Below are 144,179 nucleotides of genomic sequence, written 5' to 3' on the forward strand. Positions count from 1 at the left end.
AAAGGGTAACAACTTGCCTTTGGGGCATTGGTACAACTCCAGACCCTTTCGCCCCTGCTGAATGCTTTCCAACTTCCCGCTCCAGCTGTTAGATCTTCTCCTTGGCACCATCCAAATCCGAATGAAGACCCTAGTTCTCGGAATTCTTCTCTCCGGCAATCTCCCAAGCTTTGTTTCCAAGACGAGCAATCTCAACATCTTTGGCTCTGGATTCTTCCCGAAGCCTGGAAAGCTCATCACTCAGTCTATTGAATCTAAAGGCTGCCTCCACTTGATTGTGGAAATTACCAATAAGACTCCTGCAACAACTTGAGAGTTAGTCAAGAGAAAAAGAAAAATCTTCAAAACGAAAGGTAATGAAGAAAAACTTACATCACCAGGGATTTCATAAGTTCCCTATCCGGGACCGTAGAGAAGGCTCTGCTCTAAACAGGCATTTGAATAGCAGTGCACCATTCTAGTGCCTCGTCAAAATTGCCTGTCACCAAGTCAGATCTCTTCAACGACCAGGAAGGATGGAACACATCATCGGCCAACCGAGGGCGCTTCCTAAAAGCAGAATCCTCGGCCTCTTCAAAAACCTCCACAGTAGGAGGGTTGGAGGAGGATGCCAAACAAGCACTAGAATCAGGTTCGGAGGCCCGAACGACGACTACAAGGACCACATCTTCCTTAGAAGCCCGAAGGGTCTTCATCATGGAAGAGGACTCTAGCGTAGTGCCAGCAAGGGTTTCAGCAGTGCGAAAGCGGCCGGAGGGGGCCACATCCTCCTTAGAAGACTGAACGGTCTCTCTAGGCAAAGGAAGCGTGGGAGAAGCATCAGCAGAAGCTGTAGGAATCTGATATGAAGATTCACCAACAGCAATCTCCCCACGTTTAGAAGATTCACCAACGGCAATCACCTCAGAGGGAACAACCTTCGTCAGCATTGGAGCAGTCTTCTTGCAAGATTTCGCCCTAATATTATCCAAGTTAATTCTTGGAGGCACTACAAATGAAAGGCAAGCATCGTGATCAGTACAAGAAATCCAACAAAATATATAGCAGAAAAAGGAAAACCTTAGATTTCTATCGAACAGATGAAGCAACGAATACCCAACAGGGAACTTCCGTAATGAGTAAACCCTAAGTATGAATACTGTGGAGATTACTCAGGGAGAAGAAGAAGTTTGTGATAAAACTAAATGACAGAGAAGAAGACTTACTTGTTCAGGTTCTGATCGAAGATATTGTTGGAAGATAAGAATACAGAGACAACAAAGGAAGACAAAATACTACTTTGCAAATCTAGCAGACAAGAATAACTTGCAAATAGCGAGGATAAAGATTGAAGCACCCTTGAGGAACTTAAATAGCCTCAAGGAGTGATGCGCCGGTTGAAAGCCCAAGTTAATCAAGGGATAGGATGGAATAGACGTTTCGAATTCCGAAAAATGCAGGATCAACGGTCTGGAGATAACGACACTTCAAATTCGAAACTTGAAGGCTGACCTAAGTTCCCACATGGAACAATGTGCACCTGATACGAGGATACTGCCAAATACCAACTGTCACACCAGTATTAAATAAGAGAGTATTTCCAATTTCTTGGGAAGAACAACTTGTATGCGAATACGAGGAAACGTTTGGGCTTCGTCATAAAGAAGGAGCAGTCGGGAGATAAAGTTGACAAGTGTCATAAAAGGTTCAGGAGAATCAAATTAACGCTCCCGAACGCATCTCTCTGATGTCCCAAGCGTTATCTTCAATTAAGGTACAAGTTTATCTACATGATAGCTTATTTCATTCTTAAATATCTCTTGTGTGAGGGAATAGACAATTCCCTAGGTATGATATGAGAAAGTATTATGGCAATCATTGGAAGAGTTCGAGAAAAAGGAGGCAAATTTCTATTTCATTATAGAAGGCCGTGGGGGCCAACCCTTCCACACACACACACAAAAAAAAAAAAAAAAAAAAAAAAAAAAGGAAAGAAAGAAAGATAGCTTCCTATTGGCTTTTAACATTTTTGGCCGAAAGATCTTTGTCTGAGGCAGGCTTTGGAGGTTCTTCGGGAAGAGGCGGTGAATCAGCAAGATACTTCTCGATATCTGGATCTGCCGGAATGGGGTCCTCTTCTTCCAAAACCCAATCGGGGAAAGGCAATTCAAGCTTCTTAAAGATTTCCTTGTGACACGCCCCGAAAGGAAGTTGTGTCAAAGGAAGGGTTAAATTCAAGAATATTTTTCCAGACATCATTTTGCCCCTCTCGATAAGCTTGAAGGTTCAATGAACCCATCAGGTCATTGAAAGGAACGATGTTCAGATACTTCCGAATACAGTCCCTCTGAAGATCTTGTGAAAGATGTTCAGGCTTGCTAGGAACTGCCATCTTCTTCAAGCGATCGTTATCCATGGCCTGAAGCTCGAGGCTCTCACCGTAACGCGGTAGCAAGATTTTTTGCTTCTTGGCTTCAAGTTCGGCGGTAGTAGCGCAACTGATCGACAAGTCAAGTTCTTTTCTCAAAGAACTAATGGCCTTGTCATTTTCCTCCTTTGACTATTCGGCTTCTTTCTTCAACCGGTCAACCTCAGAATTGGCCTTTGCCAAATTCTCTTCACGGGACTGCAGCAAGGAGCCGCTACGATCAACTCAGCTCAAGGCTCCCATGTGTTGGTAGAAGTTCAACACGGCATTCCTAGGAAGGCAGGAGAATTATCAAAAATCCCATGAGAGATTACAAAGCAAGTAGTAAAACTCAAGAAAAGTAATACCTCGTGGAAAGACGAACCAGAGTGTCGTCTTGTAGGGTTTCAAAGGCCTGCCGATCGGCAGGCATAAGGCCGAGAGAGCTCCACTTAGCATCCTTCTCGTGGTCCTGTGTGACTCGGTCTGTCACCGCCAATGACCATTGAGGGATGAAGATTTCCTCAGAATCCTTATTCTTTTTGGATTTCTTCGGGGCAGAAGCATCGACCGAGTCATGCTTCCTTTTGGTTCGGACGGGAGAGGGGACTTCGACCTCTTCCACCATCGGTTTCTTCCCTCTCCCTGAAGCCTCAACCACTGGCTTCAAGTTTCTTATACCCTTATAAGAAGAGTCTGGGGGAGACATAGAGGCCACCTATTCTGCAGTCAATGCTCGAGGAGACTGTTGCTCTGCAGTCACAACGGCCTTGGCAGCCTTCACTCAAAGGTTGTCTGGATTAATTCTTGGAGGCACTAAAAAGACGCACAAAAGTCAGAAAATTGAAAAAAGTTCACAGTACATTCAAGAAAACGAAACATGGCGGTTAGAAAGCTCATGTTGAGCCAGCCCCCAATATTGAAGAATGGAGTTGTATTCTATCTCATATCCATGTATCTCTTGATACCATGGAATTGACTTGATCTTCCTGACAGCAGCTCTGTCTTCTTTGGATAGTTGAGGGACTCGGTTGCCCTCAGAGTATGAAGTGTACAGTTTCCAGGTGTTCGGGAAGTTAAGGTCTGATTGAGGTGCTCAGCAGAAAAAATACCGCTTGCGCCACCCTTTGTGATTGGAAGGGCAGGTTCCCCTGGCAAGAATGCTGTCCGACCAGTCAAGCTCAACTTTGTTGCGCTTGGAAAGAACAACTCAGCCAGGAGGATGGGAAAGAGAAAGAACATGAAAATGTATAAAAAGAGGAAGAGAAGGTGTGATGCCAAGTTCAAAACACAAACCCAAGAAGCCGACGATGAGACGCCAGCTATTGGGAAGAAGCATGCCATAACATATATCCCAGTGACTTAGAACAGCAGAAAACAAAGAATTGAAGAAAGGAAAGCGAACCCCACTTTCCAAAGTATCTATGTACAGGGAAAATTCGCTAGGAAGGGTCGAATCAACCCTTTCATCAGAAGTGGGGGCCCTAAGATAGTACGAGAAAGGAAAGTCAAAGCATTCGATGGCTAGCGGAAGGTTCTCCTCAGTAAAGGAGGAAGCAACAGAACCAGGTCCATCGGTGGACTTGATAGGTTGTTTGGACTGCCCAGAGGATTCGGCAGTCGCCCTTGGAATTTTGGATGGTCCAGACTCAAGAAGCGTAGAAGGAGCCTTACCACTTTCTTCTGCCCTTTTCAGTTGGCTAACTTCTTTGAAGTCACGCCAAATGGAAGTTAAGGTTTTCTAGTCACTATTCGATTGCTCAGGAGGGACTGAGGCAAAAGCCTCGTCACCAGAGTAGCCCTTACCAACTCTAAGTTCAGGAGGAATTTCAGAAGAAACTCTACCGCCTTCCATTACTAAAAAAGTCTGGTTGTGGTTTTTAACAAGAAAAAGAAACCTGGAGATGAAAGTAAAGATCGCAAAAGAGTCAGTAGACTTACTGAATCATTGAAGCAGAATGCTCAAGAGTGAGAAGATCGTTAAAGCGCGAAGAAGACGATGAGGTTTCAAAATTCTAGACAAAGAGAATGAAACCTACGAAGACAACGAACCGCTTTTAAGCACTCGCACTAGTGATCGAGGACGTGTACGATCGAGATGAATTCAACATCAACGATCGAGATTTGGAGACGGTTCGAAAGTTTGAACTCATGAATCAAAAACAGGCGTTCAGAAACCATCGTTTCGATTTCGTGAGCAACGATAGTTTCGCGTACAGAGGACGCGTGGCGTCACCCCCACAAAAAGTGAAAATAACAATGCTCGAGGAAAAAGCGATACAGTCGCATTAAATGTGATACGACATTTAATAGGTTGGGGATTATGCAAAACTATTGTTCGACAGAATACCCAGTTAATAACCAAGCCCTCAGGATCGTCCAAATGCTTGGTCTGGGGGGCTCGTGATATGGAGAAAATATAACCGAACCTGGTTCAACCTTGGTTCGATCCTCCACCCCAGTCGGGACAAAAGGAATCAACTCGCTTCCGAGTGAGCCGGGTCCAGGAGATAGCTTGCTGAGGAAGAAAACTTACTCAGTCACAAGCACGCCCTAATCCGATACGATCGGAATGGACTAATCGTCAAGGAGACGGGTAGCAGCATTTGGCGGCTATCACTTATCGCTATTATATGGATAACTACCATATAACAATCGTATTATCAAAGGAGTCATCTACTAGTCCAACCTAGTAGGGATCTATCACTCAACGGATCTATCCGTTAAGATATGACGACTATCCGAAGAAGGCTCAAATACATCCAATGAAGGAGATTCGAAGGTACACTCTATATAAGACATCACCTACTCACAAGGTAGAAGGACACATACAATCTAAATTATATTCTCGTTATTCATTCCTTAGCTCTGTGCTCAAGCAGAGCCATTTGTGATTAAGTTCATCAACTGACTTGGCCTTCAGAGGTGGACTCCCGATCCCAGCGGTCAGGCCACATCTAACATTTGTTTTTTGCAGGTCATCCACAGGAGATCATTTTCCTACGCCATCATGGATCTCACCATGTCTAGCAAGGTTCTATTCCTCCTCTTAGCAACCCCATTTTTCTATGGAGTCCTTGGAATAGTAAGTTGCCTGGATATCCCCTTTTCATCACACAACCCTTTGAACATATCGGAGAGATACTCTTGACCTCTATTCGTTCTAGGAGTTTTAATTCTTTTATTTAATTGATTTTCAACTAAGCTCATGAACTTCTTAAAACATTCTAGAGCTTCTGACTTATGAGAAATTAGATAAATGTGACCATACCGTGTATAGTCATCTATAAATGTGATGAAATAAGATTGTCCTTTTCTAGTATGGACATTCATGGGTCCAGACACAGATGATGGATAAGTTCTAGAGGAAGAGAGGCTCTTAAAGCCTTTTTGAATGGTTTTTTAGTTGCTTTTCCTACTAAATATGACTCACAGGTTGGCAAATCAGATAGTGAACCTTGGCCCAAGAGGCCTTCTCTTGCCAACCTGTTCATCCTATTTAAGCCAATATGCCCTAGTCTAGCATGCCACATAATAAAATCAATACACACAATATTTTGGCAAAACAAAAACACTACTACAATTAAATAAATAATCCATTGTATCCAATACAATAAAACCATGAAGAAAATCATAACCATAAACTGTATCACCTAGATATAAAACCAAAGAATTGTTCTCAAATACAACTTTAAAACCATGACTCATAAGAAAAATATAGAAACAAGATTTTGCCGAATGTCTGGAGCATACAACACACCATGGAGTAACAATGTTCGACCACCTCGCAAAACTAATTTGCGCGTGCCAATGCCATGAACCTCCACACTTGAGTTGTTCCACATCGTTATTCTTCTGTTTCCTCTTGGAATACGATGGTATTCCACGAAGCTCGAGCGTTCCCTTGTTATGTGTTCTGTTGCACCTGAATCAACAATCCACAAAGGACTTAATTCAATAAGCATAAAAGAACTTGTTACATAACAATATGAGGTATAACACTAAGTACATACCTCATGCTCAGTGCAATCATGAGCAAAATGACCGGGCTTTCGGCAAATGAAGCAAATCAAAGATGATTTCTTTTTGCCAGCACTGGTCCCCCTTAATCGCTTGGGGCTAGTTTTGTTTTGGTTCCCACCCTTGTTACTTTGCTTGGAATGCTGAGATTGAGCTTTTTCTCTCTTACGCTTAGAGCCTGCACCCTTCCTGGTGCTTGCTTCAGCAGCAAGTACTTTAGTGGGAGGTGCATTAGCTAACATCCGATCCTCCTCCAGCCCAAGGTGTTTGGCAACTTGATCAAAAGTCTTGACATCATCAACATGAATTAAGAAGATTTTCATGTGCTCCCAAGTCTTTGGTAGTGACCTAATGACTACATAGACTTGTTTTTCATCAGTCTTTTGGCGCCCACATGCGCTTAACTCACTTATCATGTTGGACATGATGGTTATGTGCTTGCCTCATGGTGTGACCATAGTGCATCTTGTAACCATCAAAAGTGAGTTTGAGCTGGCGGCCTCTAATGGTGGAAATCCCTCCATACTGGAACTTTACTGCCTCCCACAAAGATTTTGCAGTCCTATGCTTTTCAAATCGAAGCATCAGGTCATCCCTCATAGAGCTTAGGATAGTAATCCTAACTGCTCTATCCTTCCTCTTCCAGACATTGTAAATCTCAAGGTCCCTGCGATGTTGTACAGTGATGCCTTCTTCAGGTGGGGACACGGTTTGGTTTATGATTTTCAACATGCCCTGCTCTTCCAAGAGATATTGCACCGTGCACCTTTTGGTGCCAGAGGTCATAATTCCTCTCATTCAGCTTATTTCCTTTGGTGAGGTTAGCAACAATACTCTTGGTAGCAGTCATTTAAACTAGAGACAATATATATGCAAGGATGAGTTCTACTATTCTAGCATAAAACACAAGCAACAACAATTCATACTAGCATGATCAATTTATGAGATAAGCATTTTAACCAAAAGAAATACTAACAAACATCCAATCAAATCCTCATGCAAATCCACATAGAATTTATATACTAGTTTCATTTTGTACTAGAAATATGATTAAACGACCCAAATCAAAATTGTTTTAGTATTTTACAAAAATAATACATTCAATCATGTTTGTGCTATGAGGTGGTTCACACAGAACGCTTATACCCTAGTAGCTCCTACTCAGCCCCATTAGGCTCTCAATGCCCAAACATCACTCCAAGTGTCGGGCTTCTTGTTTCCAGAAAGTCAGAAACACATTCTGAACTAGATAGACCACCATTTGAGAGTCCATTTGCCCAGACGGACTGTCGTCTGCCCAAATGGATTACTGTCTCACCAGACGAAAATTTTGTCTAGTATAGATTGACGACCTTTTGGTCCACCATGATCAGACGGACTTCCATCTGGTCCTCTGTGGACCAAACGACGTTCTTTCACTTCTAGGAATTAAGTTCCATTAAAACGGAAAAAAACCGTTTTTTCCCCCAAAATTCACAAAAAATAAAAAATAAAAAAAATCCAATAAACATTAAACAAAAATTATTCTCATGGATTATCAATTCATGTATGTTTTTACAGAAGGAAAATCACAAGGATCCTCCCACTTGGATCCAACTAAAAAATTAGGGTTTCCATTAAACCTTAGATTCTCCATTGTGGGTTTCTATCAAACCTTTGATCCTTCCATTATATCCATTAAAGAAAAAACAAACAATTGGAAGGAACGAAAAACCGTGGGAACCTGACTCTGATGCCAATGTAGGTTAATCTATATCTTCCATAAATAGATGGGAGATAGATCTTTACCTGGATTCATTTTTCCCAATATAGAAAGATCTGCAGCGTAAGTATGAATCCACGTCATCGTTCTTCCACAAAATCATCACCATAAAATTTTCACAATCACGGGAAAAGGGAAATAATTCTACAACCCAAGTGCCGTTGTAGATGAATGGTAGAAGATCGAAATCCAAAAACAAGGAGAAGAAGAACTTCAGAAAGCCTTTATGTGTTCTGCGTTTTTTGGAGAGAGAGAAAGAGAGCGAGAACCATTTTCAGAAAACTCACGAATCCCATAATGCAAATTGGTTTTTTTAAGTGATGCAGTGGTTTCCTAAATATAACCCTATATTTTATAACTGCCCAGAAGTGAATTTTCACTTTTGCCCTTGGGCATATTTAATTTAATAAATGCAAACATATATAAAACTATAACGGATTATGATGACGTGGGTTTTTAATGATTCCGGTAAAATTGATGTGTCATTAACACGTTGAATCGAACTAACCCTAACGCCAATGGTTTTTCAATCCCCAACCAATATCGCACCCAAGAGGTCTAGCTCCCCTACTATCACCCTGTACTTTTATATTGAAAATAATTCATACGCTTTTTTTTTTTTTTTTTTTTTTTGAGAAAGTACCTGTCAGATAGGCAGAAGAAGCGGTTCTAACGACTTTGGTTGCAGCAGATCAAAAGGATTGGTGGCAAGAACCACCAAAACCGCCTCAAGACGGTTCTGGTGATTTTGGTTTGAGCACCACAAAGAATTTGGTGTCCAAAACCACCAAAACCGCGTCTCATGTATAATGGGACCATCCTTTTCTCCAATGAGCAAGGTTTACCATCTGTGCACAGCTCTCAAACGCACACCCACTCTGAACATGCCACTTTCCTTCTGGTTTCTCTATGGATTGGAAAGCTATAAATCATTAGTACATATGTAGCCAACCTATCATCCATTACATTTTTCGGACTCCAAATATCAAACTTGGATTCCCACAACGCGGCTCTCACCACTATGGATTCGTATCTTTCTTCTAAACTTTCAGTGATTTTGCTGGCTCTAGTGGCCACCTCTGCAATAATGGTTTCTGCTGCTAATCTCTACCAAGACTTCGAAATAAAATGGGGAGATGGCCGTGCAAAGAATCTCAACGATGGTGAACTTCTCACTTTGTCACTTGACAAGGCTTCTGGGTCTGGCTTTCAATCCAAGAATGAATGTCTATTTGGGAAGATTGATATGCAGCTCAAGCTTGTCCTTGGCAACTCTACAGGAACTGTTACCGCTTACTATGTACGTTCTCCCTTCACTTTTGCAAAAATGTCATCTTTAAACTCACTAGCTCTCTCAACACTTGACCAACAGAGTAATTTAACCATTTAAACTGGGTTGCAGTTATCTTCAAGGGAGCAACATGGGATGAGATAGATTTTGAGTTCTTGGGGAATCTCAATGGAGATCCTTACACTCTTCAGACCATGTGTTCAGCCAAGGTAAATAGGGAGCTGCAGTTCCATCCCTGGTTTGACCCAACTGCAGATTTCCACACTTATTCCATTCACTGGAACCAACAAAACATCATGCAAGCAGTAGAAACCACCGAAATCCATTGTTTTCAGTGCAAAACTGTGAGAACCCATTGTTCTGATTGCCCTGCTTTTTGTTGTTTCAGCTTCTCTTTGGATGGAACTCCTATCAGAGAGTTCAAGAATATGTAATCAATTGGAGTTCCCTTCCCGAAGAGCTAACCGATGAGGATCTACTCCAGTCTCCGGAAGGCCGACGACTGGGCAACGAGAGGAGGGCTCATCAAGACAGATTGGAATCTTAGAGCTCCTTTCCCCGCCTCCTACAGAAACTTCAATGCCAAAGCCTGTGTTATCTCTTCATCTGGCAGATCCAATTCTGGCTTTTGTGCATCAAACAACAATGGCTGGTGTTGGTAATACTCCATATATATCAATATTGTTTAATTGACGGGGTAAAGATTCCTTACCTGGATTCGCTTTCCCTTTTATGAAGTATTCGCAGTGGAAGTCTAGATTTGGATCCACGTTCTCGTTCCACCACCAAAGCTTTACCGGAACGATTCCACAATCACTAGGAAAGGGAATGATATCCACAACCCAAATGCCGTGGATTAATGGAATGAAGATCAAAAGCGAGGAAAGGAAAAAATTTCCAAGCCTACGATTCTAAGAAAGAGGGAGAGAGAGATGGAGCCGCCGTTTTTCAGAGATAAATCTCGTGCGAATGAATCACACACTTACTCACTAATGCGGTGGTTACCAAAATATATAACCCTATTTTGTAACCGCCCTAATAGTGAGTTTCCAATATTGCCCTTGGGCATTTAATTTATTCATCATATTAATAAATTCCAACAGCTCCCACTTGCACAAGGGCAAGTGTTAATCTTTCAATGTGTCCCAGACACACTTGTATATCCCAGATATACACATTCAATCTCTCTGCTATGTATCCCAGATACATAGACCTCTTGTGTCACAGACACACATGTATATCCTAGATATACACATTCAATCTCTCTGTTATGTATCCCAGATACATAGACCTCTTGTGTCCCAGACACACATGTATATCCCAGATATACATATACAATCTCTCTGTTATGTATCCCAGATACATAGACCTCTTGTGTCCCAGACACATGTATATCCCAGATATACATATATATATTGATCTCTTCACTATGTATCCCAGATACATAGACCACCTATGTCCCAGACACTAATATCCACAAGTCATACTGGCAAAATGGGTTGTGCGACCGGTGATATACCTGCACGCGTGAGCCTCAAACTAAAAACCTTCCCAGAAGGCCAGAATGGCACATCACTCATAGAAACAAATCAAATAAGCATTAGTATAACAAAGTGTCCTAGGTTTATTCAAACTCACCAGACTAAAGGTATCTCGATCCCTCCGAGAGATCACCTCCTTGTCCTTAAAATGTTCACTATCGGAACACATACAGTTGGCGCCAAAGAAACACTTTTTACGGTGCAGTTGAATCAAACCTTTCCTTTCACCCCAGACCATCACTACACTTAGGATTGACTCCTTTCCCGGTAGTGCCCCTTTAGGTCGAATCTATCATGACCATAGGTAACACCCCAAAGTAGCCACATCAACCCTTCGTTTCATGATGTCGTCGAAAGTCACTAAGAACACTAATGGACCATAAGGTCCAGGACTCGCACAATGAGAGGAGCAGGGATCCATCCTCTCATTTCCAATGATCGCTAAGCACACATAGTATGATATACGTGCTATGGTGGAGCATTCTATATACAATAGAACGTATGTCCATCTCAACACCATACAGGTCTTAGTCCAATCGCAACCCCTTGCGCCTAACCCGAGTTTCTTTATTGTCGCCACCCTAGCGCCACATAAAGTACTGCACCTTGGCTCCTATAGGCAACATGAATAGTGTGAACATTCATGTACATTCTCTTCACAATAGAGAAACTCATCTTGATTCCAAATCAAGGCGACATCATGATTATGAATTGACCTACACAAAGTCATTCACAATCTGTCTCATCTCTGTTCGCCTCCAAGGCGCCAGAGGCGAATGCTCGTGTGAGTGAGCCATTCTCTTGCCTATTGACAAATCTTGTTTTATGCTAGAAAAACACAATCACACAGAAAGTGAATAAAATAAATGCTGGAATGAACTCATATTACTCAATAATAAGAAAGTCTCAGTACAAAAATAAGTCATAATCTACGCAAGCCCAAGGATTTTTCATGAGAAATAAAAAACATCTTTGGCTATAGGTTTGGTAAGAGGGTCAACTACCATCAAACTAGTAGATATATGCTTAAGTACAACTTTCTTCCTTGATGTAATGTCTCTAATAAAGTGATATCTCAACTGTATATGTTTGGTCTTCCCATTATACTTGGGGTCCTTGACATAGCTAAGAGCTGTCGTACTATCACAGTAGGCAAGGGCAGCCTCTTTGGATGTCATCACAATCCCAGTATGTCGAAGGAATCTCCTTAACCAAACAGCCTCTTGAACCGCAGCTGAGCATGCCACATACTCTGCTTCCATGGTCGACAGGGATATACGAGTCTGCTTCTTTCTATACCACGAAATGGCCCCGCCATTCAGCAAGAAAGCATATCTAGAGGTTGATTTGCGCTCATCGATGTCTCCAGCCCAGTCGGCATCACTATAGCCAACTAAGCGCAAATCCAATCCTTGGTAACACAACATGTAGTTACTCGTTTCTCTGAGATATCTCAATATTCTCTTGACTGCTTTCCAGTGCTCTATGCCTGAGTTTGATTGGTACCGACTAACCAAACCCACTGCATAACAAATATCCGGCCTAGTACACATCATAGCATACATAAGGCTACCCACTGCACTGGAAAATGGAACTCTTTCCATCTTGGTTTTCTCCTCTGGAGTCTTAGGACCCATATCAAGGCTCAAATGCAAACCCTTCTCCACTGGAGTATCATATGGTTTGCAGTTGTGCATCTAGTATCTCGTCAAGACATTGTCAATATAGGTCTCTTGAGATAAACCCAGTAATCTCTTTTGCCTATTTCTGACAATCTTGACACCAAGCACATAGCTTGCTTCACCCATGTCCTTCATATCAAATACGGAGGACAACCATTTCTTAATGGTTTCCAATAGCTCCTTGCTATTGCTAGCCATAAGTATGTCATCTACGTACGATGTGTCGAATGACATAATTATTATCAGATCTCTTGGTGTAAACACAGTGGTCTTCCTCAAGCATGGAAAAACCATTTTTCATCATAGCTTGGTGGAAGCGCACATTCCACTATCTAGATGCTTGCTTTAAGCCATATATGGACTTCTTAAGCTTGCACACTTTGCCCTCAAGTCCATTTGCTTCAAAACCTTGAGGTTGATCCATATAGATCTCTTCCTCAAGTTCTCCATTGAGAAAAGCAGTTTTTACATCCATCTGATAAAGCTCCAAGTCCAACTGAGCAACAATGGCTAGTATGAGGCGAATTGAGGCAAACCTAACCACAGGGGAAAAAGTTTCCTCATAATCAACACCCTCTCGTTGGGTGTAGCCCTTAGCCACTAAACGAGCCTTGAATCTCTCAATAGATCCATCCGCCTTTCTTTTGATCTTGAGAACCCACTTGTTCCCAATTGCCTTTCGGCCTGGCGGCAAGTCAACCAAGTCCCAGACATGATTAACTTTCATCGACTCCAACTCTTCCTTTATTGCTTTCAACCATTCATTTGAGCTTGACCCCGCAAGAGCTTCCTACACGCTCTTTGGTTTATGCTCATCGACTAAAGTCATCTCACAGTCGATCTCTTCAGGAGTTACCATGTAGGCTTCATCCTCTATGTCGAAATGTCGACGAGGAACTAGCCCGCGCCCACTACGGCGCAAGTGCATGTCAGATCGCTCATCGTCTAAGGCAGCTATCACATTTGCACTCCCACTCCCACTAGGATCTTCTAGATGAACCCCAGGTTCATTATCCAGAATCTGAATCCCTGGAGTGACAAGACCACTATCTTGTATCTCAAAGAATTCGATGATTCTTTGTTAACTCCTCGAAAGAGATGGAAAATCATTCTCCAAGAATGTTGCATCCCTAGACTCAAGTTCCGTTCTCCTCTCATTCTCATCTAGTCCAATGAAGACATGGCCCTTTGAGGGTTCAGAATATTTCACAAAGATACACTTTCTTCCTCTGGGTCCAAGCTTTCCATATTGGTGAGAAGTAGAGTGAACATATGCTGCACATCCCCATGCGCGCAAGTAACTCAAATCTGGCTTCCTTCCGGTCCACAACTCATATGGTGTGGAAGGAACCGATTTGGTTGGAACTCTGTTGAGGATATAGGCCGCGATCAACAAAGCATCTCCCCAATAAGAGATGGGTAGATTTGCTCGCGCCATCATGGATCTCACCATGTCTAACAAGGTTCTATTCCTCCTCTCAAAGCAACCCCATTTTTCTGTGGAGTCCCTAGAATAGTAAGTTGTCTAGATATCCCCTTTTCATCACATAACCCTTTGAACATATCGGAGAGATACTCTCTACCTCTATCCGTTCTAAGAGTTTTAATCTTTTTATCTAACTGATTCTCAACTAAGCTCATGAATTTCTTAAAACATTCAAGAGCTTCTGACTTATGAGAAATTAGATAAATGTTACCATACCGTGTATAGTCATCTATGAATGTGATGAAATAAGCCTGTCCTTTTCTAGTATGCACATTCATGGGTCCACACACATCTGAATGGATAAGTTCTAAAGGAAGAGAGGCTCTCAAAGCATTTTTAAATGGTTTTCTAGTTGCTTTTCCCCGCTAGACATGACTCACAGGTTGGCAAATCAGATAGTGAACCTTGGCCTAAGAGACCTTCTCTTGCCAATCTGTTCATCCTATCTAAGCCAATGTGTCTTAGTCTAGCATGCCACAAATTATAATCAATACACACAGTATCTTGGCAAACAAAAGCACTACTAGAATTGAATGAATAATCAATTGTATCCAATACAATGAAACCATTCAGAAGAAAACCATAACCATAAACTGCATCACCCAGATACAAAACCAAAGAATTGTTTTCAAATACAACTCTAAAACCATGTCTCATAAACCACTCTTGTTTCTGTTCCCACCTCTGTTACTTTGCCTAGACCACTGAGGTTGAATTCTCTCCTTCTTGCGCTTGAAGCTTCGCACCCTTACTAGTGCTTGCTTCAGCAAGCAACTACTTCCGATGTGAGGGACATCGGCCAACATCCGATCCTCCTGTAGCTCAAGGTGCTTGGCAGCTTGATCAAATGTCTTGACCTCATCAACATGAGTCGAGAAGATCTTCATATGCTCCCAAGTCTTTGGCAATGACCTGATGACTGCGGAGACTTGCTCCTCATCAGTCTTCTGGCGCCCATATGCGCTCAACTCACTAATCATGTTAGACATGATGGTTATATGCTGCCTCATGGTGTGACCCTTGCGCATCTTATAACCGTCAAAGGTGAGTCCGAGCTGGCGGCCTCTTGTGGTGGAAGTCCCTCCATACTGGAACTTCATAGCCTCCCACAAAGACTTTGCAGTCCTATGCTTCTCAAACCGAAGCATCAGGTCATTCCTCATGGTGCTTAGGATACTAATCCTAGCTACCCGGTATTTCCTCTTCCAGGCATTGTAAAGCTCAAGGTTCCTGCAATCCTGTGCAGTGGTACCTTCTTCAGGTGGGGACATGGTCTAGTTTACGGTTTCCAGCATGTTCTATTCTTCTAGGAGATACTGCACATTTCTGTGCCAAAGGTCATAATACCTCTCATTTGGTTTATCTCCTTTCGCGAAGTTAGCAACAATGCTCTTGGTAGCAGCCATTTATTCTAGAGACATTACATACTAGGATGAGTTCAACTATTCTAGCATAAAACACAACTCAAGCAACAGCAAATCACACTAGCATAGTCAACCTATGGGATAAGCATTTAAACCAAAAGAGATGCTAACAAACATTCAATCAAATTCTCATGCAAACCCACATAGACTTATACACTAGTTACATTCTGTGTAAGAAACATTATTGATAGACCCAAAATAAAAAATAGTTTTATTAAAATAAAACATGCAATCATGTTAAAGCTATGAGGTGGTTCACACAGAACACTTCTACCTCATTAGCTCCCACTAGGCCCTCAATGCCCAAACACCACACGGATTGTCGGGCCATTGGTGTCCAGTAAGTTAGAAACACATTCTGAACTGGACAGACCAATATCCAAAAAATCCATCTCCCAGACGGACTGCCGTCTGCCCAGACGGAATTCCATCTGCCTTTTATGCCCAGACGGATGACCGTCTGCCTAGACGGAAAAAATCCGTCTGGCATTCTGTGACCAGAAAACGGCGTTTTTTCTGGATTTTTCATGAACGAAATTTTTCCAAAAAACGGTAAAACACGTTTTTTCACTCAAAAAATCATCCAAAAACACATGAAAAAAATCCAACAATAAATTTTAAACAAAAAATTATCATCATGGATTATCAATTCATGCAAATCTTCATTAGGGAAATTCACAAGGATCTCCCACTCGGATCCGAACCAAAATAAGGGTTTCCATAAACCCTATCAATTCTCCCATGGGTTTCGTATTAAACCCTGGATTCTCCGTAAACCCTTGATCCTCCCATTGGATCCATACAATTAAAATAAACAATGGGGAGGAACAAAGAACCGTGGGAACCAATGGCTCTGATGCCAATGTTGGTAATACTCCATATATATCAATATTGTTTAATTGACGGGGTAAAGATTCTTTACCTGGATTCGCTTTCCCTTTTATGAAGTATTCGCAGCGGAAGTCTAGATTTGGATCCGCGTTCTCGTTCCACCACCAAAGCTTTACCGGGACGATTCCACAATCACTAGGAAAGGGAATGATATCCACAACCCAAATGCCGTGAATTAATGGAATGAAGATTAAAAGCGAGGAAAGGAAAAAATTTCCAAGCCTGCGATTCTAAGAGAGGGAGAGAGAGATGGAGCTGCCGTTTCTCAGAGATAAATCTCGTGCGAATGAATCACACACTTACTCACTAATGCGATGGTTACCAAAATATATAACCCTATTTTGTAACCGCCCTAATAGTGAGTTTCCAATATTGCCCTTGGGCATTTAATTTATTAATCATATTAATAAATTCCAACAGCTGGCTCTCCCAAGAGTTGGATTCAGCTAGCCAAGAGAGATTGAAATGGGTTCAGAAGAATTAAATGATCTACAATTACTGCACGGATTCATAACGATTCCCTAAAGGCTTCCCTCCAGAATGTAATGCTGCCAACTGATAGTAGAGACCTACACGGACATTGTCAATAGTCCTGTACAAGATTATATTCATTTATTATTTATTTAAATTTATTCCTGTAAACTATGCTATACCAATTCTTTTTTCTTTTTTTATATATTTGGTATCCTTTTGGTTATCATCTAAACAATCTCTCAGGATAAATCGAACTAAACACTGTAATAAAATATTTTGAATCAATGAAGATTTTTGTTTTTTAGGGAAGTGCATAACTTCTGCACTTTAATATGTTCCAAAGCTACCCCAAACACTCTCCTAACCTCTGTCCATCTCATCCTGTCTCGTACAGCTCAATCTCACATTCTCCACTATATCCTTCCCTCATCTCCTCTGCAACACCAACGCTATCCTGGCCCTCCTTCAGCTCTCTATTCAAAAGAAGTATCATCTAGGATGGTGAATAGTACTCTGGAAATTGACACAATCAAAAGAGAGAGAGCAGTGAACACCGAAGGGTCTCTGTGGCGATGGAAAGAGAGAAATGGGAAAAAAAAAAAAAAATATTAGTTTAGAGAATGGATTGCAACAATGGAAAGGTAGAACTGCTGAGATCCAGGTATTTGACGATATTGCTCACAACCACACTGAGTCTGATACAGTGATATAATGAAAGGGACATATTCTTGATACACAGAAACCTCAATGTCTAACTGTAATATTCCCATGTGATCTAGATTCTAGTTTCATATATATGCAAGTGTACTACGAATCAACATTCCTAAAAACACACAGGAGAGACATGTGAACAAAATTGAGTCCCCCCCCCCCCCTCCACCGAAAAAAAACAAAAAGAAAAAGAAAGAGAAGGGAACAAAATTCATAATCCTCTATCTATCCATGAACAAATTGTAAAAGTTCAAGGACAACGATTTGTAAAGCCAAATGAAAACAACTGCCAATAAATCATGCAAATTAATTAAGTTTAAGCCATATAAATATAAATCTGGATACACATAATTGAAACATAGATAAGTATATGGCAGATAATTGACTCACCTTATGATCTATTAATTCTTTGAAGCTTTCAAATAATGCATAGACTGTATCAATATAACATGGAGATTTTCTTCTCATTAAGCAATTAAATTGCACTCATCATACAATGCAACCCAAAACTCTCCCCATTACCCACATGGGACGGTTAAAAATTGACATGGGCCCAGATCCGAAGGGTTGATATGCATCATATAGATTGATGTTTTCTTCTGGATAGTCCATGACTAGCTAGTGTCCTATTGTAGCTTGAAACTTTCAAGTCATCTTCTCTGTGCCCCCACAGGGATGAGATCCTCATGAGATTTCCTCAGCATTGAGTTCAAATCTTGAAATTTTGCATCTTGCTTAGACTAGGTATACTAACTTTACCATAGATAGAACTCCTTCAATGGTTGTTGGAGACATGTAGTGATATATACTTCCCAGTGGTGCTTCTGATTGCTCTCATGTTAAATTGCTGCTGCTGATATAGTTTCACAATTTAGAATATTCTTTGAACCCTTCTGAACCCCAAGCTGGAGCTGTGAGTTCAGACAATTGTTCAGAAGTAAAAAATCCCACTGCTCTTAAACTTGGGCCATAACTTGTTCCATATATTTTATCACTAGATTTCACAACAACGACCATTTTGTACCGCTTCTCCAGAAGTAGACGAATCACTCGGCGAATAGATGTTGATGTTGTAATGCAAGGTGGGGTCTTCATCATTCTTGAAAGGGGTGCATCTAGCTGGGAGAGCAAAGGACCAAAAACAATCAGTAACTATAGCACATGTTAATATTCAATTTATCAAATTGAAACTATCAGAAAGAAAATTCGGCACATTGAAGTAATTCGATGTTCTCTGCATGAGACTAAATGCATAGTTATCAAGGTGCCAAGGAGACAGGGTGTCCCAGGGGGTGAAGAAAACCAAGGCGACACCTGGAAGCACAGACCCAGAGAAGTAGGCTTGTGCAAAGATCTCACAAGGATCTCATTCAATACAAAGTAGGCATTGTGCACGTCTGTGGGTGCATGCCAGGAGACCTGTAGAATACCAGGATCCATATTGAGACATGAATATCAGGATTTGAAGACCCAGCTACTAAAAATGGTTCACTTTCTGTTATGCTATAATATGATGGTAAAGGTTACATAATTCATAGAGAAATCAGGACATCCCGAAACCTATGGAACAAAAATCATATTAGAAAAATATTTCCATATTCACTAGATAGAATCCTGAAGTTATTTATTTCCCTCTCCAAATAATATTATTCTCAGATTGATCTGAATTTTGTCTTGGATATTCTATTTTAATCCCATCGTTGCAAAACATTTTGATGATCATTTCTTCAATTAATATCCAAACCAGTCCCACATATTTCAGAAGAATCACTTCACAGTTGCTCATTAATTAATCTCATATCTTTATCAAAACTCATCATGTATTGATTGAACTCAAACAAGTTTAGCAGGTAAAACCAAATTCTTTGCCTCCACAATACTGAATTCCACACCATTCTGGAAGCTGGAAATCTCATGGATCAGAGAGGTAGAAGTGAGGCTACAGTGAAATTTAGGTCCAAGTGTCAAACAAGTGCACAATCCATTTGAGAAAGTTTCAAGAAACTTTGTGTTAATTCTCTTTTCAACATGCATTACTTGCTAACCAGTCAGGTTAGTTCTGTTCAAGATGTTAGTTGACGCCTTTCGCGTGTCTTAAAGTCACGACGCAAGCCCATTGCTTTGTCTACTGTTATAGCTTTCCTGGAATGTTGTAACCAAAGTGCGAAATGTTGCCCACACAAGGGCACCGAAATGTCACTGAAATTTCGGATACATTTGGGAAGGTTTCGGTGGGATTCAACCCCCAATTTCGGGGGTATTTGAGGTCATTTTGACTTGGTTTTTGTTGTTTGGCTTAATTTGAGGCCAATAAACACATTGGGAGTGTTATTGTGGCCTAAAAGGTAAACTAAGGTGTTGTTCTTGATCAGCACATGCCCAGCTGTATGAGGGCAAAACTGGAAGTCTGTAACATGAATTTAAACAAATATAAATATGCAAATGATGCAAGAGAACACATATATCTTCATTAACTTTCAACAAAGAAGAGAATCACTAAAATCTACAATTCATTATACAACTAGTCAAGTCAAGTGTACAGATATAACACAAATATACAAGTGTAGGCAAGTATATAGTAGTCATCCCATCATCTCAAATCTCAATACCAAATATTGTGCCTAGGTGGATCCATCCCCTCCTGACTCTCCATCGTACTTATACTGTACAACATCTTCTCCACCAACCAATCTACATACTGAACCCAAGTCATTCCATACTAATGGTTGTCTAGATAGTCTTGAATTGCAGCTCTTTAGCAGTCATCTTCTGCCTCCAAGAGAACTCCAATACGAGGGAGGTGACAATAGGGCCAAGGAAGGTGCTACAGTGATGGTGGTGATGTTGCTGGTGCCTGTGGTGCGCATCTAGTGGGTCTATCTGCCATCCTAATATGGACTCCACAACTGACTCTGGCCCCGAGAGACCACACTAATAATATCCATCATTGTGTCCATGAGAGGGACACCATAATGACCAATAGCCTTATATGCAGATGTAGAGCCTATAGACTCATCCAAGCTTATGGATCCCATTGCTCCCACCAAGTTGTCATCCGGATCCGAACCCGAAAGATTTACGTAAGAACCATATGATTCGTGCATAAAGGTGACATCATCATAGCCACCTTTGTGCTACTTCCCATAACCCCTCCCCTTCCGGATGTAGGTCGTAGTACGACTACTTTGATGCTCACCACCATGATCTTGATCCTAGGTGGCATGTGTGAAATAAGTCTCCCTGGTGTATCTTAGTGGGGGTTGCTATGTCTTTGGTTATTGAACATGTAAATGCTCCTGAAGTCCTCCAGTATCATCATCATAATTAGAAACCCTATGAGTCGGACTGGGATTGGGAGCAAGTGTGTCATCTGGATCGTCGTCATGAGTGCTAGGCTTGAGTCATCCAAGTTTCAGACTTCATTTATAGTAATATGCTCCTCAGGTCCAATGGACGACATAAATTATGAACATGGCCTCTAGCCCTAAACCTTCAAGAGAAGAGAAGAGGAGGAAAAAAAATACAGAGGCACAAACATGTAGGAAAGAATTTCCTACAGGAATGGACTGGGGACATAGTAGATTTCAAGAAGAAATATCACTTGTTCAAACTCAAAGATAAATAAATCAATTCCACTAGTTATCCAACAGAAAATCTGTTATGACGAACAATACTTTCTTCGGTTTAGCTGATTACAGATTCAACAATACTTTCATTAATCTGAGTATAGTATCTCAATCGTCATTGGAGTCCTTTAACTCGAAAAACCAGATCTGGGATTTCATAATTCTCATCTTCATCTTGTGTGGACAAAAAATATAAGCCACAGAGAAGAGATCTGAAGACCAGGGGGATGGGGGAGGGGGAGAGAGAAAACCAGATTCAAATCGAGATCTATATCACCACCAGTCTAATCTTGGAATATAATACTAACTGAGGCAGTCTTCGAAGATCACCAAAACAACTTTATTCATGGAAAAGGAAGGCAGCTGGAGGCCACTGGGAGAAAACAGATGGGGTTGGGGCGTGTGCAACGGTGAAGAACTTGGATGGGGATGGGATGGAGTTGGAGTGGTGGGAAGGGAGAATTTGTCATGAGAAATGAGGGAGGACACAACTAGTCAAGCACCCCATCTTTGGCGGAGAAGATGAAGAGCTGAGGAAGAAGAGAAAACTGATTTTGGGCAAAATTGTCATTCATCCAAAACTAGAGATTTAGTACTTAGTACTAAGGGTTGTGGAGATAATAGACATAATTGTCTACAACTTCAGGAGGTCTAGACAATTTTTCCCATATGAATATGTAAGATTTATAAATAAGAATGATAAATGATATATTCTTAAAAATTGCAGAGGGGTATTATTAGCACCTATTTTTGAAAAAGTTGCGAACTTGCGACAGACTTTGGAGTGCCAGAGAGACACTGCACTTGGAATCAAACAGACATGCTCCCACGCTCACTTGCTTTTTTCTATTCTTGTATTTTTCTATAGTGCGATGGTGGCAGTGACTACTGTAGCCTTCTGCTCTGTCAGCAGCCATTTTTTCTTCTTCTTCCTGCTGCCTTCTTTCATCCTCTTCTTCTTTCTGTGCTGTTACCACAAAACTGGCAGTGGCTGCAGGAATGTTGCTTCTTCCTTCTTATCCTCCTGCTGCTGCTATCACTTGGGCAACATAATTTAAAGTTTAGCTCTCTTTTCTCCCACATGTCCACTCTCTTCCCTCCTAGTTCTCTAGTTCTCATTGCCAACTAGTTGCTAGCCTAGCCCTTCTGAATGTGCTTTGCTGCCTATGCAGTGCCCAGCTAATGAACTATGCAAAGGATGATCACAGTATGTATGGGTATTCAGAGACTAGTAGGACTATCCAACAACAACAGCAGCAGCAGCAACAAGCCTTGTCCCAACTAAATGGGTTCGGCTGAATCGATTCTTGCCTTCAAATACTAGTAGGGCACTAGGACTATCCATACTGACTAAAAAATAGAACATGGTTTTTGGTCAATTGGGAATCATAGATCACTAATAGGTGAGTCAAATACTAAAATACCCAAGCCTGAGGACTGAATAAGCTAGTGACATACAAAACGGCTGCTGACGTCAACTAGAGGGTAGAATTCAGCTTAGTAAACTAGGCAATTTTAGTCAATGATTTGAATTTTCCCATGAAGAACATGTTTTAGCTTTTGTACAGAAGCTGGTGTTGTTAATTCATATGCTCCTCTTTTTAATAATATACATAATGGTATATGATGTGTAACTTCAGTCAAATTGTGAGAAGTAATGAAGTAGTGAGTGATGAACACATTTATGTGTGAAATCTTAGGGCATAAAGCATGCATTTTATACACTTAGAGTGGAGCTACCTTGGGTTTTATGTTGTTTTTGCAGATTTTAGGATTTTTCAGGATTTGAGCAAACATTGGAGTTTTGGGTATGAAACATACATTTTACATGTCAAGAGGTCCGTTCAAATTCTCAAGTGCGAAAAGGGCTTAATTTGGAGCATGATGGGCTAGAAATGCAATTATGGGTCAACTCCAAGAATATCTTAGAAATAAATAAGCCAATTTTGATCTACGACTAAGATTAATTAGGATTTTCTATTTCTTTCCCATAGATTTTCTAGAAGATTTAATTTATTTCTCTAATTATTTTTCTCTTGTCCCACTTTCTAATTCTTTTACTTTATTATTTCCTTAATAAACCCACTTCTTTTTTCTGTTAAAATAGAAATATTTCTCTCTCTCTCTCTCTCTCTCTCTCTCTCTCTCTCTCTCTCTCTCTCTCTCCCCTAACCTTGTCAAATGAATTTTGTTTCTTTCCTTATTTTTTTTCCTTTATTCTTTTTAATTCCTATTTCTCTATTTATTCAATTATCATATTATTATTAGTATTAGTATCCTTTCCTTTATTTCTACCCCATTCACCATCCCCTATAAATACCCCCTCTCCTCTTAGACCTAGGTTAGATTTCCTTTCTCATTAGTTCTTTTAGGCCGTCTACACTTCTTTTATTTTTAGCTTGTTTAGATTTTCTTTAGTTTGTTTAGATTTTCTTTAGTTCTTTGATTGCTTTGTGGGATTTTCGTTTTCAGATTCAATGTTTAGGTTCATTTTTTCTATGTAATGCAATGAATATTCAAGTTATTTAGTTTATTTTATGCAAGTGTATTTTCATTCTTTTGATCAATGCAATTCCAATTTTAATTTCAAGTTCAAGCTTCAAGAGGATTCGTTTTTCTCTGAGTCTAGCAATTGCAGATTTGGATCATTCCAGATCTGGTTGTTAGGGTTGGTTGAGAATCGAATTGATCATTCAAGGATTTTTTTTTGTTATTCAAGATTCGAGGATGCAAGTAGCCTTCATCAGTAATCTTCTCTCCCCCCTCCATTCCCGCTTCTGTCTAATCCCTCCATATTCTTAACTTAGGATTTACGTATTTATTTATTGTTTTCCTTTCCCCTGGGTCCTTGATCAAAGATGCATACAATCGTGCCTTTCTTTGGTTAAGGTTTCTCTTTTCCACATATTGCTTTGTTATTTTTTCTGTTATTTACTTTTTGCATTTTCTTTTTCTTTAATATCTGTTTTCCGATTGATCGACTGTAAGCTACGGCAAAGGGTCCACGGTCAAAGTAATCCTAGTTATTTAGATATGCTAATTTAGTTTAAATAATTAGTTACACATTTTGAATCCTTGCACTCTCGCATTATTATTAAGAGGTTAAATTCTAAAGTGACATATCTCCCTGAGATTGACCCGTTAGCTACATGATATTGTGTGCTTGCGGTTACTTTTATTTCACAAACAATGAGACTTGAGGATCCACCATTAGTAGTGCAGGTGATATAGATAGTGTTTCTCACAGGATTAAGATAGGATGGCTGATGTGGAGAGGGGTTCGGGTGTGTCATGTGACAAATTTATGCCTACTAAACTCAAAGGAGAATTCTAAAAGACAGTTAATAAACCGAGTATCATCTATGATAGAAAAATATGAAAACTCTTACAGGATACAAGTCAGCCAATGAATCTCCACCTATTCGGCTTGTCAAGTATATGATTATGTACAACTAAAATATAGCTTCATATTTATATTCACATGAACCAAGTCATTCCTACAATAAAGGATTATTAATATGTGCACAGTAAGAACCAAAAATGCATTTGTGGTTGAAATATTCATATTTAAATCGACCAAAAAGAAACGTGGATGGATAATCCAGGACAAATGGCCATCAGAAATAAGTAAATAACCACCCAAACATCTTAAGAATTGTAAAAATGAGTTGTGAAAATAGAAGAGTACCTCATAGCAGTCTTCTCGATGCACTAGTCCTATGCAGCTGCCCCAATCATCAGTGACAGGGATAACAGGTTCATTAAAAAATCGCATCAGCACTTTCTTCAAGTTCAAGGTAGCATGTAATGGACAAGCATTCGCAAATGGAGTCATGATATTCTCAATAGGATCACCCAATGAAACCTGAATTTAGGCAAAATGCATAGAACTTGTCAGAGTAGAATTCTTCAGTCAAGGAAAAAGAACATATTCAGGAGAAAAACTAAGAAACATCTATGAAGAGAAAATGCCACTCTAAGCCTTTCATCCACTTCTGATCCCTGGGGTCTCAAGTATAACTTCTTCTTTTTGTCCAACCACATATAGTGTTATTTTATTTGATGGCTCTTCCAACGAAGCTAATTAATGGGGGGCAGAATAGAGATGAAAGAAATTTAAAGAAGATAGGGCCAACAAGAGGGAAATTGGGAAGAATCACTCTTGAAGAAGGGGAAGAAGGAGAAGAAAACTCATAAGAAGAAGAAAAATTACCAAGGAAGACAAATTGAGAGCAGGATTGTGAGAGCAAAGAATCCCATTGATACAGAGAGTTACATAGGTTTGCGTTCTGATGCCAATTTATGGGGGACCGAATAGATAAGGAAGATGGTTAAAGAAGATAGGGGATGAAGAGAAAATCTAAGAAGAATCAGTCTTGAAAAAGGGGGTGAGGGAGACGAACAATCATAAGAAGAAAAAGAGGACAAAGAGAAGGGGGAGAGATGCCTCTAACATACAAATCTAAAGCTTACTTCATTTTTCTTTTTCTATATTCTTTTCAATAGGCTGATTGTAATGCCCCGCATCTTTAATATAACAGGACTTTAGACTGTGTACATATATATGTTTATGGGTCAAACTGTCAACCAGGTGGTTTGTTTTTGAGAATGTTTTGTCTAGCATTTTGTTTTATTGATTATAAAGAGGTATTAACGAAGAGGAGCTGTCACGTGCCCTAGTGGAATGTACATGATGTGGGCCCCACTAAGCCTGTGAGAATTGGGGTCGTGACACTGATTACAAGTGTTTAAATAATAATAGAATATGCTTCAATAGGAAAACAACTATACTAGGACTCTTAGCAATTTAAAACTAATCCTTAGTATCATACCCAAATAAAAAAACTGCTTATATAGTTATCCCATAAGAATAACCAAGAAAAATCCCTTAAAATAGTGTTCACGTCACTGTAGTGTGAACAATAATTGAGAGTCCATATATTGAATGAAACAACTTCAGTTTTAGTAGACAATTCTACAAAATATTCTACCTTTAAATCAGTTATCTTATTAAGAATTAAATTCCTCAAAAATAGACCAGAAAACTCATGTGATCAAGCCTCCATCTAAAATTATGCCGCATTAATTTTCCGCTTCTAAAATAAAATGCCTTTTCTGTCTCCTTAAATTAAATCTGTCTTCCTCGAGTTTTAGTAAAATAAGAACTTATTGTACAGAAAGCACTTATCTCAAGAAAGAAGTCTCCTTGTTTTTTCTTCTTTGAAGGTGTATGAATGAAGAGATGCTGATAGTATTATCGATTACAGTGGTACTGAATAGGTGAAAACCAGAATGAGGAGGAAGACCATAAAAAGAAGAATGAAATAGCAAAGAAGATAACTCAGAGAGAGGAAGAATTGGTAGAGAAGCTCCATCTTAAGGAGAAGAAAAATTAGCAAGGAAGACAAATTGAGGCAAGATTAAGAAAGCGAAGAATCCAATACATACAGAGAGTTACCAAGGTTTGGGCTCTAATACCAATTAATGGGGGATAGAATAGAGAAGAAAGAAGGTTAGAAAACATTGGAAGAAGAGCAAATGCAAGAAGAATCAATCTTGAAGAAGGGAAAGAGGGAGAAGGACACTCATAACAAGAAGAGAAGTGGAGAGAGAGGGGGGGGGGGGGAGGGAAGGGCAGCAAACATACAAAGCTAGAACTTACTTCATTTTTTTATTTTTTATGTTCTTTTCAATAGGCTGTTTACAAGCATTTTAATAATAATAGAACATGTTCCAATAAGAAACCACCTACACTCGGACACTTAGCAATTTAAAACTAATCTTAGTATCCTACCCGAATTAAAAAGTTGCTAACATAATTATCCCATAAAAATAACCAAGAAAAATCCCTTAAAATACTGTTCACGTCACTGTAGTGTGAAGTGTGAACAATATCTGAGAATTCATTTATTTAGGGCTTGTTTGGTTACATGAATGCAGAGATTTCAAATCTCTGGATTCACAAATGGGAGATTTATACTCGTTTGGTTGTGTGAATCCCTGGATTCATGAAATCTAGAGATTCACCTTTTTACACTAAAAACGTGAACCAGAGATTTCACCTCTACTATGAAAGCGTTAAACATTTGAACCATAAGTGCATCACGTTTTTTCAAGATGAATCTACAGATTTCATTTCAAAGATTCAGGCTAACCAAACAGTTAATTTTATGAACCATGACTCCATAGATTTGAAATCTCTAGATTTTTGAAATCTTCTGACTCAAGTAACCAAACAGGCCCTTAATGAAACACCTTCAGTTTTATTGGATAATTCTACAAAATATTTTACCTGTAAATTGTTATCATCTTAGGAATTAAATTCCTCAAAAATAGACCAAAAAATTCATGCGATCGTGACTCCATCTCAAATTATTCCGCATTAATTTTCTGCCTCCATAAGAAAAAATAATCTCTTCCTTGAGTTTTAGTAACATAAGAACTGATATTGTTTTGAAAGCACTTGTCTCAAGAAGGAAGTCTCCTTGTTTGTTCTTCTTTGAAGGTGTACAAATGAAAAGAGTTAAAGTTTGCTGATAGTATTATCAACCCCGTAGAGAAGTTCCATCTTAAAAAGAAGAAAAATTAGCAAGGAAGACAAACTGAGAGCAAGATTAAGAAAGCGAAGAATCCCAGATAGGGAGAGTTACCAAGGTTTAGTCTCTGATGCCAATTAAAGGGGGACAGAATAGAGAAGAAAGAAGGTTAAAGAAGATAGAGGAAGAAGACAAAATGTGAGAAGAATCAATCTTGAAGAAGGGGAAGAGGGAGAAGGCATTCATAAGAAGAAGAGAAAAGGAAGAGCGGGGGGGGGGGGCAAACATACAAAGCTAAAGCTTACTTCATCTTGTTTCTATATTCTTTCATAGGCTGACTACAAGCACTTAAATAATAAAAGAACATACTCCAATAAGAAAACAACTATACAAGGACTCTTTGTAATTTAAATTTAACTAAAACTAATCTTAAGTATCCTAAAAAAATCCTTACATAATTATCCCATAACAATAACCAAGAAAAATCGCTTAAAATACTGTTCATGTTACAGTAAAATGTATAGTAACTGAAAGTCCCTTTTTCCGTAACAACTTCAGCCTTGATAACAAATAGCTGGCTGCGGGCCCACATGATCAACAAACAATTAGCAGATAATTCTGGGAAATATTTTCCCTTCAAAATCGATTATTTTCATGGCTATTAAATTTCTCAAAAGTTAGTCAAAAAAAGTTCATACCATCGCAACTCTATCTCAAATTGTGCTGCATCTTTGAGTGTACAAGGCCATAGACATTGCCTGTCTTACTCCTTCATTGCCATTGACTTTATTTACCTGAGTTTCCTTTGAATTTATAATCTATTCACAAGCTTAGTAGTACTTAAATTTCTTATATCAGTTTTATTTATTTATTTTTAGTTTGGATTTTGTGTCTTTTAATATTTTAGAATGAAGGAGACAATTGACAAAGGTCGCGACATCGGGGGGATTGAATCTCTTAAAGATAAGTCTTTTGTTGCAATGTTTTAGTGCATTAGTACCTCACTAAGTTCACTGGAGTATGGGTCATCCTTTGCTGGAGAGTTTAAAGTTATTAGATAATTGTTTTTGTTGAGTATCTAGTTTACAGCATGAGTCATGTCAATTGGAAGCTTCTTTTGAGCTATCCCCAAAAGTTAGTAACCAACTAACAAACCTTTTCTTTAGTTTTTTTTAATGTAAGGGTTCCATGTCTTCTCTTTTATAATTTGGGATTTTAAAATTTTGTTAAGTTTTTTGATGGATTATTCAAAGTAACCTGAATTTATTTAAGAGCAAATTGCACTGGCACCCCAAAATGGAAGCCTTAAAGCATTGACACCCCAATTTATGTTTGAAAAACACTGACACCCCAAAATTGGATTCTCATTGGACACATTAGTTCCATTTGTCATTGAAAATCGTTAAATCATTGTTCCCCCCCCCCCCTTCATATTTTGAAAGGACATTTTTGGATTTGAAAGAAAATAAATAGTAATTTAACAGTTTTCAATGACAAATCGGACTAATGTGTCCAATGAAAATCCAATTTTGGGGTGTCTGTGTTTTCAAACATAAATTGGGGTGTCAATGCTTTAAGCCCTCCATTTTGGGGTGTCGGTGCAATTTGCTCTTTATTTAATGAAAAAGCATCTAATTAATTTTCCTAATGTGGCTTTGTTGCTAAAGTATGTACTTAGTTTGATATCCCTAGATGTACTCATAATTCTAAAAAGTTTTTTTTCAACTCCTTATTCTGAATTTATGGTGCATAATGGTAGAACTCACTAATCTTCCTATGGTGACACTCTTCTACAAAATGGTGAGGCTAAAGGAAGAATTGACATCAAATGGAGATCACAAATTATCTTTAGATTGAAATAAAGTGTTCAAATTAGATTTGACCTGATATTGCCACCATAGAAGCAACTCTCGGTTTCCCAAAAGCCCGAGACAAGATGGTCATATAGGGCAAAAACCACAAGGTTTCGTTAGGTTTTGACCGGTTATGATAGAATTTTATAACATTTCACAAATCTTGACCAGCAACCACAATGTTTGGAACAATTTTCAACCAACCTACTCATAGTTCCAATAAGTTTTGATATTTTCAACCAGATTCAATGGTTTTGATTGGGATTGATCAGCCCATTACATGTCAAGTTTACCCAAAAAGTATCTGGTTTCTACCAGAATTAGAACCTTGGTCAGGAAATCTTCATCCTTGGCCACGACTACATGTTATCTTATCAACAACATCCCTTCTATTTTGCATGGTAGTATTGCATATTTTCTATTGTTTCTGTGTCCCTCTTTTCATTTTATCACCTCGGGCTTTTGGTAGTGTTTGCTTTATTCAAGACTATCATCCTAGGGTTTCTAAACTGGATCCTAGGTCTCTGCCAAAAGGATTACCATTGTTATCCTTCTGAGCTTCATTACTATTTTCTTACTGTTGTTGCGTCCTTCGAGTTCACACCTTACAATCTGAAACTATTTTCTTACTGTTGTTGTGTCCTTCGAGCTCACACCTTACAATCTGAAGTGGAACCACAGGAAGGCTGCTTAAATCTGACCCTCCCCAAAGCCTGCTAATTGCTGGAGCCACGTGCATTAGGTATGTGACCTTTTTGTAGTTTAAAGTGTGTTTTGTAGGTTACAACACAGCCTCATCCTCTATTTCTCATTATTTTGAAATCATGTACAACTGAGGTTTACGTTCATTGTACTAAAACTACTACCGCCTCTTCTGCTTCTTTCATACTAAACCCTAAGGTTAACTTTCCTTCTTCTAATCTTGACATTCCAATTTCTCTTCATAAAGGTTTTCGGCTGGGTTCAACACACTATTTCTATCCTCATTCATATGCTGGTTCATATTCTTGTTTCCAATCTTCTCTACCTACAGTCGAGAATTACCCCATTCCTAAATTTGTTTTAGAGGCATTATCTGATCCAGGTTGGAAGGCTGCTATCACTGAAGCACTGTTAGTGTTTGTGAAATTAAAAGTAACCGCAAGTGCACGGTATCGTGTAGCTAACAGGTCGATCTCAAGGAGATATGCCACTTTAGAATTAACTTCTTAATGATAATGCGAGAGTGCAATGATTCAAATTTGTTAATTACTTAATTAAACTAAGCAATCGAATTGAAACGAAAATTAAAGCAAACATAATCAATGCATAATTAATAAAGGCAGAAAAAAATGCGAATATAAATAAATAAAAATAAAAGGGAAGTGATCCGAGTGTCAGCTCTGGATCTAGGGAAGGGGAGTATAATTATAATGACTTTGACCGTGAACCCTTTGCCATAGCTTACAGTCCACCGATCGGAGGAATGGATATTAGAGAACAAGAAATTGCAAAAAATAAATAATTAAAGCAATAAAAGGAAAGGGAAACCTTAACCAAAGAGAGGCACGACTGTAAACATCTCTGATCAAGTACCCAGGGGAAGGGAGAACAATAAATAAATGCTGAAAGTAAATTGCAGAAAGTAAATAACAGAGTAATAAAAGGAAAGGGAAACCTTAACCAAAGAGAGGCACGATTGTAGGCATCTCTGATTAAGGACCCATGGGAAGGGAGAACAATAAATAAATGCAGAAAGTAAATCCTAAACTAAGAATATGGAGGGGTAGATAGAAGCGGGAATGGAGGGAGGAGAGAAGATTATTGAAGAAGGTTACTTACTTGCGAATTGAACAAACGATTCGAATCTCAACCAACCCTAACAACCAGATCTAGATCTAGAATGATCTAGATCTGGAATTGCTAGACCCAGAGAAAAACGAATCTTAAACTTGAAACTTGAATTTAAATTGCATTACATAGAAAAATTAAACCTAAACATTCAATCTAAAAATTTAAATCTCACAAATGCAAGCAAAGAAAACTAGAGAAAGCCTAAAATAAACTGAAGAGAGAAGAAAGAGTGCTTCTACTAAGCTCTAAAACACGTTCTCCTTTGATGGAGTATGCTCTACCTTTTATAGAGTTTACATGGGATATGAATCTTGACAGAATTTGAATTAAACTCAGGGTTCCTATTAGACTCAGCCAATTAGGGTTTTGACGTACTAATCGAACCAACTTAGAGAGATCAGATGCACAATTCCACCGTTGGATTTTAGGTTTAAGAAGTCGTGAAACTCTCCTCCAAAAATCAGCACGATCGGACACCGGATGACCGTTCGATGGAGGGCTTGATCAAAACTGGACAAAGACATTCAAAAACGGGATTTTTGCCTCTTCCTTCTCTAAATATAATTCTTTTTCCTCTTTTTCTTTCTTTGATCAAATCACAAATAGGAAATAAGATATTGAGGTATGTAAGGACTCTTTTCTCCATTTGGACTCTCAATAATATCTCTGTAGATTTGATTGATAATTTATAATCTCAGCCGTAGATCAAATTTGCCTTCTTTATCTCTTAAATATTTCGGAGTTGGTCCACAATCACATCTCTAGCCCATCATGCTCTAGATCAGACCCATTTATGCATTTGAGAATTTGAATGGACCTCTTGATGTGTAAAATTGCATGATTCATACCCAAAACTCCAAATATTTGCTTAAATATTGAAAAGTCCTAAAATCTGCAAAAACAACATAAAACCCAAAGTAGCTCCACTCTAAGTGTGTAAAATGCATGCTTTATGCCCTAAGATTTCACACATAAATGTGCTCATCAGTTAGCATCAGAGGAAAACCAGACATTTGATTTTTCTCAATTACCCTCAATCAAGGTTTAAAGTATCGGTATCGAGTATCGTATCGGTCAGGTGATTTTAAGAGACGAATCGTCCTGTGTCGAGTATTGTATCGCTCTGGCTAATGTATTTTAATGTAATTCAATGGAGACACGTATCGAGATGTATCGTATTGGCTAGTATCGTATGGTATCGTGGGATACTTTAAACCTTGCCCTCAGTAAGAAAATACCACTTGCTGTCATGAAGTAAGCATTGTGAAGGTTAACCCGGATAGTCCTCTTGCCCGTTTGAAGGTTAAACTTGTCATAAATTTCCAATGTTGGTATTTTTCTTGAATCTAAAAGTTGCATAGATCTTATTATGATAAAAATGTGTTGGTTGGTTCAGTTATTGTTACAATATAGTCATAATTTAGTCTCTTTATTTCAGTTTGTTATTTCTTATTCCCTCTGAGGGCAATTATGAAATATGGTATTTTTTACATCATTATAAATAAAGGGCTTGAGATCACATTGATCATTCAAGCCATTCTATCTAAATGATTTTCTCAACATGGCATTAAAACCAAAAGTCGATTAAGGGAGGGGGGGGGGGGAAACCAAACCTGCTCTCTCATTTTGCCACCATCGGTGCCAACATCGCCGCCACCGCTGCCTCACTCTCTCCTTCCCTCTATTGTCATTGCCATCGCCTCCCCACTGCCATTGTGAACTCCTCACCACCACCGTAACCCTCATCACCCTTCTTTTTTATTACCACCATCGGTACTTCCCCTTTTTACTGCTGGCGGAGATCCCTTGGTGACCCTCTAGGGCAGCATCTATCACTGATTCTCTAGCAATCAATGCTGGCCCTCCTACCACTATGAAAACCTGGGTCTCTTTCATCGTTTCCATTTTCCTTCTTTGTGATTCCTGCGCTGTTTTTGTTATTTTCGAAAGGTTGAAGAATGAAGAACAATAGGTAGTGCTCTTCTTCCCCCCCCTAAGAAGACATGGCAACAACCAATGGTGCTACTGCTCCAACTGGTTCTGAAAAATACCCCACCCTTACCCCTCTTTTAGTAAGATTTTGATGGGACGAATTATTTTGCTGAAAGAGGACTTATTGGCCGCATCATAAGCACTACAATCAAGCCTACAGCTGCAGGCACTTCTTTGTATAATTGGATTTCGAAGGACTCTCTCATTTTCTCGTTTCTTCTAAATCCATGCATCCAAATCTTGCCCATGGATATTTATTGCTTAATATGCATCCTAGATCAAGAAGCCTACTACGGAAGACATATGGACAACTTAGAATGATGCACAGATCTATGAGCTACGGAAGAAACTTATTGAGACTACCTAGAAGGAATTGACCGCAGCCCAATATTATGCTGAATTGAGATCTCTTTGGCAGGAGTTAGATTAATGTGGGATTATCACCCAACAAATCTTGATGATGTGGCTACTTAAAAGAAAAATGTAAATAAGATTCGAGTCTATGACTTCCTAGCTGATTTGAATGTGGAGTATGATCAGATCAGAGTGCAAGTGCTGAGTTGCTCTCTCTTTCCTATGCTGGAACAGTTCTATGATCTTGTTTAATGTGAGGAAAGTCATCGTCTAGCTATGCCTCATGCTCCTATTGTTGAAAATTTTGTTCTTCAATCTGTTAGCACCATCTCATCCAAACCTGAATAAGCTAAAGAACTAGTAAAGTGTGAGCATTGCCACAAACCTTATCATACCAAAGCCAATTGTTAGAAATTCCATGGGATGCCTACTAATTTTGAGTAAAAAAGGGCACAACAAAGGGGCAAACTGAAGGCTAGTCTTTCTAAGACTGTTCCTACAACACCTACTGCATGCATTGGTTTTTCCCAGGAGGAGTTAGCTATCTATGACGTATTTAGCAGTCTTCTACTGTTGGTGCAGCCTTTACTAATGCTCCTTCCACTACCGCTTCCAACTCTTTATCTTGCTACATCAAGTAAAACTTTTACAAGCTTCAATGCTTCTTTTATTTCTACTCCATGCATCATCGATACTGGAGCCACAGATCATATAATAAGTTCTGCATCTTTTTTCTTACTAAAGATAAAATTTATATTGCAGATGGTTCTTATTCTTATATTTTTGAAAGGGGAGCATTCAATATTCTCCTTCAGTTTCTTTGTCATCAGTTTTCCATGTTCCATTATTTTCTACTAACATTCTTTCTATCAGTAATCTTATAAACGACTTGAATTGTAAGGAGACTTTGTTCCCTTCCTGCTGTCTTCTTGGATCTAGTAATGGAAAAGGAGATTGGACATGGTAAACTAGACAATAGACTTTACTTGTAAGAATGGATTGGAGACCTTCATTAGTGGCATCGTAGATTAGGTCACCCCCCCCCCAAAGTTTTCCCTATTTAGTTTCATCTTGTAATAAAGAAGGATTTTTTTTTTTGGGTGAAGCTTGCATTTTTGCTATGAAGACTCGTTCTAGTTATTTACCTTCCATTAATAATAGAAGCTTCATTTCTTTTGTGTTGATTCAAACTGATGTGTGGGTACCTAACAAATGTGTCTATTATGGGCCATAGATATTTTGTCACTTTTATAGACTATCACTCTTGTTCCACATTGGTTATCTTTTAAAATAAAATAAAAAAATGAAGTTTTCAAATGTTTTTGAGATTTTCATAACATGATTAAGACTCCATTCCATCATTTTTCTTCAAATGTTTTCAAGATTTTCAAAACATGATTAAGAGGCATAAGACTCAATTCCATGCCATTGTGAAGATCCTTCATAGCGGCAATGGAACCGAGTAAATTGATGGTGAATTTTAGATACTGCTCTGAATCTAGCATAATACACCAAACAAGTTGTGTTGATACGGCTATCCAAAATAAGATGGCTGAAAGAAAGAACAAGCATCTTTTAGAGATAGCTCATTCTTTTAAGGTTGCCATGAATGTCTCAGACCAATATTGGAGTGGTGTTATACTCACAGCTTCTTACCTTATGAATAGGATGTCCAGTCAAATACTTTAATTTAAGTGTCCTAATAAGGTTCTTCAAGGAGCCTTTTCGTTCATTGTTCCCCTCAAGGTCTTTGGTTGTACGTGTTATGCCAAAAGTACAGTACACGAGTAAGTAGGCATCCTGCAGCCTAAGCTACATCTTTCTGGGGTGCTCTGCTACTCAAAAAGGTTACAAATGTTATTATCCTCCTTCCAGGAGGACAATAGTGTCGATGGATGTCATTTTTAATGAGTCTAGTCCCTACCATACACCTCTCTAATGGAAAAGTCTAAGAGGAGAGGTGTTCTTTCCAACTATGGACCTTCCTACCATACATATAGACTCACACACAACAACACTTACAAGTTCATGAAGAGATTCCTAACCTAAGAGATACTTCGGCCATCATTACCTAAAGACTCTAATTTTCCCCTCCCTTTTCAAAACCTTGTGAGGATCCTATTTCGGAGGAGACCACTCCTGTGAGGCACATTATTGAGGTCTTCCAAAACAAATTGACCAAAATAAGGAGGTGTAGATTTATTAGAGGAAGAATCACAATCGGCAAAAATAGGTGGAGAAAGTTGACATGTTACCACTTGAGCCTCCACTCCAAAGGCAGATTCCACTATTCCCCCTGAGGTATCTTCTTTTGATCTTCTTATTGCTATTAGAAAAGGAGTTAGTTCTTGTATGCAACATCCCTTAGCTAAGTAAGTCTTATATGATTTTTTTATCTGACTCCTACTATGCTTTTATATCCTCTTTAGCATCTGTATCTGTCCCAAAGAGTTGGCAAGAAGCCTATGCTGATAAAAACTAGAAGGTAACAATGATAAAAGAAATGCAAGCAATGAAGAAAAATGATATTTGAGAGCTGGTTACACTTCCTCCAAGTAGAAAGCTAGTGGGTTGTAAGTGGGTGTTTGTGGTCAAACAGAATATGAATAGTTCAACCAATATGTTAAAGGTTAGACTAGTTGTAAAGGGGTTTACCCAAAACTATAGGATTGATTATCAAGAGAATTTTGCCCATGTTGCAAAACTAAACACTATCAAAGTCCTTTTGTCAGTAGCTATAAACTAAGATTGTGACTTGCATCAACTAGATGTAGAGAATGTGTTCTTAGATGGAAAGTTGGAGGAAGACGTCTACATAGAGATCCACATGCCTTTTCCGGAAAGCGAACAATAGGAAAAAAAAAATTTGGTTTAAGAAGTCAAAATTATAGGTTGAAGCAATTTCTTAGATGTTGGTTTGGACGTCTATAGAAGGCTAAAGGACTTTCTAGGCAAGGGATTGAAATAAAGATCTAGGAAAGCTATAGTACTTCCTAAGAATTGAGGTTGTCAGATATAAGAAAGGGATCTACCTATCCCACAGGATGTATATTCTAGACTAATTATCTGAAGTAGGCTTGTTGGGGTGTAAGGCAGTTGATACCTCTACCGAAGCAAGAGTAAAACTCAAGGAAAAAAAGGGAGAATTAGTGGATAAAGAAAGATATCAAAGGCAGTTAGGGAAGCTTATCTACTTGTCCCACACCAGGCCTAAAATTTGTCTCACATGAAGGCTGTCACATGGATACTTCAATATTTGAAGGCTACTCCAGGAAAATGAATTCTTTTGCCCAATGTTGATAGTCTAGAAGTGGAAACGTATACAATTGTAGATTGGGTTTGGTCTCCTAACAGGAAATCAATTTCACGTCGCTGTACTTTTGATGGGGGTAATATAGTGACTTGGAGGAGCAAGACATAAAATGTGGTGACCTTATGTAGTACAGAGGCCGAATATCGAGTTATGGTCCAAGGAGTATGTTTGTTGCTACGGCTAAAAGGTCTGTTAAAAGACATTGGAATCCCAAGTTCAAAGCCCTATAATATTGTATTGTGACAACAAGGCTGCTATCAATGTGGCTAATAATCCTGTCGTAATCTGGCTAAACAAACTGAAATCGATAGATTCTTTGTCAAAGGGAAGTTGGAACAAGGGCTAATTAAAATGCATTTTGTGAGGACTGGAGACCAAGTGACTGATATTTTCACCAAAGGTTTGAAGAAATAAGACTTTCTCCCTATTTTGGGCAAGTTGGGCATGACTAACATCTATGCCTCATCTTCAGGGGGAGTGTTGGTTGGTTCAGTTATTGTTATAATTTAGTCATAATTTATTCTCTTTATTTCAGTTTGTTATTTCTTATTCCCTATAAGGGTAATTATGTAATATTGTATTTTTTACATCATTATAAATAAAGGGCTTCAGATCAAATTGATCATTCAAGCCATTCTACCTAAATTGCTTTTCTCAAAAAAATGTAACCATACACCAAATAAGTATGTTTGGAACATGACTCCCTTAAGGAAATCAGATTCAAACAGTCTTGTTGTCTAAAAGGAGGGCCTCAAAACTAAGGTTTTGAGTTGGCCAAAAGAAAGCATCGGGCTTGGACCAAAATATGGTCAAAACCTAGCATATCTCAGAATCAGGACTGACTGAAACTGGCCTCAAAACTGAGAATTAGAAACTTGGTATGTGCAAATGAACACGTGTCATGCTTGATCTCATACCAATAGTATGTACAAACTGAACCCATGTGCCATGGAGATCTTCTTTAAGGGTCAGCAGCAACACATGGAGAACCTCGTGTCAATGTTAATGGGATAAGTACAAACTAATCAGACACCTGATATAGAATGTGAGGACATAGTGCAGGTAAGGTGAATCCAGACAAAGCCTCTATACGCACAGCAACCTGCATTGCAAGGGCTTGCATTAGTCAAAAAGTTAGAATAATATGTGCTAAATTGAACATGTAAATGCACTGATTTCATCAGAAACTAAGATACAACCCAGTTATCAATCTTAGACAATAAAATGAAATGACTGGATAAGAAGACCAACGTTTTAAAGCATAGTTGTCAAAGCGTCCGCCTAGGCGGCTGCCTAAGCAGCAAAGCGGTTTTTCAACCGCTTTGTTTTGAACCACTTAATTGACGCCCAATCTGCAAAGGAACTCCAAGGCCCAAAGTAACATAGAACCTATTTTTTGCTTCGTGAGCGGGACCCCGTGCCCGTTGGCTGTAGAATGTGAAGCATAAGCCATACTCAACATCAAGAATCAATGAACCAGTAAATGCCTAGGCGAACGCTTTAACAACCATGGTTTGATGAAATGAACTTATGTTTGTGTTCTTTTTCTGAATCATTTTTCATAATTATAATTCTTGAATGCTTTTTTTTTTTTGGATGAATGTGACTATTGAATATTTGTTTAGCTTATTATAGAAAGTAGTTGTATTGAAAAGTAGTTTAAAAGTAGTTATATTGAAGAAGAAAAAATTTGACCCAACCGCTTTGGTCGCCTTATTGCCACCTAAACGCCGCTTTGTCGCATACTTACCTAGGGTGAACCCCAATCGGTTTGGTCGCCTTGCCAGTTTGACAACTATGCTTTAAAGTGAGAACTTCCTTTCTTGATAAATAACAACTAAATTCATGAAGGATCTAGAAAAGCAAAAATTTAAGAAGAGCATAATTTGAGGTCATGTGAGACCTCAGTTTTAAGAGTCCCTAGGACGAAATTAGGGGTGAAACTTGGAGAGTTACAAATCTCGGCTGAGATCTCAATCGGTTAGGATGTCGTTTCGAGTGAGATTTTAGTCCAACCATGCCTATAAATTCAATATCTTGTTGAGTCGAGTCGAGATATCACGATCTTCATAGTCTTGACTTGAGCTTTGAATTCTTTGCTGGTTTTGCTTCTTTGGCTGGATTTTTCACTAGAAAAAGTGCTCGAATCTCCCCCAGACTGCATCAACACTCCATTTAGCTCATCTATGACAACTAATTAACAAGGATTGAGTGATTTGAAGCCAATCATCAAGCAAGATGAGTGTTCTTCCCAAATTTCATTTTTTTTCAAAAAATATGCTCTACACTGTGTGTTTGGATGTGCACTAAATATATGTTGAACATCCTTGCCTGATCTACGCTTTCATCGAGACATAATTATCTTTCTGCTATGTTTCATTTTTAAAATTTTCTGAATTAAAAATTTACATTTTGTAAGAAATTAAAATTAAAATATCATTTATGTTTTCAATGTAATATATGTTAAACTCCATTGGAAAGACTACAACCTCATGGAGTCAAACTTTTTTCCATGAATGTTTCTACTTATTTTAATTTTCAGATATGGAAATTATCTATTTTTTAAATGGTTATCATGTTACCTTTTTTTTTTTTTTTTTTTTTTTTGGGCCGGGGGCGGGGGGAGGGGATGGCAGTATGGGCCAGTGAGGCAGTGAAGCACCCGCCGAGGCGCTTCAAGGCGCAATTTTAGTGTGCATCCCCTAGACTCTAGTTCATTATAAGTATATCGGACATCATATAACAAAACACTAAAGTAGTCCACAATAACAAAGTTAAAGTTATAAAAATAATAATAATAATTAGAAAAAGGTGTTAGGATTACCTTCGCTGGAGCAAATGAGGAAACCTGCTATTGTCTAAGAAGAAGAGGCATCATGCCTCAGTGATATAAGGAATTTAAAAAGAAAAAAGAAGAAGAAGTTGGAACCACCTTCGTTGGAGAAGATGACGACATAGGTTGTTGTCTGAGTAGAAAAGATGTTTCAGAATAAGAGGCAACAATCATGTCAGTATCTTTTTGAAAAAAAACCACTCCCAGGTGTCAAACTCGACTTATGTGCTATGAAACCAAAGTCGTGATCTTCTCCGACGAAAGTCAGTTGAAACTAAAGGTTCAACTAACCTGCGAGAGCCGACTTAGGTGCCGTGAAACCAAAGCTGAAGGTCAATGCCCTTTAATCCATTGAACTCATCGTCTTCTTCCGCACCCCCACCTCAAGGCATCTCCTTCAAAACCGACCTAGGTGCTGTGAAAGTAGCCAATTTTCTAGAAACCTCAAAATCCACGCTATCTACATTGCCGCTGCAACTCTGAATTTGAAATCAGAGTCTCAAACTTTAAAACTTAAAAAAAAAAAAAAAAAAAAAAAAAAAACCCGCTGAGAGAGGAATATATTGGAACAGACCTTTGCCTGTGAAGAAGACTGCCAGAAAAAGCCGGAGACTGCCATAATGCTCCAAGTTGCCGCTGCGAGAGGTTTTGAGAGGTTTCGACATTTTGGTTTTGCGATTCTTGCAAAAATATTTAGGTTCATTTGTTATGGTTTTCCTTTTTTTAATATAATAATTTTGATCCCATGTGACGCTGATGTAAAGACAAGTATATATTCAACCAATAGGAATTTTTAGATTAGAATCTAATGATATGAAGTCAAAAACATTGTTAGTATCGCCTTATGTATGAGGCGAGGCTCGCCTCACCGTCTCCCTAAGCGCTTGGATGCCAAAGCGACGCTTTGACAACTATGGATTTCATTAGTGTAATGTTTTTAGCTGTTGTATATGTTAATGTATTAGTTTAATAGCTTGGACTTGAATCAATTATTGTACGTAAATGCTTTATGTATATAGTTAGATTATCTTTTTCAATACATGCTAACATTTGATGATATTTGTAAAGATATTATCTTGTGTATCAGTTTAAATGGCTGAATGTGGAGGTGGTAATGGTGCTTCTAACATTTCTTGGCAACATTGGGATCCCCTAAACTCTAACAAAAAGAAGTCAAAGTGCAAGTATTGTTTGCAGGTGCTGAATTCTGAGCGTTCAATAAGATTGAAACAACACTTGGCAAGGGGGTAAAGGATGTGGCCAAGTGTCCTAAAGTACCCTATGAAGTGTAGAAAGAAATTGCCAACAGTTTAAAATGAGGGAGACTGAAGAAGGCAGAGAAGGAAAGACATCAGAGGGAGTTTGAGGAGGCTGAGTTACAGAGACAATCTATAGATGTGGAGGAGCAATCAAAGGATGATGAGGCGGCCAGAAGAAGTATGGGGGCAAAATCACAGGTAGAGTGGAGAAAGATGAAGGCTGCTTTGCTGCAGGTAGACAATCCTTATATTACGAGAATGTGAGGCAATATTATTAGGCTAGAGAAGCAGGTGTGTCTAGCTCAACTGCTGCATCTACACTTGAGCAAGGAAGAGGTGAGAAGAGGAGAAAGACTAGACATGGGGAGGACCCAATGTGAAATCCCGCACCAATCCTAATCCGGAAATCTATGTTTAGTCTGAAGAACCGAAGTCAAGGTAGAAGACAGCTATGGACCCTCTCTGTTGAACCCATTGGCTCTAACCTAGAACCAATGGAGATTGATAGTGAAGACCCCTTTATGGAATCCTTGTATGATTTTTAGAGAAGATATAGCCTAAATGATAATGGACTTGGAAGATGGACTTTGAGTACAATGTTGACACCTTTGGAAGGTTCTATGAAGTCATATAAGACCTTTCTTAAGTTGGTTGATGACCCACGTGGTGAATTTGGCTTTTGGGAACCAAATTCAGCAATTTTAACTTAAGGCCCTGCCTTGGTTGCTCCCTTTGGTCAACCCAATCGAACAAGGCAACCGACCAAAGCATGCCCAGGGACATAACTGTCTATTTTGGGGAGTTTTAGGCTTTGAAGCCCTATATATGTAACTTTGGACTAAATCACACCACTTTGCCTCTTAACCTTTCGAGAACTTGAGAAGAACTCTAAAGCCTCCTCTCAAGCCCAAGGTTCATTCCAAACATCCAAGCAAAGTTCTTCCATTGATTTGTTCTTCTACAAGGTTAGTATTCAATCATATACTTCATTGATCTATTCTCTCTACTATTTTTACTATTTGTTTTGATTGTGAGGAAGGTCCTACACTACTGTAATGACCTAATCTCAGACCCTCATTGTCTTAGAGTGAATTCCCATTCACTATATTCTTTCCGTAGACAATACGGTGTGAATTCAATGTTTTGATCTAGCATGAGATCATGATTTATTCTTACTGTAGTTATTTGATTCTAATATATGTTAGATCTATTCCTAGGTTGTTTTCTATGCATGATATACTGTTTTCTTATCTTTAGATTTAGAATGGATCCCCATTCATTCTAGCTTTTCTGTGAGAATCCGTAGATCAAGCCTTTTAGGTGATTTATTGGATTTCTATTCCTATGCCCTTGTTGATGTTTAGACCATCATAGATAGTCTTTATATGTTATTTTAGAATTTTCCTATTAATTTCGAAGTGTTCCGATGTCATTCGAAGAGTTTCCGACCAAAGTTGGAAGTTACTGTTCATACACAGTAGCTTTGGTCGACCCAGCCGGAAACCGACCAAAGGTGTCTGTGACAGCAACTTTTGTCTTTTTGTCTCCATTTCATCACCAATCATTAGAGTTTGTTCCTTATTCTATCTACATGTTTGTTTAGGGTTATTTGGTGATTTTGGACTTGCTCTTTGATCTCTTTATTGGAGTTTACGAAGTTGGCTACAAGGTGAGTAGGTTCACTCACAATTTGCACAAATACATGCTTTGATATGTTAGGACTTATATGCATGTGTTAGCTATTATAGTTATACTTCTGTAATTACAATAGGCTATTCATGATTTGATTTGTATACAGTTATTGAATGTGAATGATGTGAATGTGAGTCGGACTTTATTGTGATATTTATGGAATCATGATATGTTGTTATTGCCTAAGTGTGGTTGTGGAATGGGGAATGCCCTTTTGGCGTTTCTGTCATTGGATACTAGTGGAGGTGGTATGGGACGCATTCATATGGTGCCCCTTGGTGCTTTCCGTAACTACTGGATGACATCCCTAGGATGGGTCTTGATGAGTTTGGCTAGGGAAAACCCTCTCATATTTGACCCTATCGGAAGGGGTATTGAGACCGAGTGACCCGTGGCAGGAATGGGGATTGGTGGGCCCTTGAGACCTGTAACCAACCCATGAGAGGACACAATTACATTGTGAAGGCCTTTCATTGGTAGGGTTGCACATAATAAGCCTGGGCTCACGAGCAATCAAGACCAATAACCAACCCGTGAGAGGACATGAGAGCTTCCCATTTATTATATGTGGATGACCAATAGGGTTGAGAGTCCGTAGTCCAAGTTGGTCGGAGCCATAGGATACGATGACTCTAGGGAGGGAGTTACCGCAACGGACTGCTTAAGCACCAAAGGGAGGCTATCATACCGGAACAGACTGTCTAGTGCACGGAAGGGAGGTATCGTACTCCGAGTAGATGTGACTTAGTAGACGACTTGCATTGGGCTAGGTATAACCCTGACACGCACCAATACTTAGACCAATGGTGGTGAGCGATAGTGTTGCCCTAAACCCCAACCATGGAATGTCCGAGATGGATGCAGGACCCAATTACCAATGGAGAACCCAAGATACCGAGATGGTTGAGGGAGAGTGATTTGAGACCTACCTAGAGGAGTACGGTGTTTTATCTCAATGCGCTCAACCAATAGAGACCAGCATACTTAGAGTTAAAAGCATATTTGCATTCATTGTCTCATATAATTGCATCATGTTTGCTTTGAACTGCTTGTAGCTGTTTATTGTGATTGAACTATTTTGCCGAGTTCTGTTGAGCTCACCCTTCAAGGGATATGTTTTTAGATGACCTTGCAATTTCGAAAGAGATCACGTGCACCAGTACGGAGGATCCTTCCTTATATGGTACAACTACAGACATCATGGGAGAACATAGTGACCAGTGGTACAACTAGTACGCTGGTGTGGACCACTTTGATGGCTCCTATTGATAGTAGCAGACATCGTTTGTTCGTTGTTGGGATCTTAACTTAGATTCTGATCCAAAGTTGCAAGAGCATAAACCTTAGGCGAAGAAGAAGAAGAGTTCATGGAAGTTTTAGAATAGTTTTATCATTTGTTTTTCTAGACTTTTATTTGTAATAACTTTAGATCTACTGTAGAGTTTTGATCTACTCTTCCGCATTTGGACCTATAGAGTTATTTTCTGCTATACTCTATAGTTACTTTCTCTAATTGGTATCATTTTGTTCCGCACTCTGATTATATTCTGATTATATTTCAAGATTATTTCTTTGATTGATTTCTTAATAAAGTTAAACATTGATTATTCTTCGTTCATGATTGTGTTGTTGTGTAATGTGGGTATGTGTTTTCCCTAAACTTGACCATGGGACTTGTGGATCACACCTCTAGGTATCACGGTTAGGGTAATGGCTGGGGGAATGTGACACCCAACCTACAGGAGAGTGCCATCCCTAAATCCTAAATTTCAATCAGACCCTACCATCATCAAGCAACAAGACTACTACCAATCAACCTTCTCTTTAAATGTTTGGTAGTAGTAGCCGAGATCAAGTAATGGATGCAATCAACAAGTTAATGTTCTAAGCACCATTGCTCCTAATGTAGCCTAGGTCCACATTACCAAGGGATGCTTGATGTAGGTAGGTCTGAGGATGAAAGGACCCACACCGTGGGAGTTGATGAATGTGTATTTGGCAAAACAAAAGGAGTTGGAGTACACTGAGACACTTAAGCCACAGTAGGAGATATAATGAGTCACAGTGACAGCTGATGGATGGATTGAACCCTCTAAACAGTCCATTATAAGTTTTATGGTGAACTGTAATGGCAAGACAGTTTTCTTGACGTCTTTGGATGCATCAAAGGAGGTAAAGGATGCAGATTTCATCTACAAGCAAATGAGGAAGGTTTGAAGGTAGTGCTAGAGGTAGGGGAAAGCAATAGTATTTATCTCTTGTGGACACTTTGTGCTGCCCATTCCATTGATTTGATGTTGAAAGGCAAGGGAAAAGGAAGTCTATGGGATTTGTGGTTAAACGAACAAGGCAAGTGACCTCATATGTCTACAACCAAAGGAATACCTTGCAACTACTGAGAAGCAAGTGTGTTGGTGATCTAGTAAGGCCCAAAGTCACTAGATTTGCCAGCAATTATGTTGCACTGAAAAGATTTTAGTCCAAACTGATAGATCAGAGGCCTATGTTTGCCAACTGAGGATTGGTTTGGGTGGCTTGCATCTAACGCACCTGAAGGGAGAATAGCCCATCATACCATTGCTAGTGATGCTATCTGGAGGGGCCTAAGCAGGGGGGTAAATCCAAGCCAATTGTGGCTGTTTTAAGGATAGTGGATACTGAGAAGAAACCCATCCTGGCGCACATGTATGCTGCCACCGAAACAATAAAGGAGATGGTCTGAGTTGTTGCCCTTAGAGCTTCAAAGTCTTACATCAAGATCATTGATGAAAGAAAGGAGAAACATTTGAACCATCTTTCGCACAAAGCTAGTGAATATGGAACTGACTATTTGGGTGGTGCTATTCCTTCTTACCTAGGTGACCATGGTATTATACGCCAAATCAGTTGTGCAAACACCTCTCCTCAAAATGGGGTTGCCGAACATAAGAATAAACACCTTCTTGAGGAAAGCTCATTCCTTGATGTTTACTATGCATGTGACTCCACATTTTTGGGAGGATGTGGTCCTTATTGTAGCCTATTTGATTAACCAAATGTGCTCCCATGTTTTACAATAGCGCGGCCCCCTTTAAATTCTTTTGAGGACAACATCTTTTACAACGCCACCACAGGTTTTTAGTTGTATTGCCCATTCCTGAAACCCCCATTTCATTGTGAGTTGGATGGATCCACATGAACTACGGTATATTTTCTTAGGTTATGCTATCATTTAGAAGGGTATTATCATCATGCTTCTTGTCATTTCTTTGTCTCTATCATGGAAAAAAATTCGACCGATATGGTCGATATTTCGATCGATATGCCTACAAAAAATTAAATTGAAACGAAATACAGTTGTAGGAACGAAAAATGTTAGATATCGTTTCGTATCGACCATATATCGGTCGATACGAGTCGAAATATCGGCCCGATACCATCTCGGGCCGTAATGATACCTGCGCAGCTAATAAAGTGTCTAAACCGAGCCAGTTTTCGACCTACCGACGCTATTTTGACATATGAGCGATATCGCCCTCTGCATTTCGACCTCATTTTGAAATTTTTGGTGATTTCTCTTGCTTTCATCCCATTCTACACCTAATTTCTAATACTCCATTTCCTTCAAACACTTGATTTGCTCCTCCATTTGTGCATTTTCTCAAATCTAGCAAGGTGAGTAACCAACTTCCTCATTTTTTTATTTTTGTTTCATTTATGCCTTAAATCATGTTAGATTGCTTCCAATTTATGTATGTTTACTTCAGAGTGTTGATCTATGAATTTGTAGTGTTAAAATTATTTTTTGATTCTTCCTATTATTTTTTTTATTTTTCTGTTATTAAAAATTATTTACTAAATTATGTATATTGCTAAAACTGTATATTTATAGTACATGTATAAGCTTCAAATGAATGTATGTGAGAGTTGAGACACCATATTGCTATGATGGTGTTGAATTAAATTTTTTTCTGTTAACTATGTAATTTTACTGCATTCAATATATATTTAAATAATTAAAAATATATATTTAAATATTAAAAAAAACTAATTAATTTCTGTTTTAAATTTTAAAAAGCAGAGTATTAGTGGAAGCATGTATGCAATTTTTGAGCATGTTGTGGATATTTTTAAGATAATTTTTGTGTATTTTATATATTTTAAAATTATTTATATGTTAAAAAAATACTTATATTTTGAAACCCGGCCCTAACCTTAACCCGAATACTCTTTGATTGTAGGTCCGAAGACCCGAAGTAGAAGTGAAAGTCAACTATGGGCCATATTGGTAGAAGATATAGTGTTCGACTCCGAACCTATGGAGATTGAAGATGATGCCCCATACTTGAAGACAGTGTTGAATATAGAGAAGAGATTGCACCTTGATGAAGAGAAGATTAGTTGATAACCTTAGAGCTTTGTGGGATATGATTTAAAGTCATTTTTCCATGCTAGGTATGTTATAGAATATGTGTTTAAAGTTTCATTTGATTCTGAGTATTGGAAGACCCTCAAATCCCTATCTTTGGCTTTCTTGGTCAGCTGGGTCGAGTGCTTGGGTCGACTGGACCATGCTACCCAGCCAATCGACCCAGAGATGCTGAACTCAAACAGAATCTTCTGTTTTGAGTATCTTGCTATATATACCCCATGACTTTGTGATTTTAGTATCCCTAGCCTCCATAACACTTAGAGAACGAAGGGAAACCATCTCCAAGCCTCCAAGAGTGAAGAAGAGGACCTAATCTTGCAATCTTGCAAATTCTCTCTTTTGTTCTTCAATTAAAGGTTAGTATTCTATCTTTTATGTTAATGATTTATTCTTTCCATGATCACTCTCATCTCTGAACTGAGATTATGATGAAGATGCTGCAACCTTGTAGTCATATCTTTACAATCTCTTTTCATTCTCTTGTATTATGATCGTCTCATTCATTCTTGACATGATTCTTATGATTTCTTCTTAAACTATGATAATATTCCTATTTTGATTCATTCTAGCATTATAGATGCTTCTTTATGATTATTCATACCTCTGATCTACTGTGTTCTTGTACTAGAATGAGATCTAATCATCTCTAGTTCATCTCTTTCATTCATAGCATGTTTCCAATGAAAACTATGATTTTTACCAAAATAGAAACTATGATTCTAATTTAGTAAGTAATGTTTTAATGGTGGTTTGATGTCTAAATTATGCTTTTTAGTCTTAGACTACTGTGTTAGACATTCTCTCCAAGTTTCGTCGCATTCCGGTTTGTGTAGCATAGGTTTCGGATCAAGATTCTCTTTTTATTTTCGGATTTGCTCTTGGGCAGATTGCCTGGGTCGACTGAAGCACTCAACCCAGCCAATCAACCCGCAAGAACAGAATATGTTTTCTTCGTCCGATTCGATTCGATTCATGCTTATTCTTTTAGGACTACTTCCTAATGATTGTGTGATGCTATTCTAGGGTTTATTTGCTAACTTTGGATTCATCCTCTTGTCCATCCGGAATACATTCGAATCTATTTAAGGTAAGGAAAGTTGTTACCATATTAACATAGATTTGCATAGATTTAGTTTCTAATTTGGGAACTATTTAGATTTGCTACTGTTATGTTAGTTTCTATTATAATATGAATGCTGCAAGTACATTAAGATCTTATTTCTTTATTTACTTTACGTACTTGATTATGTATGAATACTTACTCATGTATGTTTTCTTAATTATTTAATCTTGTCTTATTATACTCTTTCATATGATGAGATATCTGTCGTGGATGATATAACTGAATTATGATTGTGATTGTTTAGGTAGGATTTGGGATTGGGGAATGTCATTTTGACATTTCTGTCCTTGGACCTCATTGGGAGTAGTATGGGATATATTTCCAATGTTGCCCTTTGACACTTTCCCGGATTATTGGCTTTCATACCTAGGACTTGTCTAGCAGTGTTTGGCTAGGTTATACCCCTGTTATATCAGACCCGAATCGGAAGGGTATTGAGACCGAACGACCCGTGGTAGCAATGGGGATTCATGGGTGCTCAAGACCGGTGAGTTATATCCGTGAGGGGACATGAATCACATTGTGGGGACCATTTATGGGTAGAGTTGCATATGGATAGACTTGGGCTCATGGGTGTTCAAGACCGGTAACCAACCCGTGAGAGGACATGAGAGCTTCCCGTTTACTATATGTGGATGACCTATAGGGTTGATGAGTCCATATTTGAGAGAGTCGGATACGCTGACTCTAGTGTGAAGGATACTGGAAAGGATCCCGAGAGGGGAGGAATGGACGTATCTGGACCTGAGTTGATGTAACTAAGTAGATGACTTGCATTGGGCTAGGCTTTACCTTGACATACGCCAATACTTAAACCAAACGGTGATGTGAGAGAGAGGTGACTTAACCCCTAACCATGGATTGTCCGAGATGGATGAAGGACCCTTTGCCAACCGATGATGTGTCATTGAGACCTACCCAAGAAGTATGGTCCTATGGCTTAAAGCATGTCTGCCTATAGAGACCAGCATATATAGAGTTAGATTCATACATGCATTGTTGTCTCATATCATATCACTTTATGCTTTGTTGTGATATTATGTTATTTATGCTATTATGGAATAACTTGCCTTGCTGAGTTTCTTTTGAAACTCACTCCTTTTGTACAATATCTTTTGTTAGACTATTCTACAGGTTTTGATGGCTATGAAGCGCAATATGAGGAAGTGCAAGATGAAGAAGCGTACCATACGCAAAGTGTTGGCGATTACGAAGATTACTGTGAGGATCCCTCGAGTGGTCTCTCTTGTTACCAGGATTAGCCCTACTGTGGAGTGGGAGCGTTTGAGCATAATCGATGAAGTCTACGTTTATGAGGACATCCTTTATAAAGTAGAAAAGACTCTAGTTTAGTTAGATTATATCTTTCTTTCTTGTCTTTAGAATCAGTTGTAATCCCATTTGATTTTCGAACTACATTCCGCTGTACTCGTGGAGTGAGATTCCGCCTCACTTTACTTTTGATTTATATATCTATTAGTATCTTTTCCGCACTCTGATGATTATCTCGTTACTTTACTTTGATTCATTTGAATAATATTGTTAATATTGATTTAGTCTTGTTCTTGATTATATTGTTGTGAATGTGGGAGGTTGATTTTACTAACTACTGGATCTTGTGGACTGTGGATCACACACTCGGGTATGCCAGATAGGGTACCGGCTGGGTGGATGTGACATATATAGTTATACATATATTTTTTATATATTTAAAAATAGGAGGTTATTATTAGAAGCACGTATGTCATTTTTGGAGCATATTGTGGAGCTTTCGAAGATACTTAGTGTGTATTCTTGTATCAGGCACTCTTTTTAAAGATGTCCAGACAGAGCTTGGAACATGGGAGGCCACTGACAGCTGATAGGAGGAAAAGCGAGTGTAATTATTGTAAGAAACAAATAAGAGGAGGTGGGGCCACTAGATTGAAGCTGCATCTAGCTGGTGGCAACAGGGATGTAACAGGGTGCCCAAAGGTGCCCGTAGAGGTCAAGAAGGCAATGGCCTCATATATTAGTGGTGGAAAGCAAAAGAGGAAAGAGAAGAGAACACAGAGGGATGAGTTCGAGGATGCCTGCTTAGATGACCTTCCAGATCCTGAGGATTATGGTAGGGATGAGCCAAGAGAGACTGACCCTATCCAGAGGCTGATCAGCTGAGGAGGGCGATGATGATGAGTAGGGAGCAACAGAGGATTGATGACATGAGGAGGCAACAGAGGGGTCTAGGTTGTGGGTCCTCTAGAGAGCCGGTAGGTATGGGAGGCACAGGTGGCTCCCAAGTCCCTGAGTGTGAGGCAGGAGGCTCCTATCCCACGGGCCTCTACAAGGGGTTGAGCTTCGTCAGCACATCCTACAGATCCGGATCTTGAGATTCTTCGCAATAATCCGGCCTTATTTGCGAGGCATGAACATAAACAGAGAAAGTTGAAGCACTTGTGGGGGAATGTAAAGGAAAAAGTGGGGATGGCTTTCTCCAAATGGGCCTATTACTATAGTATTCCAGCACATACAACCCAGGGGCCCTATTATAGAGATATGATTGAGGAGATAGGCAGGGCTGGGAGTGGTGTACAGGGCCCACTCCATATGAGATATATAATGTGTATTTGCCTAAGCATAAAGAGGACTTAAATGAGTACATTAAGGGATTAAAGCCCATGTGAAATCATTATGGACTGATTGTGATGGTTGATGGTTGGACTGGTCCCACTAGATAGTCCATCATCAATTTCATGTTGAATTGTGATGGGAGGACAGTGTTCCTCAAGTCAATAGATGTATCCGGTGAGAAGAAGGATGCAAAATACATTTAAAAATTATTGAAGCAAGTGGTGAAGGAGGTTGGAGTGGAAAATGTGATTCAAATTGTGACTGATAATGGCTCCAACTACAAGAAAGCTGGGTTGAAGATGCAGGAGAACTCCAGGTATTTAAACATATAGTATTAATTTTCATTTGTAAATACATATATTTACATTACATATATACATGTACACTTTATAACTTTGTAGTGATGCCTTGATGGATGGACAGATATAGGCTCTTTTGGACTCCTTGTGTTGCTCACTGCATTGACTTAATGTTAAAGGACATTGGAAAGGTCAAGCTTGTGAAGAAGACCGTGGACCAAGCTCGACATGTTAGCACCTTCATATATAACCACACCTATGCATTAAGGATGATGAGGGACAAGTGTCAGGGTGACTTAGTGAGGCCAGGCATAACTAGATTTGCTACTAATTGGATAGCACTGCAGAGCTTTGAGAGTAAGAAGACTGGCCTTAGGAGTATGTTTGCATCCGAGGAATGATTTAACTGGGAGGGTTCTTCATCAGTGGGAGGAAGGAGAGCACAGTTGACCATACTCGATGAGACTTTCTGGCACACTATGAGGATAATGGTGAAGATGTGCCTGTGGTGAATGTGTTGAGGATGGTAGTTTAGTAGAGAAAACCTACTCTAGCACACATATTTGTTGCAGTAGAGAGGATGAAGCAGCAAGTTGCTCAACTCCACCCACGCGGCAACAAGAAAGTCCCTCAAATCATCGACATTAGATGGGAGTCTATGTTGCAGCATCCACTGCATAAGGCTGGTGAGTTGTTAAGTCCAGTATTTAATTTAATTTTCATTATGTTATCACACTATTAAGCATTAACTATTCCCTTTTATGACATACTTTTTCTTACACAGCATACTATTTAAATCCCAAGTACCATTACAAGGACAATCTTGGGATGAGGCAAGATTTGATGGATGTTGTCCAAACTGTAGTGGAGAAGTTCGAACTGGATTCAACTAAACAAGCAGTCATCCTTATGGAGGTGAGATAGTGATTTGAATCATTTGATATTCACAATTCATAGTTTTATACTAAGTCATTAACCTAGTAACTAGTTATTGTTTTTTTCTCTTTATATATTAAATAAAGGCTTTTAGGGATGCCACTGGGAGCTTCGGTCGTGTTGTGGCTGTATCGGGACAGGAAACCACCCCTGCGGGTAAGTTCATTCATTTATTTCATTATACATTTAATTATTATATTCTATCTTTAATTTAATTATTTAAGTATTAAAATGACTTGGAGTCTATGTTTGTTGCAACTAAGTGGTGGTTACAATTTGGACGTGATTCACACCACTTGAGTAGGATTGCAAGCAAAGTGCTCTCCCAAACATGTTCTGCCACTGGTTGTGAGGGAAACTGGAGCACCTTCAGCCTCATTCACTCAAAGAGGCGCAACCGATTGGGTGTGAAGCATCTAGAGAACCTTGTCTACATACACTATAATATGAGATTGAAAAAGGATCATATTAGATAGGGGATGGACAGAGAGAGTACCAATATCGAGTTGGCCGACATATTTGAGATGGATGATGATGATAACCCAGTAGTTGACTGGATCAGGGACAGTGGAGAGGCATTGCTAGATGAGGAGGGAGGTCGTCCAAGTAGAGATTGTAGAGGAGATGAGGGCTGATGTGGAGGACTTCATGGCCCAAAAGGGGAGGGCACATGCAGAGCCCGCCCGTCCCTTCGTGCCATACCCTAGTGCATCCACCCAGAGTGAGGATTTGATTCTTTGATCCGACACTGAGGATGAGGTGACTCAAGCCTCCGGCGATGACGACGATGGTGGTGATGATGACGATGGCGGTGATGATGGCGATGGCGGTGATGATGGAGGGGATGAGGAGGGCGTGGGACCTCGTGATCAGGATTCAGCTAGTCCTAGGGATAGACCACCACCACCACCACCACGTGAGAGTCAAGGGTGGGGAGGACGACCACCGAGATTCATAGGCGAGAGTCAGTTCACCCACGCGGCACAGGATTCAGACCATACTGGAATTGCATCTCGAGGCCAAAATGTTTCCTCTACATATTCGAGGAAAGGGAAGGGGAGACAGTGCGGCTGTAGCACAGAGGACACACCATAATATGGGTCCTACCGTCCACTCGATGCCGAGAGCTTGGTGGGATCTATAAGATCGATGAGCATTGATGATGCTAGAGACTCCTACACCTCTAGAGGATCCGGATGGCATAGGCCTGCAGAGTCCTTATAGGATACTGTTGTGGAGAGTATTGGTTCTACCGAGTCGACTTATGGTTATAGACCATATGGTGTCCCTCTTGGCTATCAGATTCAAGGTCAGGCCAGTCAGCCACTAGTGGAGCCTTATGGTTATAGAGCAGCCTATGGAGCTTATGGTGTCCCTCCAACTGTCAATTATCGGAGTCAGCCACTGGGACCTTATCAGTATCCTTATCCTTCTCCTGAGGGCCAGGGTGCTCTTTCATTTGTTGAGCAGATCTTCCACACTATTCCACAGCCACAAGGCCCACCACCACCAGTTCCTTTGGAGATTCACAACTTCACACCGTCAGGAAATCTTATGCATGTGGATGAGGCCACGTACAGAGATGCAGTTGTTGACTATGTCCAAAACTATATGGGGCAAACATCATGGGAGTTGTATTGTCATTTGTATGTAGGGGTGTCAAAAACTAACCCGAACCGTTAAAATCGGACCGAACCGGCCCGTTATAGCCCAAACCGACCTGCATCGAAGCTTAATGGGTTGTGTTTGGGCTAAACAACCTCGGCCCGCAATGGTTCAGGCTGGGTCGGGCTAGCCCGTGTGTGGCCCGCTAGCCCGAACCGTTTGGCCCGAAATCAGCCCGAACCCGAACCAACCCGTTAAACCCGTTATAAATAAATAAAATAAAATAAATTTAAATGTAAAAGACAAGAAAACCCCCAAGTTTCTATTTGTTTTCTTAATTGTTTTACTTTGGAATATGCAAACAACAAGCTTATCAAAACCTTCACCATTTGGAAGACGGGCTTAGTAAATATTTAGCAAATGTATTATCATTTGAAAATCTTTTAATGTTTTATTTTGATCCATTTTTACAAGCGTCAAGAAAGGAAAGTAGAATAAGCAAATATAACCCACTAAAATTCATCAAGATGCTAGCTTTCTTTTGTATATTAGTTCTATAATTTTTACTTCTTTGTAGAAAAAAAGTTTTTAGTGTTGAACACCCAACACAAGAGATTTGAAGAGAACTTAATGCTTATATGTGTTTACATGCTTTTGATAAATTCCACACATCAACAAAGTATTCAAAATATAGCGCTAGTAAACCCGAACCCAAAACCAATTCTAAACCGTTAGCCCAAACCGTTAGTCAACCCAGACCAAACCGCATCGGCCTTGAAACCGGCCCAAAACCGTTATTTTCTTAATGGCCGTGTTTGGGCTGAGTGCTTTTCAGCCCGAAACCGGCCCAACCCGAACCGTTGACACCCCTATTTGTATGGGGTGCAGACGGAAGAGGGAGACCTTAAGGCTTGAATAGAATAGACTTGTAAGTAATAACAATCCCACTTCTTCTCTGATTCATGTACTATATACTTGGAATGTTGGATGTTACATTTTCAGTAGTTTTTTAGTAAACTAGTAGTTTTATAGTGTTTATTATGCTTGAAATAGGTAGTATGCAAAAATCCAAATCAATTTGAGTGCATTTGAGGCTCGAAATTGACTTTTCAAGAGCCAGATAAAAAGTATCCAGTTTCGATCGAAATTTCGACCTTTTTCAAGGTCAAAATTTCCATTTCGATCGATATTTTTTTCCTTGGTCTCTATGGATATTGTGTTCCACGAATAAGTTCATTTCATTGTCCCCAGACCTCTTCAATGGGAGAGCATTAGTGAAGAGGTTACAATTGTCTTGGTTCCTCATTTAGACATTTCTCCTGAGATTCTTGTTGATGATCCTCCTTTAGAAGATGGAATGACCAGATCGAAACAACTGGTGGATGATGTGCAAGGGTAGCAGACCCCTGAAGACTTATCAAAGACGATTAATGCGAGACGATCCCCCTTCTATACCAAGCTAGTTGGAAGCTCCTACTCCTAGTCTTGAGGAAACAATTTATAAACCATCTCTTGTTCCCACTTTAGACTTACCAATTACATTATCAAAACAACAACGCACATGCAACAAACATTCTATTTCCAACTCTATTCCATATCAGTCCTTATCCCTGAATTCCAAAGCTTTATTTCCTCTTTGTTCTATTCCTAACACATGGTAGGAAGCATTGTCCCACTCAAACTGGAAGGAAGCAATGGATGAGGAAATGCAAGCTCTGAAAAAAGAATGAAAAAAGGACGTGGGAACTAGTGTCTTTGCCTCTAGGAAAGTGGATTGTTGGATGTAAATGAGTGTTTGTTATCAAACACAAAGCAAATGGGACTGTGAAGAGATACAAGGCAAGATTGGTGCCAAGGGCTTTAGTTAGACTTATAGGATCGGCTACCGGCAGAGATTTGCCCAATTGCCAAGATGAGCATAATTCGGCTGTCCGTTCATGTGCAATAAATAAAGAGTGGAGCCTATAATAGCTGGATATGAAGAATGCTTCCTTAAATGGAAAACTTCAAGAGGTGAATATGGATGTGCCACCTGGGTATGCTACCACTGAGACTCGTGGGAAAGCGTGCAAGCTAAAGGGGCATCCCATGGTGAAGCAATCTCCAAAAGCTTAGTTTGGTAGGTTTAGGAAGCTATGATCTCTAATGGCTACAAACATAGCAATGCAAATCATACCTTGTTCAAAAAAGGAAATGGTTCTAACACTAATGTACTTCTAATGTATGTGGATGATATAGTGACTACAAGTAGCATATTCGGCCAGTGGTGTGTCTCTCTCTAAAAGGAAGTATACTCCGGATCTATCAAAGGAAACTGGGATGTTGGGGTGTAAGCCAAGAGAGACTCCTATCAAGCCCAATCTACACTTGAAGGCAAAAGAAGTTGATAAGACAAACTATCAGAAGTTGGTTGGGAAGTTCATCTATTTGTCACACACTAGACCAAATATCACATTTGTAGTTAGTCTTGTTAGCCAGTACATGCACAATCCCTATTCCTCATATCTAGATGCAGTATATCGGATCTTTAGATACTTGAAGCCTACTCCAAGGAAAGGTATTTCGATTTCATCTTATAGACACCTAAGAGTTGAGGTATACATAGTATGTGGATTGGACAGGATGTCCAAATGATATAAGGTCTACCTCTAGCTACTATGCATATGTAAGAGCTAACTTGGTGGCTTGGAGGAGAAAGAAGCAGGCAGTGGTTTCAAGGTCCAGTGTTGAAGCCGAGTTGGGGGCATTGGCTCAAGGTATTTGTGACATACTCTGGTTGAAGGGGTTGGTTCAAGAGCTTAGGACAGAATTAGAGACACTTATATAACTGTACTCAGACAGCAAACCAGCAATCACCATAGCTTATAATCCGGTATAGCATGACAGGACCAAGCTTGTGGAGATTGACAAACACATCATTAAAGAAAAGATTAAGGCTAGACTGATCTAGATTACTTTTGTTACCTCTGACAATCAACAGGCTAATACTCTCATGAAGAACCTAAGTACCAGAAGTTACAGTAATATCATTCACAAGTTGGCCATGATAAATATCTATGCTCCAACTTAAGGGGGAGTGTTGTAAGGCAGCAGTATTATTATTTATTTTCATTAAGGGTAGAATTGTCTTGTCCGGTTCTTTAATTATTCTCTTTGTAGTATTCTCACAATGGGAAGAGTTGTTCTGTTTTTGGTATGTTTCTAATAGAAATAAAGGATCTGCAGTGTCTCTTAGACACAAATCAGGATTTTCATAGATCTTTCAGGAGTGTCACTTTATCTTTTATACTTTATAATGATGATTGCAATTTTCTAAACGACTAAGTTACCGACCAAGTTTATATTCCTTATCGCTAGCCTACTACCTTAACTCCAAGTACCAGTACCAGTACCAGTACCAGTACCAGTACCAGTACCAGTGTAATCTTGAGCTTGACATCAATTTGATGAACGCGCTGCAACAGGTGGTAGACAAGTTACAGCCAAATCCCACCAACCAAGGGATTCCTAATTCAGAGGTGAGAATTTATTTCATGGTTTCTTGACTTTCTCCTTTCCTATACAGTATCACTATATCTGTACATAAACTCGTACTAATAGAAAGTTGAAACTTGAAATATGGGTGTACAGAGTGATTTTAGGGACATAACCGGGTGTTTTAGCAAGGCAGCTGAGTTGCAATTAGGAACAAGGGAGACACTGGTAAGTATATCTAGTTCAACTAAGTATACAACAAGTACTATAAGATTTACTTGCCATGACCCTAATGTATTCTTATGTCTCTCTATGCAGCTGACTATGGTTGCTACATGGAAAAAGTTCCCGAATCTGAGGAAGATAGCCATTTGGGTGCTATCATAGACATTCTCATCCTTCGGTTGCAAGTGAAACTAAAGAACCTTCTCTCTCATTCATAGTAAGACAACAAAGATTTGGAAGCAAGAGACTTGAGCAGTTGGTGCAAGTGCACTACAACATGAGATTGAGATTGAAGTACAAACATGAGGATATGGAAGACGTCTCTTCTCAAGAACCAATTGAGTTGGCGAATACCTTCTGCAAAAGTAGAGGTATGAGGAGGAGGATGTCAGATATCAATGGATAAACGATCATGGTGCAACAATGATGGATCAACTAGGGGCAGCTTGATCTCGCAATTCCCACTGCCATGGACCTAACTGAGGTGGATGCCCACATGTCTTCTGAGAAAGGTACAGTGTATACTCCTGACTGACTTGCTTCAGCAGAGTGTTCTACTAGATCCTCTACAAAGGGAGAATGAGGATCTGCAAGACCTGGGGTTTGGAGAGAGTCAAATGACTTACTATAAAGCGTCGGATAATAAGTAATAACTCTAATCTCTCTTGGGTTCTTATGACCTGATATACCCAGATGAACAAACTCAACTCATCCTTACCCAAATAAGTGGGTTAAAACCCATTTTGCCATCAAAATTTTACAATTTACTGCCTCCTGAACATTGATACACCTGGCAAATTACAAAACAGCCAGCCATCTAGGGCATTTCAAGTGCTCCACTTCAATTCTTCAACAAGAATCTAAAAACTTGGAGAACAGGATCAGATTGGACTCCACTAAATCACATCCTCAGTTGCCTCCAAAATTCCCATAGGATCTTGGCAAAGTAAGGCAGCAGCAAACATTATGGACGTAGACCACCAAATTTTAATGGAGCTAGCATCATATTAGTAATGAAATCCATTGATCCAGCTCCAAATTGGCCAGTATGGCTAAACAAATCCCTGATATTCAAAACCATGCACTTCAATAGAAACCAGACCCTCAGTCATGCCTCATGACAGGACCTCCTAGAATACCCCAGTCACATGATTCGAGAAAGCCTGACTTATGTCTAAGTGATATAACAGGCCTTTATTTATATTAGTAATATGCAAAGAAAGAAACAAGTATTCCTGATGTGGGACTATTAGACTAAAACATCCTAACAAACAACCCTACCATTATGAGTAAAACTACTAATACTACTGCATTACAATGCTCCCCCTCAAGTTGGCCCATAGATATTTATCACGCTCAACTTACCAATGATACTACTGAAAAACTTTAATACTCAAAACTTTTTGTAAGAACATCAGCCCTATGATTGTAAGAGGTAACAAAGGAGACACAAATTAGTCCTAACTCAATCTTCTCCTTGATGAAGTGCTTGTCGACCTCCACATGCTTGGTTCTGTGGTGTTGTACTAGATTATGAACTATGTTAATTTCCAACTCATTATCTAAGTACAGCTGTGTAGGTAGGTGTCTCTGAATCTGATCCAAGCTCTCGAAGCAGCCCCTCTAACCATAATATTTTGCAAAATACCTTGTGCAATTTCTCTAAATACAGCTTCAGCACTAGACCTTGCTACTGCTGCTTGTATTTGCTCCTCCAAGTTACCAAGTTGCGATCCCAATAAAGGTAGACCTTCTATCATCAGGACACCCTTGAGCTTTTTTCTTCCTTTCCGTCTTTAAACCCACCTCCCTATACTTCGAAATGAGTTTCATAATCAGTTGCAAAAGAACTAGAATGAATACCATCTGGAGCTATGTCTGAAAGTATATTAATGTAGGTACGCTTAGCGCTTGGTAGGTCAGGAGCGGAGGTTGTAGTATAGTAGTTCAAAATCCAACACCCAATCTACATCTATGTATGCCTGAATCTTTAATTGTCCATGAGTAGAAATCAGAATTCCCCTTCCTGGATTAGCCTTTAAGTATCTCAAGATTTGGTAAACTGCATCCAAGTGTGAGGAACAAGGATCATGCATATACTGGCTACCAAGACTTACAACAAATGTATGTCTGGTCTGGTATGAGATACGTAGATTAATTTCCCTACCAACTTCTAATAGCTAATCTTATCAACCAGTTCTCCTCCCTTTCTTTCAAGTATAGATTAGGCTCAATAGGAGTCTTAGCCGGCTTGCACCTCAACATTCTAGTTTAAGTCAGCAAATCAAGAGTATATTTTCACAGAGATGGAGTGAGAGAGAGATACCATAGGCCGAATATACCAACTTCAGACCTAGCAAATATTTCATGTCCGTGATTTCAATCTCGGTTCCTAGCAAGGTCTTCAAGGCTGAATGTGATAAAAATCTCATCCACATACATTAGTATACAGTCGTATGGGAATTCTCCTTCTCGATGAACAAGGTATGGTTTGCATTACTTTGTTTGTACCCCACGGAAACCATGGCTTTATGATATCTTCCAAGCCCTTAGAGAGTGCTTCAGACCATACAAGGCTCTCTTTAGCCTACATACTTTTCCATGAGTCTTAGTGGAAGCATATCCAGGGGTAGATCCATGTATACCTCTTCTTGAATTTATCCATGGAGGAAAGCATTCTTCACATCTAGCTACTGCAAGCTCCATCCTCAATTTATTGCACACAAATGAACAACCCAAATTGTATTCATCTTGGCAACTGGGGCAAATGTCTCCTGATAGTTTGTCCCATAGTTCTGAGTGAAACCCTTGGCTACCAATCTTGCTTTGTATCTATCCACAATTCCATCTGCCTTGTGTTTGATGACTAATATCCCCTTGCACCAAATAGTCCACCTTCTTATAGGCAAAGTCATCTCCTGATCTATTACTTCTTTATAGTTTGAGTGAGACAATGCTTCCTACCATGTATTAAGAACATATGTAGAGGACAAAGAGGAAACAAAGCTTTGAAATCCTGGGTGTTTGGTGCATGTACGTGACTGCTTTCCTAATGCAATTGGTAAGTCTAACGAGGAATCAAAGATGGTTCAAAAACAGACTCACCACTCACCAGGAATTGTTGCCTCAGGAGTACGAACAATAGATTCCAATCAGCTTGATACAGTAGGGGGTCTTCTCTTATGGATCGTTGTTGATATGCCTCCAAAGGTCGTAACTTCCCTTACACATTATTATCCTGATCCATCAATTGTTCCTGTCCAGTCACTCCATTTTTCAAGGAAGGATCATCTGCAGGAATTTAAGGTGGAATAGCTAAAGGAGGAACAAGGACCAGAACCTCTTCACTAGCATTCTCCCCTTAAAAAGGTGTAGAGGCAAAAAAAAAGGAATTTGTTCCTGAAACACAACATCCATGGAGACAAGCACATAACAAGAGGTAGCATGATCACAACTATAGCATTTCTAGTAGCAAAATAGCAAAGGAAAATATACCATAACCCACATGGATCCAACTTACCATGAAGGAGATATTTCGGGCAAAAACTACACATCCAAATACCTTAGCGAGTAGAATACATGTCATTGTCCCTAAAAGAGCCTCAAAGGGACAGTGTTGTTGCAACACTCTGGATGGCATTCGATTGATGAGATAAGTTGCAGTAAGATAGCTTACCCCCAAAAATGAGGAGGCACATTCATAGTGAACATAAAGGAACATACAACCTTGAGGTGTCTATGTTTGCATTAGGCAACCCTTTTTAGGTGTGTTTCAATACAAGTAGTCTAATGGACAATCCCATGGTCAGATAAATAGGATTTTAACTATAGCCCCATACTATGTAATTACCATTTTATGAAAAATCTTGAAACATAAAAAAAAAAACTTCACTCTCTTGGTGGAGTAAATAAACCCACATGGTTCTAGTGCAAGAGTCAATAAAGGTAACAAACCACAAATGATCAGAAATAGAAACAATACGATATGGACCCCACACATCAAAATGTATGACAGAAAAAGGAATACAACTACGATTGTCCAAAACTGGGTAAACTTGCCTAGTCTACTTGGCAAAAATGCAAGCATCACAATTAAAACTGTTTAAGTTACACCGCTTAACTATATCAAGAAAAAGCCTAGATAAGATGGGTAGGGGAACATGGCCTGAACGACAATGCCTGTGAAATCCAGCCCAAACCCTAACCTAGACACACTGTCTGTTTTGGATGAAGAAGGGCTTGTTTGTTGTTTGACCTAGAAGTTGGACCTTGAGTATCTTTAGAAGGTCCTAGGAAGTCAAGTCAGACCTCTCCCTTAGTGAAGATCCGAAGACCCGAAGTGAAGGAAGAAGACTTTGTGGGCCATCTCAGTGGAAGACCTAGTGTTTGAATCAAAACCCATGGAGATTGATGATGGAGTTCCCTTTTTGGAAACATTGTCTGCTTTGGAGAAGAAACTGCACCTTGGTGTTGAAGAGCTTGGTTGATGGACTTAAGGCCTAGTTGGATATGTTTTGGAAGGTCCCTCAATGCTAGGTAAGTTGCTTGTTGAGTTGGGAGAAGCCCCATCGAAAATTTTCAAGTTTAGAGCTTGAAATCCCTATTTCTGGGCTTGCTGTCAGCCTGGGTCGACTGGGCCAATAGACCGAGCAATCGACCCACCCATAGAACAAAATTCCATCGAAACTTGCGAAATTTCCACCGAAATTTCCCATTTTGGAAAATGCGAAACAAAACTCATGAGGACCGAAAAAAAGTCCTTAGTTTCGATCGAAACTGTCAAAATTTCATCAAAACTTGTCGAAACTTGGTTCAACCTAGTTGGACCAGCTGGTTCATAAGGGAAAAAAAATTCTCAAATTTCGTGGGAAACTTGGGAAATTTCGTGGAAACTTGGGAAATTTCGTTGAAACCTGGGAAATTTCGTGGAAACTTGGGACTTTTTCCTATAAATTTTGTAGCTTTCCCAAATTTTCAATTTTTTTGTTTATTTCATGTTTCCCTAAATACCACGACAAATACCTCATCCATCAGAACTTCCCTATCCAAAGTGCGTATTCCCTCAGGTTGGTTATCTTAAGCATATTGATGACCAGACTCATAAAGTTACAGTTGTCAAACTTGACAACCATATGCATAAAATGTAATGGGATGTCTATGTTCGTTGGTTGGAGGAGACAAGCATAGTACTACTCAGCTCACAGGATGAATCTACTCTTGGCACTCCTCTTAACACTAAGTTGTATTTTCCTTTTATTTTCAACTATTTTGAAGTTAAAAATTATATATTGAATGTTATGTGCTTAAGTAGTTAAGTTTATAATGTACTTTTTGGACAACTCTACATTGATGTTATGTACATTGAATGACATATCTACATTGATTTTTTTAGCAAATACAAAAAATGTATTCTTTATACTCTAATTAGCTTAAATACAGGATCCCACCCCCAAAATACTCTCTAAAACCTGTCGAAACTTGTACGAAAAAGTCCTCGATTTCCTCGAAATTTCCCAAGTTTCCACCTATGTTTCCCATTTTCACCCTGTCGAAACTTGGGTTTCCCTCGAATTTTTTACCATGGACCCACCGGCAGGGGCTTTTGTGTCAAACTCTGATTTTTAGGGTTTTTTATGCTCTATATATTAGAACTTCGTGGTTTTCAGCCACACTTGTTTCTAAAGCCTCTAGAGAACGTGGGGAACCTCTCTCAAGCATTCTCATTGGAGTTGTGGAAGATCCTCTTCGAATCCTCAAAGTTCTTCAACAAATCCTCTTCCTTAAGGTTAGTGAATCATCTTCTACTACTGTAATCTCTTCTCTCTACTATTATTTCTTATTGTTTTGATTATGAGGAAAGTATTACACTACTGTAATGACCCAACCTCTGATCTCCTTTGGCTTAGAGTGAGTTCTCCTTCACTCTATGTTTTCCTTGAAGCCATATGGCAATTCTCCATATTTTTTATTTGGTTTTATTAACATGATCCATCCTTTCTGTAGTTTTCTATTCTAATCTGTGTTAGACTTGTTTCTTATTGGTTTTCCAAGCATGATCTATTGTTCTTATTCCTCTTTGGATGAATCCCTATTCATTCTGGCCTTTCTGTGTTGATCCGTGGTTTTAGCTTAATAATAGGGGTTTTGTTAGAACTCTATTTCATTGACCTTGCTTGATGCTTAGATCTTCATAAATAGTCTTAGTATGTTTTTATGGAGTTCCCCTTCAAATTTTGGAGTAATCGAACTTCAAACGAAGAAGTTATAACCGATTTAGGGTTTGTTGTTCCGTACTGTTCACTGGGTCGACTGCCTGGTCGACTGGGCTAGGCTACCACCCACTGAGTCAGTAACTCCAATTTTGCTCTGTTTTGCTCCGTTTCGACTCCTATCTCTTAAATTTACTTCTTATGGTCTACACATGTTTTCTCAAGCTTGTTTAGGTGATTTTGGAATTGATCTCTAATCTCTTACTTGAAGATTATAATTTTGGAATACGAGGTGAGTATTCCACTCACAATTTGCATATTTACATGATTGCTTTGATGTGATGCAAATGCATAAGTTATCTATTGTTGTTTCCCCTTCTTAATATTGTATCACTTCTGTAAGTACAGTAGCATGTTCATATTGTGATTTACGTATTGGAATGAATCATGAATGATATTGTATGTGTTTTGGACTATGATGAGATATGTATGAAATTTTGATATGATGTGAATGCCTAGGTTGTAATTGTGGAATAGGGAATGCCCTTTTGGCGTTTCTGTCTTTGGACACCAGTGGAAGTGGTATGGGATGCTTTTCTACGGTGCCCTTTGGCGCTTTCCCTGACTACTGGATGACATACCTCGGGCATGTCTAGAAGTGTTTGGCTAGGAAACCCTTGTCATATCTGACCCCATCGGAAGGGGAATTGAGACAGAGTGACCCGTGGCAGCAATGGGGATTTGTGGGCGCTCAAGACTAGTAACCAACCTGTGACAGGACATGAATCACATTGTGGGGGTCATTCATTGGTAAGGTTGCATGTGGTAGACTTAGGCTCGTGGGCACTCGAGATTGCGGGAAGCATGAGAGGACACGAGAGCTTCCCGTTTACTATGTGTGGATAATCAATAAGGTTAAGAGTCTACATAGCCCGGAAGGAGATGGTGACTCTAGTGGGAAAGGTACCGGAAATGATCACGGGAAGCGAGGAATGGACGTATCTAACCCTAAGGAGATGTGACTCATTAGATGACTCGCATTGGGCTAAGATTATCCCTCTACACGCGCCAATACTTAGATCAATGGTGATGTGAAAGAGTGTTGACCTAAACCCCAACCAAGGTATGTCCGGGAAGGTTTCAAGACCCATTTACCAAACGAAGAACCCAAGATGTCGGGAAGGCTAAGGGAGAGTGATTTCAGACCCACCCAAAGGAGTATGGTGCTATGACTTAATGCGTGTCTGCCAATAGAGACCAGCATACATTTATAGAGTTAGAAGCATACTTGCATTTATTGATTCATATCATTGCATTTATGTTTGCCTTTGATTGTGTGTGAAGATGTATATTGTGATTGGATATACTTGCTAAGTTCTTTTGAGCTTACCCTTCGGGGGACTTGTTTTTAGATGACTTTGCAGGTTCGGAAGAGAACCCGTGCTACGGTGCGGAAGACCCTTCCTCATGAGATGCAGCTCTGGAAGTCTCTGGAGAAGGTTATGACCAATGGGGCAGCCAGCTCACAGGTTTGGACTGCTCTAAAGGTTCCTGTTGATGGCAACCAGCATCGTCTTGTTTTCCGATGGGATCGTGAAATAGATGTTGACCTGAAGCTACAAAAGCACAACCCAACGGTGAAGAAGATGAAGACTGAAGAAGAAGAAGAGCTGACAGAAGATTTTGATTAGATTGCTTTTGTTTCTTCTAGACCTTTACTTTTATTTGTAATAGTTAGCTTTTCTTTAGATTTCGATCTACCTTCCGCGTTTGTTTGTGGGGTATATTTCCGCTATACTCTACAGTTTCTTTTGATTGGTATCTTGTTATTTCGGCACTCTGATATTCTTTTGTGATCCTTCTGAGATCCTTTCTTGACTTTTATTATTAGGTTACTTGAATACAATGATTTGTTCTTGCTTTTGATTATGTTATTATGCTAAGTGGATATGATCATTCCTAAACTTTATCTCCGGGGCTGTGAATCACACACTCGGGTATTCGAGATAGGGTACCAGCTGGGTGGATGTGACAATGCCACTATAACAAAGTGAAAAGAGCAGGAGAAGCAAAACCTAAGGCCATAGAAAAAGCTAATGGAGACTCGTTCAGCAAATAGAGCCCACCTTGTTGTTTACCACTCCCCAATCATACTCCCCATTTCCAAGTCCTGAAAAACATAGTAAGAAGGGTTAATGGTCACTTTGCCGTTTACATCAAGGGTAAGACTACTAATGGACAAAAGATAAACAGCAAATTTAGGAACATGCAAAACAAAAGATGACTTTAGGGAAGGGTAACAAATGATGGAACCCGTTCCAAAGACAGCAAAAAGAGACCCATCAGCAATCTAAACATTATTGTTTAATAGAACAGAGGAATGTGTATGAAATAAAGAAGAAAAGTTAGTCACATGGTCGCCCCAGAGTCAATTATTTAGGAGGGATGACAAGTGGTGACACTGTGACAACCTAAGGTACTTGTGTAAAGGAGTATCTGATGGGGGAACCATGGCAGAAGCAACACTCGTACTAGATTGCACAGAAGAAGATACGTTAAGTCTAGTAATCAACTAATGAAGGTGTTGGAGCTCGTCAAAGGAAAGACCTGTTGGACCACGTGGTTTTTCGGAATGGACTTGATGGGCAGACCCTTGATTTCCACCCCGGTTGGCATTTTTTCCTCCTCCATGACAATTTACAGGGTGACCATGCAACTTCCTACACTTGTCCTTAGTGTGATGTTCCCAACCACAATAATCACATTTAATAGGTGGATAACAATAATCACCTGTAAGGGCCTGGTTGCCTCCTGTTCCAGCCACCAACACAAATCTCTCTGGAATGTGAGTGTGCACCATTAGTGTCTGGTGGCTCTCCTCAGCCTGAACCATGACATAAGCTTGCTCCAGGGATGGAAAGGACTTTCATAAAAGGATCTGAGCTCTTATCTGATCATACTCAATGTTCAATTTAGCTAAAAAATCATAATCTTGAAGTTAATCTTCTAACTTCTGATAGGCAGCAACATCAGCAGCACAAGGTTAAATGCCCATAGAAAGTATCCAAGAAGAGTATTAAATACTGAGATAAAGTAAGTTCCTTCTATCCCAGCTGATGAATTTTTTGCCAAATTTGAAAACATTGTGCATTGTTTCCCATCTTTGAATAAGTTTTCTTGACAACATCAGGCAGAAGAAATAGCTTTTGACAATACTGGGTTCAATGGAATCAAGAGGGAATCCATAACCAAGCAATCATCAGTCTCGCACTTGTCTTGTGTTGTACCAAGAGAGGATGGCTTAACAAAAGTCCCGTGAAGATGACCTATAAGACCACAAGCACCAACCGCAAGAGAAACAGATAGAGACCAACAGAGGCAATTAGTCCCATTAAGTTTAACAATGGTCATCTAGAACAGGGAGAAATCATGATCCCGTGAAATAGAAAAAGATGGAGTTCTGTCCATCCGAGAAAAAAAAATATAAAAAAGAGGGAGGGGGTTAGTTTGGTTTTGGGGGGAAGGCAGGAATGAAAAAAAAGGGGAAAAGAAAAAAAAAAAGGGGTTTTTTTTTTTTGGGCCCCCGAGGTTTGGTCCAAGTCACTTTTAGTCCAGTTTACGTTTTCTTTTGCATATGGCTCCCCTGTGGTTTAAAAAATGATTAAATAAGGACAAACTTTACATAAACCGTTTGTTTAATAATTTTTGTGACAAAAATACCCTTGTTTTTTTTTTCTTTTCAATTTATTTGTTCTAGTTTTTTTCTTTTATTTAATCTATCAAAACAAAAAATAATTAAAAAAAAACAAATAAATCGAAAATCAACCTAAAAAATGAGATAAGATGAGAAAAACTCACGTAACAAGAAATGCTCGAAGAGCCAAGGATTTTCTCTTCAGATTCAAGGACGATGCCCAGTGCCAGATCCAAAACTCTGGTCCACAAAAGCTTCATCACAACACAGTCATACCAAACAAGTAACTTCAAAAAATAAACATAATGAGAACTTAGAACAATAAGGAAGGGATGCCAAAAAAAAAACCAGACAGAGCTAATCTTAAAAAAAATCTCAAAACGATGAGAGAAAGAAAAATCCAAAAAAGGGGGAAAACATTCATCCCAACCGAAAGAAAATTTCTTCAAAATCAAAAGCTCTGTTAAGGATCATAGAGAATCGTTGAGCAGAAGAATGGCGAAGATAGAAGAGAAGAGAGATCAATCAACAACAATTTGTTTCCATCGTGAATCAACAACCTTTACCCCGTTTTCCTCTTCCTAAACTTGCCAGAATCGGTCCGTCTTCCTCTTCCTAAACTTGATATCCCAGGTTTTGCATGACTTTGAATCCGTCCTTCTTCCTCTTCTTAAACCTAATCCTTCAATGTCGCAAAACCTTTGCTAAAAATTTAGTCTCAATCAACAGCTCCTCTTCTTAAACCTAATCCTTCAATGTCGCAAAACCTTTGCTAAAAATTTAGTCTCAATCAACAGCTATTTGTTTCCATCGTGAATCAACAGCCTTTACCCCATTTTCCTCTTCCTAAACTTGCCAGTCCGTCTTCCTCTTCATCCCAGATTTTGCAGGACATTGAATCGGTCTGTCTTCTTCTTCTTAAACCTAATCCTTCAATGTCGCAAAACCTTTGTTAAAAATCTAGTCTTGAAATCTCAATAATGATTTAAGTCTCAAACATTTCTCAGAACAGGTTCTCTTTCATGGTGATCTGCCGCCATTGCTCCCAAATCGAAATGGAACAACAAATTTAGGAGGAGATTCAAACAAAACAAATAAATTGAAAAAAAAAAAAAAAACTAAATAAAGGAGAAACCATTTCTCAGAACAGGTTCTCTTTCATGGTGATCTGCCGCCATCTACCTATCTGGGCATCGTCCTTGAATCTGAAGAGAAAATCCTTGGCTATTCGAGCATTTCTTGTTACCTGAATTTTTCTCATCTTATTTTTTGGGTTGATTTTCGATGTATTTGTTTTTGGAAATAAAAGAAAAAAACTAAAACAAATAAATTGAAAGAAAAAAAAAAAAACAAGGGTATTTTCATCATAAAAATTATTAAACTAGCGGTTTATGTTAAGTTTGTCCTTATTTAATCATTTTTGAAACCACAGGGGAGCCATATGCAAAAGAAAACATAAACCGGACTAAAAGTGACTTGGACCAAACCTCAGGGGGTCCAGATGAAAATTACCCAAAAAAAAAAAAAAAAAAAAAAAAAAAAAAAAAAAAAAAAACAAAACCCAAAACAAAAGAAACACCCAACACACAACAAAACCACCCAACAAAAAAAAAAAAAAAAAAACAAACAAGGAAGAGAAAAAAACCAAGGACAAGCGCCCCCAAAAAAAAAGCGGCCCCCGCCCACCACACCACAACCCCACCCCCCAACCCCCCCCCCCCCCCCCCCCCAAGCGGGCCCCCGCGGGGGGGGCGGGCCGCCCCCCCCCCCCCCCCCCCCCCCCGGGGCCCCAACCCTTTTAGGCCCGAAACCCCGCCCCCCCGTGAAAGGTAGGCTACTAGGAGGAGACAACACCCCTAGAGACCACGTAGTAGAGAGGTGATGGCTCAAAGGTTGTCGCTAGGTGAAGGGAAGGTTGCTGGGAGGTGGCGACACTCCTAGAGAACCTATAAAGGAGAGGCAATACCCCTAAGAGAGATTGCAAGGAGGATGGGAGGCCTGCGGTGGTTCTACGATGCAGAGGGGAGAGAGAGAGAGAGGCGGAAGGGAGGAAGTGAGGGCGGCGGTGCTTAGGGTTTTTGGTTTTAGGACTTCACAGATCCGAGGATCAGATATGTGGCTTCTGCTACCGTGTTGAATGAATTGAGAAATCCTAACTAATGTCATACCAGGCATCAATTTATATTAGTAATATGCAAAGAAAGAAATAAATATTCCCAATGTGAGATTATTATAATAAAACATCCTAATAGAAAATTCTACTTTATGAATAAAACTACTAATACTATGCATTACTACAACCCCAAATCCTTTATGAGAATGAAAACTAAGCCTTTATATGTAGGAATTGCTAAAATGATATGTTAGGACCCTAGGATGAGAGGCCTTGTGGAATGAGGGTTAGTTAGGGTTATTTGATATAATAAATAGAGGGAAGAAGGGAAGAGAGAAAAGAGGGAATAATTAGGGTTACCCTAGGGATGAGGCCATGTGGAATGAGGGTTAGTTAGGGTTAATTGAAATTATAAATAGAGGGATAATTGAGGGTTATAAATAGAGGGACAAGTGAGTAGAGAGGATATCGAATGTTTTATGAGAGTTGTTGGGACACCACTGTGAGGTGTGGGGGTGACTGGCACCATAGAAACCAATGTTATCTTGTTATTTCTTGCATTCTTGTATGAATTTTTGGGAAATATTATTAGGGTTTTATCAATTGGTATCAGAGCTGTAACGATCCAAGGAGAGGTGATGGTGCTGCCTTCTTTTTCTAGTGAAGGAGGAGTTCAGAGATGGATTTTAGAGGTTCTTCTCTTCAGCTGGGAGAACCAGATCGAGGAAGAGCAGTGGTTGGGGGTAGCGATCCAACATCTGGAAGGAGAGGCACTTGACTGGATCTATCACAAGAATTGGACGGCATTTTCTTGGACGGGATTCAAAGAAGCCCTGAGGTGTGAGTTTAGCGACGGGAGACAACCGACATCAAATTTGGAGATAGACAACAACCAGGTTGAGAAGTATCGAATGAAGGATGAAGTACTGCCGGCTACGGAAGTCACGCATCACCAAACGTGGAGCAAAAAGATGAAGATAGGATTGAGTGAAGATACCTACCGGACCAGAGTGGAGGAGCAATATTCTGCTATAAAATCGAGATGCAGTGAAGTGAAGAAGCATAGAAGGAGACCAGGTACAATCGATGGCAAGTTGCAAGCGGCCAAAAATTCTATTCGCTGGAAAGGAAGAAGACAGTGGAGTTTTAGGGTTTTTGAGGTTGGTTCGGCTCAACCCAAACCGGTCAATCAGTTTGATTCAAACATTAACGGCCAAGGAGCTTCTAATTCGGGCCCAATTCAGGTATGCTTAGAATCAGATTTAGAACCCAAGAGATCCAAGTTCAAAGATTGGGCCGTATGTTTTCCTAAGAAACCCCCTTGGGCCCAACCCATTCCATTAATCCCCAGCCCATCGTATTTCATTAACTCAATATCCAACCCCTATTTGTTAACCCATGATTTTAAGTGTTTATGTCTAGCCCATTTAATAGAATTATTTTGGGCCAATTACAGTTTCATAACCCAAAACCCAATCCCTACAATCAAACCAACGATCAGCCCATTACTCTTCACCCATGGGTTTAAGTATTTGGACCTTACTCCTTTTCATCATCACTCATGGGCCTGGCCCATTTCGTACACCCAAAATCCAAGCCTTTTCAGCATTACTTTAAACCCAAATAACTAAAACGGGTCAAAACCCAAACCCAAACCAAGCATGAACCAAGAACTTGCCAGAAAATGGTCCAACCGAACCAACAAGTTGGGGAACCATCGTCTTCAACCTCTGAACTTCAGAATAGAAAGGGAGGCGGCAACGTTGGAGCTGCAGCAACTGAGGAAAATCCATTGTCTTCCAACAGCTGCACGCAGGCTCCTTGAGATGCAGTGGTGCGATGGGGATTAATTTCGTTGCAGGAAAAAAAAAAACGCTCCAAGTCTGATTTTGAGTAGTGGGTGTGTTATTCAGCCTAAGAGGATGATTTTGATTTACTACGGTTATGCGGCACCATCACACGACTAAACTTCAACAATTCCATCACCTTGAGGACAAGGTGATTTTCGAGGGGCCGGTAGTGTTAGGACCCTAGGATGAGAGGCCTTGTGGAATGAGGGTTAGTTAGGGTTATTTGATATAATAAATAGAGGGAAAGAGGGAAGAGAGAAAAGAGGGAATAATTAGGGTTACCCTAGGGATGAGGCCATGTGGAATGAGGGTTAGTTAGGGTTATTTGAAATTATAAATAGAGGGATAATTGAGGGTTATAAATAGAGGGACAAGTGAGTAGAGAGGATATCGAATGTTTTATGAGAGTTGTTGGGACACCACTGTGAGGTGTGGGGGTGACTGGCACCATAGAAACCAGTGTTATCTTGTTATTTCTTGCATTCTTGTATGAATTTTTGGGAAATATTATTAGGGTTTTATCATGATACTACTAAATTTGTTTTCTGTTCTTTTCTCCGTCATGTTGAATTTGCTGAACCTAGAAATGGTATCCACTTCCTCATGGGGATGACAGCAACCAAACCAATTCCCAACTACATGGCTTACATGGAGTTGAATTGCTTCTTCTTCTTCTTCTTCTTCTTTTTTTTTTTTTTTTGGGGGGGGGGGTGTAAAATGAATTGCTTTTCTTTTCATTTACAATGTGGCCAAAGTAATTCTCTATTGTTTGTGCATTTATTAGTATCAGATTATGCCAATTAAACACCCTCAAACTGAAATTAGTCCATTTTTAGAGGAAAATTTTCTGATGCACTAGGATATCTTAAGTCCTCTATAGTTCCCTCAAAAACCAATGGTAAACTTCCAAACTATGCATATCATAAATTTTGGGCAAAGTCATTCTGATCAACAGATTCCTCTGTGACATAGAAAACTATTACTATAACAGGAGATCAACAATCGCATTAGTAGATGAAAATTATTTTATGATATATAACTTCTAGCGAACTGTTGAAAATGAAAAAAATTCAAAATATTTTATATGTATCAACTGAAAGGGGGCAATAAGAATAGGTCACACACCATGCTTCCTCTGCTTGTCCAAGACGTCAATTTCCATCTTGTAACAATATTTGATAAAATTTGTCTAGCCACATCAACCTAACAAGACAGTCAATGAAATATAAAACATCAAGGATAAATACTACAAAGGAAGTATAAAATATTCAAATCACAAAATAACCAAAACACTATCACTACTAGCTTCATATCTGTCAACTGCATTTTGTCTGTCACCCTCAAGTTTTCCATTCTATTCAAGTATTCAAGCCACTGGCCTTTCACATGCTGACACAGGACCCTGGAACTAAGTACACATTTTTCGGATATGGTCCCAATTTAGTCTTTCTATTTCCCAACTGTCTTACTGTTCAGAAGGCTATCTATCAGAATTTCTGGGACTGCTGTTGACTGAGATCAGTAAACCACGTTTAATGCTTTGTCCAAATTACAAATTCTGGTTTTTTTTTTAAAACGCTTCCCAGTTCTGTAATATCCCAAAATTTCATCTCTAAGGGTCATATTTTGATCAAGTTTTGAAGATGGCGCTATCTACCCAATAAGGTACACTTGACAAGAATTCTAACTTTGATCTAACAGACCTGTTGTGAGTTAAAGAACAACTCTTTACTATCCTGCTCTGTGATTCTGATCATCTTTGGTTTCCTGGTAACTAATGATTTCGTGATTAGGATTCCACTAATTTAGTATTAGATCCATGGCCAAAGGCAGCAGCAGCTGAAGTCAATCACATATGGCTGATATCAAAAAGGTTCTTAATTATCTTCTTGGACAGTTGAGGCAACTGGAGAAGTCAGTTGCTCAAATGTATTGGTGTTTGAGTGCCCTTGAATTGTCTGTAGCACATTAGCACCTCGAAAGGAAGAGCGAGATGTCCTTTCAAAGAAGAAGAACCTGTAACTCATGTTAACATTGAAGAAATTCCAGCAATTGGAGATGACACAAAAAACAATGTGGTTGAAGTAATAGTAGTTCACAACTGAGATTAACCCATCAGTGAAGAATGTAAGTTTCATGACTCCACCTGAGTTTCACGGAGAAAGAAAAGAGCCATCTCTTGGAAACTTCATTGACCACGTTCAAAAGTGGTCAGAAAACTATTTTGATCTGTAGCTGGACGTGCGCCATGCCTAGCCTTATCCTTAAATTCAAAGTTCCTCTCAAGTGAGGGAGAATCGTCATAGTCTGATGAAGGTTTGTTGGGAAATCAGCAACACCTTGTCCAGACTCTGCCCCAGCTGAAACAGGCACACTTGGGCCATTTTCTGACATTACCAAGGCCCATATATCAAGCAATTGTTAGCAAAGGTCCAGCGAGATACTTTGTCTGGCTTGTGGAATCCACGAGGCCCTTACACGGATACGTGTTTGGAGATCAGAATTGTTGTCGTGTGGAGTAGCTTCAAGATCTGAACTATGAAACATTGAGAAGATGACTTAATTACCACACTCTCAGTTACTAATTTATGTGAATCTGTTAATGACAATTAGATTTTATTCAATTTTCTATTCTGGAGTGTAAATTTTTTCATGATTTTATTTAATTTCAATTTTGATGGATATCTCCATTATCCAAGAAAAGTTGCAATTTTGTGAGTAGGTATTATTATTAATAAAGACATGTATCCTAGCCTCACATGATTTCTAAAGAAAACTTTTGAGTGCCTGTGTGAGACAACCACTGATGTTAGAAACAGCCCAGGTGAGACGCCCTTGTGAAGGTAAATAGGACATGTTTCTTCAAGTTGGTCAGTGACCAACCTATCCTATTTTTCAGCTCTTTCTTCAACTAGTGAGTTCAATCCATCTATGATTCTGATCGTTGCTATTGGCAACTGGTACGCATAGTTCAAGTTTCAGCCGAGATGGACCAAACATTGCAGCCTTCCAAGAAACCGAGATGAAACCATGGGCAGTTTTAGTAGTCCCAGGTTTGGAAAAGTTTCAACAATATTTCGGAAATTCTAGTAGTTTAGAGTCTCTACTCAATATTTTGGAAATTGCAGTGGTTTCAACCAACATTCCGTAAGTTTTGGTAGTTTGGGCCAATAAATGCCAAAGTTTGACCAATTTTAACCAATTGCAGCAGTCTGCCAAGTTTCGACTGGTTTCGGTAGTTTTGACCAGTTTTGACCAGACCATCATATGTCAAGTTTTCCCCCAAAAAACCTGGGTCTGCCCCATCGACCATATCTCAGTTTCTGCCTAGTTGAAGCTGACTAGAAACCAAGATCTTGATCCTTGCTGGTAAGTTTACTGTTGATCTCTACTAATTTCTATGTCAGACTTTAGTTTATCATTTTCACAATGTTCCACTCTCAGTTTTAAGTTCTCTGTTTATGAATTCTTCAAGTTACTGACTATGCATGCTGACACGGGACCATAGAATTCAGTTTCTATTTCCTAGCCATGATTTAAATTTAGTATCTACTATTTCCTAGCTTTCTCACCTAGTCCAGAACATGGTTCAAGAATGCAGACTTAGACAATCACGCCCTTTCAAAATAATGAGTTTGGGTCAAACTCTCAGTGAGATGTGGGAGTTTCTTCTTTTACAATGTAAAATAATTAATACAAGCAAGAAGAGAAAAGAAAAAAAAAACTGACGATAGATACAAGATAAGATCTCTGAAACTCTTGCACAGATAACACAACAAGCATGACTATCACCGGTTTTGGGTTGGCAATTTTGTCTGCACTGACAAGTAGCAGTTTCCTTTGAAAAACTCTTAGCGCCAGAAGTCAAGTACTTGAGGTAGGGGTGACTCATGAGTCATGCCTAGCTAGGTTGGAATGTAGATACTTAGACAATCAGCCCTCAGTGTCTTTTTTGTTTCAAGATTAGTGTTAGAGGCTGATGTTGTTGCAAGTCTTCAACTAATCCCTTGAAATCACCATAATACTCAATCAGCGGACAGCTCTTCTGAGAGTAACTAAACATCCAATCATATAAGTCATATACACACAAAATATATATATACTCTCTTCTTAAATCTGGTTGGACATGTCATAGAACATAATATTATTAACAATGGAAGAATCAACACCATTCCAAATTCATACTTTGATGACAACATTCATCACGAGTCCACATTTCCTGCACAGAAACCGAGACTGTATCCTTCGAATCGACAACGGGACAATCCTCCTCAATACTTTGATTTACCTCGGGCATGGATACAAGCATACACTACCTTCGCCTAAAGAAAATAAATTTTTGCTCCTTTCAACTTAATGCTTATAATTTGGAACGGTATACCTTCCTTGGAAACATTCTTCGAAGGACCAGCCATGGCCAAAACTTACACCACGATAATAATTACAAACAAGAATAACTATCACGAACATAGGAGGATCCAATTGTCTTCTTCACATTTAATGCATGCTGACAATTACAATACTTTTGTAGCTTGAGTCTATTGCTGCCATGCATGGACAATAGAGAGAACTACCAAACTCCAAGTAGATCACACCTTCAGTAGATAGGCTCTAAGGCCATGTAACGAAACCAGAACCTTTACTGAGGATCAAACGAAGACAAAGCAGAGAGAAGACGGGAAAGAAAGAAGAAAACAAGAAAACAAGATGAGAAAGAGGGACGACTCAAGCGAGCCTCTCCCCTCTAGCTCGCACCTTATTTATTACTGGTACAAGCTCAAGATTAGATCCCAATCTGATGGAATCCATCCTACTAATTTAGGATACACGACATAACTAATCTAAGTAAAAAGGAAAGACAAGATTCCACCAAATCAGCCAACTTGACCAACTAATTTTCTATTCTCCGTGACCCACTTTCCTTATTTGATTTTATATTCTCCATGATATACCTTCTTTATTTGATTTTATATGCTCTATAATCCACTTTTCTTATTTGATTTTATATGCTCCATTATCCACTTTGCCTATTTACAACATTGAAATGTCAACAAGAATGTTAAGCAATATATGCTAAGCAAATGTAATCCTCCATTAGGCTTTTCAAAAATAATTTTTACAGTTACTACATTATTTGTTATTGAAGCCCTGAGGTCAAGGCATCTAAACAGCCTCCAAGCAAAAGTTGTTAGGGTAAGACTATGTAGGAAAATTGACTCCTTCCCTGGACTTTGCTTGTCTGGAAGCCTTTGGCACCGGTTTGCCCTATTATATTGTTTATTAATTATGTTATTAACTAAATTTAATTAAAAAACATAAACATCATCATTGTAAATAACACTAATAATTACGTAAATACTTGTACTAATATTCCCTTTTTATAATCCTCTCCACCATGGTTTGAATTGTATTCATCAACTCTTGCCTCATCCCAAGTAGATACTTGTAGTGGTACTTGAGATTTAGATAATATACTGATAAGCCCCTCATTACTCGGGTGTACAAATGCAAGGACAAGCAGGGGAAGACAGCATCATTAGCAGCAGGTGCAGGGGAGAACACAGCAACACTCGCAATAGGGGCAAGGGAGAGGATAAATGGCAACTCTTTATTGGACAGCAACCACCATCCTGCTATAGGCAAAGGTGCAGAAAAGGCAGTCCAGGTGGCAGAAGAAGACTGGATAGGAGCATAGTTGTCACCGCAATGAGGCGATGCGAGGCTAGTTGAGGCGATGAGTCGACGAGGCACCCTCCGAGGCGCTTTTGAGGCTGTTGAGGAGTTTTAAGTGAAATTTTTAGTGTACATCTCATACACTCTAATTCATTATAAATCTATCATATCTTATATAATAAAAAAACTAATATTAGCCTACCTCAAGTCATCCAACATACTACAAACCACACATAATAGGTCCTAAATAAAAAGTCGTGGGAAGAAAGGAAGAGAAGAAGTCGCCTGTCGCTGGCCACTGCTTGCTGAAGTGTCATCGCGGGAATGGAAGAGAGAAAGATATTATGGATTAGAGTGAGAGTGAGAGTGTGAGACTCGAGTCAAGAACTTATTCTCTTTCGATTTTGTTTGTTTTTATTTTACTTTAACATTTGATCACATGTAGCGTCATTATAAAAATGCATATAGGTTCAAACAATAGATACTTAACAATCGGAATCTAATAAGTAATTCAATATATGCCTTCGATTTGGCATCTTTCATGTGATTTAAAAAAGAGGAAAAAAGCAGACACCATGGGGTATACAAGTCGTCTTATTGCCTGAAAATAAGGTGACGCTGATTTGAGGCACTCCGAAGGCTCCCGGACACCTAGGCAACGCCTTAACAACTATAGATAGGAGAGCAAGAGTTTGTTAGAGTTGTTACAAAGGCTGGGGGGGTATGTAAGGAGAGGAAGGGGAGAATGAAAGGGGGAGGAAGAATAGAGAGAAGCAAGCGAGGCTTGCGGGGGAGAGGGGAACTTCTCAGGCAGGGTAATGGAGCTGTGATGTTATCATTTACAGGTTTAGTTTGTTTAATTTCTTATTCCAAGAACTGAATATCAATAAATAGAATCAGAGTTGTATCTATTCACATTGATTATCAGAGTTATGCAATGAAATGAATGTTATCTTGTTGTTGTTTTACTGTTCTACATCTGTAGATATGAGTAATTGTTGTGCATATTTGTGATTTGGGGAAGATAAGTCCAACTCCCAGAGGGTGTTACCAATCTGGTATTAGAGCACATTGATTCGGGGAATGGTAAGGAGCAGAATGGAGTCCAGAGTCGAAATCTTAGAAGATGGTGTGAAAGACCTGCAATCCCAATTGGAGTTGATCGATTCTAAGCTAGACAAGGTAGAACAAAGTCAAGTGACATTCATGAATAAGCTCAAGGCATACCTGGTTAAGGGTAAAGCCATAGAAACCGATACACCATCACCTGAGATCACTTTAGGAAAGAGGGATGAGACAGTACAAACACCAGTGGGAGACGACTCGTAGAGTGTGAGTATACAAGAGTCGCAACGTGCTGCAACCTCTGTAGGACGCCGTGATTTTTTTCTGAGATATCCGGAGTTACCCATCTTTAATGGCGAGGACCCGAATGGATGGACTGCTAGAGCAAAGAGACACTTTGGGTTGCAAGGGCTCACCGATGTAGAGAAGTTACAAGCAGCATTAATCTGCTTCGAAGGACCTGCACTTGGTGGGGTACAATTTCGTGAATAGAAGAATCCCTTCCATACGTCGAGAGAGTTGAAACATGAGTTGCGAAAACGCTTCGTTTCTACACAAGAAAGGTCACCACAGGAAGCAATCATGGAACTGCGGCAGAGAAGTACCATCGTAGAATACTGCAACCAATTTGAAACCCTTGTCGCTGCTACCGGCACCAAGGAAGAATAATGGTTACAAGGAGCATTCTTATCGGGGTTAGGAGAGGAGATTAGGGCTAAGTTGCGCCTATTCCAACCAAAGGACTTGGCCCAAGCTATGGATATGGCCCAATCCATCGAGGCCAAGAATAATATACTTTGTGGGCCTAAAAAATACGATTGGTCAAAGGCAGTAACCCACCAAATCTCAGGCCCTATCGATATCCTCATTCACAAAAGAATGAAGTAGAGAGGTTAGTCGGTGAAATGCTAACTGCTGGATTGATTCATCCGAGTGTGAGCCCATGTTCAAGCCCATTGTTATTGGTGCGAAAAAAAAGATGGAAGCTAGAGATTTTGGGTTGATAACCGAGCACTTTACAAGCTAACGGTACCCGAATAATTTCCCATACCAACGATAGATGAGTTGGTTGATGAGTTGGGGGGCAAAGGTGTTCAGCAAGCTTGACCTCAAATCAAGCTACCATCAAATCAGTGTTGCTGATGGTGATGGAAAGAAGACAATATTCCGAACACACGATGGACATTATGAATTCCTCGTAATGCCCTTTGGGCTCTCGAATGCACCAGCAACCTTTCAAGCACTAATGAACAAGGTATTTCGAGAACACCTACGTAAATTTGTGCTAGTATTTTTTGACGATATTCTAGTCTATAGCAATACTATGGGAGACCATCTGGATCACTTGTGGCATGTCTTATACCTCCTATTGCAAAATCACATGGTAGTAAACCGAAAATGCTCATTTGCAGTAACCACATTGGATTACTCGGGGCATATAATTTCTGCAGAAGGTTTATCAGCAGATCCACAAAAGCTCCGCTGCATGGTCGAGTGGCCCCTACCAAGGAATGTTCAAGCACTTAAAGGATTCCTTGGCCTCGCAGGGTGGTACCGCCGTTTCGTTTGGGATTATGGGAAGATGCCACACCTCTCACAAAGCTGCTAGAAAAGGATGCTTTTCAATAGGATGATTCAGCCACTACAGCCTTTGAAGAATTGAAGGCAGCGATGACATCAGTACCCGTACTTGCTATGCTTGACTTTTCGAAGGAGTTTGTGGTGGAAACGGACGCTTCAAGAGTCGGGTTAGGAGCTGCCCTCATGCAAGAAGGGCATCCCATAGCCTATTGGAGTAAAGCCTTGTCTCAATGAGCCCGAGCCAAATCAGTTTATGAGAAAGAGTTAATGGCAGTAGTGTTAGCTATTCAAAAATGGCGCCATTACCTTTTGGGGAGACACTTCAAAGTTTGCACAGAACAAAGGTGCTTAAAGTATTTGTTGGACCAAAAATTGGTGGCCGAGGATCAGCAAAAACGGATTATGAAGCTGTTGGGGTTTGATTTCGAAATCATCTATAAGCAACAAGGCTGCAGATGCCTTGTCCCGACAGATGGAAGGCACAATCCGACTTCTAGTTTATAGGCAGCAACATGGGAGGGAGAAGAAGAATTAGAAGCCAAGGTTCAGACCTCTGAGTGTTATAGAAAGGTGATGCAATCACTAGTCAGTGGTTCTACTGAATTTTCAAATTACAAACTGAAAAATGGAACTCTCTTCTATAAAGGGCGATTGGTCATTCCTGAAAATTCCAAGTTAATTTCTAAATTTCTGGCTGAATTCCACTCCACTCCTTTTGGGGGTCATTCCGAATATATTCGCACCTACAAAAGACTTTCAGCAGTTGTCTATTGGGTTGGTATGAAGAAGGCAGTAAAGGACTTTGTGGCAAGTTGTGACACATGTCAACGGAGCAAGCATCAAGCCATGAAGCCAGCAGGGCTGCTACAGCCTCTTCCCATAACAAACCAAGTTTGGGAGGATATCAGCTTAGATTTCATTGGTAGATTACCTAAGAGCCGCGGAGGAGACACCATATTGGTAGTGGTGGACAGACTTTCAAAATACGGACACTTCATTGCACTCACATACCCGTATTCAGCAAGAGATGTGGCTATAATTTTCAGCAAGGAGATAGTACGACTCCATGGATTTCCAAGGTTGATTGTGTCAGATAGGGATAGGGTATTCATGAGCAATTTTTGGAAGGAGCTCTTCAACCATGGCCCCTCAACTTAGGAAATCATAATCCTCAAACTCACTCAATTTTACTAATAATCAAAACTACCAAATTACAAAGAAGACTCGGCTATTTATAGCCTTTATAAGACTTAGACACTATGTGGGAATCCTTAATAGACAAGGATCCTACCACTTGACATAAACGCTTGATTCAGAATCTAAACAATTAAAGACCTTAACTCTAGGTGGGGGCTTTTATAGATTAGGATCCCACCACATGAATTAATCCCAAGTTCCCAACCATTAAAAACATAAGATCCAAGGGACACTAAAAACACATGCTGAAATAAAATTTTAAGTGACTTAAAACTTTAATCAGCACGTACTAAATTCTAATAGAACTCTAGTTGACATGTGCTAGACTAATGACTTGAGGACTCAAAACAAATTCAATTTAAAAAAATAAAAACAAACTCAAACTCTAGAATCAGAGATGGAAATAATTTCAGCACTCAAAAGAGGGCTAAAATGCCCTAAATAACCCTACTAGAGGGTTCAGCCAGATCAAAGGAGCTTTTAGGAGATGTTCGGCGGGGGCCCACTTCGGGTTTCGGCCAGGGGTCTTTGTGTTCACATCATTATGTCATGTACTAATGCAGATCTGATGAGGTTGCAGCCATTACTGTGTGAGATGGGTTTTCCAGCAGCTATTTCTATGAAGATGTACTATAACATCCAGGCTGCTACTAATACTAAACGTAATCTGGTATTCTATGAGCAAACAAAGAATATTGAGGTGGATTATCACTTTGTTAAGAAGTTGATTAGAAGTTGATTGTGACTCCTTTTTGTGTCTTCATGACCAGTTAATTGATAGGTTCAGCAACACATTCTTTGCTCCTAGTTTCTGCTCTAACTGTACCTAGCAGACCATGGGTGACTTACAAGCTCCACCTTGAGGAGTGTTGAAGCTGCCATCAGGGACAGGTATTTTTCTTTCCTGCTTCTAGGTTTAGTAGGGCATTTTACTGGTTTTCTATCATTGAACTAGCTGCTACTTAGTAAGGGCAGTCTGCCCAATTCTCCCAAAAAAAGGGCAGTCTGCCCTTTTCGTATTCTTTTTTATTAATTGTTGCTGCTGCTGCTGCGATTAAATAGGGATCTTCCCAAGCCTGCAGCACTTCTTATCCTTTTCCTCATTTTATCCTTTTGCTTTCTTGGGCTGCTTACAGATCCTAAGCTCTGACTATTGAATTACACAAATTTCCCCCCCCCCCCCAAAAAAAAAAAAAAACCTTGATTTGTATGGGTAAACTTCAACAGAAAATCACACAATGGCATGAAATCAGGAGATAATGTCTATCCTGTTATACAAGGCATATAACCACAAGATACCTGACCATTGTTCAATGCTGCCTCCATGAGAAGCTCATCAGCCTCTACTTGAACTGCAGGAGAAATAGTTCCTACTGTATCTAGCCACATGCGTCTATGTAAAGTTTTCACCATTCTATAATCTCCAAGAAAAGAAAATGTTCGCATCATTGAAATATAAAGGTGTGGCTTTGGCTGGAGGTCTGGATTTCGACCACCTAGCTTCAGTAACTCTCCAAATAGACAAAGAGCACCTAAAAACAGAATACAGGATAAGAATTGACAGCAAAGAGTATTGCTAGTGGACAATGGATCCTCGGTAAGTTTAATACCTCTTCATATGCAGTGTTAGCAGTAGAAGTACAGGCTGTTTACATATTAATCTCCATCCTCTTCAAAGATTTAAAAAAAAGAAGCAGAAAGTTTTTCCATATCAATCAATGAAAAGAGAAAAAAAAATTTAATATCCATCAGTCAGTGTAATCCTGGCATTAGAAAAATATTATTTGTTTTAAATGGCTAATATTCCTATATTCAGTCTTAGAAGCCAATACATTCAGGGAGAGAGAGTCCTCAAAGAAAGAAGGAATCTAAAGAGCCATCCTTTTCACAGCCAAAATAGTAGCAACAAAATTAATTTCCAACATCCGACTTCAGTTGCTACATCAGTTAAATTTGAACATATGGTAATCTCTATGATGGTAGTTATCATATAAAATTGAGTTCTGCCCAAGAATGTAATTGGTTTTCTGTAACCACTCTGGTTGAATTATTATGTTTTATTTTTTTCAGTGAACATCATAACCTTTTGATCAAGTTCAAGCCTCTAACTTTCTAACATCAGGACATCCAAATGATGAAAAGGAATGGACTAACATAATTAGTGCTATGAGGCTACACCCTTTCTAAGGTTTGAAGGAACCTTATCATGAAAACCAAGATAGACAGCATAGTTTGACAACTGCAATGTTGAACAGGACATATTAGGTGGCCCCTAACTGTTGACAGGATCCAGAACCAAGTTGATTGGCAGTAAGATAGTTCAAACTAACTGCACATGAGAAGTCTAAGCCTAAGAGACCTCTACAGGAGCATAAGTCACTTGGATATTGGAGGAAAAATTAGATTGTTGGGTGGAATTTTAGCTGAGATATCCTCAGAGGATTCTTCCTTTTGTCTTTTTTTTTTTTTTTTTTTTTTTTGTGTGTGTGTGTGTGTGTGTGTGTGTTGGAGAACTAGATTCTACAGAGCTAACTTGCTCTCTTGGCAAGCAAAGGGCTGATTTCAACCTATAATAGAGGATGATTCAGCAGTGTTAGTTGGAAATGAGTCCATATTGGGGATTTATCTCATTGTGTGATACAGCTAAGGTAAAAAGTACTCTGTCCTGAGATGCAATTGTGAAAGGTTTGACCCTCATGAGGAGGAATGATTGTATTATTTTCGTAACTCTGTAAATTGTATCTCATATACTTCAAAATACATTTTTCACTTAAAAAACCATAATCTTTATCAAAAATAATACTATGTTTGGAGGGACCCAGATAATTCAATGCACTCTTCTGAATTGACAAAAATCCTAAGTTGACCTTAATGTGGCAGACATGACCTATCAGAAAAATTTTGGACAAAAAAAAAGAATATAACAGGAATTTCATAGCAGCCTCCATTCTAACTAATACACTACCAGATTCCTCTCATGTCTTCCTTTCTGTCATTCCTTGTCTTTCTTTATGTTGGTGAAGGAGACATACTGTTATGGAGCACAAGGAAAGTTCCTCCATTCTGATGTTCATTGCTGGGAAGTTCTTTCTGTTTCTTCTGGAAGGTCAGAAAGATGGATCAAAGCAAGGTGTACGTACAACATTGACAATATTTAGAGTTGACGCTTTTCTCTTTTATCTTTTTAGGAGAGTATCAGGTTTCTTTACATTATACAGCTTTCATATACTTGTTTCAAATTATTCTTGCCACTTGAAACGGAAAGAAAATGATGTGAACCAGATCCAGGGCCGAAAGGGCCTAGGGTAGTTTCCCCAAACCCTACGCCCTTTAGTACAAGAAAGGGCATTTTGGTAATTTTAAACTATTTTGGTTGAGTCTATTTAGTTGGGTCCAATATGTTTGTGGAACCCCAGATCTACTTTTGTTGTTGAGTTTTGAGTCCATATTTGTCAAGTTATTGAAGAGTCATCCTTGGGTCAGGATTCCTAAGTTGTAAAGAAGTCCTCTAGTTTTGTTCTACTTCTTGCAATGATTCTATATCTACTCAGAGATTTCAAATTGGACTCTTCTAAATTGAGATATGAAAGAATCCTTGTGTGAGTAAGAATCCTTAGTCACATAGGTGCTTCAATTTGAATTGTTCTCTAAATCAGAGTGCTAGTGTGAGTTCCTTCTAAAGGCTCACAAATAAGCCTCAGTATAATGTAATGTTCAGAGTTTATGAGTAATAAAATTGATTGCAAATTGAAGGAGCAACTGATGGATCATGGATTCCCACGAGGGAACTCGTGGCAGCTTTAGAAGATTGAATTTCTGCTGAAGTCTTAAGAAGAGCCCTGAATTCCCACAGCCTCAAGAAAGTTCTAAGCCCCCACCCCAATCAGAACCCCTTCTCTCTTCCCCTTCTCATCTGCAGCCCTTCCCTACCCCTCACTAACACTAGAATAGTCCCAGCCCCCTTCCTCCCCATCACAAGCCATCCCTACTCCCTCCAAACCCTGCTACGCCTCCCTTCCCCTCCCCAACCCTAATTCCTTTCCCCCCTCCCTTCCCTAGACATATACCAACAATTCCAGCCCTCTTTCTTTCTTTTCTTCTATTTCTTCTTTCTTTCTTACTTACAGCTGTTGTGGAAATTCCAGAACTTATAACAGAAGAATTTTGCCTAACACTAACTCATCCATATCTCCTAAACCCCATGCCAAATTCCCTCACCCTTTTCTGACTACCATCCCCATTCTCTTGTTTACACTAGATCCCAACCTCATCCCTTCTCTTCAACGAAAACCTAGAAATTCCTGCAATTCATCTTCTCCATTAGAAAACCCTACCCCTATAATACTTCGAAACCCAAAAACTCCTTAACAGATTAACAAAATCTTAAACCCTTTAAGGATCAGCGTTCCCATCACTCCTTGAACAGTCAAACTAACCCTTCCCCCCATCTAAACCCTAGATCCTATCAAAGCCCTAATTGCAAAACCTTACCTTAACTTGAATATCCAGTTCCAGATTTGGTTTATCAAACCCTAGACCATAAAGCATAGCTGAACCTACCCGTAACCCTTTCCCAACCCTAGAACCCCCTAATCAGCCTATTTCCTTCTACCAATCTACCATAGGGTGTTTTGAACCCTAATTGACTAATGATTCTCTAGAAGAGGATCCTAAGGGTGAACCTAGACCTAGGACTTGCATCAATCAGTTAAACCCTAGATCCTGGTTCCCATCACAAAAACAATATTGAATGCAGTCATCCACTGTAATATGTCCTGGCATAATAATTTTAAACATAAAAAGTTAATCAAATACAAACTTGCATTACCAAACAAGAACCACAATGGAAACTCTTCTGAATGTTTTGCTAATATGCTCCACTCCATTTCATTTCGTAGGTACATCCATGATGGACAGTAAATTTGAAAAGCACAAAAGTTCTGCAGGCTATCAGAGATAATAAAAAAATAAAATGGTGATTCTCTGGGTCCAAAGTAGCATACCTTTAATTAAGCAACAATTTAACAAGGCATCAATCATTGCAGTGTATGCAATTCGATCAATAAGTAGGCCATCTGATGATTTCATTTCCTTCACAATATTCTGAACTGAAACAAGGTCCATGGCATGCCCAAAACCCTGGAAGGGGTTCTTTTCTTATCAAAATCAAAAGAAATGAAATATGAAAAGAGAAATAATATTATAATTGGACTAACTATTACTTAAAAGATTAAAGACCAATCCATTTTGACTTTTGACCAGACAGAGTGAGAACTTGAACTCAAGGGTAATGTCAGCCCTTCAAAATAGCAAGTTGGATGGAGACCATGGCGCAGAATATGTAATTTGTTTTCCTAAACTCGACCGTCCATCTTGAGGGGTGTAGGTGTCATTTGGCAGAAACTCATTCTCCAGCCTATTTAAAGCCTTTTAAACACAATGGTGCCCTTGGATATATGAAAAAATAAAGCACAAATGAGATTCTATTTCGGACTCCATGCTGGAAATGGCTGCCTGAAGCAAAAGCCTAAAATGCAGTACTGTATACATTATCTACACGTCAAAAGCCCTCTCACATTATTGTTCAGACAAGTTTGTTTACACTACATAGATGTTCAAGGATCTTATATCAATCAAAGAGAGTGCTCATGCAAACTTGCCAAAACAAAAACCAGCAAAAAGGAAACGAAGAAAATTGACAACTCTAGCTTCCAGTAGCAGAAAAGGGGGTCAAAATGGCTCAATCTCAACAACATCGAGTTGAGATATCTTGACTCAATCTAGCTGGAATGCCTTTTTCATACAAAGCGAGAATCAGAGAAAATTAGGAAGAGAAGGAGAATTTGATCCCTATACGAAGGCAGAAGTTGCAGTTATTGAAAAAGAGAAAGCTTAAAGAACTTGAAATGGTCAGAGAGAATCAAAGTAAGAAGGACCTCATTATCTGAAGTTAGCTCCAGGCAAGGGAGTTCCTTTATCACCACATGATCATCTCTATGTGGAGGTCTACGCTGATCAGGCTATGGACAATCACATGATCAGAAGTCCACCTCAAGGTATAGTACTATTGTTGGTGAAAACCTGGTTACTTTGGGCAGCAAGAAACAAAATGTTGTCACAAAACCCAGTGACAAAGCAGAGTTTCAGGCTATGGCTCACGCATGGTTGTCAAAGCGTCCACCTACATGCCAATTTTTGGGTCAAGGAAACCTGGCGTCAGCTCGTCGCCTTGGTTTTCGTTGACCTCTATCGCCTTGTCACCTTGACAACCATGGGCTCAAGAGATTTATGAGTTGTTGTTGCTACATGGTCTGCTTAAAGACCATGGTGTTCCAGTTTATCATCCTATGGTGCTCTATTTTGACAACAAAACAGCTATAAACATCACTCACACCCGATACAACATAATCAGACAAAACATGTGGAGGTTTACAGGCAATTCATTAAAGAGAAGATAGAAAGCGAAGTAATTTGTATACTCCTCATGAAGTCTTGAGACTAACTAGCTGATTTATTCACTAAGGATTGTTGGGATGCATGTTTCTTCCTACGCTAACCAAGTCAAGCGTGCATGACATCTATGAACCAACTTGAGGGGGAGGGTTGATAGGAGTGTTCTTAAAAAGAAAGAATTGCCAACAAGATTAGCGCAAGCTAGTGTGGTGTAACCAAGCCCATCCCGCCAAGAACCACTTGAAGACAACCCAAGGAGGCCCATGATTTGAGCCCAAATAGCCTCCTTGAGCATGCGGCAGCAAGGGCTGGCTGAATGCCCCTACGGGTATTTGGTCATTTTCCATACCGCACCTAGGGGTATAAATGGTCCAATTAGATTCTTTATGCTTTGAGGATTCTAAATCTAGTTTCTTTTCTTTAAGTTGGCGAGTCTTGGTCCAACTTTTTTAGAGTCCTAGTCTATATCAGAGTCCTAATTGGAATCATGGTACAAAATTTTGGATTCAGCGATATTTCGCCATTTCAATAGTAGGCGAAACAAAATATGCAAAAAATGGGCGAAAATTGGTGAAATTTCAACAATTATTTATGGCAATCATGGTTCTCAAAGCGACCGCCTAGGCGGTAAAGCGGTTGAAAAACAGCCTTATTTTCCCCCGCTTGTTGACATGCAATTTTTCAACCACTTTGTTGAATTGTGCACCTTGTTGCTACCTAAACGCCAGAGCAGTCACTTTTTTGACATTTTGTACATAATAGTTTTTTTTTTTTTTAAATCAAAATTTATTCTATAGAGCCATATACGAATTTAACAGTAAGTCATTTTAGAATCGGGAGTCAATGAATCATTAAGTCGATATGATCTAGAAATCAGAATGATGTGATATATTAATTTATCGCGTTTGGTTAAAAAAGTGGTAAAAAACATACATAAATTTCGATTCGGATTCGAAAGTTATTCGTTTATTTAAAAAAAGTCGGGTCAAACAATTTGCAAGATCTATGCACAAGGCACTTATTTGGCATCACACTATCATAGAGGTAAGTAAAAATGTAAAATTACTACTTTCATTTTCATACTTATAATTTGATATAGTTCATAGTCATATGTTATGATGGTTGATGGGATGAAGTTATGTTTGCGTTCTTTTTTTTATAATATTTCATAATTATGATTCTTGAATGCTTTTTTTTTTACATAAATGTGATTCTTCAATGTTTGTTTAGCTTATAGTAGAAACTTATCAGTTTAAGAATAGTTGTATTTGAAAAAATTTAACCGAACCGTTTTGGTCGCCTTATTGCCGCTTTGTCACATAATCACCTAGGTGGAGCCCCAACCACTTTGTTAACTTGCCGCCTTGACAACCATGATCACGATAAATTTGGTGACACGATAAATTCGGCAAGATGAAGTGGATGAAATAGGGTGCATCCGGGGTCTTATGTGATCGACGTATTCCATTAAAGCTTAAAGGAAAATTTTATAGGACCGTTGTCCGACCAGCTATGATGTACGGTGCAGAGTGTTGGGCTGTTAAAAAGAATCATATAGATAAACTCAGTGTAGCAGAAATGAGGATGCTAAGATGGATGAGTGGCAAAACTAGGATGGATAAGATAAGAAACGATCATATTAGAGTTGGTCTGGGAGTTGCTCCCATAAGTGATAAGCTTAGAGAAAGTCGTTTGAGGTGGCACGGCCACATTCAACGGAGACCTATAAATGCTCCTATTCGGAGAAGTGATATAATCCATATTGAAGGAACTAGAAGAGCTAGGGGTAGACCTAAGATAACCTTAGGAGAAGTGGTGAGAAAGGATATGTATAGCTTAGGCCTTGTATCTAGCATGGCCTTGAACAGAACCGATTGGAGGGCAAGAATCCATGTAGCCGACCCCATTTAGTTGGGAAAAGGCTTATTGTTGTTGTTGTTGTTGTTGATAAATTCGGCAAGAATCTTGGAAATTCTATAGAAAATTGGAAATACGAAGCGATTCTATAGCAGAATCTTCAAGATTAACGGACAATCTTACCAATTTTGTCCCAATGATTCAAGCCTCATAAGGCAACGTGCCAAATGTGGTTAGCGAGGAGAATCTACATGGAAGAATTTCTGGAAATAATTCAAACTAGGAAGGGATTTTGTAGCGGAATCTTCAAGGTCAATGGGCAATCCTACAAATTCTGTCCCAATGATTTAGGCCTCAAAAGGCAACGTGCCAAATGTAGTTAGGGAGGAGACTCTACATGGTGGAATTTTTGGAAATAATTCAAATTACAAAGGAATTTTGTAGCTGAATCTTCAAGGTCAACGGGCAATCTACCAATTATGTCCGAATGATTCAAGCCTCAAAAAACAACGTGCCAAATGTGGCTGAGGAGGAGAATCTACATGGAAGAATTTCTAGAGAATACTTCAAATTTGCTAAGTGCCAACTGCCAACACCCTGATTGACTGAAACAGCCCCCCACCGGAAATTTCAGCAAAATATCAGGGTTTCGGCGGTTTCACCAACCACCAAAACCGACATTTCAGCAAAATGTCCGACCTTGCTTGGAATATAATTAAAAAGATTCGTTCTAGATAATTAGTAATTGTGCCTAGTTAATGTGTGGTGATAATTACCAGTTAGTTTCAAGTTGTTTCCTTTAAAGGTTCCTTTTTAATGGTTGTAAAGGGAATCCTCATCTACAAAGGATACCCTAGTCAAATTTAATTTATTTCTCTTGTAGTTATAAATAGTTCTCACATCTCATTGTAAAGGACTGCTGAAAATTAATAAGATCGAAGCTTAGAGTCATGGTTAGCTTCCAAACGACCTAGGCTGAGGTTTGAGGCAAGGTTTCAAATTTTCCAAGCTCCTCTTCTTCAACTCACAGCAGCACAAGTACAGCCCCCTTCCACCATCGCAGAACCTCCCCAGCCCCTCCCCCTCATCACAGCACCCTCCCAGCCCATCCCCCCTTCATCACAGCAACATTCCAGCCCCTCCCCTCACCACCGCAGCTCACCCAAGCCCCTCCCCCTCTTGCAACAGAAACTTTCCCCTACTCTTGCTTGCAACACCCCTTCTTTTCACTTTTTTTCCTGATTCTTTATTTTCTGGTTCTTGTAGCAGAACTACAAAGAAAGAAAAGAAAAGAGACAAAAAGAAAGAGAAGAAAAGAAAAAAAAGAAAGAAGATAGCAAGAACCACCACCACACCCTAACCACAAGCTTCCCTTCCCTTTTCTACCCATCTGCAGGCTTCCCACCCTTCCCTAGACAATTTTAGGTAACCCTATAACAACCCACATCTTTTCCATCTAATACAAAATTGCTTATCCCTCATCCCATTCCGTTGGAATTACTTCCTCTCTAAAGTTCCACCCATTATGGGTTGCTTATCTCAAACCACTAGCCCATCCTCATTTTGTTAAAACCCTAAACCTCTCCCAAACCTCCCCAAACCCAAGTTAAACAGCACATCTCTTATCCCTATGCATCCAGACCACCCATAGGTTATCCAGTAATTTTGAAACACCTCAAAGTAAACCCAAACCCAGGATACCCATAGGTTCCCTAGCCTCTCAAAACATTCCGAAACCATCCCAAAAGTGTCTTGAGTTATCTATTAGGCAACCACAACCCACCTTAAGCCCAAGTATTTGCTGGTTCTAATTGTAGAGGATCCTGGAAGATCTAACCAGACCCTGGGTTACATCATACTGTAATAGTGCTAGCGCTATCATGAGAGCAATTTTCTCCTTTCTTTCTTCTACTTGGATTTAGAATTCTTATTTTTCTTTACTTTTTTTTCTTTTTTTCCTTCTTTTTTTTTCCTGATATTTGTATTTCGCTTTCCTTCTCAGATTTGTTTTACCTCCAAATTGTAAACTATAAATACCCGACTGCATCCTATGAATGAACTGCAACATTCTAAGAATTCTCTTAACAAACAATAGAAGCTACTCCTAAACCAGCTTCAACATGATCATTCATCACTTAATCCTTTCTATTTTTGCTACTGATCCGTATCAACATCCTCATTTCCACTACACTAAGTTTATCTATATAATGCTTTTGAACAGCCCTACACTTTGAACCCTGCATCACAGCTGGTTGTATAATGGTCCCATAAATAATTCCTTTTTCTTTTAAGGAAATATGTAAACAAATAACTAGGTGACTGAATATTTTATGCGAATGAGTGAATGCTACCAAGGGACAGCTACAGACAGTCAAAAGCTAGGTCAAAACTCTTTTCCATAATTTTAATTCCTCACTGAATTTTTAGGTGACAGAATAGCTTTTGCAAATGAGTGCATTGATGGGGAAGACATTATAGAAAATGAGAAATAAGGTCAGAATTCTTCTTCCATACTTGCGTATTTTAATTTCTCACATCCAATCCAAAACATTACAAAAGGAAAATTAAGATATTCATCAATTAAGTCCAAGTCACCTGAAGTAAGGTGGTGTAAGTGACAGCATCAGGAAATAAATCACAACGCTTAACCATCTTTCCTTCATCCTGGAAATAAAATTTAATAATAATAAAATAAAAAATAAAAAGCAATTATTTGACTTTGATCTATAATCTCATTGTTTTTATAAAGCAGAAAATCATTTGTATGCTCTAAACTGGCCTTCCAACCACTTGCTTGAGACCTTCATCTCTGCAAAAAATTGCATTGCAGACTCCAAGTTTCCAGCCTTGACACACGCAGAAATCAGGGTGTTATAGGTGAGCTGATCTGGCTTCAATTCTTGGCGTACTATTTCATTATGCAAAGATAAAGCCTTCTGTGGAAAACCCGTTTTTATATATCCCTGGACAAATGAACATCAAACCCTTAGGGCTGCTTTGACTTGTTTGCTGCATTTTGTACCTTGTCAATGCAGAAAGCAAAAATGTAGTTCAAAACATCTAGGCTACAAATTCCTAACTGGAAGATGCGACAAATTCCTAACTGGAAGATGCACAAAATAGTGATAAATCACTGATTAAGTATATGGTAACTCCTCAATGAATTGTTGTAATTAAATCACAAAACCTTCATTAATAAGTTGTACATCAAAATTGAGGGATGACCGCCTTCATGTAGCAAAAAGCGATAACGTGCAAGAAGACCATTGGCACGGCGGAGATCTCCTGCACTAAACAATTGCAAGTTAGGAATCATGTGAAACCCTACCAGAAGAAACCAGTGATTTCGAAACTGCCACATACTTGAGTCATGACAAAGATGCTAACCCAACAGGAAGTCAAAAGCTAATAGTCAATTCAAGTGCCACATTAATTTATTATAGAATGCCCTTCACCAGAGGAAGCAAATAAACAATTCAAGCAGACAAGACTCATAAAGAGATTGTCGTGCAAGTACTTGCAGTGCCACCAGTAATAGCTGAAGATGGATGGTGGTAAATTATTTCTTGTATTGATAGCTAATGTAAATACACTGTTCCTGGTAAACAAGAAATTCAAGATACAAAATATGCAATGATTGGAGTGAAGAATGAACTTCTGGTTTGCTGACTAGTTATTTTTATGGGGGCTTAATTCTCACGTAAGATGTATAAGTTCTAACTATTAGGTTCCAGGAAGGGGGCATGAATTTTCACTTAGTATGAAGTGTTTAAAATGGTGGTTGATTTGTTAGGAAAATTATAATTCAAAAATCTAGTTTCTGTTTTTATAACAAGTCCTAGTCACGAACACAGCTCAAGAATTCGAACTCAAGGGCAACCTCACCCCTTCATAATAACAAGTTTGGCTGAGATCTCAGCAAGTTTTATTTTTTTTTTTAATCCCGATGATCCATCTTGAGGGGTATATGATGTCATTTGGGGCTGAAACTTGCTGTCTAGCCTACTTCAAGCACTTTGAACAAAGTTGTACCTTCAAATTTATGTAAAAACATGTCTCAATGAGTGTTCCATTCTGGACCCAAGTTGGAAACCGCTACTCTAAAGTACACATAATAGGGTGACTCCTCTAGCAGAAATAGCAGCAGAAGAGCATGTAGGGGTAGTATAGTCCATGTAGTTTAGTCCATCCTTCTCATTCCCTCTAACAGTCGTCCTCTTCTTTTGAAGATGCCGCAAAGTACAATATACAGGAGTAAAGGCTACTAAACAGTTTAAGGCTTTAGTAAGTTAGCTAACAGATAACAGGCTAAATGGAAATACATCAACATGCAAAACAGATGACAAGGTAAGAGGAGGATCTAGAGACACTTTATCATCTCCTAAGATACGCTTTATTTAGTTGGCTAACAGATAACAGGTTAAACGGAAACTGTTGAATGATTGGGAGACACTTTTCGATCTCCTAAGATAGGCTTTAGTTAGTTGGTTAGCAGATACTAGGATAAATGGAAACTAATCAACATCTAAAACAGATGACAGGGTAAGAGGAGTGGCAGACACTGCTAAAATAAGAGTTGAAGAACCATTCGCTATGATAACAAAGGATGGTTAAATGCAGAGACTGAAGTAGACAGTGAGTATTTGCCTATCAAGTGAGCAACAACCCTGGAACCAATTACCTAAGATGAAGATGTAGAAGTTAAACGGACAGGAGTACCTATGCAAGATAAGGTTGCAGCAAACATAGAGGCTCCATGGAAAGTAGAGTTAAATGATTCAATTGTAAGAGGCACATGAGTTAGCTCACATCATCACATAGGCTTTTGGATTGATCTCTAGAAGAGGTATTTGGTGTAATATCAATAATGTGAACTACATTAGGACGGACCACCATCAAACACCACATGGTTGGCTAATTAATCAGCCCATTCAGGTTTACCATATCTGGCCCGACAAGCTTCCACCAAATGACCAGACCTCCCACAAACTATCAAGAGGCACGATCCACATGCTACCCACCACAAGAAGTCAACAAACGACCTCTCCCTGAGCCATGACCATGACCACGACCACAACCACGACAGGTAGTAAATGCTGAATTACTGCCTTTGGATATAGCAGCTGGGGTAGAGTCACCTAAAGAGACAATACACCGGAGAGTCGGAGACAAGAGAAGACATCATTCAGAGTAGGCAGATTTTCTCCTTTGAAATGCTAAGTCTAAAGTTCAGTCTAGCAAGGAATTTGGAAACAAAAAACTCATTCCACCTGTTGGGTTTGGGTATGTCTTGTATTATGCACGTCCATATAATTAGAGTTTGATTGTATTTGTAATTGGAATAGCTTTTAAGTAAATTACTTGTACAGGGGTAGACTTGTAACTGTATAGGGATTAAGGGTTTTGGGTTTCCCTATAAATAGTCTCTGTGGGTAGCCAAAAAAGAAACGCAAGCAAAGTGTAGCACTTTTTTGGATCGTGGAATTGTTTTTTTATTCTCTTTTTTCAATTGTTTGGATTATTTGGGAGAGATGATCGAAGAAGGGGGGGGGGGAAAGAGGATTTTTGTTCGTGCTTGGTATTGTGTACGAAAGTTCCCAAGAGGGGGAAAAAAGAATAGAAAAATCATAGTAAGGAGTTTGATCATGGGAAGAAATAAAAACAAGTGGATCATCTCTCGTTGAGGAGAGAGTCAATCAAAGGAAAAACCAAATCTGAGTGAAGAGGAACATGAAACCAAAAAGAGGAGAAAAAAAATGAAAAGACTTCGGTAGTGGGGGAAGAAAGGAGAAATTTTTTAGTTGTCTTTTGCCAGATTGGTGTTGTATCAATTTGTTTTACACAGGTTTTTTGTGTAAGTGTTTTGGTACAAGTTTAGGTGTTGTTGTTGCTAAGGCTTTTGGGCGTTCTAGACTCAGTGAAATTGGCAGATCAAGGAGATTTCACACCGTTGGCATTGATCTTGTGGATTTGTATAGAGATCAGCAGATAGGTTATTTAGTTTGATGACAGGGATGAAAGGCACAAATCAGGTAATAGGATGACGGTGAAGAGTTCAAATTTCTTCATAGAATTTTTCAATGGTCATAATGATTTCACATTATGGCAACAACAAGTGAAAAATATTCTTATGCAGGAGGGGATTGTTAAGGCACTCAAGAAAAAATTAAAAAGGCCAAAGACAATGAAGGAAGACAAGTGGCAAGTGTTGTGGGATATAGCAAAAATAAGATCCAGTAATATCTTGCAAATAATGTTATTCGTGAGTTCATTGGGTAGGTAGATCTCAAGGAAGTTTGGGTAAAGCTAGAGTATAGGCACAAGTCCAATTCACTGACAAATCAGTCATCTTTTAAGAAACAGTTATATGACCTTATTGTCAAAGCGAGTGAAGTTTGACAAACATTTGGATGAGTTCAACAGGATTTTGAAAGAGTTTTCGATGCTAGACAAGTAAGTCAAATAGGAGGACAAGGCATTACTCTTGTTAGCATCATTACCTCAGTCATTTGATCACATTGTGACTACATTACTATTTGGTAACGATAATTTCAAATTTGATGATGTTATTACTGCTTTGCTGATGAATGAAACACGATAAAAAAAATAGCAGCGATTGGGAGTCAAATAAAAGTAGTGCTTTGGTTGTAAGCATGGAAGAAAATTCGATCAAAATGGTCGAAATTTCGATTGAAATGCCTGCAAAAATCCAACTCGAAACGAAATATAGTAGTAGGCACAAAATGTATCCATATCGTTTCGTATCGATACGAGTTGATATTTCGACCCGATACCATATCGGGCCGAAACGACACTTCCACAGGTTATAAAATACCCAAAATCGAGTCATTTTCGACATTTCGACGTTGTTTCGACATTTTGAGCTATATCGCCCTCTGCATTTCGACCTCATTTTGCAATTTTTGCTGATTTCTCTTGCTTTCATCCCATTCTACACCTAATTTCTAGTATTCCATTTCCTTCAAACACTTGATTTGCTCCTCCATTTGTGCATTTTATCAAATCTTGCAAGGTGAGTAACCAACTTCCTCATTTTTTGATTTTTGTTTCATTTGTGCCTTAAATCATGTTAGATTGCTTCCAAATTTATATATGTTTACTTTAGAGTGTTGATCTATGAATTTGTAGTGTCAAAATTATTTTTTGATTCTTCCTACTATTTTTTTATTTTTCTGTTATTAAAAATTATTTACTAAATTATGTATATCATTAAAAATGTTTATGTATAGTACATGTATAAGCTTCAAATGAATGTATGTGAGAGTTGAGACACCATATTGCTGTGATGGAGTTGAATTAATTTTTTTTTCTGTTAATTATGTAATTTTATTGTATTTAATATATATTTAAATAATTAAAAAAATATTTAAATATTAAAAAAATTTTAATTTCTGTTTTAAATTTAAAAATAGGAGAGTATTAGTGGAAGCATGTATGCAATTCTTTGAGCATGTTGTGGATATTTTTAAGATAGTCAATGTGTATTTTATATATTTTAAAATTATTTATATATTAAAAAATACTTATATAGTTATACATATTTTTTTTTATATATTTAAAAATAGGAGGTTATTATTAGAAGCATGTATGTCATTTTTGGAGCATATTGTGGAGCTTTTCAAGATACTTAGTGTGTGTTTCTTGTATCAGGCACTCTATTTTAAAGATGTCAGACATAGCTTGGGATCATGGGAGACCACTGATAGCTGATAAGAGGAAGAGCAAGTGTAATTACTGTAAGAAACAAATAGGAGGAGGTGGGGCCACTAGATTGAAGGTGCATCTAGCTGGTGGCAACAGGGATGTAACAGGGTGCCCAAAGGTGCATGTAGAGGTCAAAAGGGCAATGGCCTCATATATTAGTAGTGGAAAGCAAAAGAGGAAAGAGAAGATAACACAGAGGGATGAGTTCAAGGATGCCTGTTTAGATGACCTTCCAGATCCTGAGGGTTATGGTAGGGATGAGCCAGGAGACAGTGACCCTGATCCAGAGGCCGATCAGTCGAGGAGGGCGATGATGATGAGTAGGGAGCAAAAGAGGATTAATGACATCAGGAGGCAACAGAGGGGTCTGTGTTGTGGGTCCTCTAGAGAGCCAGTAGGTATGGGAGGCACAGGTGACTCCCAAGTCCCTATGAGGAGGTCTCAGAGTGTGAGGCAGGAGGCTCTTATCCCACGGGCCCCTACAAGGGGTCGAGCTTTCTCAGCACATCCTACAGATCCGGATCTTGAGATTCTTCGCAATGATCCGGCCCTATTTGCGAGGCCTGAGCATAAACAGAGAAAGTTGAAGCACTTATGGGGGTGTGAAGGAGAAAGTGGGGATGGCTTTCTCCAAATGGGTGCATTACCATAGTGTTCCAACACATACAGCCCAGGGGCCCTACTACAGAGATATGATTGAGCAGATAAACAAGGCTGGGAGTGGTGTATAGGGCCCCACTCCATATGAGATATATAATGTGTATTTGCCTAAGCATAAAGAGGACATAAATGAGTACATTAAGGGATTAAAGCCCATGTGGAATCATTATGGAGTGACTCTAATGGCTGATGGTTGGACTGGTCCCACTAGACAGTCCATCATCAATTTCATGTTGAATTGTGATGGGAGGACAGTGTTCCTCAAGTCAGTAGATGCATCCGGTGAGAAGAAGGATGCAAAATACATTTACAAATTACTGAAGTAAGTGGTGAAGGAAGTTGGAGTGGAAAATGTAGTTCAAATTGTGACTAATAATGGCTCCAACTACAAGAAAGCTGGGTTGAAGATGCAGGAGAACTCCAGGTATCTAATAATGGAGTGGAAAATGTAGTTCAAATTGTGACTAATAATGGCTCCAACTACAATAAAGCTGGGTTGAAGATGCAGGAGAACTCCAGGTATCTAAAGTCTAAACATATAGTATTAATTTTCATTTGTAAATACATATATTTACATTACACATATACATGTACACTTTATAACTTTGTATTGATGGCTTGATGCCTTGATGGATGGACAGATATAGGCTCTTTTGGACTCCTTGTGCTACTCACTGCATTGACTTAATGTTGAAGGAGATTGGAAAGGTCAAGCTTGTGAAGAATACCGTGGACCAAGCTCGACATGTTAGCACCTTCATATATAACCACACCTATGCATTAAAGATGATGAGGGACAAGTCTCAGGGTGACTTAGTGAGGCCAGGCATAACCAGATTTGCTACTAATTGGATAGCACTGCAGAGCTTTGAGAGTAGGAAGACTGGCTTTAGGAGTATGTTTGCATCAGAGGAGTGGTTTAACTGGGAGGGTTCTTCATCAGTGGGAGGAAGGAGAGCTCAGTTGACTATCCTTGATGAGACTTTCTGGCACAATGTGAGGATAGTGGTGAAGATGCTTGAGCCTGTGGTGAATGTGTTGAGGATGGTAGATCAGCAAAGAAAACCTACTCTAGCACACATATTTGCTGCAGTAGATAGGATGAAGCAGCAAGTTGCTCAGGTCCACCCACGCGGCAACAAGAAAGTCCTTCAAATCATCGACATTAGATGGGAGTCTATGTTGCAGCATCCACTGCATAAGGCTGGTGAGTTGTTAAGTCTAGTATTTAATTTAATTTTCATTATGTTATCACACTATTAAGCATTAACTATTCCCTTTTATGACATACTTTTTCTTACACAGCATACTATTTAAATCCCAAGTACCATTACAAGGACAATCTTGGGATGAGGCAAGATTTGATGGATGCTGTCCAAACTGTAGTGGAGAAGTTCAAACCGAATACAACTAAACAAGCAGTCATCCTTATAGAGGTGAGATAGTGATTAGAATCTGTTAGTCCCAGATTGACACTGAGAGGGGGGGTGAATCAGTGTCTTCAAAAATTCACCACAATGTGGCTGGGTCTACCAGACAGTGTACCACCACTCTGCAATCAAGGCACTCCAATATGTGCAACAAAGAAAAATAAACAAAAACGCAATGCACCAGAGTTTACGTGGTTCAGCCAAATTGCCTACATCCACGGAATAATACCCAACCTAGGGTTTCGTATATTACTCAATACACTCTTAGATATTTTGACTGCTATAACAAGTCCAGGAACACCAATCCCTGTTATAGTCTAAAATGCAATTCAGACAAGGGCACCAACCCCAACCTCCTAGACAAGCTCCAACTTGCTAGGTCACATTATTTTGACTGCTACAACAGTCCAGGAACACCAATCCCTGCTATAGTCTAAAATGCAATTCAGACAAGGGCACCAACCCCAACCCCCTAGACAAGCTCCAACTTGCTAGGTCACAATGTAAACCAATAATTCAAGTTCCCCAAATTACATATGATCTAGGTTCTTCATCATTAATCATAACCTAGAAAATAATAGACAATCACTTGTGAATACGGGTTACCTCAACTTGTGTAAGATGCATGGTAACAATACTTGTTTCTCTTTTTCTCCAACTCCTTTTTTTTTCTCTTTTCAATCTTTTTCAGTTTTCTCTCTTTAAAAAAGCCATACAACCATGTTCCCTTCTTTTCTTCTGCTGCTTCTTCTTTCTTCTCTTTCACTTTCTTTCTTGTTCAGCAAAACAAGAGACTTCTTATTCCCAAGCTTCAGATCTCCATAGCCAACCAACGTCTTCTGGTTCGACCTCCACGCTTTTCCCAAGCTCCTCGAAACGTCCTCCTTCTGCTGGAGTTTGCTCTCCTTTTATAGATTAATTTAACTCAGAGTTTGAATCAAACTCAGAGTTCCTATCTGACTTAAACAAGGAGTGTTTTAACGTACAAATCGGACTAACTTCGAGATCTCCAATGAACAATCCCACCGTTGGATTTGAAGATCAAGAAGTTGTGAAGCTCTCCTCCAAAAATCGGCTCAATCGGACACTGGATGACCATCCGATGAAGAGGTTGATCAAAACTGGACTCAGAGTTTGAGTCAAACTCAGAGTTCCTATCTGACTTAAACAAGGAGTGTTTTGACGTACCAATCGGACTAACTTAGAGATCTCCAATGAACAATCCCACCGTTGGATTTGAAGATCAAGAAGTCGTGAAGCTCTCCTCCAAAAATCGGCTCAATCGGACACTGGATGACCATCCGATGAAGAGGTTGATCAAAACTGGACAGAGACCCTCAAAAACGGGATTCTTGAGTTTTCTTTATTTGAATTGGATTCTTTCTCTCGGAACCTTTTTGTGTGTTGCTGTACCATATCAAAACCCACTTAAGTTGCCAACAATGACAACACCTTCATTTTAGGCCAATGGAACAACAGAATCATTTGATATTCACAATTCGTAGTTTTATACTAAGTCATTAACCTAGTAATTAGTTATTGTTTTTTCTCTTTATATATTAGATAAAGGCTTTTAAGGATGCCACTGGGAGCTTTGGTCGTGCTGTGGCTGTATCGGGACGGGAAACCGCCCCTGCGGGTAAGTTCATTCATTTATTTCATTATACATTTAATTATTATGTTCTATATTTAATTTAGTTATTTAAGTATTAAAATGACTTGGAGTCTATGTTTGTTGCAGCTGAGTGGTGGTTACAATTTGGACGTGATTCACACAACTTGAGTAGGATTGCAAGCAAAGTGCTCTCCCAAACATGTTCTGCCACTGGTTGTGAGCGAAATTGGAGCACCTTCAGCCTCATTCACTCGAAGAGGCGCAACCAATTGGGTGTGAAGCGTCTAGAGGACCTTGTCTACCTACACTATAATATGAGACTGAGAGAGGATCATATTAGACAGGGGATGGATAGAGAGAGCACCAATATCGAGTTGGCCCACATATTTGAGATGGATGATGATGATAACCCAGTAGTTGACTGGATCAAGGATAGTGGAGACGGATTGCTGGATGAGGATGGAGGTCTTCACAATAGTCAGATTGCAGAGGAGATGGGGGCTGATGTGGGGGACTTCATGGCCCTAGAGGGGAGGCCACATGCAGAGCCCGCCCGTCCCTTCGTGCCACACCCTAGTGCATCCACCCAGAGTGAGGATTTGATTTTCTGGTCCGACACTGAGGATGAGGTGACTCAGGCCTCCGGCGATGACGACGATGGTGGTGATGATGACGGTGATGATGATGATGGATGGGATGAGGAGTGTATGGGACATCGTGATCAGGATTCAGCTGATCCTAGGGACAGACCACCACCACCACCATCAGCAAGACGTGAGAGTCAAGGGGGGGAGGACGACCACAGAGATTCACAGGAGAGAGTCAGTTCACCCACGCGACACAAGATTCAGACCATACTGGAGCTGCATCTCCAGGCAAAAATGTTTCCTCTACATATTCGAGAAAGGGGAAGGGGAGACAGCACGGCTGGAGCACAGAGGACACGCCATCATATGGGTTCTACTGTCCATCCGATGCCGAGAGCTTGGTGGGATCTATGAGATCGATGAGCATTGATGATGCTAGAGACTCCACCTCCAGAGGATCTGGATGGCATAGGCCTGCAGAGTCCTCATATGATACTGCTGTGGTGAGTATTGGTTTTACTGAGTCGACTTATGGTTATGGTCCCTATGGACCATATGGTGTCCCTCCTGGCTATCAGATTCAGGGTCAGACCAGTCAGCCACGACTGGAGCCTTATGGTTATGGAGCGGCCTATGGAGCTTATGGTGTCCCTCCCACTGTCGATTATCGGAGTCAGCCACTGGGACCTTATCAATATCCTTATCCTTCTCCTAGTCCTGAAAGCCAGGGGCAGGGTGCTCTTTGATTTGTTGAGCAGATGTTCCACACTATTCCACAGCCACAAGGCCCACCACCACCAGTTCCTTTGGAGATTCACAACTTCCCACCGTTAGGGAATCTTATGCATGTGGATGAGGCCACATACATAGGTGCAGTTCTTGACTATGTCCAAAACTATATGGGGCGGGGGCAAACATCATGGGAGTTATATTGTCATTTGTATGGGGTGCAGACGGAAGAGGGAGACCTTGAGGCTTGAATAGAATAGACTTGTAAGTAATAACATTCCAGCCTTCTTCTCGATTCATGTACTATATACTTGGAATGTTGGATGTTACATTTTCAGTAGTTTTATAGTGTTTATTATGCTTAAAATAGCTAGTATGCAAAAATCCAAATCAATTTGAGTGCATTTGAGGCTCGAAATTGAGTTTTCAAGAATTAGGAAAAAAGTATCCAGTTTCAGTCGAAATTTCGACCGAAACCTCGAAATTTCGACCTTTTCCAAGGTCGAAATGTTCATTTCGATCGGATTTTTTACCTTGGTTGTAAGGAGTGGTCATGGTAGAGGAAAATCAAACGGGAGAATGGAGGGGTCTAGTAAGTTAAGGGGTCGCTCAAATTTTGTCCGTCGCAAAATAATTTGTTATTTATGCAAAGGGGAAGGTCATATAAAGAAGGATTGTCCAAGGTGTAACGAGGATAGGAAAAATCAGCTATTGTTGTCTTAAATGGGTCTTAGAGTGATGATGGAGGGGATATCCTTCTAACTACATCATCATGTATGGATACTTTAAATATTGGTTGTTTGTTTCATATGTGTTTAGTTAGGGATCAGTTTGCTACAAATCATGCATGTGAGGTTGGTACTATCAAAATGGCAAACAATGTAGAAAGTAGAGTTTTTGGAGTTAACACTATACGGCCTCACATGTTTGATGGGATTGTTTGGACTTTGATTGGAGTTTGATCGTTTGGACTTTGATCGGAGTTGGACATGTGCTAGATCTAAAGAAGAATATGATTTCATTAGAACTCTAGATTATAAAGGTTTCAGATGTTCATCTAAAGGTGGAGTTTTGATGCAGGGACAGATGATTGGTAAATATACAAGCTTGTAGGGAGTGCTGAAATAGGTGGAGCTCCAACCAAAACTCAAGTAAAGGGTACAAGTGGAAAGAATTTGCAAGTTGTTCAGGCGCCGAATAAGGGCAAATCTAGACAAGAGCGGGTGACTTTTGCTTCGGATTTGGTGAGTGGAGATGATCTCTCGAAGCAGGCTACAACAATAGGAGAGGTGGAGTTACAACACATCATAAAGTGATAATAAGCTGTATGGGATACCCAAGTGTGGGGTTGTGTGCCATGTTGGTTTAAGTGATGGCCGTCAAGAAAGGCATCCCTGGAGGGATGTGGTCCAGGTGTTAAGGTGTGGCGAATACACAGAGACAAAGGCAATTGCAGATTAGACATCAATAATGGTTTTCTTTCAAGGTGGTTAACAAAATTCAAGCCAAGGTGGATATTGTTGCGTTTGGGTATGTCTTGTATCTTGTGGGTCTAGAGTTCAGCTGTATTTGTAATTTGAATGGGTTTCGGTCAATTAATTGTATAGGGATAAACTTATAATTGTACTGGGATCAGGTTTGGGTTTTCTTATAAATAGTCTCTGTGGGAAGGGCAAGCAAATGGTAGCACTTTGTAAGGTGTGAGAGTGGTGAGATTTCCAAGAATAGTGAAATCTCTCTATCTGGATGTAGGCTGGTTTGTCAAACCACATTAAATTCCTTGAGAGTGTTTTGCTTAGGTTGCTCTTCGTGATTGAACATTCTTCCCCAGTACCATCGAGTCTTAAGTTTCTCAATGTCTGTTGAAAGGGGATGAAAATACTTAAACCTTCAATTAGCCTTTAAAAGAACTTTAGTAATCCTGTAAAGATTTGCCTATTTGCTGAAACTGGAATAATGTCGTAAATACAGCTCATACTTTTCTCCTGAAAATATGTTTCCTTCCATCATCCCATATTCCCTTTAGCCTGATGTTGCCTGCAAGCTTCCAACAAGGTTCAATGCTATTCCACAACCAGATCATAATAATTGCCTTATCCTTGGACCAGTCATCATAATTTTTTTACCTTTAATGGAAGGCTGCAGCAGTCTCAATAAAGAACAGTTTTCCTTCTGCCAAGATATACAGTTGGACAGCTTCCATAAAAAATAGTTGGAATCACTCTTCAGTTTGATAAGAGTAATCTGAATATTGTGCTGGTCAGAAGAAAAGGTAGGTGTAGGTTTTCCATATGGACAGTAGCAGTTTCATTGGCCATAACAATAAATTTCAGACCTCAAAAAGCGCAGAACAAAAGCAGTAAAAGAATTGAATCAGTAATAGGTTTCTATCTCTCAGAAGAGAAAGACCTGAAGATGACTCTGATAAATAGACAACCATGATGTATAACGGCAGTAACACCCACAAAATATATATTCAGAAAACCTTAGAAGAAATGGCAATAGCAGTAGTAATAGGACCAGCAGGGTTTAACAAGGTGAAGAACAGCTCACCAGTAATGGCATTAACAGGAGGACAGTAGAAGTTGCTATAGTAGCAGAAAATTATGAAATATTTTCACCAGAATAAGAGCAACAGACTGTAAATAAAACCCATAATCGCAAGCCTCATGTTTATAATACTGTGGAATGAAAATAAAGACAGATCTGCCCCTAATATGCTGGTGGGAAAATTAAATAATAAACAACAGAAAGAAATGTTCCTAACCTAATACGACAATAGGACATAAATATAACTAGTGTGAATGCTAGCTTTTAACAGTACAAATTGAAATCTGAAAGCAAATATTTTCTTGAATATTTCTTTATAAAACATTCACACTCTGATGCACATATAAATCTAACCAAAAAAACACCATCGAAACATGTCTAGAGATGTATCTGAAAAGCACAATATAGTGCTTCAATCCACTAGTAGCAGCTTTGCACATGCGCAAGTTCTGTGCCAATCTTTCCACATCATTTCTTTCTCATACTGTAAGTATCAGCCTAACAGCACCACAATATGGCACAACCAACAGAACAATTTTTATCAAGACTTGGACAGCTGATGATAGAATGAAAAGTTCCAATACAGAGATTTACGATTGAATTTGGCGCCCAGAGGGACAATCGACATGGCACCCTAGCAACTGCCAACATTTAGAATCACCATGTTACCCCACCACTGATTTCACAGCTGCAATATAACAGAAAAATAGATTACATAGTTCGGTGGAGGTAGCCCAAGGATTTTCTACCTATCCAATTGTCGTACGACCCAAATTAGCCCTTCCTCATGACAAAACCAGATCTAACTGTGTAGGCATACACATCTAGAGAAATGGTACCCATGTCTTAGTTAATATCAAAGGTACACAATGTTACGGATGTAATATATGGTAAAGTAGTAATACTCATCATGATAACAATACCAACCTGCTTCAATCAAAGAATTCAAAAGACCATATATTAGTGTTGGTGATGGCTTTGGATCCCCTGCAGCAGTACCTTGCTCAATAGATTCAAGGAATTCAAATGCATAATCAATTCTTCTAGCCTCACCCAAACCCTATACAGAAAAATGAAAATAATATCGAAATGAGAAAAACAAAGGTAGTGGACTAGCACTTAGTTCATGAATAATCATGAGAAGTAAATGAACATAGAAGATGAATAAACTTTAAGGTTCTTCGGGTAGCATAATCTAAATGCCATCAGAATGCAGGTAGCCACAGCCAAGATAAATATCTTATTCATGAAGTGTTCACAAAATTCACTCAAGTTGATGAAAGTTAGAGATGGAGGGAAATCCAATGTCAATATTGAGTTACTGATTGAGTTCCCCAACAGATGTCAGTCCATGAAAACTTTTGCATCTTATGTGAATTTCTAGGTATATTGGTAATTTATATGCAAATGTCCTTGTTAATGATGATCCTGACTTACAGTCCTTACTCTTCATGTGACTATTTCCACATATCTTGATCAATTCTGTGCTGTTCATTGGCTGATTTGCTGTTTTCCAGCTTCCTAATAATGATGAGAACCTTGTAGGAAAAACAAGAACTTCTAAGAAGAGACTTCGCTCCATGGGCCCCTACTCAGGTCAAGAACTGACCACGACCAAGAAGAGCAAAGGTAAAAAGTCTCTTATGTCATCCTCTGCCAAGGAAAATGTTGAACCCAAGAAAAAGAATGTAGAAGGAACAACTGGATCTGTCCAGCCTCCAGACCATGAAATTCCTACTCCTCCAACATCAGCCCATCCTTTTGATGGTGACAAACTCCCCTCTGAAAAAGTAGTTGAATCTGATAATCAAGGTGAGGAATTTTATGACAATTTTCTTGATCAGTTGAAGAAAATGGCTGAAGAAATTGTCACTAATGTTGCAGGTGAGATTATTGAACAAATAGCAGATCAGCTATTTGATGAAAATGACTTTGGACCTTCTTTTGAAAAATTCCCAGAGGATAATGCTCCTAAAGAGAATATTCCTGAGGAGAATATTGCTCCTAATGATAATATTCTTGATGCTACAACACCTGGTTTGGATGTTATTCCATATGTTCCTGTCTTAGATAATGTTGTCCCAGATATAGTTCCCAATGTTGATGTTGTTCCGGATGCCATGGAGACCCAGGTGTCGTTCCAGATATTGCTCTCCCAGTCTTTAATATGCAGGTTGATCCTCCTACTGAATCAAGAAGCCAAGAAAATGTAGCGGCTGAAGTGGTCAACCTTCAAGTTGCCTCTAATGATGCTGCTTTAATTCCCAATCCTCATAAGATAGTTGAAGCTGCTGCCCACCATCCAGTTGATCCTAGTCATCTAGAGGATACTCAGAGCGTTGTAATTCTGGGGATCGCTTTAATCCCTTTTGGAGTTTAAAAGAAAATCATACTGCCAATGGAACTGGCAAATCGCTCGTGAGTGGGGGACTAAAGGCAGAATCCCACAAGACAAAAGAGAAACAGCTACAATGAGTGATTTCGGGCTCTATTCTCATGCCTAGGGGTAAGAAATGAATCTCCTTTTCATACTGAATTGAAGATTGAACTATCTTCTTCAATCTCCGCTTGCTAATCCCTTTGATTCTATTTGCAGATGTTTTGGTGCCGCTTTTAATGCTTTTTCAGAAGTTTTGGAAAGAGAAAAAGTTCTTTCCCTAGAGAACCAGGATTTGATCAATAAGAATTTTGAATTGATTGATGAGGTACAAGATCTCAAAAGTAGCTTGAAATATTCAGAGAGGAAACTAGAAGCTGCACAGTTGAGGGAAAAGGAACTGTGTTCTGAGATTGATGGTTTGCAAGATGACTTTGCTTTATGTCCTCTATGCTGAATTGCAGGAAGAGAATTCAAGTTTGAAAGCCTCTGTCATGAAATACAAGGAGGAATGCTTGCAGATGGAAATGTTGAAAGATGATGCCCTGGAAAGAACCAGGCTTGCCAAGTATAGAGAGAAGAAGCTCAGCAGAAATTGGAGAGAGCCATTGCATGGTCTCAAAGTGTTGAAAAAGAAAGGGATGAGTCACTGGTGAGATCTCAAAGAGCTAACAAGAAAAGATCAAATCTAGAAAGAGGAATCAAATAGTTGCAACAAATTGCTGATTCCCTTTCACAAGAGAAATCTGACTTGGAAACTGAAAAAAATAACTTGAAGGTCAGTTTAGATGAGATCTCTCGGGAAAAAGCAACCATGTCAGCAGCCTTTGAGGAAGAAAGAAAGCAGTTTGCATTTGAGAAGAAAAACTTGCAGGATGATTATCACAAAATGCCTTCAAGGTTGTTTCTGAAGCTATTGATCAGGCAAAAGGCAATCCAGCCTTCTTGGGATTTTGCAAGAGCGTGTTAAGGGTGTGCTCTAATGAAGTTTGGGCTGAAGTCCTCAAGATTTACCCTAAATTTGATTTCTCAGTGATTCATTCCCGTTTTCTCCCAACTAGAAGATTTTTTGATCTTTGGAGTCTTAAGCATCATGAATCTGATAGTTCTTCAGAAGAATATGAGGATGAAGATTCCACCGAAGAAGAAACTTCCAACTCTGACAATGGTTCTGACAGCGAACACTCCACCAGAAAAGAAGATACCAGCTCTGCTCCTTAGAAAGAAAAATCTCTCTAAAAAACTTTTCAAAAACTCTTTTTTTTATCTTTGATACTTTTTCTTTGTTCCTTTTTGTTCTTGATCACTTTGACTTTTACCCTTTGATTAATGGCAAGTTTCCCCTTTTTTTTTTTGAAGTATGATTCTCACTCAGCTGATTTGCAACCACTGCATCATTCTTCACTTTTAACAAATTGCTAATTGTAAATTTTAACCAGAAACTTGCTGATATGATGCTTTCAGAAGTAGGTAAATGCTGAAACCTTCTGAGAGAATGACTAACCATAATTTCAATAACTAATCAGAAGCTCTTTTTAGAAAGTAGCTGACGAGAGCGTTAGTGATTGATCAGAAACCTTTACGTAGCTTGACTTGTAAGAAATCCATGATCAGCTTCGGAAAGCATGATCAGCATCGGAAGGCTTAGCTTACGGAAAGTCCTTGATTAGCCTCTGAAGGCATGATCTATGATCAGCTTCGGGAAGCGTGATCAGCCTCGGAAGGCTTAGCTTACGGAAAGTCCTCGATCAGCCTCGAAAGGCATGATCCATGATCAGCTTCGGAAAGCGTGATCAGCCTCAAAAGGCTTAGCTTACAGAAAGTCCTTGATCAGCCTCGGAAGGCATGATCCATGATCAGCCTCGGAAGGCATGATCCATGATCAGCTTCGGAAAGCGTGATCAGCCTCAAAAGACTTAGCTTACGGAAAACCTAACTTACAGAAAATCCTTGATCAGCCTCTGAAGGCATGATCCATGATCAGCTTCGGAAAGCGTGATCAGCCTCGAAAGGCTTAGCTTACGGAAAACCTGACTTACAGAAAGTCCTTAATCAGCCTCGGAAGACATGATCTATGATCAGCTTTGGAAAGTGTGATAAGCCTTAGAAGGCTAGTTGATGAAGAACCTTTCACGTGGCAAAGAGAAACCTTTAGAACTAATAACTAATAAGAATGATTCTTCAAAAACAATCAGGAACTTCTGCATTTACTATTGATAATATTTTTTTTAGATGGATTACATTTCAAGGTTGCCTCAAACAGTTTCCATGCAAATCCTTAAGCCAATATGTGTTCGAACTAACGACTTTGATCACCCGTATGGTCCTTCCCAATTCGCAGATAACTTTCCTCAATTTGTAAGATCTGATATTGATTTCTTTCTTAAAACCAGATCACCAACCCTGAAGAACCTGGGCCTGATCCGGGCATTGTAATATGTTGTTCTTCTTTGGTACTCTGTATTCCTATATAATGCATTCTCTCTGACCTCATCCAAAAATTCCAGATTCACCCTCAGTCCTTCTTCATTTGTTGTTGGGTCAAATTCTTCCGATCTTTCAAATCCGGCCAGTACTTCCACAGGGGCAGTATGCCCAGAGTACATAAGACAATTCATCCAGCCATAAGTTGTTCGCCTCATCCAACCTCCTCTTGATTCCTTGTAGGAGAGTTCTATTAGTTATTTCGATTTGTCCGTTACACTAAGGATAGGCGACAAAAGAATTGATGTATTCAATGTGATAATGGGCGCAAAATTCCTTGAATTTCTCATTGTCAAATTGTGTGCCACTGATCCGTTAGCAAAACTTTAGGTAAACAAAATCTGAAAATGACATTGTTCCTAAAGAATTTCCCTATTTGGCTCGTGGTAGTGGTTGCCAGAGCCTCTGCTTCCACCCACTTTATAAAGTAGTCAATTGATGCCACTACATACTTTCTTCCTCCAAATGCAATAGGAAATGGACCAAGGATATCCATTCCCCACATTGCAAATGGGATGGGATTCAAAATTGAAGTTAGTTGATCTGCAGGCTACTTTTGGATTGTAGCGTGGATCTGGCATTGATGGCAATTCCTCACATAGTCTATTGCCTAAAATTGCATTCGTGGCCAATAAAATCCTTGTCTTAGAACTTTGTAGGCTAAAGCTCTTCCTCCCAAATGACTCCCACAAATTCCTTCATGAACCTCCGCCAGTGCATACTGTGCATTAGATGGACCCAAGACATTTTAGAAGTGGCCCGAAACTGTTCTTTTATAAAGTAACCCATTTTTCAAAATAAACTTTGCCAATCTCCTTCTCAAGGTTCTGGCCTTATCTTAATCAACATGCAGAATGTCATCTTTAAGGTATTCCATTATGGGATCCATCCAAGACGTCTATACATCAATCTCCATTATTTCTGACTCTAAGTATGCTGGAGTGCTTAGCTCTTCAATGTATACTGTTTGTGGAGCGCTGAAGCCAACTTTGCCAAGGAGTCTGCCATCATATTTTGACTTCTTGGAATTCTTATTATCAGAAAATGCAAGAACCATACTTTACATTCAAGCACCTTTTTAAGATAGCTAATCATTCTGGTATCCTTCACCTCATATACCCCTGTTACTTGACTGGCCACCAACTCAAAATCACTATTAACTTCAACATCTTGTACACAGAGATTTTGCCAAACGAAGTCCAGCAATGAGAGCTTCATATTCTGTTTTGTTATTAGAAGCATGAAACCCGAAACAAAGTTCGCTTTGAATAACAAAGCCAGCTGGACTTTGTAGGATTAAATCTGCTACAGACCCCTGGGAGTGACTCGAGCCGTCAACATGGGATTTCCATCTACCAAGTATTTCACTGGGATTTCCTCGATCCATAGGTGGTGAGACGCTCTCAGCAACAAAGTCTGCAAGGACCTGTGCTTTTATCGCAGTTATGGGCTTGTAATCAATATCATGTTCTGTCAATTCTACCGCCCAAGACACCATTCTTCTAGCAAGGTCAGGTTTATGAAGGATTATCTTTAACGACCAGTTAGTTAAGACAATAATAGAATGAGCTTGAAAGTAAGGTCAAAGTTTCCTGGCCGCCACTATCAAAGCTAGGGCTTGCTTTTCAAATTCAGGATATCTAGTCTCTGCGTCTAGCAATGTATGGCTTACAAAATAAACTGGATTTTGAATCGTACCTTCTTCTCGAATTAATACTGCACTTACTGCTGCTTTTGAAGAAGATGAATATATTTGTAGAGTTTCTCCTGAAATTGGTTGAGATAACATTAGCGGACTGGTAAGCCTCCTTTTTAGCTCTTCAAATGAAATTTGACAATCTTCCTGATGCAGAATTGGCAGCAGATACAAAAGAGAGAAAAGCCCAAAGCTCAAGCCCATTAAAGCCTAAGGACATGACCCAAAACAGTCCATGGCTTGCATGGGCTAGGACTATTGGAGTGGGTTAAAATGAACCCATGGTTTCATGGGCTTGGATCACTTTAGTGGAAGAAGAATATCAGCCCACTATTTTGAACTAAGCCCAAGTCTAGCTTTGAAAAGTCAACAAAAGGAGCTAGTAGGTGGTGTTGGTTAGTGGTGGGGTATAGTTGGTGGATATTTTCATTATTGTTTTGACTAGTGGTGTTGGGTAGTAGTTGGATGTTTCCAATGTTGTTTTGACTAATGGTGTTGAGTAGTAGTTGGATGTTTCCATTAATGTTTGTAGTAGGTTGTGTTAGCTAGTGGTTGGATGTTACCATTAATATTTTTGTCTCTTTAGAATGCTATATAAAAAGACATATGTAAATGGTGAAAAAACAACTTGTGAAATGAAATCAAATTGCTTGCTAGCATTCCTCCTCTTGGAGAACCCTTGTGTTTGATCAAGGTAGATTGGTGTTCGATCCAATCGATCCACCTTGCGGTGAAAAGCCCGGGTGTTAAGACTCCTTGTGTTTGATTAAGGAATGTTGGTGTTTGATCCAATCGATCCACCTTGTGGTGAGAAGCCCGGGTGTTACATGTTACTTTGTTGTCCTTATTGTTCTCTTAATTCTCTTATATTGTTCCATCCATTCTTCTTTATAGCATACTGATGTTTTGAAGACCTAGTTAGTCCTTGTTCTTAAACCAATATCCTTGTTCTACCACTTCGGTTTTCAGCCTTCCATTATATCTGAATTTTATCTATCTTAAGTCTATCAAATCTGAAGTTGATTCCCTGTGAAAGGTCCTATTTGGCTACTGTTTTGATCATTCAAATACAATACTACATTACTTCCGACCATCTGAATTCATTCAATGTGTTCAAATTTTTCAGCGCTTTGAAGAAATGTGCACATTTATCTCTAGACCAAGATATAAATCTACTCAGGGCTGCTAACTTCCCTGTCAGACCTTGAATTTCTTTCATGTTGCTTGGAGGTGGCATGTCTAGGATAGCTTTGATTTTTCTGGGTTCACTTCAATGCCTCTTTAGGTGACCATGTACCCTAAGAACTTTCTTGGTGAGACCCCGAATGCGCACTTTTCGGGATTAAATCTCATCCCATTCCTCCTCAGAACATTAAAGCATTCTTCTAAATTAGAGAGGTGATCAGCATTAATTTGACTTTTCACCAAGAGATCATCCACATACACTTCCATGTTACATCCAATCTAATCAACAAATAACTTATTCAATGCCCTTTGATACGTTGCTCCAGCATTTTTTAGACCGAAGAGCATGACTTTATAACAATAGCTTTCTCGATTAGTCATGAATGCCGTATGAGGTTGATCCTCTTTTTTCACAAAAATCTGGTTGTGACCAGAACATGCATCCATGAATCTTAACATTTGCTAACCTGAGGTGGCATCGATCAACTAATCAATTCGTGGCAATGGATAGCAATCTTTTGGGCAGGCCCTGTTTAGATCAGTATAATCTACACACATTCTCCATTTACCATTATGCTTCTTTACCATAACCACATTTGCTAAACACTTTGGAAACTTGTTTTGCTCTATGAATTCTGATTTCCTGAGCTTTTCAACTTCAACCTTAATTGCTTCGTGCTTTTCTGATGAGAAATTTCGTTTCCTTTGCTTCACTAGTTTGACAGTATAATCAATCTAGAGACAATGTCTGCAACTTCCCTGCTCGGCCCTGGCATATCTTAGGCTAACCAGGTGAATACATCTGCATTCTTCTGAAAGAACTCTTTTAGCAATATTTTATGTTGATCTGTCTGATCAGCTCCAATCATGGTCCCCTTCTCAGGATTTTCGAGATTTAACAAATTTTCTCCAATTTTTCCACTTGTTCTCCTCTTTGAATTTTCTCCTCATCTCTATTATCCATAATTTCAATAGTTAAGGCTAGAGCTTTACCTTGAGATTTCAAGTCCTTCAAAAACGTCGTACAGCATTGTCTGGAAAATTTCTGATCAGACCTGCATTCTCCAACGCCTGCCTCTGTTGGAAATTTCATCTTTAAGTGCCTTGTAGAGACAACAGCGCCAACTGAACTCAAAGTTGGTCTTCCCAGGATTACATTGTACACTGAGAGATTCCTTATTAGCAGGAATTTAGTTAATGTGGTTACTGTTTGTGGATGAGATCCCAATGTCACTGTTAATTCAACAGTTCCCTTCCACAGAGTTGATTCTCCAGAAAATCCAAACAATCTGGTCCCACACGGCTTCACCTTCACAAAATCCATCTTTAAGCGCAAGAAAGCTTCATAAGACATGATGTCTACTGAAGATCCCGTGTCTATCAAAACTTTATGAACATCCCAATTCACCACCTCAATGATAACTACAATAGCATTATAGTGTGGTTCCTAGATCCCAATCATTTCCTCCTCTGTGAAAACTATTTCCTTCATCTTTTTTATTCTTTTTGGAACAACTTGAGATTCAACAGAATGGACAAACCTAGCGTGAGCTTTCGATTTTGAAACTGAATTTAGATATAGGCTCCCCAATATAGTCATAACCGAAGACTGCTTCTGTTGGACTCTTTGATTTTCCTAATCTCCAAGATTTTCAACCGGAGAATCAGGCTGAAAGTCTTTCCTTGCTTGGTCCTCTCTTTTTGGTCCTCTATTGTTCCATCTCTGAGGCTGGTCAGCAGCATTCCTCTATTGTCCTCCGTTTCTTCTTTGAACATACCGATCTCGTCGTCCTTGACTGATCAGTCGTTCAATTTCATTCTTCAGGACTCTGCAACATCCGTGTCATGGCTATGGTCTCTGTGGAATCTGCAATACTTGTGGGATTCTGCTTTTCTATCTTAGCAATCATTGGTGCTAGCCATTCACGAATCTTTGGTTCTGGATCTGCATCTGGATTTCTGATCTTCTAGAGTTCAGAGGTATAGTTTTCTGGAAATGGCCATGGAATATCTCTTCTAATTTCGCAGTCATTCTTTGGATAATTCATGTTGCTTCTTCGATCCCTCTGATCAGATTACAATATCCCACTTTCTTTTCTCTTGCTACTATCACCATCAGTTTCTTTTCTTGCATGCAAAATATCTTTCATATTTGCGTACTGGTTACATCGTGATGTCAACTCTACACTATTTGTTGGCTTGTTCATAAACTCCAGTAGATGATCATCAATTAGTCCTCTGAACATTACGTCATAAGCTATTGCTCCATTAAGGTTCTTGATCTGAATCGGTTCCTGATTGAATCTTTTCGTGTAATTATGTATTGATTCGCCTGGCTTTTGACGAATTGCTGCCAAGTTATCTACTATTTTGATACTCTTCATACTACTTCGGAATCTTGACAAAAAGATTTTTGTCAGATCTCTAAAGTTTCCAACCGAATTTGGCTGTAGACTAAAGAACCAAGTTGTTGTTGGAGCTTACAGGGAAGAAGGTAACGACTGGCACTTCAAAGCATCCGAATTTCCTACTAGCATCATGACGGAATTAAATTAAGCGAGGCGTTCCAAGGGATTTGTACTTCCGTTGCACACTGTGAACACTGGGAGCTTGAAATTGTGCGGCAATGGTGCCGTCATTATTTCTCTTGAGAATGGATTTCGATCCATGGTCTCTTCTACATTTTCCCCGTTATCTTTGTTTGTCAATCTCTGAATCTGATCATTCAGGATACGAAATCTTTTGTTGATTTCAGATCCGTGAACTTCAAAATGTCTGCTTCCTGATTGCTCCCTTTCTTTACAATCTCTACGGCTTTCAGGAATTTTGCTCCTCCTGCTTTGACTTGACTAATCCTTTCTGTTTGAAAATTGATCTTCAGGTTTCAATGGATTAAAATCCGGATCAGTACTTTCTCCCTTGCCTTCTCTAAGTCTTTGGCTTTGTCTCAACTCTTGCATCTAAGGATTTTGGTCAAAGACCACCTCAACTCGGGAAAGAGTATGAGTACTAACAGCTGGTGAGATCGGAATTCTTCTTACCTCTGGAATTCCGATTTGCTTAATGTATGATCTCATCAGATTCTGTGTCTAGAATCTGACGTTGCATGTTCTCCATCGGAGCGGCAATTTGATTTGAATCGAGTCATGGTTGAGAGGCTGCAGCAGGTGCTTCCGTGAGTTGTTTCTCTTGCCCGTTATGGACATCGATCAGATGAGGCAAATGACCTTGTGGCAATGGTGTTGTTTCCTTCGTCTTTCTTTTCAGATTGATTTTCCTCAACTTTTTTGGCTAGCACCCATTGTCTCATTTATTGGAATCATCTCAGGTGACTGAGCCATAGCTTTTATTCTGAATTTTTGCTTAGAAGTTTTCCCACAGATGGCACCAAATGTTGGTGCAGATTTTCCCGAGGTCTGTGAACCAGAAATCTCGCACTAAACACTTAGATCTTGATCGATCTAGTTCGAACTCACACTTCTTGCAAAATGAATGAAACTGTTAGAAACGGAGCCGATCAGCTGGATTGGTGTTCCGTCTCCAACAATCAAGTCAGTGATTGAGCAGAAAATAATGTTTCAAAGCTCACTGAGAGCTTTTGAAGAGCTTTAATGGAAAATGAGCGGGAAGAATATGAGTTTTTTGTGAAAATTTGAATGTCCCCTCTCTATGAGTATCTTGTCCGTATTTATAGGTTTTTCACGTGACTCTTCATCGCTGATGATTGTCGGATGGAAAAGTTTGAATCGGATGGTCATGGTTTGACCTTCGTTTATCTTTCAGGTGGACCCATAAAATGACTTATATCATTAGCTGAATCCGGTCGAACCGTCATGAACCGGAGATAGGGTAATTTATTCACAACAAATAGGAGAAAGCAAATGCCCTTTAATACCCAGCACCATAAACGATTTATTGAGTCCTGAAAGACTTTGTAATGCACCAGTTATCCATCTGAAGTAAAACTACAGAGATTTAGTTTTCATCTAGTGCTAGGATAGTAACCTGCATTCTGTTATGTAGTTTGTAATAAACACATCAAAGAATAAAATTTCCAAACCGAGGCAACATCTAGTGCTAGGTTAATAACCTGCATTCTGTTATGTAGTTCGTAATAAACACATCAAAGAACAAAATTTCCAAACTGAAGCAAGTTACCTTTAAAAGAGTTCCATAGGTGACGCTGTCAACACCACAGCTCTCTGGTTTTGACATCTCATTAAATATTTGAAGTGCAGAGTCAATATCACCACAGTGAACACAAGCTTCCATGACTGCATTCATCACAATGGTATTCAGCATCCCATAACGGCGCTTAGCAATCTCAATTTCCTCAAATATCTGGAAGCACAGTATAAAAGTCTTATAGAAGAAGATAAACAAAATGGGTATAAAGGTGGAGATGAAAAAGGGCAACTTTCAAAATTCCACTACAAACCTGATGGAGTTGCCTTCTACGAGTAAGCTCGACGACACGGGAAGTAAGTCGTCTGAGATTGGTTTTAAGATAGAGGTTTTCGGACTTGTTTAGGGAACTCTTTCTGTCAGAGCCATGAGAGACACAACATGAAGCAAACCTGTTGAAGGTTTGAAACCCGCTGGTTCTTGCAGGGTGAACAAGGAGGGAGAGAGTTGAGATTTCTCTAAGAGGAGAGAAGCTATGCATCTGTTGCATCGCTACGAAAACTGATCTCTGCAACTACCCATCACCAATTCACCCTGCTAAGCACCTGGAGACACAGACACACCCGGATAATGCAAATGGACGAGTTTTGGAAATTAACTGGGTCGAGTTCAGGGGATCTAATCCTCTGCGGCCACCAAGGAGAGGCCGCTAGACGGCCGCTCCTTGGATGGCGGCCACATGTCACCAAGGAAGCAGGAAAGTTGATTTAATCATCTTTTGTTTTCCTGTTAAACCGGTTAAACAATTCGATTCAGATGAATGAACCGAATTGGAAACCAAGCCGGGTTATTAAAAAAAAAAAAAACACTCAAAAAACCCTGCAACGTCTTCATTGTTTCACGATTTTCTAATTTTCCTTTACCTTTCTCTCTCTTTCCCTATCAACACCGATATTCATCCATGGTTTCCTCTCTCTCTCTCTCTTAATGATAACATATGTTGAAGAACATTAGAGATTTTTGTAGCATGGTACATTTTTCTACTATGAGTCATTTGATTGAAAACCTAAATCGCTCGACCTCATCTTCTTCTATCTTTGAATCGAAGATCCCACACCGGTCGAAGTGGACGAAGACTTCGGCAAATGATTGCGACCGGCGACAATGCTTGATTATGACGACACGATGGAGAAGACCAAATTCATGAATCGGTAAGTAGTATTCTCCAGAATGTGTCTCTGTAGATGCATTTTTCTTCTGTATTCTTATTGTTTTATTTGATTGCTGAATGAATCAAAAGCCTTGAATTTGCATTACATTCAGTTTGATCGCATTTACACAGCCTAAATCTTCAAGTTAGGAAACTTATTGTAAAATTGTTCGGATACTAGTTTAGATGCCTATAATATGTTTGATGGAATGTTTGTTAGACCTGTCTCTACAATGTAAAGATATTGATAAAAGTATTTTGTGGAGTTCTTTTTCCACATTGTTGATACTGAGTCCTTAGCTCAAAATGGAAGAGCACCTGGAGATAAACTAGGGTATGATGGTTTGACTCCATCCGGATTCTTATATGAATTGCCAGTTCGAGTTATGTGTTTGCTCACAAGAAGAAAACAAGAAGCAGATTTGATATCAATATTGCAAAACCTGGATCGTCCACCACTTTTAGCACCAGGTGATGGATCTCCAATGGATCTATGGGTTAACTATCAGTTCAAGTGGATTTGTTCGTAAAGCAACAAAGAACTAATTATTAAGATATATAATGAGAAGAGCCAATTGCATGACTAATGCATTCCCATGGTGGTTATATATCTTTAACAATAATCTTTGATCAAGTGTTAAAAACCTTTGAACAACAAATTTGTTTTTTCTAATTATGAACAATATAACTGAGGTGGGTTGCTATTGCTTCAACCAACCCAGTCTTGTGATTGGAGTTTGTATGAAACTTGAGTGTTACATTATGCATATGTTCTGTTTCTACATTCTAATACAAATTTATTGGAGAACAAATGAATACATCAACTGTTGGGCAAGGAAGAGAAACTAGTAAGATAAAAAATCTAAAATAAAAACAGCAAGTAGAATACAAAGCTGGCTATGAGAACATCATGTCACCACACCTGCAAAGATCGGCAATGTAACAGTAAAACAAAGTTGACCATGATTCTATTTTCATAGACAAAGCATTATCTAAGGCCTGCTTCATTAACCAAGGATACCAGTCAAGTTGACAATGTTCTCTACCTTAGTCCTTATATAAAATACCCATTGAGTCTGCATTTTGACTTTGCTCTATAAGAAATTCCTAAAACAATGAGGAAGATTTTATTTAATGATAATGGCTTTTAACATGAATTTAATTACAATGTAGTGACTATTTTATTCCTTGAAAAAAGTAAAACTACCCATTACAGCATTAGATTTAAATTTTCACTCCAGTAATTTTGAGTGACATTTAACATACTGATACGGAGAAAATATGATCGAACCTGGTTCATACTCGGTTTGACCCTCGACCCCGATCGAGACAGAGGGAATCGACTCGCTTCCGAGCGAGCCGGGTCCAGAAGATAGCTTGCTGAGGAAGAAAACTAAATCACCTACAGGCACGCCCTAATCCGACTTATGGATTTTTTTTATTTAATTAACACCCAAAACAACCCCCCCCCCCCCCTCCCCTCATTTATAAAAAAATAAAAGGAAGACCCCCCAGGAAACCCCCCGCCCCCCCCCCCCCCCCCAAACAAACCAAACCACAACCACCCCCCCCCCCCCCCACCCCCCCCCCCCCCCCCCCCCCCCCCCACCCGCGCCCCCCCCCCCCGCGAGACGCGGCCCCCCCCCTCTACCCCACCCCCCCCCCCCCCCCGGGGGGGGGCCCCCCCCCCCACACACCCCCCCCCCGCCCCCCCCCCCCCCCCCCCCCCCCCCCCCCCCCCCCCCCCCCCCGGGGGGGGAAACCCCGCAAGATCTAGGTTCAAGTGACAAATCCATACAAAACATGATATAGCATAATTCAATGGACAAGAATAAATCAAGTTTATCATACTAAGTTATCAAAACCGAAATAATGGTTACAGTCATCCATTACTTCAAAATAAAAGGTACAACATCAGAGTTTTGAAAAGAAAAGAGAGTAGTTTTATTCGCAACGGAAAAATAAACTAAACTTGTTCTCTAATGGAATCCAATCCAAAAGAACAGTCTTGATACTGGCATGAAGCTCCATGTGCGTCCACTTCTTCTTCGATCACTCCTTCAAGAAGACATATTGGTAACGCATCATCCATTTGGAAGAAGTCCTCATAACCTGCAGCATAATCTAATAGAAAAAGACATATAAAAGGAATGAGTTCAACAGAACTCAGTGAGGTCAACTCAACATCATATCACACATTCATTCTCAAGATTCCACACCACACATATAACATGAATATCAATAATGTAATTAATGACAATGATATGATATGTGAATGATTATGCTCCTAACTCTATCATGAAGTCTCTATGGTAGACACGCATTAAGTCATACACCAGTCTTCTTTGGGCGGTCTCATCACTCTTCCCTCACGGCACTCAAGCACGTCTGTTGGGTTCTCCGCGGTTGTTGTGTAAAGTCTTGTCAAGCCATGGTTGGGGATTAGGTCACCACTCTCTCACATCACCATTGGTATAAGATCTGGCGCGTGTCAAGGATAATCTTAGGCCCAATGCAAAGTCATATGGTCTCGTACTACATATGGTCCGGATATTTCCCCTCACGCCTAGTGCTCTGTTGGTTCAATACCTTCCCACCTATGAATGGAATCCTCAATGGAGGCATCTGTTGGACCCCATTCATTAACCCAGTGGTCATCCACATATAATGGACAGGATGATCTCCATGTCCTCTCACGGGTCATTTCACCGGTCTTGAGTGTCCATGAGCCCTTATCTATTATATGCAACCCTACCTCTCTATGATGATAGTGGGCCTGCTTGACATACAGGACCCAGCCACTAACATCACGGGTTAACCGGCTTCAATACCCCTGCCGAAAGGGTAGTAGTACTCATGAGGTCATCTAACCAAACACTTCTAGACATGCCCTAAATATGTAAATTAGTAATCGGGAAAGAGCCAAGGGCACCATAGGAATGCGTCCCATACCGCCTCCTTTGGTATCCTATGGCAGAAATGCCCAAAAAGGACATTCCCCATTCCCAACCACAATATAAGCAATCATATAATATCACTAGGGCAATGGGTGAACCCACAACCCTAGTAGAAAATACAAGGTAGAAGAAATAATAATATTTCTCCTCTCATACAATCACATTCCATTTCATAACAACAATAATAGATTTCAAAGCAAGGAGCAACATCAGAAGTAATAATAAATATAAATTATAGCAATTCATATTTAACACAAGACATAAAATAACCACAAGATAATACTAAGACAATACAAGATATCAATAATGAAAAGTAGCTAACATCATTACACATGTAATATAAAGTTAAGTATATTCCTCACCTTTTACTTTGTTCTTCCTCCAAATCCAAGAATCCACTCCCACAAATTAGTGATTAAAGATATATTAACCTATTTATGCAAAAGAAATAATTATCACAAATTAGAGCCAATTTGGGTTTCAAATGATATCTTAAAATCTTCCCACAAAAACCCAAATATGAAAACTAGGTTAAAAAGGGTAGTTCTCAACCTCACTAGTGAATGGTCACTAATTTGCCACCAACTCGAAGTTTATAATGAAACAAAACTTTGGGAAAATCTAATTGGAAACAAAAGGATCCTACGGGTACCTTCAATTTTATTAAATTTGACCAAAATCAAAATGCCCCAAATTTGGCTCTCATAAATCACCCGTGGGTGACCTAGAGAGTCAAATTCTAAAATCTTTTGCAAGGAGATAAAGCATTACTCCCAAACTCAAGGGAAACATTAATATAAGAAAATATAAGCATCTAGGGTACCTAACATTATTCCCTTTCACAGATCCCTCAATAGAAGAGAAAAGATATCACTCCCACAAACTAGGAAGGGACATTAATACAATAAAGGAAAGCAACCAAGATACCTAACGACCTTCCCTTTCAAGATTCCTCAAAAAGAAAGGAGAGAAAATACTCACAAAATTGTGAGTAAGAGAAGCATTAAAGAAAATTAACCTTTCGTAATGATTCTGCAAAGATTCGGATCACAGACACCTTCGGAAGAATGGAAATCGCTCCTCTCTTTCGTTTCTCCTTTTCTCCAAAGCCTCCGTCTCTTTCTAGCCTCCAAAAATGCGTTTACGGATGAGATAAAACATAAATAGGGTTTTAAAATCCGAATTTCCAATTTTGCCCCTAAACAGAAAATAGGGTGGGGGTTGGTTCACCTAAACGGCTCAAACTTCTGGCTCATGGTTGGACCCCCAAACGAACTCCGATTTTGATGATCTTTGGCTCGTTGGAAAGGTCTTTCGACGATCTTCGATTTGGTACATTATTTGCGTCAATCGGATTCTCCATCACTGATCTACAGATATTCCAAAATTACCCTTTTTACACTATCGAGACTAATCTTCTCTCTTCACTTAAACTCTAAGAGAGTTTTTGAGTCATTATAAGGGTCATTTACCAACATTTGTTTAATTTCCAATCCTTCGGGCTCGAATTAAATGGTCCACAATTGTCGCCAAATCAAGGCCCAGGTTCTCGGTCTTAAAACCACGGGTTAAAGGGGTAGAAAAAAATATTTTTTTTTTTTTTTTTCCTAAAAAAAAAAAAAATTTCTCCAAAAAAAAAGAAAAAAAAACCCAAAAAAAAAAAGAAAAAAATATATTTTTTTTTTTTTTTTTTTTTTAAAATAACAAAAAAAAAAAAAAAAAAAAAATTTTTTTTATAAAAAAAAAAAAAAAATATAAAAAACTTTTTAAATTAAAAAAAAAAAAATAACAAGGCGACATAAAAAAAAAAAAAAAAAAAAAAGAAGAAAAAAATAAAAAAAAAAAAAAAAATAAAAAAAAAAAGGAGATTAAAGAAAAGAAGGTTGAAAGGAAAAAATATTTGAAAAAAACAACACCTACTCCATAATCTCAATATCAAAAAAAAAAAAAAACAGGAAAAGAAACAAAACAAAACACGAGAGATTATAATTTTTTGATTGAAGAATAGGAGATGAAAAGCTTGAAGTCTTGAAACAATTAGAAGGAATAACAAATCATGAAGATCACACTTGATTTCTTTTCAAAATCATCATGTGGAGAATTCACAAGGTTAGAGTGTATGGAGATCCACTCTAGAACAGCAGGATATAAGGATCAATCATGGGAATGACTTAAGATCACCCTCCTATCAAAAGGAATAGAAGGCACAAGAAGAACTCGAAGAAAGAATATGTCAAGTTTGGGGTAAACTTCTACTAAACGAAATTAGGCAACTTATATGATAGAGAATAAATCGAACAATGTATATGGTAGGTATGCATTCCCACACCACCAAAACCATAGGGTGGGGTTTAGATTTAGCATTGAAAACACACACACCGCGCAGCCTGCCCCCCCCCCCCCCCCCCCCCCCCCTCCCCCCCCCCGCCGCGCGGCCGCCCCGCGTGGTTATTTTTTTCTCCACCCCCCGCCTCCCCCGGGGGGGCCCCCCCCCCCCCCGGCCCCTCGGGCCACATCTGACGCTTTGTTTTGTAGGTCATTCCAAGGAGATCTAAGGGCTGAGTAATCTTGGACGCATCATTTGGCACCGTCTGTGGGAAGATTTAGAAAGCCATAGTGACTAGATCGGCAGCAGCCGCAGCAGCAGCCGCTGCCCAACGTGAGACTGGTGTTCAAATTCCTGGAGAGAATAATTCAGATATTCCTCAAGGAAGTTTACCACCTCTTGAGGTAGATGGTGGTCAGGAAGGACATGATCCTCCAAAGACATTCCAAGATCAATTGAATCAAGTAAAGATTCAACTCTTGGAGGTGAGTCAAGCACTCCGCGTGCTAACCAGACGAGTGGTATTGCCACAAGAATCTGATCATCGCGATTTAGGGAGGCGTGTATTACCACGGGATCAAAGATTGACTAAAGATTGGAATATCGGTCAGAACTTTCGTGAAGGTGACCGAGGGCCTAGGAGAATCGACGATCAACCTAGGCGGGATGATCGGTTTGACAGACCACAAGAAAGTACAGCCGATTCGAATACAAGGTTGGATATAGGAGTGAAGACTCACTTACCACTGTTAGACGAACCGTTCGTGATGATCGAGCAGTTCGTGATGAACGGGCCATTCGTGATGATCGAATAGCTCGTGACGATCGTATTGTTCGAGGTCGTGATCGTAATGCAGAAGATCATTCGACTCATATTGGTCAGGAATTAGCCAATATCAATCAGAAACTTGGACAATTGGCTAGAGAAAGGATAACTGATGATATTTATTCAGTTATTCGGAAAACCCCCTTTGCCGAGCCAATTGCGGGATATCAGTTTCCCCATAACTTCCGATTGCCTACTTTTTCTACATTCGATGGCTCCGGAGATCCTACGGCCCACATCGGCTATTATCAACAGACTATGGCAGTTACAGGTAATTCTAATGAAATTCTCTGCAGGGTTTTTGGTTCATCTTTAATCGGAGCAGCGCAAAAGTGGTTTTCGAACCTCCCTTCTAGAAGGATCGTAAACTTTAATGAGTTGGCACGCAAATTCATAGGGCGATTCTAGAGTGGAATCCAAGTCAAGAAGACAGAAGAAACCTTGTTTACCATCAGACAAGGAAAGAGCAAATCGATCAGAGAGTATCTGAAAAGATTCAATAGGGTAACAATGGAGATAGAGAATTTGGATGAACAAGTAGCTAAAACTGCTCTATTCACTGGACTTACTAACCGTAGACTCCTGGAGTTGTTACTGCAGGATATTCCTACAACTTATGCTGAGTTGGTACAGAGATGCCAAAAGCAGGCTGAAGTCATGGAGATCTTAGATGCGCGCCAAGGAGACAATAAAGCCTCCACTAAAGAGAAAAAGGCTCCTGAGCAAAAGCAAAAGCCAAAGCAGAGTGTTCGAGATCGGGTTGGAAAGCCTTAGGCTTGGCGGCAGAGATCTCCTGGTAAAAGTGAGTATACTCCATTAAATGCTCCTCGGGCTGATATTCTAAATATCATTAAGAAGCGAAATATTTTGAAGTGGCCACCCAAAATTCCTTTGAAGCCTGGAGAGCAGCAGGATCGAGAAAAAATATTGTTGTTTCCACAAGGATTATGGTCATTATACTAATGACTATCGTCATTTAAAAGCAGATATTGAGAGATTAATATCTCAGGGACATTTGTCCAATTTTGTTAGCAGAAGAAGGGAGGAGCCACGGGAGGCTGCCCCTAAAAGGGATCGTTCGGTTAATTCAGAACGACCGAAGGAGGCTCTGAAGTCTAAAAAAGGTAAGGAGGTGATTGATGCTACTCGGTCACTGATCCTTACAATTTTTGGAGGCCCATAACCCGAATCACTCCGGAGGTTAAAGACAAAATCTAAATTTGTTGGAACCGGAGAGACGCAGAAGCGGAAGAGGCCAAATGGTGAAGATTCCATCACCTTTGGCGAGGAGGATGAAAGAGGCGTTTGTCTACCTCATGATGATGCCATAGTCATCAAGGTAGAGATTGCGCGCTGAGAGGTACATAGAGTTTTAGTTGATACAGGGTCTACAGCTGACCTAATTTCTTATGAAGTGTATCAAAAGCTGAAGGTGGATGAGGACTTGATGGAGCCATCATCCACGCATTTATATGGCTTTGCAGGATCGTCTGCAATAGCGGAAGGATCTGTCTAGTTGGATTTATCTGTTGGGAGTTTTCCCAAGGAGACTACCGTCTGAATCAATTTTTTGGTGGTTCGAGAACTTTTAGCTTATAATGTTATCCTCGGACGACCATTTTTGTCTAAGATAGGTGCTACTATTTCAACGAAGCACCTGAAGATAAAATTCCCGACTGATATGGGAATTGGTCAAGTTTCCTCTGACCAGAGGATCTCTCTGCAATGTTACGTTGCCTATTTAAAGGACAAGGAAGGCTCGAGGAAGGTGACTACCCTACCTATAGAAGTTCGATATGATCGGGAAGAAGCAGAAATGCAAAGGCCCGAGCCAGTAGAAAAGCTGGAGCAAATTCAGCTGTGTACCGAGGATGAGAAAAAGATTACTTATATCGGGTCTGAGCAACTGGAGGAGTTCAAGGAGGAGTTGAAGTTTTTTCTTCAACAAAATAGTGATGTATTCGCATGGTCTGCTGAAGACATGCCAGGAATTGATCGGACTGTCGCAGAGCATAAACTCTGGATAGACCCAAAGGTGAAACTAGTTATTCAGAAAAGGAGAAATTTCTCCATTGAAAAATACGAGGCCGTTTGGGGCGAAGTCGAAAAACTGAAGAGTTCTGGTTTCATAGAAATAATCGAATGCCCAATCTGGTTGGTCAATGCAGTAATGGTCAAGAAGGCCAATGGGAAATGGAGGATGTGTATAGACTACACTGACCTCAACAAGGCTTGCCCTAAGGATTGCTACCTACTGCCACGGACTGACCTCTTGATAGATGCGACTGCAGGATATGAAACTTTGAGTTTCATGGATGCCTACTCAGTGTATAATCAGATCCTTATGAATAAGGATGAGGAAAAGTTTACGGCTTTCATGACTGATTGTGAAAGCTTTTATTACAAAGTCATGCCATTTGGCCTGAAAAATGCAGGAGCTACATATCAGCGGGCCGTCAACAAGATATTCAAGGACTTAATCGGGAAGAATGTTGAAGCTTATGTTGACGACATGCTAGTAAAGAGCTTTACGAGAGCAAATCACATCGCAGATTTAACTGAGGTATTTTCAGTATTACGGAAATACCAGATGAAGCTAAATCCGGAGAAGTGTCCCTTCGAGTCTCGTCCAGGCAAATTTTTGGGCTTCATGGTGTCACAAAGGGGTATTGAGGCTAATCCAGCCAAAATACAGGCTCTAATTGACATGGAAGCTGCAAAAACTGTTCGAGATGTACAATGCTTAACGGGGAGAATTGCCGCTCTGAATCGTTTCATCTCAAAATCTGGAGAAAAGTGTCTACCATTTTTCAAGGCACTTAAAGATCTGAGGGGCAGCAAGGAAGCGAAGTGGACTGAAGAGTGCCAGAAGGCTGTTGAGGAATTGAAGGAAACACTAGGAAAGCCACCACTTTTGTCCCGACCAAAGAAAGGGGAAATCTTACAGCTATATTTAGCAGCATCCCTTTCAGCGGTCAGTGCAGTACTTGTTCGGGAGAAAGATAAGAAACAATGGCCAATTTACTATGTGAGTCACGTGTTACTTGATGCGGAGACACGATATTCGCAGATCGAGAAGTAGGCTTTAGCTCTCATGACAGCAGCCAGGAAGCTACGGCCATACTTTCAAGCTCATCCAATAGAGGTATTTACGACTTTCCCTCTTAGTAAAGTTCTTAATAAACCTGATTTGTCTGGAAGGATGGTGGCTTGGTCGGTCGAACTGAGTGAATTCCAAGTGAGCTTTAAGCTCAGAACGGCAATCAAAGCTCAGGCGTTAGCGATTTTGTAGTAGAAACTACTGCACCAGTGGAGAACACTATTGAAGATCCCATTATACCAACCATTTGGGAAGTATATGTGGATGGCTCGAGTAATAAGGATGGAGCAGGAGCTGGAATTCTATTGAAAAGTCCAGTAGGATTTATCATTCGGTATGCATTGAGATTTGCATTCAAAGCTAGTAATAACGAGGCAGAATATGAAGCCCTGATAGCTAGACTTAGGTTGTCAAAAGCATTGGCAATAACAGATGTTACTATTTATAGTGACTCTCAACTTATTGTCAACCAAGTCTAGAGGGAGTATGGTATTAAAGAGCCTCTTGCAGGAGTATCAAGAGATTGTGTAGGCATTTCAAAATGAATTCAGGAGTTTGAAGGTATGTCAAATTCCAAGGACAAAACACACAGTGGCAGATGAGCTATCTCGATTAGCCAATGCCAAAGAAAAAAATCTAGACCCTTCGGTCTACATTGAAGAGATAACGTTTCCAAGTTATCATGAGAAAGAAGTTCTTATATTGAAGCAGAGCGTTGCTGGATGGATCCAATAGTTGAATATCTAAGAGATGATAAACTACCAGAAGATCCAAAAGAGGCAAGACTGATCAAGATACGATCAGCGAGATTTATCATGCAGAATGGAAGGTTATACAAAAGATCTTATTCTGGACCCCTTATGAGATGTCTAGGTCCCGAAGGAGCGAACTCGGCCTTGGCCGAGGTCCATGAAGGAATTTGTGGAGCTCACATGGGTGGACGAGTCCTGGCACACAAGATTTTGAGACTTGGGTTATATTGGCCTAAGATCCAAGAGGCTGGTATGGAGTATGTTCGTCGATGTAGCAATTGTCAAATTCATGCTACAGTATCAAAGCGCCTAGCGGAAACCGTGACTTCAATTCTAGATCCCATCCCCTTTGCGATGTGGGGAATTGATATCATGGGCAAATTCACCAAGGCGTCAGGCAGATGGGAATATCTAATAGTAGCAATCGATCACTTCACGAAATGGGTTGAAGCCAGTGCCCGGGCAACAATCACTGAGAAAAAAGTGGAGAAATTTGTGCTTGAGTCAATCATATATCGCTTTGAGATTCCAAAGATTATCATCACTGACCATGGCACCCATTTCGACTATCCACAATTTAAGCAATTTTGTGGAACATACATGATCGAGCATTGTATGTCCTCAGTGGCATACCCCCAGAGCAATGGACAGGTAGAAGTTACTAACCGAATGCTACTTGAGGGATAAAGAGAAGACTTGAGGCTGACAAGGCCTTATGGGTCGAAGAACTACATAATGTACTGTGGGCTTATCGAACTACGGTTCGAACACTCACAGGAGAAACTCCATTTAGGTTAGCATATGGGTCCGAAGTGTTGGCACCTGTGGAGATAATGGCGGGAATTACGGGATAGAGAGTTCGAAGAAAAAGCGAACGAGCAAGGACTGCTTGATAGTCTTGATTTGTTGGACGAAGTTCGGGCAAAGGCAATAGCACGAACTCAACATTATCAAAGAAGGATAGCATCACATTACAATACCCGAGTAAAGAATCGTCGGTATTTGGCAGGAGATTTGGTGCTGAGAAATACCTTAGCTTCAGATCCACGCCACCAAAGAAATCTGGATCCTTCTTGGGAAGGACCTTATATGGTTGTAAAACCAGTCGGTTTGGGAGCTTACAAATTGAAGAACATCAACACCCAGAAAGAGTTGGATCGTTCGTGGAATGCCAGGCATCTCAAAATTTTTTATCCTTGATGATGATTTCAATTTTGTTCGTGATGCAACCAATTTCAACTCAATCAATGCAATTATTGGTTTTCAACAAATTATCTTTTGATTGGGGGGCATCATACACCACATTCAGGAACAAGATCCAACTACAAGGCATCGGATGAAAATCCGTGTGGGTCCTTCAACACTTATTGAATTTTTTTGGAATTTCTTAAGTCAAGGCATCGGATGAAAATCCGAGTGAGTTCCTTCCGCAAGGCATCGGTTTGAAACCCGAGTAAGTTCCTTCAAGACTTATTGAATTTTTGAAATATCCTTAAGTAAAGGCATCGGTTTAAAACCCGAGTGAGTTCCTTCTACAAGGCATCAGTTTAAAACCCGAGTGAGTTCCTTCTCAGACTTATTGTATTTCTCCGGAAATCCTTAAGTAAAGGCATCGGTTTAAAACCCGAGTGAGTTCCTTCTACAAGGCATCGGTTTAAAACCCGAGTGAGTTCCTTCTCAAACTTATTGTATTTCTCCGGAAATCTTTAAGTAAAGGCATTGTTCTAAACAACTAAGACCTAGCGCAACAGCGACTCAAGTGACTAGCAAAGTTCAAGATGAAGTTAATTTCTTATTTCTTCAAAAGACCGAAAGAGGCCAACCTTTATATCAAACATACACATGAGATTACAAGAGTTGGGATACAATCTTCGGTCAAAAAAGAAAGTCATCACTGGTGATCATTAAGAAATCATACAAGATCAGCACAGCTTTGCCAGAACAAACACAAGAGTCAAGCAAGCAGATGGATTCAATAAAAAGAAGAGGAGAAACGGGGATTACAAAAGCATTTCAGTATGTACAAAATCCTCTGCAATTTCATACTCTTTGTCCAGCTTGTCCAGAAGAAGTATGGTCCTTGACCAGACTTGCATTCAAGGCGAGCTCTTCATAATTGAATCCTTCCAGGGGAGAATAAACAGGAGAATCCTCAAGATGATGCATAATATCTGGATCAGAAGGCGAAGGATCAGTCTTATTCTTGGTCCAGTCAGGAGAAGGAAGACCCAGGTTGGTAAACACTTCAGGATGACAAACAGCGCTGTAGGGAGTCGTATCAAAATGAGGATCTTTCCTTAGTATTGATTCCCATACTTCGTTCTCACCATCCCAGAGATCTGCAAGTTATAAGCATTCAAGATGTCAACAAAGGGCTTACTGTGTAAATACTTGAAGATGCAGGCTTTGCGAACGTCAGTTGGAAGGGATTCGGGCAAATGAATGACAGCTTGCCTTTGAGGTAACGCTTCAGATCCTTTAGCTCCTGACTTTCCAACTTCTCGCTCCAGTTGACGGATCTTCTCCCTGGCATCATCCAAGTCTGAACGGAGACGCTCGATCACTGAATTCTTTTCTCTTGCAACCTCCCAAGCTAATTTCCTAAGACGAGCAATCTCAGCGTCTTTGGCTTCAGAGTCTTCTCGAAGCCTGGAAACTTCATTACTCAGCTTACTCAGTCTAGAGGCTGCTTCCACTTGGTTGTGGAAGTTCCCAGTAAGACTCCTGCAAAAAACTTCCGAGTTAGTCAGGAGAAAAAAGTAATCTTCAACATCAAAAGAAAATTGAAGAAAAACTTACATCACCAGTGACTTCATAAAGTCATCGTTTGGAAGTTTGGAAAGAACTCTGCTCTGGCTAGACATTTGAGTAGCAGTACACCACTCCAACGCTTTGTCAAACTCGTTTGACACTAATTCAGACCTCATCGAAGGATGAGAAGGATGAGCTACATCAAAAGAAGAGTGAGTTGCTGCATCCTCCACCAACCGACTACGCTTCCTAGTGGCAAAATCCTCTGGCTCCAAAGAAGGAGAGGTAGAGGATGCCAAACAAGCTCTAGAGTTGGAAATAGAAGCAGCATCTGCTGGAGCCACGCCTCCTTCAGATGCTAGCATAGTTGCCTCTGATGTCCGAAGAGTCTCCTTCGGCGATCCCCGAATGATCTCTTCGGCGGGGGCATCAGCAGCGCCATCAGCAACGGAGTGATCAAGATCTTCCTGGGAAGAACGAGCGATCTCTTCAGGCAGAGGAAGCGTAGGAGTGGCATCAGTAGAAACTGTGGGAATCTGACTTGAAGATTCACCAATAGCAGTCGCCTTACGCTTAGAGGATTCACCAGATGAAACCACCTTGCTGGCCCCAACCGCCGCCAATACTGGAACGATTTTCTTACAGGATTTCACCCTAATAAAGTTCGGATCGATTCTGGGAGCCACTGTATACACAGAAAAAGCCGTATCAGTACAAAAAACCAACACAAGAAACAAAGGAAAACCCTAGTTCTCTGTCAGATATGAACTACTCATAATACCCATTAAGTAAACCCCAAGTACTACTCCTGTGGAGTTTACTCAGGGGGAAAGAGAAGAAATTAGGTGATAGCAAAAGGCTCACTTGTTCAGAGACTGATAGGAAATATTGTTGGAGTACAAGGAATACGGAAGCAGAGCAAAAAGACGGAATGTCGTTTTTGCAAATCTGACTTGCATATAGTAGGATAGATGGAGAGTACCCTCGAAGGATTTAAATAGCCTTAGGTATTAAGACGACGGTTGAGAGCCAAAGGCATCCAATGGCCTAGATCGAAAAAACGCTTCGAAATCCTCAACAAGCAAGATCAACGGTCAAAAGGAGGCCACGTGGAAATAGGCACCTGATACGAGAATACATCCAACCGTCGCACCACCATTTAAATAATGGTTGTATTACCAATTCATTGAAAATAGTGAATGGTGTACAAAGGCAAGAAAACGTTTGGACTCCGCAGCAAATGAAGGAAAACGTGTGGACTTTGCAATAAATGAAGGAGTAAGGAAGAATAAAGGCTAAGGCATCTTTCCCAAACATCTCTTCATGATATCTTTACAAGATTATCATTCGTCGAGGTATACAAAGTTAAGTGATAAGTTTTATCATTTATATTTTGATTTTCAAGACAAGCTTTTGATAGGAGACGAGGAAATATTGAGGCAAACATGGAAGAAGTATCTATTCATTAATGAGGAGGATCAATCTTTACAAAAAAAAAAAAAAGTAACTCTCTAAGCTTCTTCCTCATTGTTGCTTGAAGAGTCCTGCACAGGAGAGCCTTTCTCAGGGTCGTCATTCTCAGGGTCCTGTGAAGAGCCTTCCTTAGGATTGTCATTATCAGCGGCAGCCTGAGACTTTTCCTCTTGGAGGGGCGGTTCGTCAGCAAGATATTCCTCATATTTTGGGTCAGCTGGAAAAGGATCATCCTCTTCCCGAGCCCAGTTAGGGAGATCCATTTTTAACTTCCCGAAGACATCTCTGTGACACACCTCACGATAGGGAGTTGTATCGAAGGAAGGAATAGATTCGAGAATCTTTTCCCAAACATCATTCTGCCCCAAGCAGTAAGCTTGGATGTTGAAGGCACCCAGCAGGTTTGAGAAAGGCACACTGTTTAGGTACTTCCGAACACAATCCTTTCGAAGCTCTGGCTTGATATGCTGGGGACTGCCATCTTCAGTAGATTTTCGTTCTCCATGCACTTAAGCTCAAGTCTATCACTGAACAACGTGGCAGCTGTTTTCTGCTTCTTAGCCTTGCTCTCGGCAGCAACAACGCGAGCCTTTGAAGAGTCAAGGGCCTTTTTTAAGGCATTCATCTCCTCATCATGCTTCATCTGCAGCTCCTTGGCAGCTGCTGACAGCCGGTCTATCTCAGAATTGGCCTTGGCCAAATTCTCTTCACAGGTCTGCAGCAAGCAGCCGTTACGACCAACCCGGCTCAATGCTTCCATGTGCTGATAAAAGCTCAACACAACATTCCTGGGGACGAGGAGATTATCAGAAGAAGTCCCTTGTGGACTGACTAACAAGGGCATCATTGTTCAGGGCTTCAAAATCCTGACGATTGGAAGGCAGAAGACTAAGGGAGCTCCATTCTACAGCTTTCTCAAGGTCTTGTGCCACCCTATCAGTATGCTTTAATGTCCATTGAGGTATGAAGACCTCCTCACAATCTTCATTATTTTTGGATTTTTTGTGGGAGGAAGCATCAACTGTATCGTGCTTCCTTTTGGTTCGAGCGGAGGAGGAGATAATTGACCTCTCCACCATTGGCTTCTTCCCTTTTCCCGAAGAGTCAACCACGGGCCTGATGTTCATAATACCCTTGTAAGAAGGATCGCGGGAGAGGGAACAGAAGCCTCTTGATCAGTAGTTAGGGCTCGGGGCGACCGTTGCTCAGCTGTCACAACGGCCCTAGCAGCCTTCACCCGAAGATTCTCAGGGTTCATTCTTGGAGGCACTACAAAGAAGAACAAGAATCAGAATTACGAAAAGACATATCACTCTTAGAAAATTGAGGGATGATGGTTAAAGAAGCTCACAATGAGCCAATCCCCAATACTGAAGGATGGAGTTGTACTCCACCTCAAGACCATGTATCTCCTGATACCATGGAATTGATTTGATCTTCCTGACGGCTGTCTCGTCTTCTTTGGATAAGGGAAGGCCCCGATTACTTTCAGAGTATGAAGTATACTATTTCCAGATGGTCGGGAAGTTGAGATTTGATTGAGGCGCTCGACAGAAAAAGTATCGTTCGCGCCATCCTTTGTGATTAGAAGGGCAAGTTCCTTTGGCAAGAATGCTGCCCCTCCAATCAAGTTCAGCCTTATTACGTTTGGAAAGCACAACCCAACCGGGAGGATGGGAAATAGAAAGAAGATGAAAGTGCACAAAAAGAGCAAGAGAAGGCGTGAGGCCGAGCTCAAAGCATAAACCCAAGAAGCCGACGATAAGATGCTAGCTATTGGGAAGGAGCATTCCAGGGCAAATGTCCCAGTGATTCAGAATGGCTGAGAACAAAGGATTGAAAAAAGGAAAGCGAACCCCGCTTTCCAGTGCATCTATGTATAGGGAAAATTCGCCTGGAAGGATCGAATCAACCCTCTCATTAGGATTGGGAGCCCTAAGATGATAAGAAGAAGGAAAATCAAAACCCTGGATGGCCGAAAGAAGGGTTTCCTCCTTGTAAGAGGAGGGAACAGAACCAGGTCCGCCATTAGACCTGGAAGTTTGTTTTGACTACCTAAAAGACTCGGCAGTCACCCTAGGAGTCTTGGATGGTCCAGACTCAAGAAAGGCAAAAGGAGTTTCGGCCTTTCTTTCTAAACTTTTATGGGAAACTTCAGCAAATTCACACCAGAGGGCAGTTAGGGTTTTATTATCACTATCCGACTGCTCGGAAGGAAGGGAAGCAAAAGCTTCGTTACCACTACTATTACTGACACTGGGTACCAGGGAAGAAGAAACCCTATTATCCTCCATTACTAGTTTTAGTAAGGTACCAAAAAAAAAAAAAAAAAAAAAAACTGGAGACAGGAAGTTTAACTTTGCAAAAGGATCAGTAAACTTACTGATTCAGTGAAGCAAAGGCTTAAGAGTGAGAAGGCGAAGCGCAGAAGGAAGTTTCAAATCCAGACAAGAAGAATGAAACCTACGAAGACAACGAACCCCTTTTAAGCACCCGCACGAGTGTTCGAGGACCTGAATGATCGAGATTGATTCAACATCAACGGTCGAGATTTGAAGACGTTTTGAAAGTTTGAACTCACGAATCCAAAACCGGCGTTCGGAAACCGTCACTTGGGTTACGTGAGCCACGATAGATCGACTGCAAAGAGACTCGTGGCATTGCCATCACAACGCTCGAGGAAAAGTGACCACCGCATTAAATGTGATATGACATTTAGTGGGATACACAGAGACTATTGCCTGACGAAGAACCCAGTTAACAACCAAGCCCTCGGGATCGACCGAACACTTGGTCTGGGGGGCTCGTGATACGGAGGAAATATGATCGAACCTGGTTCATACTCGGTTTGACCCTCGACCCCGGTTGAGACGGACGGAATCGACTCGCTTCCTAGCGAGCCGGGTCCAGAAGATAGCTTGCTGAGGAAGAAAACTAAATCAGCTACATGCACGCCCTAATCTGACTTATGGATTAGGTTAATTACCCTAATGGCGGCAGACACAATTTGGCGGCTCACTTATCATTATTGAAGGGATAATCATCGGATGACTGTAAAGTTATCTCAGGAGTCCTCTACTAGTTCAAACTAGTAGAAGTCTATCGCTTAACGGATCTAACTGTTAGAATCCAACGACTACCCGAAGAAGGCTCAAGTGCATCCAACGAAGGAGATTCGAAGGTACACTCTATATAAACCTTACTTACCTACAAGGTGGGGAGGACACCAGATCCATATACACACCTTTGGACGTAAACACTTAGATGCTTACGATCTAGATCACATTCCCAGTTTTTCATTCCTTAGCTCTGTGCGTCTAGCAGAGCCGTTTGTGATTAAGTTCATCAACTGACTTAGCCTTCGGAGGTGGACTCCCGACCCCAGCGGTCGGGCGACATTTGACGCTTTGTTTTGCAGGTCATTCCAAGGAGATCTAAGGGCTGAGCAGATCTTGGACGCATCACATACACTACATGCTACTACAGTAATATCCAGATTTGATTAACTTGTATCCTCATAGACAAAATGCAAGGCCTTCTCGAACTCCATAATGATCAAGTACCCACCATAACCAACAGGAGAGGACTAAATAAAGCATACCTATGGCCTAGTTAGCAAGACTTGGTGCATGAATGGAAGATAAGCCCTGCACACCATCTGGCTGAGTAAAGGGATTTGCAATCTCTTCAGTACCATTAGTTGGGGATAGAAGCATTACTGTTGTTCCTCTACAAACCTGCAGAAACAATTTAAAAAAATAAAATAACATTAAATCCATAAGCCTTTGGCTTTGCCTCTTTCTTTCATCAGAGTAAAATACAACAAACCTCTGTCCTCAGATGGTTCAGAGCGCAATAATCTAGAACCTCAATTTCAAGTAAAAATTAAATTAATACTAGTGACTAAAGGTTCATTTAATTTTCATAAGCCACTGAGGAATCAAAGAATCCATACATGGCGTAGGACCTTTGTAACTCACTGCAAGAATGAAGTCATATGACTCCCAAAATATCATCATCTGCAGAGGGTGGCAGTCTCAGGAACAAGATACACCGTTACCAATGTCTACAGATACAATTACTTATAGTAACATAATTGGATACGTCAGCAATTTGATGCTCGCTGAATTCAAGCAGTGAACAGGGGCTGGAAATCAGATTTCTTGGAAAACCTGGTTCCCCATGTCAGGCATCTTGGAAATGAGATCTTTTAGAGAAAAAAAAAAGTACATAGTCCCCCAAAAATTTTGGTAACATGCTTTAAGGAAACTATTTATGAAACACCAGAACTCATATATATGCAAATACTAAAAGGTTTCCATTCATTCAAAAGAAGATTATAGTAAAATAAATATATAGGAGAAAGACATACTATTAGGCCAAGAGTCTGAATTTGATCAGTTGTCTCATCTGGATCTGTATCCCAAGGGCAATAAACACCAGTAATTAATCACTGGTACACAAAAAATCCTAGAAACTACCAAGATGTCACAATAATTAAAAATAAAATAAAATAAACTGAATAAAAGTAGTAAGCATCAACAAAAGTGTGAATCTAAGGGGTCTTTCAACAGACCATTATTGCCCAAAAAAAATTTCAGTTCCCAGGAAGGTTGCTGCATGATGTCAAATGTAATATTAAAAGCATTTTTTTTGGGTACAGTTTTAAAAGCATTATTGCAATACAAGGTAATTCAAAAGGTTGTGGTTGCTCTACATCTTGATGGTCTTCTTTTTGCAATTTTCATAAAGTTCAATAATATTTTTTCCACATTTTCCAGAAATTGATTGACATATTGAAACCTAGTTAGAGTTTCTGTTTCATTTCACATAAAACCTCAAACGTTTCATAAAAGAAACTTCTTCAAGTTATGTTCAAACTCTGAACACTTTACATTATATCAGAAGCCATCAAAAGGACTAGTGCTGGAACACTCAACTCTTGCTGTGGATAGAGGTAGGAAGGTTATTTATAGACCTAGATGGGACCATGAACTTTGAAAGACAAACTCAAACACTAAGTCAAAACCTAATTCATCTCAAAAGTAGAGCCAATCTATTTAGCCTAAATTTTACCAAAATTTCAGTTCTTCTAAACCAACACAACTGATTAATTAACACTTCACTAAAATTTCTAGTTCAATAAAACCTCAAGGAAGGAGAGGGAAAAAAGAAACCGTAAAATGACAGGTCACAGAAGGCCATCTAAACTCTAGCTAAACTTGTCGAGTCAATCAGAAACTTGGTGGGGTTGAAGTACCCCGAAGTCTACTTTCAAAATACAGAACTTCAGGATATTTTGGAGGAAGCTGATTTACATGTAATTTTTTAACCATGCTAGCTCAGACAACACCTGTTACAGCCAGTCAAGCGACATGGTTGTTTTATGCTTTCCCTCTTTGGAGTTTGGACTCAAATTCTAGGTGGGAATTCATTTGTCAAGCTGCCACTTGAAATGTTGGGTTTTGGAGCTTCGAATAAATGTTAGTAAGTTTTGCAAGATGACTGACTCATTTTTCATTAAAAGATTTGTTATGCCTTTCTAGCTTCAATAGGAATTGCTGTCAGTAGGTGTTTGAGTTTATTAATTAAAGTTGTTTCGAAAATTTACTGGTAGGATTGGGGTTTAGACCCTTCCTAGTCCTACATGATCAAAATCAGTCAGTAAGACATCACTAGCCATAACCCACTCACCCAGAATGTGTAATATTAATTCAACAGTAATTGTGGACCAGATCGTTGGACCAAGAGTCAGAAGTGAGAGAGAGATCACAGGATCAAATAATTTCAACCAGTCAATAGTAACTTGAGATTGACCTTAGCCTTGTTTTGGTTACCAAGTTCAACCAATTGGTGTCCCATCCAAGAGATCACTTATCATTGGATGACTCAAATGTAAGAGCTACCTATTGAATTATCAAGAATTATCAATACATGTGGGAGAACATCCCTGATTTGCATTAGAGTAAACGCACGCACCAACAAGGATATGGCCTCCTACTGTTAGTTGTGGATAGGAGAAAAGTGTTGCAAGACCCTAGCATAACTCCTAAACAAGTTTGGCTTGAGGATTAGCTTTGCACAGGAACCAAATTGATTTGTTGACTTGACCAACAAGCTGGCTCAACATATAGCCCAGCTATAAGCAGAGAATCTAAGCCACCAGAAACTACCCAGCCCAGACATGGAACTGGTGTGATGCTAATTGTGGTTGCAATAATTATGCAGATTAACGTACAGGAAAGTAAAGCCTGAGACAGTTTCTAGAACATACACATTAATCAATCCAAAAAAACTGCACAAGCTAACATTTACTGAAGGAAAGAAGCCATGAACTTGATTGATCATCTTCATTTCTCTTCTTCTTCTATTATATTTTTTTTTGGGGGGGGGGGTTGTTGGTATTGATTTAGTAAATAAACAGAAACTTACTTTCAAAGCGACAGTTAACATGACTATAGTTTTTTAATTATCCTACCCAAAATGGCAGAGAAGGCAACAAATTTAGTTTATAAGCCTAAGAAATATAGTTAATAAGAGTAAATCATGCATGCAAACCTATTGACACTACTATCAATAAACCATGTGACTACATAAGTACCTCTTAGAAATTCTATAGCTCCATCCAGCACAAGGTTTAACAGCTGGTCATATCCTTTCAAAATTCCTGTCACTGTAAGACCAAGATCATATAGAGCAACAATGATAAACCATAGCAATTTCGGAATATTTGCCTAAGAATGATGAAAAGGGTTTAAGAATGCCTAATAAGGACCCTCATGTTAGTTTAAAGATTAAAGAGAACCTAAATATAAATGCAATGAGGGAATCCTCATCTTTCAATATGATGATTCAGCAATAAAGGTTCTCTCCATATCCTACATCTTCTGCAACACAGTATCCACTGCTCACCTACAACAACTACTGCTACTACTTCATCATCAACAACTTCACAACTATAGATCAACAAAGTCAAGGTGCCCAAGATCTTTAAATTAAAACTTAAGCTTTAGTCTTTAAAAAATGAACCCTGATGGGATCGAACCATCATAACCTGGATAATAACTAGGTGCTCTTCAAGTTGAGCTAAGGATTCACCTAAAAAACAAACATGTTAGATCCATCCAAAAAAAAAGAATGTAATAAAAACCTTGGATTGCATGTCATGTCCAACTCGAGTTTCTAAATCAGCACAAGCATTAAACACGACAAATATATGGAATTAAATATGAAAAAACAATGACCATTAAATAGAGTATCAATACAAATGTAATGAAGCATGAAGATGCTATCCTAACAAATCAATATTAATAAAAGTCAAAGTCTTGCACTAGAAGAAGTCATAGATTTAGATCTTCTAGCAGTCAAAGTCTTGCACTAGAAGAAGTCATAGATATTGACCAGAATATAGAAAGTCTTAGGAACAATAGATTGAGTTTATTAAACCAAGAAGAGTTGTATGCTCGGAATGGTTTTCTTAAAGATTCTGGCTTAGTAAGAGCTTACCAAGAACAACCCATGAATGTCACTGGAAGCCAAACTGGAGTAATCCAGGTTCTATCCGATGAAACATTGGGGAAGTTAAGATTAAACAAGAAGATGAACTTGTTACATCTTGGTGTCATAGTTATTGGCATCAAAGGACTAACAAGAAAGAATTTAGGTACCAAAGTGTTGGTAGCCCTGACAGATGACGGATGGCAAAATCCCGCAGAATCAATTATAGTCAGTACATAAGTAGATATGAATAACAATATAGGATTGTTCTATATTGCTCCAGATTTTATGAAAGATATAAAGGATGCCCGTCAGATAAGATTAAAGATTATGACAAAAGGCTATGAGAGTTATGTTGGACATAACCTTTTAGTTTGCGTAGGATTTATGGGGAAAACCTCCAATAATTCTACAATTAAGTTTAACGTGCAGATAGATGATGTTATCCAAGGAATAGCATCAAAACATATAGCTTTACAAAAACCAGCCATGATTGATCCAATAAGATTAGCAGGATTAGAATGGGATGTCACACAACTCATCCACCAAAAGGATAATAAGGTAATTACTCCAACAGAGAATACCTTATACCAAGATTCGCAAGGTAATACTTTGCTTAGATTCCATAATTATTTAGAAACTCAACAAAGAGTATCTACAGATAGAAGAGATGAAGATAGTAGTAGCATAAGATCAGAATTTGAGTAGACTTTGATGGACAGAGAAACCAGAAAACTCTGTGAAATTAGAGAAAGAGCTATAAAAAGAAGAGATGAAAGAATGAGGTTGATGGCAGAAGATGTTCTCAGAAGACGAGGAATCATATTTGAAGATAATACCTATACAGAAGCTGCTGAGATTGAATCCAAATTTTTGGCAAAAATAGATGATGAGCCTACCGAAAAAGATGAGATAAGGTCAATCCTTGAATCGACCAATGACAGCATAAGAATTAGAATGGATAAGCAGGATGAAGATTTGAACCAGATTCCTTCTGATTTGGAAGATGTTGGTGAAGAATTAGACAAAGAAAATTTTGTAGGAATGAATATGCAAGAGCTCCATATGACCCTAGTAAGCCATATGGACCAGGTAATTCAGATATGAGGTTTGGAGACAGACCTAGATTAAAGATAGCTGGACCCCAGTAGAAGGTGACCCTGCAAAAGATAATGTGTGTATACGAATCACACATATAATTACAAAATTAGTTGAAGAATGTACTTTTATACAGATACAAAGACAGTTTCAAAGTACAGATTTTGGATTTTGTAAAGATATTTTCACCACACAAGCATTTGGTGAAAGAAATCAAGATCACAAACCAAGGAGAAAACCTAGATACTTCCAAGCACCTAGGAAACCTCAGATAGGTTATTATGAAAGACCTAGAAAAAGATCCTACCAGGAAAGGAGAAATTGGTATTTAAGAAGATCCACTAGGAGGAAGCCCTTCTTAGATCCCCAGAAACATGCTAGGAGATATAACCCAAATAGGAATTATAAGACTAGATTGGCATGTTATAATTGTGGAGATACCAGCCATCTGGTAAAAGAATGTCCCAAATTAGTCAATACAGATAGCAAAAGAGCAATGGTGGTACAAAATACCAATGAATGCTTGATTGCAGTAGATCAGGAGATGTCAGATCAAGAATCAGTATATAGTGTTATATCAGTAGAAATACCAGATATCCAAGAAGAAGATACTGAACCATACCCAGATTTGATTAACCAGTTGGTTAACCCTACAGATTTGTATATCAGGATGGTTAAGAACCAATGTGAAAAAGATAAACATCTGTGGAAACACAAAGGTGGAAGATACCATATTGCTTGTTCAGGTTGTAGAAAATACCCTGGATTAGACCTAAGATACCAATGCAGAAATTGCCTTGACGAAAGATGTGTTTTTTGCCTAGATAATTCAGTAATACTTGTTGAAGAAAGGGAAAGTAAAATTACTATCCCGGAATTACAAGAAAAAAGAGATTCCACTAAGTTAGAACTTTTACAAGATGAGTTAGCAATTATCAATGCTAAAATAGATGAAGATCCAGACCCTGATATCAGATGGTTTTCTGAGGTAGCTTTACATCCTCGAAAATCCACAAAATATAGCTTAGGATATGACATATTTATCCCATATGATTGTATCCTAGAACCCCAGAAGTTAACTATCATTGATACATTCGTCACTTATGCAATCAGTAATAAGTTCGGAATGATAATCAAAGATAGATCTTATTACGCATCACAAGGTTTGCAAATCCTTGGAGGTGTGTTAGATGCAGATTATACAGATTCCATAAAGATTTGTATGATGAACCACAATAACAAAGAGATAGTTATCTCCGAAGGAGAAAAGATTGCCCAGATCATAATTGTACCAAATTATGGTATTGGCCCTGAAATTAAGAGGAAAGGAGGTTTTGGTTCTACCAATCAACCAAGTACCTCAGCTCAGATTTCCGAAGAAGTACAGATACCCCTTTGCCAAACAAAAGATGATTTGAAATCTATTGAGGTAGAATGTCAAGTCAAAGTTGGCACTAAGATAGTTTCTTTAACCGGAATAATAGATACGGGTTGTACCATTAGTACATTGAATCCTAAATGGTTCAATGATCCTAAGTTTTTAGTAGATATACCACCCACTATCAGTAGAGGAATAGATGGTATACCCCATACAATAGATAAGATGCTGAAAAATCCATTAATTAGTTTTAAAACTAATTGTGGCCAAAGTCAGTGGTTCCAGATGGGTAAAGTTTGTCCAAGACCAACTCCGTGGGATAACCTCCTAATAGGACTAAACTTTATTTTAAGCTTTAATGGTGCCTTACAAATTAACAAGCACTATGTTCAGATTAATAGACAGAGTATTATGATTCCCACTCTTCCCTACTCCAGCCCTCAAAGTAGCGAGCGAAACGTGGTGGATAAGATAAGAAAAATTCCTGATCCTGATTGCAAATGCAAAATACCAGGTTCTTGTAAGATTGCCTTAGATATTGAAGAAGATGAAAATTTTGAGTTCAGAATAGAACAAGAATTATTAGAAGAAGAATACGAGTTTAATTCTTGTTATGAGATTGAAACAGATTATTTGGATTTTAGAAGATTTGAATCTAATTTTCATGAACTTACAATTCAAAAGGTTCTAGAAAAACTAGAAACATCAAAGATTATACAGGATAAAAATCCCTTAAAATTCTGGCATATAGATAAGCCAATGATTGAGCTAAAGATAAAAAATCAGGATATGAGGATTATTACAGGAAACCCTAAGTATAATCCCAAAGATGATGAAGAGTTCGATATGCACCTTAAAGAGCTCAAAGAACTTAGATTAGTACAAGATTCAAATAGCCCCCATAGGTCAGCTGCTTTCATTGTAATGAAAGAATCAGAGAAGAAAAGAGGTAAAAGTAGAATGGTGATAAACTACAAAAGATTGAATGACAATACTGAAGATGATGCATACAATATCCCAAGCAGAGATTTCCTTGTCTCACTAATAGACAAAGCAAAGATATTCAAAGAAGTTTGATCTTAAATCAAGCTTCCACCAGATAAAGGTCCACAAAGATTCAATTCCATGGACTCGCTTTTACAATAAGCGAGAGGACATTACGAATGGAACGTAATGCCTTTTGGACTAAAGAATGCCCCTTCCGTGTTCCAACGCAGAATGGATCGGATATTCTTAGATTACGAGAGAATTTATTGCGAGTCTATATAGATGATATTTTAGTATTTAGCGAAATGAAAAGGAACATGTTGAGCATTTGCTCACTACCTTTAGACTATTTGCTAAACATGGTCTAGTCATTTCTAAGAAAAAATTAGAGATAGCCAAAGAACAGATTAACTTTCTGGGCTTAGTCTTAGGAAAGGACCTGATATCTTTATAAGATCATATTTCGAGAAAAATCTTGGAATTCCCAGATGTCCTTGAAGGAACAACCCAGATTAAATCTTTTGTTGGCTTAGTCAACCAAGCCGAAATTTTATAAAAGATTTGGGAAAAATCTTAGGCCCCCTATATGCCAAGACTTCCACAAAAGCTGAGAAAAGATTTAACCAACAAGACATTAAGTTGGTCCAAAGAACAAAACAGCTGATTTCAAAAGTTAAACCCATGAGATATCCCAAAGATAATTATTACCATATTGTTGAAACAGATGGTTCACAAGAAGGATGGGGAGCAATACTCAAAATTAGACCAAATGAGTATTCACCTAGATCTAGTGAAGAAATCACAGATATGCCTTTGGTTTGCACCAGAACAAAAATTTGGCAAAGAATAGATTTTGAAGTTGAGTCTCGTTATTAAAGGATTAGAAGCCTTTGAACTTTTTCTTCAAAATAAAAAGATTCTTGTTAGAACTGATCGCCAAGCCATAGTCGATTTTATAAAAACTTAAATGAGAAAAAGATCTCACAAAGAAGATGGTTGATTTTTAGAGATACCATTATTAACAAAGGTTTTGATATAACCTTTGAACATATTAATGGAAAAGATAATTTTCTTGCAGGATGGATTATCCAGATCCTTATTTGGAAAATAATTTGCAGGAACTAGATTTGGTCAACTGATTCCCACCCAAAGATTCTCAAGATACGACTGGTTCCCGAGTCAAAAGATACTTCTATTGAAGAGATTATAGCTTCGTGGTTAATACCCTGAGCAAGAAAGATAAAGTTCCTCGGATGGGAAGTGCTATCTTGAAAAGGAAGCATGTACCAAAGAAGATTATGTATGGGCAGAGATATCTCTATACCAT

General features: G+C 39.5%; 1 protein-coding gene and 1 pseudogene across 3 annotated transcripts; one reads left to right on the plus strand and one right to left on the minus strand.

Annotated features, from left to right (window-relative positions):
• The first annotated feature begins 8,817 nt into the window (after positions 1 to 8,817).
• On the plus strand, positions 8,818 to 17,042 carry LOC149018669 (putative xyloglucan endotransglucosylase/hydrolase protein 23; annotated as a pseudogene).
• An 837-nt stretch (positions 17,043 to 17,879) lies between these two features.
• LOC149018670 (pentatricopeptide (PPR) repeat-containing protein / CBS domain-containing protein) lies at positions 17,880 to 117,224 on the minus strand. Of its 3 annotated transcripts, XM_089152818.1 has the most exons (12): positions 116,811 to 117,224; positions 116,531 to 116,713; positions 105,558 to 105,690; positions 92,522 to 92,619; positions 92,136 to 92,297; positions 91,930 to 91,998; positions 86,028 to 86,163; positions 82,324 to 82,556; positions 72,634 to 72,711; positions 38,209 to 38,277; positions 24,983 to 25,159; positions 17,881 to 18,787 (listed from the first exon to the last, which is right to left on the minus strand). In XM_089152818.1, the coding sequence occupies exons 1-12, from the start codon at positions 117,045 to 117,047 to the stop codon at positions 18,533 to 18,535; spliced, it is 1,830 nt and encodes a 609-aa protein (XP_089008944.1). In that variant the 5' UTR covers positions 117,048 to 117,224; the 3' UTR covers positions 17,881 to 18,532. The 3 variants fall into 3 exon arrangements, 2 of the variants coding, with proteins under 2 accessions (XP_089008945.1, XP_089008944.1); XM_089152819.1 differs by lacking the exon at positions 38,209 to 38,277 and having other exon boundaries at positions 17,880 to 18,787; XR_016172961.1 differs by lacking the exon at positions 17,881 to 18,787 and having other exon boundaries at positions 25,072 to 25,159; positions 38,093 to 38,277.
• Between the last annotated feature and the right edge of the window lie 26,955 nt (positions 117,225 to 144,179).

The sequence above is a fragment of the Hakea prostrata genome, chromosome 4, assembly GCF_041222555.1.
Source record: "Hakea prostrata isolate BN-2017 chromosome 4, UWA_Hpros_2, whole genome shotgun sequence".
NCBI lineage: Eukaryota > Viridiplantae > Streptophyta > Magnoliopsida > Proteales > Proteaceae > Hakea > Hakea prostrata.

Excerpts from the sequence above, each read along its gene's own strand:
- LOC149018670 (XM_089152818.1), bottom strand. The coding sequence starts at position 117,047 with ATGCAACAGATGCATAGCTTCTCTCCTCTTAGAGAAATCTCAACTCTC. Across the intron at positions 92,620-105,557 it reads GAATTCTTTGATTGAAGCAG|GAGATCTCCGCCGTGCCAAT; the intron begins GTTGGTATTGTT and ends TGTTTAGTGCAG. Across the intron at positions 82,557-86,027 it reads AAATTGTTGCTTAATTAAAG|GTGCTCTTTGTCTATTTGGA; the intron begins GTATGCTACTTT and ends TTCTGTTTTTAG.